This window comes from Symphalangus syndactylus, chromosome 2 (genome assembly GCF_028878055.3).
Source record: "Symphalangus syndactylus isolate Jambi chromosome 2, NHGRI_mSymSyn1-v2.1_pri, whole genome shotgun sequence".
Taxonomy (NCBI): domain Eukaryota; kingdom Metazoa; phylum Chordata; class Mammalia; order Primates; family Hylobatidae; genus Symphalangus; species Symphalangus syndactylus.
In genome coordinates, this window is record NC_072424.2 from 125,273,586 (window position 1) to 125,417,764 (window position 144,179).

Here is a 144,179-nt window from a genome sequence, read left to right on the forward strand (position 1 = left end):
GGGCTGGAAGAGGAGGCTCAGAAAAGTATAGCTGCAAGAGGGAAACCCGTGGAGGGTCACCAAGGCCAAGGGGAGGGTGGATAACAGAAAGGATCAGTGTCCTAGACTGCAAGATGTTAGGGTCAGACAAAACCAAGCAGAGGCTGCCGGGTCTGAAAATTTATATTTTATCAGTGTCTTCAACAGAGCCTTTTAGTTTGTATTGGTAGTAGGAAATGCACAACCTCTGTTTTTCTTTTGTCTGTAGAAAATATTTCATTCATCCTTTTTGTCTTAACTTGATTGTAGGAAATGTGACATGCCTATATGAAGAAGAAATTCTGAATGTAATATATTCAGGAAAAAAATGGAATCTTACTGAAACATAGTCAGGTTAAAATATTTTGCTTATAGATTACTCTGTACTGTGCAAGGCTTTTACAAACAAAAAATTAGCTAATTCCCTTAGTTCATCATATCACATAAGAGTTCCTTTGAAAGTATAGGAGGTATGTGTTTTTTTTTAAAGGAGCTGTGTGTATTTTAAAGAAAGGCACAATCCTGTATCTTTCTACCACACACTAACATTGACACCATTTGCTTCAAAGAAACCTGCCCTTACCTAGCAATTCCATAAGGAACTGCAAGATATGTGCACGTTAAGTTCTTTCAAGGTTATATAATTTATTGTTGTAGTCTTATTTATCATCTGGTATCTTCCTCAGCAAATTTCCATTTTCATGTGGACCTTAAGTTTTTTGTCAAAAAAAATTTAAACCTTTTCTGTATTAATCTCGTGGAACTTCTTAGAGAACATAGTTTTTTTCAAAGATCTTAAATGTCTACCTCTTCAGAAAAGTCTACTTTATAGGTTTTATATTTTATAAATCTTTCATGGTGATTTTTATAAGTTATTCCCACTTTCCTTTTACCAATCAAAAGCAAAATCTTTCAGAATTTTCTGGAAAGAAAAAAAAATTGCCTTAAGTCATTTCCGATTATTTCCAGGAATAGAATTAAATTAATGCAATAAAACTTAAAGAAGAAATTCATCCTTTCGTATAGCTTTTGTGCTCATTTCTTTTATTTCTTTTGTACCTGAAATTTATGTCTCTCTGTGCCTGCAGTCAGTGACTTGTAAATCATTTTTGCCCATCTACACCATTGATCTCAGGCCCTGGAAAAAGATTTCTTGAGGCCTGTGATTTCCTTTCCTAAAGCATTTTCAGGGTGGTAGGTTATATCAAGGTGATTTTGATTAGAATGTAAGTTGGGTTCTCTGGAATTCCATTAAGTATAGTCAACTCTTCTTCATCTCTCTAATATCAGGACAGTTACTTATTTCACTAGTGCAGTAATTGGTGCTCATAACCCCAAGGTACCAGGGGTCTTCAGAATCATCAAGAAGGTTGCCAGTATGCTTTAAGTAGGTACTTTATCATACTAAATCTTTAAAACTTAAAGAAGTTTATGATCCTTAGCTGGGCACGGTGGCTTACCCCTGTGATCCCAGCACTTTAGGAAACTGAGGTGGGTGGATCACTTGAGGTCAGGAGTTCAAGACCAGCCTGGACAACATGGTGAAACCTCATCTCTACTAAAAATGCAAAAATTAGCCGGGCATGGTGGCATGCATCTGTAGTCCCAGCTACTCGGGAGGCTGAGGCAGGAGAATCACTTGAACCTGGGAAGCAGTGGTTGCAGTGAGCTGAGATCACGCCACTGTACTCCAGCCTGGGCGACAGAGTGAGACTATGTCTCAAGGAAAAAAAAAAGGTTATGATCCTGTATTATGAAGTTTTTATTCATCATATTATTTGGTGAACTAGATAACTCTTCCTTTGCTCTCTGCTGAATAACAGAAAGACTGTTCTACTTCTAAGCTGGTTTGTGTGACTGTTCCGGTTTTTCATTTCCTATGTGAAAATCCTCTCTTGCATTTTACTCTGTGTTTTCTTCCGAATCCAGGTTTGGTTAGAGTAAACCCTCCACTAGCTCTGCACCTGCACCTGAGCATCTTAATGTAACTGAAGGAGAACACACAATCCTGCTGACTGGTCTCACTGGAGCTAATGACCGTCAGCTTCAAGTGTGACCCTGGGATTCCTGGCACCCCTGCTCCATTTATCTAGCCCTTCACTCTCCTTGGGATGACTATTTCTGCACCATCTCCAGCTCCCTTGCCCTCCTGCTGTCTCAGCAGATGACCTTGCCTGTGGTCACCAATCAAAATAGAACTTCCACATCCTCCCATCAATAAATCTACAAACTCACTTTGCATCTGTATTCACAGACTCTACCTTCCCAGCTGTTACAAATGCATGGACCATCTGGGCTCCTACCCAAGGCCAGGTCCTCCACTCATGCCTTGGATTCCATCCCCTCCCAGCCACCTAAAGACTTTGTTCCTGCAGCACCAGCTTCTTCCTCTCTCCTCTATTGTTCCTTTCTGCAGACCCACCTGGGATAATTTTGTTTGTTTTTGTTTTTTACACAGAACAAGAAATTGTATTATCTCCAATGCTGGTGCATAACAAATAACAAGCGTAATTAGAGGAGGAGACAGAGGGAAACTTCAGATACCGAGCTAATTTCTGGGCAGGTTTAAAAACCTTTAAAAGTTGATAGAATAACTGTTCATAAGGTATTTTTAGATATAGGGCTTTTTACCTGACAACTTTTATTAACAGTTCTTACAATATGAAGTCAAATAAAGACTTTCACCTGTCAAGTTAAAACAGCAAGCAAAACAAAATTTCTCGAGTGTATAACAGCATTAGAAATGGTTTGTTATCTTTGTACATTCACACACGTTTAATGTCTAGATTTGAAACTTTTTAATTAAGGATGTCTTAATTTTTGACTTTTACAAATGGTCATGACAGTGGATTTTCTTGATTTATACATCACAGTGGTTTTATAAATGATCAAGATATATGTACAAATGAAATTTCAGATGCTCTTGGAAACACATCTTAAGATATATAGCACAAGTGATACATATTTGAGTTTACTCATCCTTTTGGGATAATGAAGAATACTCCATTTATCTTACACAGAAAATTTAGTCTTTGATAACTATGGCTTGAATAGATCATCTCCCACCATTAGAAGAGAGAGACTCTTCCTCTGCTGCTCACCCTTCTCCAGCCCTTGCCCCATTTCTCATATCCCTCGCAGTATGACTCCTTAGAACAATTGCTCATACTACCACCTCCACTTCCTCCTCTGAGTCTCTCGAGCCTGCTCCAGCTGAAACTGCTCCTGACAAAGTCAGAAACTGACCTGTGTGGTGTCCAATTTAAAGTCAATTTCAGTTCTCGCCTCTCAGGAACCGTCAGCAGCATTGGACGCAGTGGCCCATTCCCTTTTTGAAACAGCTTTATTCACAGATTCTAGATCTCGACCTCACTGGCTGTTCTTTTTCCTTCCCTCCCCTCCTCCCGCTCCTCAGAGTCCCTTTTAGGTTCTGCATGTTGGAGTGCCCTAAGTTTTAGTCTTGGCCTTGTTCCATCTAGTCTGTCCTGTGACTTTCAATACCAACTATATGCTGAAATGGCCCAAGTTTATATCTCTGCAACCTGTCTCCCCTAGCTACAGACTCATCTGGACAGCTCCATTTGAGGGTTTGTGTTTGAAAGAAATCGCTTGTTCCTCCCCACCCCCTACTCCCAAAATCACTCATCTTCTATCTTCTCTATCTTAGGATGTGGCAATGCATTCACTCACTTGCTCATGCCAAGAATTTAGAAGTCAACTTTGGTTTCTCTCTTTTTCTCAGTCTGCTTTCAGCGCATATCACAGTGTATCATAAATTCTGTTCACTTCTTACTAACTGTACCACTATCATCATGCCTGAGTCCAAGTCACTCTCATCTGTTGCCTGGTCTATGAAGCAGCTTCCTAAGTGGCCTCGCTGATTCTGTTCTCTGTCCCTGTGGTCTCTATTCCATGCGGCAGCCAGAGTAGTCCTGTTAAATCATGAATCAGCTCATATTGCTCCCCTGCTCAAAACCCTCCAGTGGCTCCCAACACATTTGGAACAAGCTCCAACGCCCTTACAGTGATTTGGCCCTGTCTCCCCAATACCAATTGCTGCCACTCTTTGTTCCAGCACACAGGCCTTCTTGCTGCCTCCCAAAACACACCGTCCTGGGTGCTGCCTCAGTACCCTTGCATTTGCTGCTCCTTCTATCCAGAACACCTTCTTCCTCCAGGTACTTCATGGCATGTTTTATTCCTTTCTCTACTTTATTTTTTATCTTTATTTTTTTCATTAAAAAAAGATGAGAAAAAATATATCATCTTCACCTAAATGATATATTTATTTAAGCTCCACGAGGAGAGAAACGTTGTCTCTCTTGGGCACTGCTGCATCTCTATGCTGAGAGAAGTGCTGAAATAATAATAGATGCTCAGTAGATATTAAGTGACAAGACAGTTAATCAATGGTATAAGGTATTTTCCAAATTTTCAGTTCTGATTCCACCCCTCTGTCACACTGGATATTGGCCATATTCTTTTATATAGAGCTCTTGTATTTGTCTGCTTGGGCTGTGTATCAGACCGTTCTCATGCTGCTAATAAAGACATACCTGAGACTGGGTAATTTATAAAGGAAAGAGGTTTAATTCACTCACAGTTTCTCAAGGCTGGGGAGGCCTCAGAAAACTTGCAATCATTGCAGAAGGGGAAGCAAACACATCTTTATTTCCATGGTGGCCGGAGAGAGAAGAGTAAAAAACTGAGTGAAGGGGGAAGCCACTTATAAAACCATTAGATCTTATGAGAACTCACTCTCTGTCTTGAGAACAGCATAGGGGAAGCTGCCCCCATGATTCAATTACCTCCCCCTGGGTCACTCCCATGACACGTGGGGATTATGGGAACTACAATTCAAAATGAGATTTGGGTGGAGACACAGACAAGCCATATCAGGCTGATATTACAAAAAACTATGTTTTGTTTTGTTTTTGTGGCAGCAACTGGGTGGCTTAAACAACAGAAATGTATTTTTCACACTTCTGGAGGCTAGGAAGTCAAAGATCAAGGTGCCAACAAGAGCCTGGGGAGAGTCTTCTTCCTGGCTTGCAGATGGCTGACTTCTTGCTCTGTCCTCACATGGTGGAGGTCAGGGGGATAGACAGGGAGAGAGAGAGAACTCGAACAAGTGTACTCTCTGGTCTCCTTACAGTAGTAGTAATCCCATGGTGGGGGTTCCATGACCTCACCTAAACCTAATGACCTCCCAAAGGCCCTGCCTCATAGTATATCACACAGGGGGTTAGGGCCTCACCATATGAATTTTGGGGGGCACACACACATTCAGCCCATAACAGCTCCTTTTGTAGTTCTAGTTCTAGGCCTCCTCAATGCTGACCTATACATGACATCTCTGATCTTTGTTATCATCAATTTCACTCCCTGAGAGAGGGCACATTTTCTATTTTAACTACAATAGACTATCTTGTGCCTATCTACAGGGTTACAGGTCATCCTATAGGGCAATGTGGAGTTTTCATAACCTGTATATTTGTTTAACATATTATGGAAATTTGCAAACACATAAACTAGTAAAGAGAGTAGTAAAATGAACCCAATGCAATATCACTCAGCTTCAACAATGAACCCATGGCTAATCTGACTTTGTGTATTATGTTATCACTTACTCCCTTCTGGGATTATTTTGCAGCAAACCCCAAGCATTATATGACTTCATCTGTAAAAGTTTCATCTTTAATGTATAAGGAATCTCTACATTTATCAAAAAAGGAAAATGTACATAACTACAAAACCATGATCACAGCTAAACATTAACAATTATTTTTTAAATATTAACAAATTTCTCGTCAGTATACACATTATTTTGTTTTTTTATAATAATTTTTCACAATGTTTGTTTGAATCAGGTTCCAGAAAAGTTCCACATTTTAAAAATTGGCTGATCTACCTTTTATGTCTCTTGTGGAATTCTCTCCCTCTCTCAGTTCCTCTCTTTCTCTTCTGCACCCACTTTTTTTTTTTTTTTTTTAGGAAACCAGGTCATTCTTTTCTTCACAGTCTCCCTCACTCTGGGTTTTGCTGATTTCATCTCCCATGTGTTCATCCGTTGTATTTCCTACAAGTTGGTAGTTACATTCGCAGCTTTGATCAGATTCAGGCTCAGTATAACTTCTGGCAAGACTACTTCATAGGTGGTGTTGTCTACTTTCAGAAGAAAGTAATAATAATGCCTGAATTTCTCCATTTTTTGATGCTATCAGCAACAGCCATTGATGATATTACTTAGATCAGCAGTTATCAAACTTTTTCTTATGAGCGTATTACATTCTTAAAAATTACTGAGTGTCCTGCAGAGCTTTTTTTTAATGTGGGTTTTATCTATTCATATTTATTATATTAGGAATTAAAGAGAAAGGAGCTTTAAAATATTTATTAATTTAAACTAACAAGCCCTTATAAGATGACAGAAATATTTTTATTGAAAATAATTATTTTCAAAAATAAAAAATGTTTAAGAAGAGGGACACAGTTTTAGATTTTTTACATCTTTTTACTTTCTGTCTATTTAATAGTAGACATTTGTATTCTCCTTTCTGCTTCTCCGTTCAATCTGTTGCTTTAGTTGAAGTATCTAAAGAACTTCAACCTACAAAGATGTACATTTAAAAGTGTTAAAATTATTTTAGCATCTTTTTCAGTTAATTGTACATATTTTTCTTTACAAAAACTTGAGAAATGGTAATTTATTAAAGGTTAGTTGCAGTGTATAATCTGAAACCATGTCAACAAACTTTCATTCTGTTACATTAAAATCCCTTGGTTTATCTTAGTTTTTAATAGATACCTTACCCTTGCCTTATTTTGTGATATTAGTTGGAAAATATTGAGTCACTAATATATGTGATCTTACAAATGTGGAAAAATTTCATTATTCAATGTCAAAGAAACACCACATGCATTAGTAACTATCAATGTTATTAGGTAGAAAAGCCTGTCAATATTGGGAAGCTGTCCAAATAATGCTGGCAAATGGAAGTTTTCCAAAATTTTTAATTTAAAGCTTGAATCTTGTCTTGAGCAGTAAGTACTGTCAGTTTACTTGAAGTGTCAGATTTATTCTACTCATTTTCAAAAATATATCTGCCAGATCCAAATCTGTATAACCATAATTTTTCTGTCGGTCACTTCTTAAAGTGAAAATCATGTACCATGAAAAATGTGGCTAGTTTAGCTGGCAACTCAAACAATCACATGAGTGGTTTTCAAGGAGATAACCAGCATGGGTCAGAATGCAGCACAAATGCCTCATGTGTTTTTCACATTTTATTACATGGATTTTGTTTTTAAGGACTCAAATTTCAAGATTCAATACAAGTAATAATTTTTACTGCTCCATGAAGGAAATTCTTACATTAAACTGGCCTTTCCTCCTGCAGCATGTGGTGGTAGAGAATATAACTGCCAGTAGCACAGTTGGTGCCACCGCCTTGATTTGTGCTGAGGCACCGGCTTTTTTGTCCACCATTGCTTTTGTATCACCAATATAAATGTGAACAAAGGGAAAAAGGCCAATAACGTTTTAGCATTGCCATGAAAATAATATTGAACTTGTGATTTCCCTAAAAGGCTCCTAGGGATGTTCAGCAGCCCATACCCAGAAATCTGCTGGTTCAGATACTTTATTTTATTAGAAGTTGCATTAATGATACTGTAATTTACTTAGCTGGAATATGTGTACAAAGAAACCCCTCCTCCTGAATGATTTTGTTTCCTCAGGTACAGATCATATAGAAAAAAACATAAAAAGTGTTTGATACACTCCCTATATGTGCCAGTTTTCAGAATAAGGAAGTGGTTCTCTAAGATTCTTTAAAGGTTACCAATTAAGGTTTTATTACAATATTAGATGAGCTTATGAGTTTAAACATATGTGATGGGTTTCAACTCAATTCAGTTATCATCTTTATTGGTGATGCTCAAATTATTCCATCTTTGCCTGATGAGAACTTATTCAGGTTGGCCACTGATTTTTTTTTGGCATGATCTTAATCATCTTTGATAAATTCCTTGCTTTCTGATATGAAAAAAATTTCCAGGTCCATTTTGTTCATTTACTGCTGTTGTTGACAAACAGGATTTTAAACCTAGAATCAGGCATTTCTTCAAGGAGCCCTAGTTCCTTTTACTGGGAAATAGTATTCGAGAATAAATTTGGATGCTAGAGAGCTCATTACAATTGGGTCAATCATTGCTCTAAATCTTTTCATGGAGCTAAAAATTATGGGTTTTTTTTTTAAATAGAAAAATACATTATGAGCTCATACTGATATTTCAAATTAAAATTTAGGATTATAGACTATTTATTTAAACTCATTGATCTTACAACTGTATCTCCTTTCAACTATGCCAAAAATCTTGGATCTCCACAACACTAACAATGATTCATTTTTTTATACTGTATTATACACATAACAATCTCAGTATAATTCTCATACTCCTGCCAACACATTACTGAAAATAGTTTATGATTTATTGCTGTTCTTTTTTCCATAGGGTAACAGTATTAGTCCATTTTCACACTGCTATGAAGATACTACCTGAGACTGGATAATTTACAAAGGAGGTTTAATTGACTCACAGTTCTGCATGGCTCGGGAGGCCTCAGGAAACTTATAATCATGGCAGAAGGGGAAGCAGGCACCTTTTCACAAGGCCGCAGGAGAGCAAATGAGAGGGGGGAAGCACTAGACACTTATCAAACAACCAAGTCTTGTGAGAACTCACTCACTATCAGGAGAACGGCATGGCGGAAACCGCCCCTATAATCCAATCACCTCCCACCACATCCCTCCCTCAACACCTGCGAATTACAATTTGGATTACAATTCAAGATGAGATTTGGATGGGGACAAAGAGCCAATCCATATCAGTAACTCAATCAGGTATGTACAATCAAATTATTATTTTTAAAAGTCTCTTGGAATAGCTCCGCTCAGTTTGGTCATGCTACTCTAAGACAGAGGTTCATTTGTTTTATTTTACTTCTAATTTTGCAAGGTTGCTTTTTAAAATTTCACTTTGTTTTATGATTATGTAAAGTGTTTCCATGGCTCCACAGTCAAATCCACAAGATATATATTCAAAGAAGTCTAGGTCCTGTCCCCAACCCTCTACTCTATTCTGCCCATCCCTTTTGAGGTAATCATTTCTTAAGTGTTTATTCTTCCATTGTTTTATTTTAATTACACAGTCCTACCTCCTCCTTAAATAAAGAGTAGCATGCTATACATACTTTTCTCCATCTTGTTTTTTCCACCCAAACCTTGAAGAATGCAGGGGCTATGAGTGCCAACCTTCACAAAGTCAAAAATCCAAGTAAAACTTTTTAGTCTGCAGAAATGTAACTACTAATAGCCTACTGTTGCCTGGAAGCCTTACTGACAACATAAATAATAGATTAACACATATTTTATAGGTCATATGTATTATATACTATATTCTCACAATAGCAAGCTGGAGAAAAGAAACTGTTATTAAGAAAATCATAAGGAAGAGAAAATGCATTTACTATTTCTTAAATGGAAGTGAATTGTCATAAAGATCTTCACCTTTGTCATCTTCATGTTGATTAGTCTGAAAAAGAGGGTTGGTCTTGCTGTTTCAGGAGTAGCAGAGATGGAAAAAAGTCCTTGTATAAGCAGACTGGCGCAGTACAAACTGGTGTTGTTCAAGAGTCAACTGTAGTGATATATCCTAGAAATCACTGCATTCTAGTGTGTAGAAATAGTCTTCAATTCTTTCAACAGTTGCCAAGTACTTTATTATGTTGATGTACCATGGTGTATTCCATCAGTCCTTTATTGATGGATATTTGGGTTGGTTCCAGTCTTTAGTTATTACAGAGTGCTGTGATGAATAGTCTTGTGCATACTATTATCTTATTTTTAAAATTTTTGCTAGTGTATCTTTGGGATAGAGTCCCAAAAGTAGAATTGCTAAATCCAAGGGAAAATGCATATGAAATTTGCTGGATATTGACAAATCCCACTCCAAAGGCATTGTGCTGAGTATTCAGTTATTTTTTTCCCATTTCTATACTTTCCATTTTATCCTCTGTTCTGTGAAAGGGCCGTATGTGCAAAATGACCTCCAAACACTAAATGAGTCAAGCAAGCAAAGACCAAGGCAAATATAATAAATCCAGTTTATCAGTCTGGGGTGTTTTACTGGGGGAGCTTACAGATAGAAGCATGGTCTTGGGCAGCTGCAAGATAGGTAGATCTCTACAATGTTACTCCCCAGACACAAGGCTTCTATACCATAGGGGAAGGGCATATGTACATCAGCAAGATAATTAAAGGCACCTTCCAGAACAGGCAAGAATGCTATGTGCATCAGTGCTGTAATTTGTGCAATAACATCAAGATTGGCTTGTTCTTTCACTAGAGACAGTACATAAAGTGGAAACCAGGAGGAATTCATGGGACTGGGATTAATCAGAAGTTAACATGGCAGATCAGCATCAAAGATGGAGTTACTTTTGTCTCTACACCCTCCACTTTGAGAAGCTGGGGCCAGGACTCTGCACATATTTCTGCTTTACTAGCTGGCTCCCTATAGAGTTTTTCCAAAAGCACGCAAAAGGTAGACTGAACAGCAGGAAAAAGAATGACCAGGAGACTGGCTGCTTTCTGCTTTGTTTCCTCTTCTTGCCAGCGTCACCCAAACCTCAGTTTTTCACCCAGTAGGGGTAGGTTACAGTTTCCAATTTTCTACATTCCTAGAACCCTCTGGGTATCCACACCAGCCAGTCAGCAGCCCAGCTCAGAAGTCTGAGCCTCTGCTCTGCGGGGGTCCCCTGGGGCTCCTGTACTTCCAGATCTCATTTCCCTTCCTTGGAGGTCTGGGCCCAGCCTCATGGGGTTCTTTCTCCTAACCAAGCAGAAAGCACTCCCTTTTCAGAATTCTGGGTCCCAGCTCAGCAGGGCCCCTCATCCAATCCCACCCTTCTTCCTTTGTTTCCCCAATCTTTAAGGATAATTAATAATCCATTGCTTTCGACGGCAAAAACTTCAATGACTTTTGCATCAACATAACACTTCCTAAAGTTACTACATCTGGGATACTTCAGAGTTTACTTTGTCTTTCAGACTCTTCAATACCTGATTAACAATTCTGTTTCTATTAAATTAAATCATATGAGTGCTATTTGGCTAACAGAGGGATTGTACCATTTTATCTTTATTTTTACCCACAATTTATGAGAATGCTTGTTCTCTCAACCTTGCCTGCCAAACCTTATGATTTGTGCTAATCTAATAGGTAAGAATAGTCTTTCAGTGTAGTTTGAGTGTGCATTTTTCTTTTCTTCTTTTTATTTTTTGAGATAGGGTCTTGCTCTGTCACCCAGGCTGGAGTGCAGTGGCGTGATCATAGCTCACTGCAAGCTCAACTTCCTGGGCTCAAGCGATCTCCTGCCTCAGACTCCCCAGTAGTTGAGACTACAGGCATGCACCACCACGCTTGCCATTTTTTTTTTCAATATAAATGGGGTCTTGCTATGTTGCTCAGGTTAGTCTCAAACTCCTGGCCTCAAGTGATCCTCCCCCCTTGGCCTCCTAAACTGCATTTTTCTTACTTTGAGGCTACTTGAGAATCATTTTAAATGAGGGTTTATTTGTTTGTTTGTCTGTTTTTTTCTGAGAACTCTCTGACCCATCTTTCCATAGCCCTGCTGGCCTTTTATTTTCTCTGTTTTTAAATGCTTTTTCTGTATTAACTATACCAATCTATGGTTACCATATAAATTCTAAATATTTTCCCACAAGGACAAGCTGTAATTTGTCTATTTACTTTGCTGATAGAGGTTTTTGTTCCCATGCAAAGGTTTATTATATTTATATGATCAAAAGTATCAAGGTTTTTCCCCATTGCTTCAAGAAGTTGAATCAAAATTAAGAAAGTTTTCCCCACTCAGGTTATAGAGGAAAAAACCCATGTTACCTTTTAATTAAGTATATTGTTTCATCTTAATCTTTACATTTCTGAAACACGTGGAAGTTATCCTATTGTAAAGCATAAAGAAAATGTCATCTATGTTACTTTTCTGGGCAGGTCCCTGAAGACCCTCTCTCCTTGCTTATGACCCCAGCAAGTCCTCTAAGGCCACAGCATGCTGGCAGAGAGCATACTGCCCCAAGACACGGCCCTGGTCCAAGCTGTGGGCATCTGGGCTCACTAAGACAAGACAGTTGAACAGCTCCAAGAAAGGGTCTGAAATTTGGCTTTCGTGAAACTGTTAAGCACAAAAGTTTTGAATGGATATTCAAAACATCTCCTACTTTCAGGTTGTCAGCCTTATTTCTAGGAAATGGGCTTTTCTGATGTAGGCATCTGATGCCTCACCAACGTCTTGTATTTGCACATTTATAAATAGGGTCTAAGAGACTATATATATATATACACATATATACACTATATATATACACATATATATACACATATATACACACACACACACATATATATATACACATATATACACTATATATATATACACATATATATACACATATATATACACACACACACATATATATATACACTATATATATACACATATATACACTATATATATATACACATATATACACATATATACACACACACTATATATATATACACATATATACACTATATATATACACATATATATACACACACACACATATATATATACACATATATACACTATATATATATACACATATATACACACACACACACATATATATATATACACATATATACACTATATATATACACATATATACACACACACATATATATATACACATATATACACTATATATATACACATATATATACACACACACACATATATATATACACATATATACACTATATATATACACATATATACACTATATATATACACATATATATACACACACACACACATATATATACACATATATACACTATATATATATACACATATATACACTATATATATACACATATATATACACACACACACACATATATATATACACATATATACACTACATATATACACACATATATATACACATATATATATACACACACACACACATATATATATATAGCCTCCAAGGTCAGAGATAGCTTCAAAACTGGGATGCACCCCACACCGCCTCGCTCCAAAGCTGCAAAGAGGCAAGGTCTCAGGTGTTACTAAGAGCTCTAATTATGCTGGGTTCTTATAATTTAAGAATTCAAGAGTTATAAAGTATATATTCCACTAGCAAGTTTAAACCAGACAAGAAGTACTGAAGATTTTAAAACAAACACATAAAATTACATTGTCTAAAGAGAGAAAACCAACCACCTCTCAGTCATCAGTAGCCATGCAGGTCTCAGGAAGCAGGCTCTATGGGATCGCTTGTCCTAACTCCAGAATAGGAAGAAACTGTCAGATGGGAAAATGCTGTTTAGTCAATTTGCATTGGTCATAAATTGAGTGATTTCATCATTGTGATTATATACATGACTTGCACTTGTATGAAATAGCATTGACCAATATAATTTCACTTGTATGGGGTTCCATAACCTAACATTTAGGTGCTAAATTATAATAGCTTTGATGATTTAGAATGAAAAAATAAAGATATTCCTAAGAGCTGCCCATTGTTATCTAACAAAATAGTGCACCTATCATTTTTACCTCAGGAGACACTAGATTAACCCTTTCCTCCTCTTCTGGAATACATTTTAAAACACAGAAGTTTTGGGGATTACCAAAGATGAGAGAATAAAATTTTTGAAAAATGGTTCGTATTTTATTTTCTGTCACAAACATATTCCGTAGCTTGGCTCTCCTTTTGTTAGGGACCTCTAAGTGAATGACTTCTTGAACATGCATTTCCTCCCCTTTGTTCCTTCTTTAAAGAAAGAAAGGCCTGTTATAACAGCAATGAATAATCTAATGGGATCCTGCTGGCACTCCCCACTGCTCCTTGTCTTTCCTTCTTTCATATGTGTGTTGTCACACACAAGTCTAATGTATACAGCTCAGACATATTAAGAGACACCCCCACCCTGCCTGCCCCCAATTAAGTTGCCAACCCAGCACCTCACTCCCAGCCACCGAAGAAGAGATTGCCTGTTACATCACTCAAGCCCATTATTCTCTTTTCTCCCTATGGCATCCACTCCTTCTAGATGCTTTTTAGCTCATGGTTTAAGCAGAGGCAAGACATATTTTGCATTTTAAGATTAATATTATATATCTTTGACTTTTACAAGGCTAGACACCCTGGGGACTGACATTTAATAGATGTTAATGGAATTTAATTTTTACATGCAATAGGTGTGAGCATTTATCTTCTAAAATAGTCTGAAACCTTAAACGGCACCAAGAAAATTCCATAACAAATTATTTTTCACTCTATATCCTTAAATCAAGTTACTGAGCAAAGTAGAAAAGCTATTTTCCGATACTTAGAATTTAAAACCTGAATATAATTATCATTAATTAATCACACGGAGAGGATCAACAGGCATTTTGCCATAGTGATTACCATTGCAAAACGGTTCTAAAATGGTGCCTAAAAAGAAACTTTCTCTATAACCTATTTTCCCATTGATTTTCATTAGGCAAGGCATCCCTCTGCAAAAGTAAGTGTGGCCCCAAACATATTAAATAATAATCAGCATGACAAATATTTTGAAAATTTTTATATAAAAAAACTAACAAAGCAATAATAAAAGTAAAACAAAATTAGAGGTAGTTGACAATGTTTTCTGAGTAAACTGTGTGTTCTAAGGCTGTGACTAGGAGCAGAGTAGCCACTTGCATTTTCAAAGTACATTTTTGTCTGGATTTCAAATACAGTTTAATTTTAAATTTTGGCTAATATGATCACAGAATTTGGATAACATTACAGATAGAAGAAAACACTGCTTTGTATCTTTGCAATCTTTACAATTCATGAACTAACATATTTGAAAAAGCTGTCAGTGTATTCTCTACATATTTAAAGTGCTGAAGTCTCTCCCGTTCCAATTAATGAAGGAAAACTCTTCTTTTTATTTTGCTTCAGTGCCTGGCACTGAAGTGCCTACTTAATAAACATTTCATGAGTAAATGAATGATTTTGACAGTAGCCAAGGGCTTGCAGCAAAAATGAGGTAATGCAGTACATTGCAAAGAGCAATGTGAGGAAGTAGATATGGGTTCTTGTCCCAGTTCTGTCATGAACTAGCTGTGTAAATTTAGGTAAGGAACTTGACCTCTCTGGGCCTTGGCTTCCTCCATGCAAATCTGGATGCTGGGTATGATCTCCAATGGCCTCTAGTTCTAAAAGGCTACAGTTCTAAATCTTAAAATTAGCCAATCATTCTTGCCAGTGTCACTTTGAGCTTTAGCCCTTAGTCTCCACCGAGATAGGCATATTTTAGCATAGTAGCCTCAAGAATGAAATCTATTAAAAGGTTCAATATCCTAATGCAAGCAGTGGAAAGATACAAGCCTCAATGGTTCACCCAAAGAGGACTTGAGTAAGTGTAGAAGTGTACAAGAGAAATAGAAGGGAAACCTGGAAAAAACAAAAAGTCTCTATAGCTCAGACTAGTGAAGTCTCCAGATAGCAGGTTTCCTGAGAGGTCAAAAGTGAGGAGGTTTTATTTATGACTGATTAACAAGTGATGAATTTATAAAGGGCTTCCCTTCCAAAGAGAGCACCAGGATGCTTTATTTCCTAATTGGAAAGTGCTTGCACATAAATAAAGGAGGATCGCTGCTGCCTGTCAGGGAAGCACTTTGATAGGGCAAGCTTGTTCTCGTCTGTGTCCTGATTTACTGTATGACCTTGGGCAAGTCATTCATCTTCCCCCAACCAGTATCCTAATCGTAAAACGGAAATAAAAATACTCACTGCCTTCACTGAGGATTTATAAGACAAGATGAATATGTTTAAGCCCCCAGAGGGGAAAAGGCCACATATAAGAAGGCAAAGAACTACCGAACAGTGCTGTTGGACTTTTCATACAACTTGGGAAAGAAAACAACACAATACAACTCTTGAGCTTTAGGCCGGGCGTGGTGGCTCATGCCTGTTATCCCAGCACTTTGGGAGGCCGAGGCAGGCGGATAACCTGAGGTCAGGAGTTCCAGACCAGCCTGGATAACATGACGAAACCCCGTTTCTACTAAAAATACAAAAATTAGCTGGGCGTGGTGGCAGGCGCCTGTAGTCCCAGTTACTCAGGAGGCTGAGGCAGGAGAATCGCTTGAACCCAGGAGGCGAAGGTTGTAGTGAGCCGAGATCACGCCACTGCACTCCAGCCTGGGCGACAAAGCGAGACTCTGTTAAACAAAACAAAACAAAAAAAACTCCTGAGCTTTAAGTTTTCTAGTCCAAAAACAAACAAAAAACCCCCAAACAAACAAAAATCCTCACCCCATACAACCTGCCCCTTTTTTCCCCCTACATGTTGCACAGCACAGCACAGGCTGGGGACTGTGATTCGAAGGTGAGTAGCTGGGCGGCTGAAGGCTGATGCTAAATTTATCCCTCCAGAATTCGAACCCCTTGCTCCATCCGGAACAGTGAGATCGTTGGAAAATTAGTTTTGATGTCTCAATTTCTTCTTCTGTAAGATATGGGATAATATTACTATTTACCATATGTGTACAGATCTGTGAATAGATGCCTGGCATGATTTCCCAATAAATATTTGCTGACAATTTCTGTTTCTTAGCAGCATCATTCAAACTGCTGAAATATTTTCTTTAAAAAAAAATCAAAGGTCCTTGTGAGATAGTATTGGGATATAAAGAAAAACGTGACAAAAACATTTGTACTTCAAAGGGGAACCAGTATAAAGCCATAAAGCCCACTTCCTTCTGTTGAATAGAATGAGTTTAGGGACAGGGACAACGCCTTAAAATGGGGCAACACGCGGACGCAAGGGGGCACTGTGAGTCCGCTTTGGCGAGGGAGAGCCGGAGGCTCGCGCGGGGCGGGGAGGGCTGTGCGCTTCCAGCATCCCAGTGCCCAGGAGCTTCGCCACCTACCAGGGTCCGAGACCTTAACTCGGCTCCGGAAGGGGCGTCCTGGGTGACCCAAGGTTGGGGCCACAAGCAGCTCCACGGCTCTCCGCGTTGGTCTCTCCCCTCCCCCTAAGCAGACAGTCATTTCTGCCAGCTGTCCTTAATTTGAGATTCGTGAGTCCCCGGGTTTGGGAAACCAGAACCCCCCTGCAACTGTAGGGAACGTTTTGGGTGCGCCTATGTCAGGTATTTTCCTGGGCAAAAGGACAGAAGCTATCATCTGATTCTTTAAGGGGTTCGTGTTCCAAGAGGGGGTTAAGCTCTCTTGGTTTAGGGTAAGAGGGCCCACCCAACCACCCACCCAAAGGCCAAACACACAGCAGGTCGAGAAACGACTCTGAAATTACTCCTTGTCCACTTCCCAAGGTCGGGCGAGAGACTGGCACGCCCCACGGGCAATCTTCAGAAAAAAAGGTCAGATCCGGTCCTTAAACAGCTCAGGTGCGAAGCTGAATCGCCCTTCTGCGGAAAGAGAGGAGACAGTACCTGCCCCTGCCGTCCCTCACTTCCCTTAGTCCCAAGAAGAGGTCATACACCGGGAAATGGGGCCCAGGAGCTTGGTCTGTTCCACCTGCCACTCGAGTCCCCACTCCCAAGCGGTTGCCCAGACATTGGCATGATGGGGAAACTCGGTTGATTTTGTTACCTCCTGGAGGGAAAATGCCGTGGGCAGAGATGTCTGAGCGTCCCTTCCAACACGAGTTGGGTGGTGCTCTATTGATTTTCACGTGATCCCCGGGCGGGAGCGAGAGGATAGGCTCGGATTCCCGGGCTCCAGGACCGAACGCCTGGCAGTGTACCCGGGGGCAAAGCCACCCAGGGAGCCCGTGCAGTATACTAGGTGGGGGGCCCGGAGAGAAAGCATAGCGCCGACGAGGGTGAGGGGCCGGGCAGAAAGTAGGGTGGGGTACCGGGTGGGACACCGGGTGGGACACACTGACCTAGGAGAAAGTACAACCCACCCCCAAACTTTCGCAGACCCGGGAGCTTAGGAAGGGAAAGCCAGGAAGCACAGCAGCCTCTCCTGCCGCCCAACGTGCCCAACTGCAGCGAGGAGGGGCGGCGCGCACGCCGGCTGGACGCGGGCGGTCCCCACGTTGCGCCCACCCTCCGGGCCAAAACGCCGCCGCTCGGGTCACTGAGTGGCCGCCCACGGAAGAAGCCAGATCGCCGGGCTCTGGGCTGCGTACGGGATCCGAGGAAGGGGGATTCAAACGCGGATCCGGAACGGACACTGAACCCCGCAGCGTCCCCAGCGCCGTGGGGCGGCGGGACGTGTCCTTGGGCTGCCAGCGGGCGCGCAAGCTGGAGTGCGGCAGGGTCGGGAAGAAGTGAGCACAGAGACTTCCACGGGTAGAGGAGTCAGATTAAAGAGAAATGTGAAAAGCAACCCAGGACAGCCAGCGGAGCCCAGCAGCGTAGAAGCCACCGGATTCCCGCTGGGAGGACTACAGTGAGTGACACTCGCGAACACTAGGCGCTCCCAGCGGCCGCAGGTCTGCGCGGAGGAGTCGCCTCCCGGCGCGGAGCCCGCCAGCGGCAGCGGCGGCGGCGGCGGCGGCGGCGGCGGCGGCGGCGGCGGCGGCGGCGGCCAGAGCGCGAGATGCGGCGCGCAGCCTCAGGACCGTCCGGGCTGGGAAAACTCGCGGGCGGTACTGCGCAGAGCTGACCCAGCGCGGGTCTGAGGGGTGTGCCCCGGCCCCTCCCACCTCCGCCCCCTCCCGCGCCCGTCGCGCGCCCCTCCCCGCGGCAGCAGCGGCGGCGGCGCATCCAGGGGCGGCGCGGTGCGGAGCGGCACGGCTTGCCCAGCCCAGCAGCCAGTGCCTGCGAGGTCCGCGGCTGCTTGGGGAATTCACTTTGCTGCTTGTTCGCTTCTCTCTTCCTCAGGCTTCTTCTGATGATTTTCCGCCTCCGGCCCGAGCCTTCCCTTTAAAAGGAAAACTTTACTGCGATACCTTTTTCCCCTTGGAGGAGAGGATTAAAAGTTCCAAGAACTGGTGCCGTCCGTGCCATTTGGGCGCTGAGAAGGTGCTCGGCGGCGGGGTTCCCGGTCTCACCATGTGTACCAACATAGTTTACGAGTGGCTCAAAGCGCTGCAGCTTCCGCAGTACGCGGAGTCCTTCGTGGATAACGGCTACGATGACCTGGAGGTGTGCAAGCAGATCGGGGACCCGGACCTGGATGCCATCGGGGTGCTGGCGCCCGCGCACCGCCGCCGTATCCTGGAGGCCGTGCGCCGGCTGCGGGAGCAGGACGCCAACGCCGCCGGCCTCTACTTCACGCTCGAGCCGCAGCCGGCGCCCCCCGGGCCGCCCGCTGACGGCGTCCCCACCGGCCGCCGGGGGGAGCCGTGCGGCGGCCCGGCCCAGGGCACCCGCGGGGACTCTCGCGGCCACACGACCGCCCCCCGCAGCAGGGAGCTGGTGAGCTACCCCAAACTGAAGCTGAAGATCATGATCAGGGATAAGCTCGTCCGTGACGGCATCCACCTGAGCAAGCCCCCGTACTCCCGCAAGGTAAGGAGGTGCCGTCCGGGCGGCCCGGGGCGCGCGGCGGGAGGGAACACGGCCCAGCTGCCTGTGCCAAGGCTTTGCAACCCATTCCAGGTGACGACGGAGAGGCCAGGAGGCTTTGGGTATCTGGGACCCTTTTCTATGTTCTTTCTGTATCGGCCCATTATTTCGTCCTTCCTGGTGTCTCCAGTGGTTGGTAAGACAAGCCCCCGCATCCAGATGTTATCTCTAAACTAATGACCAAAGAAAGCTCCACATGGTCTCTGGTGCTCGCCTGTCAGGAATCGGACTCGCGCTGCTTCTCCTGGTAGCCCGGGGGAATTCCTAATGCCGTCTATAATAGTTTTGGGTTTGAAGAGTACCAGAAAAAAAATGGTTAATTCCTGCATTACTTTCTACCTTCGTTTCTCTTTTCCTTTTTTGAGTCTTGAGAAACTCTCAAGGGAAATCGGTGAACTCTTTAAAAGAGTGGGAAGTCAGGCCCTTCCTCTCTCAATTCCATAAAAAATCCCAGCGCTGCTGCAAATTTGAGAAGCGTACCATTCACGTGAGCATTTTAAGAGGAAAAGTGAAGGAAGCACGTGTCAGTCCACTTGAGATGATTTCCTAAACTCGTGTATACTGGAGGCAGTAAGGTGCTAAGGACGTCGGAGATAATCCAGCCACAGGATGTGCTTCAGAGGTCTGTGCTGTCACCAGTTTGGTTTATTATTAAACCAGATAAGTTGAAGTAGGTACAACTGTGACTTCCAGGAAGTGTGAGGGGACCTGCATTTGGGAGAGGAGGACCGAGCACAAGTGAACTACAGGGGAATCCTCTGCACAGGGGGCCTCAGGGAAGGAACCTGGAAGTTCCGAAATGTGGAGTGGGAGCTGGGTAATTAACAGAAAATGGTACTTCACACCAGAGCTCTGCTTCTAGCTGCGAGTCTGTTCCGTTTAGGTTTCTAGTTTAGGCGGCTGTCGGAGTAGAGGGTCCTGACTTGATAGAGAAGTAGACTGCACAGGTAACCCTCAGGATTGCAGAAGGTGCACAGGAATATGAGCACCTCAGCTGAAAAATCAAGACTTAGAAGAGCCCAGGGAGAAAATGATGGCAAAGATACTCAGCTGGTGGGCCGCATAAACCCAACTCCCTAATCGGAAATGTGGATAATCTCAGTGTTGTGTGGGCATCTTGGGCCCTGGTAGTATTGCTGTAAACTTTTAAGTAAAGGCCGTAATGCCTGGATTTAAGGAAGGTCAAGGGAAAGCTTTGTAAACAGTAGATAACAATACCTAAGGTAGATGGGAATAAGGGGTTTAATATTATGTACTACCTTGCAGGTACCTTAGGCAATTCAGATAACCTGCTTGACCATGTTAATTGGTTTTTTAAGGAGGATACAAAGAAGGCAGGTTAGGAGGACAGAGTGCTTCAAATTAAACACGTGTTCTGGTTACCCACTCTGACTGTGCCACTGATGTGTGCGCAAGACAGGAAAGAACACTTTTCCTAGGCAGTTGCCTGTATGTAGGAATTCCATGTATGTCTAGTGTGGATAGAGAGATCTGGTCATCAGTATAAAGGCTTGGTCCTGGACACAGCAGGTCAAAGGAGAGCAAAGCCAGTTAGATGTTTGTTATTAGCATCCCAGGATGTAAGGTGGGCTTAGTCTGAGAGAATGTGAGTACCTGGTGAGGGCATAGTTCAAGTCCTGGCAAGAAAGGAATGCAGAAAGCAAAGTGTGTCACTAGAGCTTGCTTATTCTTCAGGAAAAGTGCTGTGTAATGGGGCGGGGAGAGCAGGGACACTGTGGGCTGGAGGTGAGAAGGGTAAGCTTGAAGTGACAGATTTTAGTTCTGATTCTTAAAGAGCAAAAGACAGAGCTACATATCAAACTTAGAGGCTGGAAAGGATGTTAAGGGGATGAAACATCAGCTCATAGGCTTTGAACTGTGGACTCCAGCCTAGATCAGTGGGTGATATGGTAGTGCATTTGCATAAGTGCAGTTTACATAAGAAAATGCCAAGTTGCATTGCAATACTATTTATTTTCCATGTAAATAATTACTTCAGTCAACTTTGCTTTAAAATAAATCCCATAGCAATAATGCTTGATAACAAAGATATGCTCCTATTCACTTCTATACACATTTAATTCTCCTCAAACTGATGGAAGAATAAAATAGAACCAGAAGTGTTTTCATTATCTCCCTCATTGATCCTTGAGTTGGGGACCAAAAAAAAAACTGGTGCTGACAAACTTTATTGTAAGAAAGAGTAACACACACTGAAATAGGAATTAAAATATAATTAATGTACACATATAATTAATATACATATATAGCAAACTGAGCATACAAATGTTTAGTACCAGATCACGTTGATCATTCTGGATTTGTTGCTTATGTGCACATTGCCTCCTAAGTTTTGGATTTTAAATTATTGAAGAATTTGTTTTCTGATGTAGCTAGTTTCTTCATGAGCAGTGCTAGAACTTTTTCTTTTCTTATGTGATCCACATTCTAATTTCTCCACTTTCCTTGGCTTTGTCAAGATCAGAGTGTATAGTATTTTTTGTTTGTTTGTTTGTTTGTTTGAGATGGAGTCTCGCTCTGTTGCCCAGGCTGGAGTGCAGTGCCAGATCTCGGCTCACTGCAACTTCTGCCTCCTGGGTTCAAGCGATTCTCCTGCCTCAGCCTCCCAAGTAGTACCTGGGATTACAGGCACTTGCCACCACTCCTGGCTAAGTTTTGTAGTTTTAGTAGAGATGGGGTTTCGCCGTGTTGGCCAGGCTTGTCTCGAACTCCTGGCCTCAGGTGATCCAGCCACCTTGGCCTCCCAGAGTGCTGGGATTACAGGAATGAGCCACCACACCCCGCCAGAATGTGTAGTATTTTTGATGTGCATTTGGAATTCTGCTTGGTGGAGTGGGCTTTAGTCTCCTTTGCAGTCATTTGCGTCGATGATGCCTGTGATTTTGTATTTTGCTGAGAATTTTAGATGGCTTGAAAGTGAATTATGCCGAAGATTATCAAGGTAGGGAGAGTGAGTCTCTTACAGAGGAAAGTAAGTTGAGGGGTCTTCCCAAGAATCACCTGAAAGGATTGTAGGATTTGATCCAGGAATGGTCAAGGTTATGTGGTTTAGGGATCAGTGAGTTAACACGTAAATAAAAAGTAAATTTTCTTTTGTTTTCCAAAGGGAAGTCTATAGCTTTGAAAAAACAGGAGCTTGGAGAGAGCACCAGGCTTGAAATCAAACATCATTGGAACAGTTCCTCTTCTGCCCTGTGTCTAGCTTCTCTGACTGCTGTGATTTCTACCTTTGTGAAATGGGGATAAAATAATTTTTTACCAAGCTTCTCTATGCCAGGCCTTCTGCTGGACTCTAGGTTACTGTGGTTGGCAGGATGTGAAAGCTCTGCCCTCTGGGAACTTAGCATCTAGTAGGGAAGACTTAAAATGGAATGAACAATAATGATAATGTGTGACGATTGATTTGATGAGAAGTACATGATACCATGAACAGGTGCATTCAACCCAGTTTGCAGGGATTGGGCACCATCGCAGTTTTTCCAGAACTGGCCTATGACCTGAGTACTGATGGTTGAGCAGATTTAGCATGAAGAGGAGCAGGGTCTTAAGGGGAAGAGTGTTCTCAGCACAGAACAGTGTGTGCAAAGGCCAGGAAGGGGAGGAAGTTTAGCATCAGCAGGAATGGCAAGGAATTCTGTCTGGTTAAAGCACTGAGTGCCTGGAGAAAGTGGCAAGAGATGGAGAGGCAGGTGGCAGCTGGTCTTGGGTGGCCTAGAAGTTATGTTAAAGAATTTGGAGTATATCTTGTGAGCAGAAGGGAGCTACTGACACATCCTGACCAGAGGCAAGCCAAACACTTAGGAGATTGTTGCAGTGTTAGGAGAGAGACGCTGCTGGCATGGGCCACTTATGACAGTAGGTCAGGAGCAATGGAAGTAGACTTGATAGAACTTAAATGATTGTTTGGATGACAGGGTGGGAGGGGAGAGAGGTTGGAATGACATGCACATTCCTGGTTTAAGATTGTGACGTGATGTAGGGGACCCAGGAGAACAGTGAATTTGGGCAAGAAAGATATTGCCTTCAGGTTGAAACATATGGAGTGTGAGATGCCTGTGGAATGTCCCTACATCACACACAGCACACTGCAGCTGTGACTACAGATGAGCAGTAGAGGGAGGAGCCCTGGGGAACAGCAGGATTTCTGAGGTGGGCAGAGGAAGAGGAAGCTCTAAGGGAGGCTGTAAGTATATTTTATTTTCTAGCAGACTTGTCAAAGCAAAAGGCAAGCTCTAGCGTAAATAGTGTGGAGAGATTGACAAGGGTAAGCAGAGGGTAGGTGAAAAGCAACAGGAAGTGGTGTTCTGGAAGCCACTGGAAGCAGTGATGTTTCAAGGAGGAGCGACAGGTCAGGAAGTCAGATAATGGCCAGGTAGGACAAGAATAGAATCACTTCATGGGAAGTGGTAACCATGCCGCCGAGGACTTTTGCCACAGCAGATTTGGATGATGGGACCAGTGAGAGTGCAGACAGGGATCACCCACAACTTTGAAACCAAGTTTGATGAGAAGACAGAACTAAGGTTGCAGCTGGGGGAAGAAGGGAGACTTTGTGTCAAAGGACGGGTTTTGTGGATTTGTTTGTGTTTAGGATGAGAGAATCTGGAGTATGTCTGAGTGTTAATGGTAAGCAGCCAGAGAAAAGGAGATGTTGGGGGACAACCCAGGAGACCAGGGTCCTGGAGGAGTTGTGAGGGAATTGTGCCCAGGGCACATAAGTGAAGGGAGCATTCACTTCGGCTTCCGGTGGGTGGGGAGCTTCTCCTCCAGGTCAAGGGGAGGGAAGAAGAAGGGGTCAGGAGACGGAACTTTAGAGGTGTTACACCAAAGAGCTCTCATTTCTCTTTCTGACTGAGTGGTACCAGTGAGGGAGGAGATGGAAGGATTAGAGGTTTAAGGAGAACATTGTATTAATATAGAAATGTTAGATGTTGTGATCTAGTGGAATCCTATAGATTCCATCATGTAATGTTTAGATATGGTCATAAACATTACATGATGGAATGTATAGGATTCTAAGTACACACATACAGAAGGTACGCTCACCATTCACATATTCGTGCTGTAGGTTACAGGTTGTGCATGACTTTTTGTTGAATCCCGTCATGTCTAGCAATGCTTATAGGGTTGTGGCAGATGTGAAGGGTATGGGGCTGTAAATATATTTTATTTTCTAGCAGACTTGTCAAAGCAAAAGGCAGGCTCTAGGGTGAATAGTGTGGGCGGGGGGGCGTCTAGATTTTTTCACTGAAAAGTTGCTCCTTGCCATATGTGCAAGTTAAAATGGTTTGAGTTAGTATAACATTATTTCATACTTTCGTAGGAGGGTTCGTCTTCATTCATACCCTTAGTGTGACTTTTATGAAGTAACAAGAATCTCATACTAATAAGGCTATTTATGGATAATCTGGAGAGATGGCCTATAATGAAGGAATTTGAAGAGACAGACATAGTAGGAAGGTTTCTGTCACTTGGGCCAGGGTGAAATATTTAGAAAGGAAAGAGAGAGATTGGCAAAGATGTGCTTGTGTCCTTTGGAGTTTTGCCTTGCGTGTTGGCAGAAGCTGAAATGGCAATAAATATTCCTCCTCCCAAGAATGCCTTCTGCCTTCATGACATGACTAGGGACAGATTGGAAGCTGGAAAACTTCGGCTTTCTCCAACTCAATCAGTGTCCTCAAATATCCTCAATCTATATCCTTCCAGGTTTTTTTGTTTTGTTTTGTTTTTGCTTTCAGTGCCTGATTGGAACACTGTGGAAAAAGGTGGGGGCAGGAAGGAGACAAGAGCTTTGATGGTGTGGGGACTTCTGCCTTTTTGTGCTCCTCACAGTTTACTGCCTGTGGAGTTTCCACATAAGTGGACCATCAGCCAACTGCCTGTCCACCCATCCATCCATCAATTTATTAATCTATCCATCCATTCTTCCATTTATCCATCCGTCTTCCATCTATCCATCCATCCATCCATCCATCCATCCATCCATCTATCCATCCATCCATCCTTCCATTTATCCATCCATCTATCCATTCATCCATCCATCCTTCCATTTACCCATCCATCTCTCCATTCATCTGTCCTTCCATTTATCCATCCATCCATTCATCCATTTATCCATCTATCCATCCATCCTTTCACTTAAAAAATACTGAGCACATGCCATGTGCTAGGCTTTAAGATCAGAATTGCAAGGAACTAGACAGACATGGTCTCTGCTTGTATGTGGAAGCCTAACCCAATGTCTGATGTATAGTAGTTGCACTATGTCAAAGTTGAATGTTATTTCTGCAAACATGAAGGATTGGAGGATGTTGCACTTGTGTTTATTTCAAATGTTAAAAAAAATCAACTCGGATTAAAACCCAAGTAAAGATAATGAATGATGAAATTTCAAATCAAAATGTTTATTCCTCAAAGGTTAATGAAGAAGAACTGGGAATGAAAATGCTACTCCTGTAGGATATTTTAAAAGAAGACCTCTCTCTGCAGCATGGGCAGGACTAGGGTAAAGCAAGTGAGATGACACCAAGGACACAAAATTGAAGGAGGAGCTGATTCTCAGGCTCATGCAAGTCCAGTCTGGGCTAGATGGCTGACCACCATTAACAAAATAAATTAGTTACTGTGAAATATTAGGTATTAAGAGGTACTGTACGCATTCCTCAAATCATACACCAAGTCACCTACTCTTCTATGCTTAATACCTGTCCTCAAGAGCAATGTGCTGAGACCCATATCAGTGCACATCTATCAGTGCCCATCTCCCAGACTAAGAAAACATGGCTTCTTGGAGCTATGGCAGCCCATGGAATTCATTTAAGTAAGAATGGTACTGCTTTCTGCTGACACTGTACTGTAGTGGTTCAGTGCAACAGGCTCAGAACCAGACATCAGAGTTCAAGTCCCAGCTCTGCTCCATACTAGGTCACTGTTGGCTCCTCTGTGAAATATGGGCAAAACTAGTGACTGCCACATAGGGTTGTTATGGAGATAAGATGAGCTAACACTCATGAACTTATTAGATCGACATTCGTATGTATCCTAGAACCGCCATAAAAAGTGCCACAAACTAGGTGTTTAAAACAATAGAAATTTATTCTTCACAGTTCTGGAGGCTTTAAGTCCAAGATTAAGGTGCTGTCAGGGTCTTGCACAAAAACCCTAGAGGCCTGCACTGTGAGTAAGCTCTAAGGCCCAGCAAAGGCTTTAAACAGCATCCATGTCTGCCACTGTTACTTCAAGTACCACTGGATCTGCTGGATCATATGGCCCAAGTGGCAGAGCAGCTTGCACGGCAGCCTGGACCTGCTGCAGAACCTTCTTTTTTTCTGGCTCCAGTCCAAATTAGCAGCTTTGGGGTCACTCAGTAAATAGGTTTTTGTAGCACACTCAAATGAGGGATATGTTGCTTTCAAAATTCAAAGAGGCTCACTGGATGTTATGCATCCTTCTTGGTTGTAGGAAAAGCCATATGCAACAACTTATTCTTCATCTTGGAAGGGATATCTTGATTTGCCCCATGTCCCTGGACCCCTGCAGTTTTCACTGAGGTAGAAAGTCCCTGATTTTTTGTTAGATTTATTTTCCACCTTCTGACATGCAAAGTAAGTCTAAAGTAATTGCTTCATTCCAATCACTAGATCCAAACAGCATAATGTCATCCATGTAATGGACAACAATGATGTCTTGTGGAAGAGAAGAGCAATCAAGGCCCCTGCTGGCTAAATCATGACATAGTGCTGGAGAGGTGAGATCCCTGAGGTAGGACAGTGAAGCTGTATTGCTGGCCTTCCAGTTGAAAGTAACCTGCTTCTGGTGTTCTTTACTAACAGTTGTTGAGGGAAAAAGAAACATTTGCCAGATGAACAGCCTGGCTTATGTAAGCACTCACCTGTGGTAGCTCTTCTGTACCTGGGTTTGCTTGGACATCTCAGCTTCCATCATAGTGGCCATGTATCAGCTGTGTACAGAAGGGTCTGCTGACCCGGATCTTATTCCTAATGATAGGGGTGTTTGATGATAAATCAGTGGTAGATTTTTAGTGGAAATGATGCCCAGTTATTTCTGTGTACTGGAGGATGCAATAACAAAAATGATTTTTAAAAATATAAGCATTTCAAAATTTAGATATTCAAAATTAGGTAGCAATCTTGAAAACAGTCACTTGGAAGATCAGTGTTGCTGTTTCTGTGTTGCTGTTTCTCAGAACATTTCTAGACCTCTGATGTCTCAGAACATTCTCTGGAGTATCTTCAGTGGTGGCAAGCCTTCATTCTTATCAGATAGATCTGGTTTGGGGTAAACACCTAAAGTAATTTGGAGTCAAATCAGGCAGTTAAGAGTAATGACATTCATAAAGTGTGAAATGGAAAATGTAATCTTGGCAACAAAATAATGAGGTGGTTTTTTTTTTTGGTATGACTTATAGAATGGTTTTCAGATTTTATGATATTTATACTCGTTTTCCCTAGTTCTAAACACTTTAAAAATGCTCTTAGTGGGTATCCATGTTTGTAAATATGCAAATTCCTCCAAAAGACTTTTCAAAACACCAAAGTCAATTCCCCATGTATTTGCAAAGAGCAAGGCACCTGTCATGGTCTCTCCAGATAGAATTTTAGTGTAAAGGTGTCTGTGGCCCAAAAGGGGAGGAATTAGGTAAATCGTGCACGGGTATCAGTAAACTGCGCAGCACTCGATGGATTAGTCAGGATTTGGATAGTGTAACAGTGTTTTTAGGGCTCTTCATTCTCTGGTCCTTCTGTTCTTAGAAAGACCTCTACTTTCTACCACCTTATCAAGTGTTAACGTGATCATAGCTGTATTCATTCTTTCCTCCCCACTCTTGAGTGAAAAAAAAGGTGCTAAAGGCAGGGGTAGCAATATTAAGGCTGCCCTCATGAACTTTGTCTGCTCTTCAGTAGTTATCTAAGGCACACCCATGAAAAAAAAATAGAAATAACAACTATATATATGGATAAACATGCAATTCTTTTCAAATTCTGTTTAAGCGCTCAGGTTCTAGTTCACCAGAAATATGTTCTGAAATTAATTTTCCTGAGGTAAGATGAGTCAGATGACATGGACTTGATGAGGACTGGTCCCAGAAATAAAGAAGGGCTATCCTGAGGTGAAGACACCCTGAAGATGAAAGAACACTGTCTAGGGTGGAATAAAGTACACTGGGAGCTGTAGTTGATGACACACAGCTTCTCAAGGTTATAGCGTGTGCAGAGCTAGAAACAGCATTGCATTTCTGGCTATGGGAAAGGCTTATTATTACTATTGATACTACTAGTATTGAGTTGAAAGGTTTTTAGCAGTGATTTTCTAAGTTTTATGAAAAAATGCTGTTTCAGATCAGCCACTGATTTGGACTTGGGGAGGCCTGAGAGTAGTGAGGGAGTCCCCATTTTCAGTCAATATAAAAACTATTAAGGGCCAATAACTGTGGATCACGCCAAAAGTCATTAAACATACAATCTGTCTTACATAAAGACTAAGTGACATCTAATAGTTTAAAAAATATCTCATTACTGCTTCTAATTGAAATAAATGGTCTGATGCTCTCTAAAATCTTACTGTTACATTTCCATAAAGTTAAAAATGCAAACAAAATAAGACCTCCTTGATTTGGAACATGTCAGAAAGATAAGGAAAACAGTTGGTATGTATTCTTAATTTAGCAAAGTTGTAATGCACAGATTTGACAAATTTAAAGATTTTTTCCCCTAGAATATAACGTAACTTTATAATAAGACTAGAGATGTACCTACTGCATTTGATACCCAAAATGTATCATTTTTTAATACCTTCACTTTTATATGAAAATTTACTTTAATAGTCAGGGTAATAATACACAGTAATTATTATTGTCCTTATTCCTTCTTTAGTTTTAAAGCAATTAATAATTAAACAAAGGAATACATTTTAAAGTATTAAAATTTAGTAAAAATATTTCATCTGCAAAATAGAATTTGCATTTACCAAACTCAAGTATTATACCTTGCAGTTTGTATTGTTTCACTGTTTTAATTTTTCAACACAAATAAAAACTTCAAGTGGTCACGTAAGAATAAAAGAACTAAAGTATCTCAAATTTTGTTTGCTCATTTTTACATATCATAGTGTTATTGTTTATTTCAAATTGACTGTTTAACTCAAGAATATGTAGTCTCATGGGGGAGATGGGGCAGCTTTACAAACTTACTCTTGAAAAGGACTCTTTATCCAAGTATGTGGGTTGAGGGCCTCTGAATTAACTTCCATGTAGAATACAATGCTTATTAAAGGACAAGTAAAATGCTAATTTGAAGCTTATACAAACGATGAAAACTTAACGTGCAGCAATTAGCATTTAGGCCAACAAAAGACTTTTTCAAGGTGAAATGTTTAATCACTGACATTGTTTAAAATTGTCAGCAGGACATTTTCATAATAAAAAGTTTTGTTTTTAAGGACTCCTTTATTCTTATAACTGAAGTGACCCTTCCCTCTGCCTGGTCCTTGAAACGTGATCACTTTAAGAGAAGTTTATTTCTTCTGTATAGTGGTGCCAATGTCTGTCTCACAGAGCTGTAGTATGATTTAAATGAGATAATACTTATGAAGTTGCTTTGTAAAATTCTAAGAGAACTTTATAGTTTTTTTTTTTTTGGAGATAGAGTCTCACTCTGTTGCCCAGGCTGGAGTGCTGTGGCACCATCTTGGCTCACTGCAAGCTTCACCTCCAAGGTTCAAGCAATTCTCCTGCCTCAGCCTCCCAAGTAGCTGGGACTACAGGCACCACCACCATGCCTGGCTAATTTTTGTATTTTTAGTAGAGATTACTAAATTTCACCATGTTGGCCAGGCTGGTCTCAAACTCCTACCTCAGGTAATCCACTGCCTGGCCTCCTAAAGTGCTGGGATTACAGCCGCCATGCCCGGTTGAGAACTTTATAGATTTTAAGTGCCCTTACTGATAGTGAGTAAACCATTATGTTTATAACAAAATTTGAAAACTATTTCTGTTAAAAAGCAAACACATTGTGTACGGAGAAAATCTGGAGAACAGTGAAACAGATTGATAATTTTAAATGGCCTATATTACAATTTATGACATTATACTATATTTCTTTAAAAATCATTTATGTGTCAGAATATGTTTTATACTGATACACAAAACTAGTATCACAGTCTAAATGGATGAGTCAGGCTATTTTTTTGTCAGCAGCTGTCATTTGAAAAATGATTTTCTCCTAGCTTTATTAAGATATAATTGACAAATAAAAAGTGTATATATTTTTGGTGTGCAGTGTGATGTTTTGATATATGTATACATTGTGAAATGATTAAATCAAGCTAGCTTATCCATTACCTCACATACTTATGTTTTAATGATGAGAACATTTGAGATATAATCTCTTGGCAATTTTCAAGTATACAACACATTATTATTAACTGTAGTTCCCATGCTGTATAATAGATCCCAGAACTTATTCATCCTAACTGAAATTTTATACCCTTTAACCAACATTTTCCCATTCTCCTTCCCTCCCAAAAAATGATTTTAATACTAATACATATTCAATCTCAAGTTAATACCATAATTAATTTTTTTTTTTTTTTTTTTTTTTTCTTGAGACGGAGTCTCGCTCTGTCGCCCAGGCTGGAGTGCAGTGGCGCAATCTCGGCTCACTGCAAGCTCCGCCTCCCGGGTTCACGCCATTCTCCTGCCTCAGCCTCTCCGAGTAGCTGGGACTACAGGCGCCCGCCACCACGCCCGGCTAATTTTTTGTATTTTTAGTAGAGACGGGGTTTCACCATGGTCTCGAGCTCCTGACCTCGTGATCCGCCCGCCTCAGCCTCCCAAAGTGCTGGGATTACAAGCATGAGCCACCGCGCCCAGCTCATAATTAATTTAAACATATCCTTATTGGCATGAAATCTTACCCATGTTACTACTAATTATTATTTTTTTATTATTTGAAAATGTCATGTTTGAGAAGTGGTATTTCATCATTCTTTGAATTACATTTCTTAGATTACCAGTTCATATGGTTTTATATTTGTGGCTTTTTATGTACAATTATGTATTGCCTGTTCATGGTACTTGCTTCTTTTTTCTACTGGCCTTAGACCACTTCTTGTTGCTTTGGAAGAGCTTTTATGCATTAAAGAAAACAATCATTATTTCATATAGGTTGCAAATATTTTTCCCAAACATAAGAATGTAACTTACCGCATAATTTTATGAGTTTTTTAGATGTCCAGAAGTTTAAAATTCTTATATTTTCTACCTTTTCAGTAATTTTTTAGCTATTTCTTTCAAACTGGAGAAATAGAGAGGGTGCAGTCTCAAACAGAATTGTCAATTCTTTCTTTACTGTTTACTTGAATAAGTTATTTAGTCTTTGTAAACCTGAATTGCCTCATCTATAAAATGGATGTAATATTACTTATTAAGGCTATTGTGAGGAATCAATGAAGCAGTATGTAAAGGGCCTCATATAATGCCTGCCACACAGTAATCACACAGAATATCTGACTAATATTTATAATGTTATACATAGCATTATGATTGCGAAGTGATTCTCAATGTGAAGACCTTATCTTAAATTATTAGTTCATTTCCTTGCCCTTCTGCGGAGACGTGGGTGTTCTTGTCATAATTTTAAAACCTTCTTTAAATAACAAGAACGACAACTTTTTTTACTGTCACAACCATTAAAAAATAATTTGCTCAATTTGTCATTTGCCTTTTAGTTTTCTTTGTTTAATTAGAGAAAACAAATCTTTTGTGATTGCTTTTATCTTTACAAATCTTTTCTCTAGTTCAAAATCCATTAATTTTCACCCATATCTCCATTAATATTTTGGTTTCATTTTTGCATGTAACTTTCTAATCTGTCTAAGTTTATTTTAGTATGTGATATAAGGTAAAGCTCTATTGTTATAAAATTACACACACATGATAATCTTATCTCCTACTTTACAGGAATTACAGCTCTTATTTCTTTCTTCTAGTGCCATTGCATTGGCTAGAATTCATATAGCCGTGTTAAATAATAATGACAACTAGGTATTCTTGTAATTTTCCCAATTTAAATGGAAATACTGAAAGTATTTTGCTATTATCCTGTTGCTGGCTATCAGTTTAACATAGTTTTCATGACTATATTAAGGAAAAGCATTAAGGAAAACATTCTTCTTTTCCTAATTTTGTAGGAGTTTTTATTGGGATTCAATATTTAATCCTATGAAACATCTTTTAGGCAACTTAAAAATAATCGAGAGCTTTTTAAACTGGGCCCAATATTGTGATGTATTAATATTACATTAACAGATTTCCTAGTCTTAAACTATTTTTACGTAACTGAGAAGTAAAAAATGAAAGGATAGCTTTTAAAGAAAGCAGAGTGTGAGATGAGGAATTTATAATAATCTTACTCCAAGACCATTATATATTCTTTTACACTATATTATCTTTTCTTTCACGAAAAATGTTTGACATTTACCTTCAGTTGTGTAACCACTTCAACGGTTGTTGTCATGATATCATTACAGTTGATTTCCTGCCAGTAACTTTTTGGAAGGTTCGGTCTCTGTCTAGACAGGTACATGAGGCAGCAATAGCAGTGGGGTGTGGGGACCAGCCTTTTGTTGCTCAAAAGGCAGCAGCCACATAGTTGTGGGTAAAGGTTTCCTTTTCTGGCTTTTCAGACATTCTGTTTTTGAACCGGAGACAGAGACTGTGAGGGGGCAAGGAGTTAACTTGAATCTCTACTGATTTTACTGTTTGTAAAGAGGGGCTTTTTTTCTCAGTGTAGTTGAGGAAATTCCTCCCAGGTTCTGGAATTCTATTCTTCTTCATCCTCCGCTCTTCTACTCGCCTCCCCCTCAGTCCCCCATAGTCAGCTCCCTTCCTGCTCCCACCCCACCCCAGACCGTTTAGTGAAATATACACTGAGGAGCTGCTTGCCAGATGCCATGTCAAATTGAAAACCCTTATAAAAGAAATTGAAATGGCATTCATTCTAATTTGAATCATGGGCTTTGCATAGAAACAACTCAATGTGTAACAAAAATAAAATTGAAAATTCTTCAAGAAATATTACTATAACAAATCCTTGATTTACTTTTAAACATTTATTGAAACATCCAATAAGTGGATTTTTTTAAAAGGTCATTGAAGCAAGGATTAAGAACAGGGTACAGGAATAGTAGTTTCTGGAGAAAATACCTCAATTGAGTGCCAAACTCAGCTGAGTTTGCAGAAATGGATGCACCCAACACTTTCCAAGGTAACCATCAATCATGCAATAAAGATACAGCCACTTTAAACAACGATGTATCAACACAGAATGGAACACTGCTATATTAAGACCCACTCCTCTGGGAAGTTCTTGATTGACAAAAATAGTACTGTGTTAAGTAGCAGCAGTATTTTCATGGCCAGGAAGTAATAAAACTAAAGATGAGCTTTACGAAGAGAAAATATTTTACATGAAAATCCATGGAGCAATTCTTAGGACTTGCTTCCTTCAGGATCAGGTTAAGGGGCAAAATGTGAAATGTGAAAGTGGAAACTGATAATTTGCTAATTTGTTAATTACCTGCACAGCTGGTCCTGTAGTCACTGTCATTTATAGGCATCTGAAGAAAGGATGGGATAGTTGCTGCTTGGGATCACACAAACTCACTGTATCTCTGGCTTGCTTAGGCTTGTACAGTAGGAAGACAAAATCAGGATATTCATATTGAACCCATTATAGATTAGAGTCGAGCCAGGGGCATGCAAGGAATTTACTCTTTGAGACCTACTTCATTACACCTACTTCACTGCAGAGAGTTGGTAGAGAGTCAGTTAGGTTGGTGACATTAACTTTTCAGTTTTGTTGCAGTGTCATTTTAAGCCAGGGATTTTACTGCCACTTTTTGGCATAGCAGTTTGGGCTAGTGTATTTCTCTCTCTGTTAATATGATCCTTCATGTTGATATACTTACCTTGAAAATGGTGGTGAATTGACTCTTCTGCTCTTCGTCTCATAACTTCTCCAAACACTGTCTGTGGCATGACCCACTTTATCTGTTGTCTGTGACATGACCCACTTGACCTGTTCTCCGACAGCAAGTATGATATTCTTGATCATCCCCCAACATAGCTGGTTTTGGATGAGCATGATAAATTTTAGTAACAGTGGTTTGGGGGGAAAGGGGAAGAGTAATGGGTTTTTTTTGTTTTTGTTTTTGTTTTTGTTTTTTTTTTTTTTTGAAAGCAGGCAAATTGTAAAAGCAAGAGCTCCTATAATAGTGAACTGAAGCTTTATTCTGAAAACCTTTTCATCGTGCTTTGATTTCATTGATTGTAATAATTTTTCTGCTTCATTCAGCTATATGTTAATTAGTCACAGATATGTCTGCCATTCCTTTTCACATCTGGAGCGGACTTCTCTGCTTGCTTGAACCACCTCCCTCGTTCTCCCTGTGGAGTTTAGAAAAGTAAAATATTGTTTTCCATTCGCACCTAGATTCACTTTTTAAAATAAGACTCGCACAAGTTGGGAGAAGCTTCATGCTGTTGGTGGTCTCATCAGATATATTAATAACATAAGGAAAAAGCCTTGAAATATGTCAAATCACAAAAACAGTAGTGAGTTTATATTTATTATCATTTGTGAAGAGTGCTTTACCACATTATTTCCTTCAATCCTCACAGCAAGCCCTTAAGGGAGAGACTGTTTTTCCCATTCCTGTTTTATACACAAGGAAAATGAGGCTTAAAGAGCTTAAGTAACTTACACCAAGTCACATAATTAGAAAATTTCATTTGAAAGCCACATGTACTGACCTCAGAGCCCATGGTTCTCATCACTGTGCAATTTCTCCAAGAAACATTGCTTTATAAGATTTGGCAACTGTCTGTTTCTCTGTTGGTGAAAAATAGGTATGGTATAGGGAGTGGTTATGTCTTAGAGATTTTTATTTAAAAAAAAAAAAGAGTAAGACTTAGCAGCCTGTGCCCTCAAGAACTTATTGTGGCAATAACCGCTCAATCAGTAGGATTTACATTGACTGTGGTGAGTAGGAGGAGTAGCTGTGGGGACCTATGTGGTTCATGGAGTGGGCATCTAGTATGGCAGGAAGGAAGATTTTCATGGAGGTGGTGATGGTATGGCTGACCCCTGAAGACGTGTGTTGGAGGCAAGTGTGTCATCAATTTGGCCAGCCTGGAGTGGGAATACATTTTTAAAAGTCCATAGAACACTAATACATGGAGAAATAAGAATAGACTGGAATCTGTGGAAATGGTATTTAATCTTTTAGTAAACTCCATTAATTGATATCCAAAGTATTAGTAGCTAGAGGTTACAAGGGTAATGACTCTAACTTTTCCCGCTTGTGACTTGGCATTGTTGTTACTGGCAATGGAAAGGCCGAATTTAAATCATAGTCATCAACCTTCTAAAGAGAGTAGTTCAGAATTTAATCAGGGTTTGAGCTATGGGGGTTGGTTACTATGTGAGCAAAATCAACACCTATATCACAAAGTCTGATGAAGAAAGAAGCCTTTGCCAGTCAGCATTACGGAGGCACTGGTTACTGCCAATGTCCCTGAATGTTCTTGACCAGTTCTGCTTCTTTAGCAGGATCAGTCTGTTGATGTGTTCACATACAAGAAGAAAAGCACAACCAAGAAAGCCAGCATGCCTTCTGGAAAGCTAGATGGTTTCATGGTGGTGCCATCAATCTCCAAACTAATCTTCAGTTTCAACAAGCAGCAGGTATAGGCCCAGCCTTCTGGCCATTATCTTTGGATATACCACAGAGACCACACCTGGCTGCCTTTTGACACTTCATCAGTGTCACCTACAACCACACTCTTCAAATAGCCTGCTAGAAATGAATTCCTAGGGCAGAGCTAGGACATGATGAACTGGGCTTATTGCAATTCAACTAAAAAGCATGAATATGTGCAGAGGGAATGGGAGCAGTGTTTTGCAGGGAAAACACTTTAAAACTGGAGTTTTATAGGCTTAGGGTTTGTGAGTTTCATATTTGTGTTTAATAGTGCATTTTAGCCTATTACGTGATTATTAATTAATATTATTACTTACATTCAGCAAATATTAATTGAGCACCAAGAATGTGCAAAGCACTGTTAGGGGTGATGGGGGGAATTCAAAGGTGACAATACTATGAATGTGTCCTAATGGAAATTATAGTCTGGAGAAAGATAAACACACACACATCCACAGATCCATCCGTTCATAGATATATACATAAGTAAACGTAACGTTTCAGCATCATATGAATGCCAAAATGAAATACAAACCTGTGGGAGCACCGAGGAGAGAACTATTCATTTTGCCTGAGGTTTTGGAGTATCTTTCAGCAATAACTGAATATGAAGGATAGGTAGGATTTTACTAGGCAGAGCCACAGTGTGGACTGTACTGGAAGCTAAGGGAACTGGACTGTGAACTCCACAGGGATACTGTCCATTTATAAGCTTTTGTATATTCAGCACCTTGCTATAAATATTTATTGAATGAATGCATGCATGAAACAGCATTAGCAAAATCTCAGAGTGACGAAAGTGCAAGGTTTGGATCGGTGAGTGGTCCACTTTGGGCGGCGATGGGATGGGAGACAGTAGTTATCTGGTACAAATGAAGCATAAGGTTGGGCTGAGCTGTTGAGGAACTTCCCTATGGTACTAATGAGCTTAGAATTTATTCCAGAAACTGGGACCTGTCAGATATATTTGACCTAGAGAATTACCTAACCCTGTTTATTTAATGAAGCTCCTTCACATTTTTACCATTTTTGGATTTCTTTCCCATTCTCTCTTCAGGAGTTCCTAATCTCTTTATCCATAGACACCCCTTTTACTGTATCCCACTTTATCCTCCAGCTTTGAAGCTTTGGATTGAAAAGCTTTGCTACATTGTTTCAGTGATAATCAGTTCATTTTCCTATTTTCATTGATCAAAGGCACATAACTCAGTGTACTAGTCCATTCTCACATTGTTATAAAGAAATACCAGAGACTGGGTAATTTATAAAGAAAATAGGTTTAACAGGCTCTTGGTTCTACAGGCTGTACAGGAAGCATGGCAACATCTGCTTCCAGGGGGGCCTCAGGGAGCTTCTACTCTTGGTGGAAGGCAAAGTGGTGATCCAGCACTGAATATGGCCAGAGCAAGAGGAACAGAGAACAAGGGTGGAGGTGCCACACGCTTTTAAACAACCAGATTTTTTGAGAACTCACTATACATTTCCAAGGGGGCATGGAGCCAAACCATTCATGAGAAGTCCACCACCGTGATTCAGTCACCTCCCACTAGGCCCCACTTCCAGCACTGGGGATTACAATTCAACATGACATTTGGGTGGGTACACATATCCAAACCATATCATTTGGCCCCTGACCCCTCCCCAAATCTCACATCCTTCTCACATTTCAAAATACAATCATGCCTTCCCAACAGTTCCCCAAAGTCTTAACTCGTTCCAGCATTAACTGAAAAGTCGAAAGTCTCATCTCAGACAAGGCTAGTCCCTTTCACCTGTGAGCCTGTAAAATCGAAAACTAGTTAGTTACTTCCAAGAACTAATTTATAAAGAAAATAGGTGTTTTTAATAAAGAAAGGTTGTTTTTATAAAGAGGTAATTTATAAAGAAAAGAGGTTTAATTGGCTGACAGTTCTGCAGGCTATGCAAGAAGCATAGTAGCATCTGCTTCCGGGAGCTTTTACTCATGGTGGAAGGCAAAGCAGGAGCAGGCATCTTAATGGCAGGAACAGGAGCAAGAGAGCGCGTAGGGGGAGGTGCCATACACTTTTAAACAACCAGATCTTGTGAGAACTCACTCCCTATACAAGGAGGGATGCTGCTAAACCCTTCATGATGACTCCAACCCCATGACCCAATCATCTCCCACCGGGCCCCACCTCCAACACTGGGGATTACAATTTGACATGAGATTCGCTGGGGACAGAGATCCAAACCGTATCACTCAGGAACCGGATAAACCAGCAAGGGTTAAGCATGGATTTAACTGCTGACTGTATTAGTTTCCTATGCCTGCCATAATCAAATACCGCAGACTGGGTGGCTTCAACAACAGAATTTTATTTTCTCACAGTTCTGGAGGCTTGAAGTCCAAGATCAAGGTGTGGACTTCTGAGGCCACGTGCCCCAGCGTGCAAATGGCCACCTTCTTACTGTGTCCTCGTGTGGTCACCCCTGTGTCTGTATCTTGCCTGTGTCCTAATCTCCTCTTCTTATAAGGACACCAGTCATATTGGGACCCATCCTGTGACCTTATTTTGCTGTAATCACCTCTTTAAAGGCCCTGTCTCCAAATACAGTCACATTCTGAGGTACTAGGGGTCAGGACTTCAACATATTAACTTTAGGGGGACACAGTTCACCCCATAAGACTGACCTGAGGAGTTAATCCATGCTGTACCACCTGACTTAGAAAGTTATGTTGTCAGTGGTTAAGTTAATCCCAGTCACATGTGGTTGGAATCGGAGCTTGAATCTAACAGCTGATGAAACTAGATTGTTGCCTAGTGAAAGTGGTCTCCCCTAAATAGTTCAGTGACTGCAGGAGCAGTCACTATTACAATAGCTTTAAGTAGGCTTGGAAAAGATGAACATAAATCCACTGCATATTTGCATGGCATTTGTTAAGAGAATAACCCCCTAAACAAGGGCCAAATAGTACCATTCATGAAATAAATCTCAGACTCCCAATTCACATGGTCCTGACTCCATCACTTTTGATCTGTGTGACCTCAGTCAGATTGCTTCAGCTTTCCCTGCCACTGTTGGCTTATAGATAAATCTAACATAACAGTGTTTCCTCCTGCCTAGAACTGTTCTGAGGATTAAGTCAGAAAATGTATGTAAAGCACTTAGCTTAGTGGTTGGTACATAGCAAGCACTTAGTAAACTATTATGTATTCAGTGTTAGCTTTTATTAAAGATGAAAATGGCAGATCTATTCACAGGCATGTTAGCAATAAAACTACTAGGGACATATTAGTATTTGCAGTTATAGTTATGTAAATCAAATAAGTTTTCATAGGTTGGCAATCATGTTTTTAAAATATTACAAATACTGTTCTTCTAACCTTATCAAATAAGATATAGATTTTATTCTTATCTATACCCCAATATTATTCAAGAATAACTTTAATTGGTCTTAATCCAAGAGTTTGATGAATACCAATTTAAATGTAATTTAGGTGTATTTATCTTCTAGAATTGAACATTCTCTTCTGCTAATAGTATAAACTTTAATTGTCTTATAAGGTATACACACAGATAAGCTATTCCTTTGTGTTGCTTATATATACATATACAGGATGATTGGACACTGTTATTGTTTCGTTATAGATAATCTCATAGGAAGCCTTCTAGAAGGTTTGCATAAAGGAATATAGCACACATAGCAAATGCTGAATAAACTCATCAGTAATGATTTCCTTGGGTCATTTTTACTTTCTCCCTACTTCATCTCCACGTCTAAGTAAAGCATTTCATTTTATTAATGTTTTTCATACCACTTATTTTGCTAGTATTATACTCATTTTAGAACATTTTTAAATATCCAATAAAAATGAATTGGGCACTTACAAATATTTTGTACTATAAGACTGTTTTTGAATATTGTCATTAAAACAGTTATTTCAGGATTTCCCAGTTTATACAAGGCATATGGCAACTGAGATACTTATGATCTGTATTAGGTGTTTATAAGAATAAAGCTAGTGAAAAAGATTTATTCTAGAAATCAGTTGAGAAGACATTTAAAAATGTCATGTGCAGTTGGGATTCTTCAGCACTTTTTCTTATGTTTTTTTTTTTATTTTTTCAAAGTATGTTTTTACCATATATGGGGACGACTTTTCCCCCGATATTTAGGCTCTGCGTAAACTCCAAACAGAACTATCAAACAAACATATTAGAGGTTTCGCTGCAGAAAGGACAATATTTATTTTTTGTGTTTGAGATTTCTGTGCAGTAATAATTAACCTTAGATTTTGAACTATCATTGGGGGTGTTGTGGACAGGAAACACATTGATACTGGACGAGAAATTATTTTTGGCAATACGGTAACTTACCACTTTGTGTACACGGGCACTGCCCATGTGCAGGGACGTTTTACTTGTCAAGATTTACCTCGGAAGAGCATGGTCTGTGCGCGGCAGAAAGGCGGCAGGTGCGGATGGCTTTTTTCTCAGTGATAGGGCATGTGAATTCTCATTTCCTATATGCTGAGGAGCACAAAGGCAAGCAGCCGGCATTGCCCTCTGGGGCCAACCAGTTCCTTCCTTCCCCTCGCATCTTGGAGATACGCCATCCTGCCCCAGTCCCTGCCTCCTGAGCCACAACTGGCTTGTGGTTTTGCTTTTTGTCTTTGTGGTCCTTGTTGAGATTTGTGCAATTAATAAGCAGAACCATCAGTGAGAGGCAAACCTTGCAGACAGGGGAATTCCTGCAAAAGCTAAGGATCACCGACTGAAAAGAAGAGAGCAAAGGTGCAAATGGCTTGGGGTGGAGTTGAGGAATTGCAGGACCAGGCCACGGTTCCCAGACACAGAGAGAAAAAGCACATTCAGGGTTCTAAGCCCCAGGCATTTTGCATAATCACAGGCTACTTTGCTGTTTCTACTATTTGATGTCTTAATCTGTTATTCTGGGACCTATAAAATTGTGGAACACAGATCCAAGTTAATCCAAGTTAACCTCTGAACTTGACCTACTTTCATTTAGAATTAGCTTTATTTAAAGTTGTAAACTACAATCATGACTGAAGCACACTAAATAGTGTTCTGTTTATAAAACATAAACCTTTTTCTCTTTACTGTAGATCCTTTCTGGCTGAAGAGGTCTATATAAGAAAACCAAGATATATTTTTCAGTTATCCCAGGACATTTAAACTTTTGAGTACTTAAAAATGATAGTCTTAAAAGTTTTTGTTTTTTTTTTTGTCAATTTTAGGGATGATAGAGGTTCTTTAGGCTCTAAAAAATTACTTGATTAATTTTGGTTCTGATGTTTTAGAAAAATATTTTAATCCTGTTTATGTGAATAAAGTCCAGTCCACATGTGAAATTACACTGAAGCCATAATAATCAGTTATGATTAGGTAAATTGTAGAACTGATTTTGGCTAAGCAATTCAAAATCCTGCCCAAAATTGCAGTATTTAATTGTAATCTTAGATTATTACCAGGATAATGGCTGTTTTAAATCTTCTTATTTCCATATAATGTGAAGGCAGGCCCATGCCTTACTCATCTCATCTGCCCCAGGCCCGGCATAATACCTGGTACCTGGCGGGCACCCAGTGAGTGTTGCTCGGAATGGAATGCTCACTTGGACACATTCCTCCATTTTCATTTTGCCCATCAGTGCAAACAAACCTATCAACCAACATTCATGTCAGAACTTATTACTCATTATTGCAACTGTAGGATGGCTTCCCATATAAGAGCTTGGCCAAAATCAACAAAAAACATTCTGTGAGGATCAATTGGATATATGAAGTTGATAATGAGGGATATTATAGAGTTTATTTATTTTGTAAATTGTGTGCTACATAGCCTTATATTTTGGTCTAGAAAAAATTAATTTTATTTAAAGATGAGCAATAACATGACCCATAATAGAAATTTGTATGAGATTATATCATCAAAAAGTTTTAAAAAGGAGGAAATAGGAGAATTATACTCAATATAATAGTTTGTCATGGACAAGATAAACATACTGAAAAATTTTGTAGAAATTCAGTGGAGTGGGGCCAGGCATGGTGGCTCACGCCTGTAATCCCAGCACTTTGAGAGGCCGAGGCGGGTGGATCACAAGGTCAGGAGATCGAGACCATCCTGGCTAACACGGTGAAACCCCGTCTCTACTGAAAATACAAACAAATTAGCTGGGCAAGGTGGCGGGCGCCTGTAGTCCCAGCTACTCGGGAGGCTGAGGCAGGAGAATGGCATGAACCCCGTGGGCAGAGCCGGCAGTGAGCGGAGATTGCGCCACTGCACTGCACTCCAGCCTGGGCGACAGAGCAAGACTCCGTCTCAAAAAAAAAAAAAAAAAAAGAAAAAAAAGGAAATTCAGTGGAGTAATCATTTCTATAGAATGAGATCACAAAAGAGATACTAAAACCAACTATAATGTCGACATTACCAGAAAACAAATGTTTGTCTCTTTTTTCATTGCTCTATTACTATCCCCTAGAACAGTGGCTGGCACATAGTGTTTCATATATATATATATATATATATATATATAATTAAAATAATTAATTTTTATTTCAGTTTTGGAGGTACTAGTGTTTTCTGGTTACATAGATAAATTCTTAAGTGGTGATTTCTGAGATTTTGGTGCACCTGTCACCTGAGCAGTGCACACTGTACCCATTAGGTAGTCTTTTATCCCTCACTCACTCCCTCCCACCTTCCCCCACCTCCTTGAGTCCCCAAAGTCCGTTATATCATTCTTATGCCTTTGCATCCTCATAGCTTAGCCCCCACTTATAAGTGAGAACATATGATATTTGGGTTTCCATTCCTGAGTTACTTCACTTGGAATAATGACCTCCAGCTCCATCTAAGTTGCTGCAAAAAACTTTATTTCATTCATTTTTATGGCTGAGTAGTATTCCATATACCACATTATCTTTATTTACTCATTGGTTATAAGCACTTAGGTTGGTTCCAGATCTTTGCAATTGCAAATTGTGCTGCTATAAACATGTGTGTGCAAGTGTGTTTTTCATATAAAGACTTCTTTTCCTTTGGGTAGATACCTAGCAGTGAGATTACTGGATCAAATGGCAGTTCTACTTTGAGTTCTTTAAGGAATCTCCATACTGTTTTTCATAGTTGTTGCACTAGTTTACATTTCCACCCACAGTATCAAAGTGTTCCCTTTTCACCACATCCACACCAACATCTACATAGCCTTTATATCAGTACAGTTTATAACATAGTTATAATGAGGTTATGAATGGGTCTACATGCATACATTTTTCCTCCCGGAGAGCCAGTTGTTAAACATTTAGCCCTGCACTACCGAGAGGGCATTTTTATTATGGTTACTTCTAGTTCAGATGTCGGCTAGTAAATGTTAACTAAAGTTCTTTTGAACTGAGATTTGGGGGAGTGGTGGTGTTTTACTTCCTGTGTCATCCTCCCTGTACAGCAGAATGAAAACAGTGCAGCCATGAGTCAGGCCTTGGGTGGGAAGGGGGCTGGCGGTGCCAGCAGAGGCCAGCACACCCAGAGCCCAGACCCAACACAGGGGCTCAGACCAATGCACCAAGCCCCGAGGCAGGTCCAGGGCTTGCGGGGCATGAAGCTTATGAAATGTAAAGGTCTTCTTTAAAGGAAAAGAATGCAAAATTAGGTAAAGGGCCTGGGAAAACCAGGGCAAGAGGGCCTGAGGCCTCAACTTCATGGTTGACCTACTGATCAAGCAGAGAGAGCATTTAAGAAACCAAGGCTAGGCACAGTGGCTCACGCCTGTAGTCCCAGCCACTCTGGAGGCTGAGGCAGGAGAATGGCTTGAACCCAGGAAGTGGAGGTTGCTGTGAGCCGAGATCGCGCCACTGCACTCCAGCCTGGGCAACAAGAGCGAAACTCCGTCTCAAAAAAAAAAGAAACCAAAAAGCTTCTAGTCTGACATCAGGAAGGTAGACGACAGGATTTTCAAGAGCATCAGTGGTGGCAGAAGACAGCCAGAAGAGAGTCACCAGGAGTCCAGCAGAATGAGGAGCCCTGTATTAGAGAAATAAAACCAAGAGGATGTGTGTCTCGCCTCTCCCCTTTCCTCCCCTTCCCCGCCTCCTCTCTTATTTTAAGGAATTGGTGACACCACTGTGGGGCAGACTGGCAGCTGCAGATCCAGGGATCCAAGAAAGCTGATGTTGCAGTCTTGAGATTGAGGGCAGTCTGGAAGCAGAATTCCTTTTTTCTTGGGGGACTTTAGTCTTTTTCTCTTAAGGCCATCAACTGATTGGATGATGCCTACCCACATTATGCAGGCTAATCTGCTTTATTCAGAATCTACTGATTTAAATGTTAATCAACATCTAAAAACTACTTCACAACAATGTCTAGACTGATGTCTTACAAAAATAAACTGGGCACCACAGTCAAGCCAAGTCGACACTTAAAATTAACCATCAGAAGCCCCAGTGTAGATTCTCAGCCTAGCCCATAAGGAGGGCCAGGAGGGCAGGTCGTCTTCTCCCACAGTGTGGACATGACCCGAGGTACCTTGAATAGAGGTGAAGGACTGCAAGAGGAATGTGGAGTTCAGAGCCCTTTGATGCCATTAGCTAGTTTTGTTTTGGGCCCGGGGTCGGTGAGCTCTTTTACCTTTCCAGCCTGAGTTTTCTGCTGGGTGAAGTGAGAGCACTTGTACAGACATGATGAGTCACAGGTGAAAGGACTGAGTTCTTTTTTCTCGTGGCACCCTTTTTGAAGCAAAATCTCATGTGAAATCCAAACCTCTCCCAACAGAGTTCAAATTATCTTGTCTAAATGAATGGTTGGGGCAAGGATTGTAACCACCCAAGGGGTTCACCTTGTCCGCTGCCTAAACAGAACCGATTCATCAAGACAGGGGAATTGCAATGGAGAAAGAGTAATTCATGCAGAGCCGGCTGTGCGGGAGACCAGAGTTTTATTATTACTCAAGTCAGTCTCCCTGAGCATTCAGAGAGCAGAGTTTTTAAAGATAACTTGGTGGGTGGGGGGAAGCCAGTGAGCCAGGAGTTAGGGTTAAAATCATAGGAAGTTGAAGCTGTCTTTTTGCGCTGAATCAGTTCCTGGGTGGGGGCCGCGAGATCAGATGAGCCAGTTTATTGATCTGGTTGGTGCCAGCTGATCCATCAAGGGCAGGGTCTGCAAAATATCTCAAGCACTGACCTTAGGAGCAGTTTAGGGAAGGTTAAACTCTTGTCACCTCTATCTGCATGACTCCTTAACCATAATTTTTAATTTTGTGGTGAATGTTAGTCCTACAAAAGCAATCTAGTCCCCAGGCAAGAAGGAGAGGTCTGCTTTGGGACAGGGCTGTTACTGTCTTTGTTTAAACTATAAGCTAAGTTTCTCCCAAAGTTAGTTCAGCCTATGCCCAGGAATGAACAAGGACAGCTTGGAGGTTAGAAGCAAGATGACGTCAGTTAAGTTAGATCTCTTTCACTGTCTCAGTTACAATTTTGCAAAGGCGGTTTCAATCACTTCCTTTGGGTTTTATAGCACCTGAATTTTAAGGTATAGGCTATGAAGATGGGAAAAGGCCATTGATCGCTTTGGCTTCTTCCTGCTGACAGGGGACGTAGTGGGAATGGGAGTGAACCCCAAGGTGAGAAGCGTGGAACCGCTTTGTAATTGTCTGAGCATGCGCATGCAGCCCTGGTTGAGCTTCCAAGGCTTGCAGGGCAAAAACATTAGTATGTTTATTTATAGTTTTACTACAGTGTTTAAGTGAACAGCCTGCTATAAGGTAAATAACGAGTCCTAGAATGGGAAGTACAATTTTCAATTTTAAAAGCAAAGATTTGAAAACATTAGTTTGGGGACTTTTAACCCGCACATAATTTAGAATTTAGTTTAAACTGCAGAAAAAACCTTAAGAATAGCTAACAACAGTGTACTATAGTTTTTCTTTTGAAGCATAATTTTTTTCTTTAGTCCCCATTTTTATTAAAAACAGATCATGATAGAACTGATTTGCTTACAAAATAAACTTTAGTCTTTCTGTACTTGGACTGATTATTTGCATAAAGTGTAGCGATAATAATTATTTTTTACTGAGGCTTTTTAAATTGGCTTTGATAGAACTTTATTCTATGAAGAATTTTAGATAAGACTTTTTAAAAGTTGAGCCTAGCCATGGTTTGTATTCTTAAATATCTATGAGTTGGGCAAATTCCTTTTCTCTGGAGGTCCTAAAGTAATTTGGGGTTTCTAGGTCTGTTAGAAAGTGATATTTTTTATTTACCACAGGTCAGGAACCTTGTACAGGGACTCTGTGTGGACAAGGTATGAGGCCAGATGCCCTAACGGGCTTTAATTGGCTCTGTAAGTCAACTTTGATTCTTTAAAGGAACCATGCCATTTCAGTCAAAGCCTTAATAAAATAACCAAGTTTTTATTTTTTTTGAGATGGACTCTCGCTCTGTCGCCCAGGCTGGAGTGCAGTGGTGCGATCTCAACTCACTGCAAGCTCTGCCTCCCGGGTTCACGCCATTCTCCTGCCTCAGCCTCCCAAGTAGCTGGGACTACAGGCGTCTGCCACCACGCCAGGCTAATTTTTTGTATTTCTAGTAGAGACAGGGTTTCACCATGTTAGCTAGGATGGTCTCGATCTCCTGACCTCATGATCTGCCCTCCACAGCCTTCCAAAGTGCTGGGATTACAGGCGTAAGCCACCGCACCCAGCCAAGAAAACAGATTTGTATTGTAATGTGCAATTAACTATACTGCCATAAATTGGGAATACTTAGATAGTTTTTAAATTCTGGAGAAATAAAGTAGAGCGGAACAAATATGCTTTAAGTTTTGTTTACAGGAGCATATTTTACTCGTTAAAAGTTGCAAATAGCTTTAAATAAATAAGTTTTTTTGACTTTGGAAACAAAAGGTTTAGCAATGTTTAATGCATTAGCTTTTTATGAGAGTCCAAGAAGTTTGTTTTTTTTTTTTAATTCCAGTAGCACAATTTTTAAAGTTATTTGAGACCTGCACGTAGAGTCTTATATTTGATTATAAACTGCCTTTTGAAAAGGACCAAAGCAAGACAGAATATCTGTGGATGACAAGTCTGTAGCCATTATTAAAGCTATAATTGACTAGGAATTTTGGTTACTTCTGTGGCATACAACAATTTTACATAATTATAATTATTGATAATGTACACTAAATTATATTAACATTATAGAAGTTTTCTGTAATTTTGGAATACATATTAATAACATATTTATACAAATACAGTCCAAAGAAAACCAAACACCATTCACTGTTTTATTTGAATAGGTTTTTTATTCTTATGTTATAATTTTCCAAAGTTGTTTATCAGAAACCGACATTTAAGAGCACCTGTTAAATTTTATAGCTGATTAAAAAATAATTTTATAAAGAGGACCAAAGTGAGACAATAACTGTCTGTGGATGACAGAAACATTTTAGAGCAGCCACAGTTAAAGTCACAATTGATGAAGAAATTTACCTCTGTCACATGTAGTCATTTAACATAATAATTGTAATTATTACTGATAACATATAGTAAGTCATATTAGAATTATAGCAGTTTTACTTAATTTTGGAATATATACCAATAACACATTTACACAAGTATAGACCAAAGAACGCTAAACACCGTTTTATATTTGACAATGCTTTCTGTTTGATTTTTGTACCAAATAAGCCAACTGCCATTTTTGGACTTTAGAGGACCTAATATCTAAAATATTAGGTTAGAAAGAGACATGATTTATAATTTGATTTTGGAAAGTTTGTTAAATATTAAAGGTTTAAAACACTGGATATCACGAAATAGAATTCCTGGTCACCGTAAGTTATTCATTTGGCCAAAATGGTAACTCCAAATTTTAAAACAGAAAACCGGCCAGGCGCAGTGGCTCACGCCTGTAATCCCAGCACTTTGGGAGGCCGAGGCAGGCGGATCACGAGGTCAGGAGATTGAGACTATCCTGGCTAACACAGTGAAAGCCCGTCTCTACTAAAAATACAAAAAAAATTAGCCAGGCGTGGTGGCAGGCACCTGTAGTCCCAGCTACTTGGGAGGCTGAGGCAGGAGAGTGGCGGGTGAACCTGGGAGGTGAAGCTTGCAGTGAGCCGAGATCGTGCCACTGCACTTCAGCCTGGGCGACAGAGCGAGACTCCGTCTCAAAAAAAAAAAAAAAAACAAACAAAAAAAAAGAAAACCTTTTCCCTGAGAGAGGAGACTCAGCTTTCCAAACAAGACCCAATAAAGATAGCATGAGGCCAACTAAATTTGTCTCTTTTCTTTTCTCCCTTTTTTCCTTGCCATTTACCTAAAGGAGAAAATAAAACCCTCTTTGTATTTTTTAACATTACATAAAAATCGTCTTTGAAAGAAAAAAGTAAATTTCATGTTTGCATTAGTGAATTTTTAATGTTAAGGCTAGTTTTTTAAATAAAATTTTATATCTGTTCAGTTTTAATTAATTTGACCATAAGCTAAGATTTTTATAAACTTTTTAGAACCCTTTACAATTTTCAATCAAATAGTAGATTAATTTTTTAAGAAAACCCTGTTATTTGGACACATAGGCCCAGATTCTGGCCCCACAACAGTATCATTTTGATGTTTTAACCTATGGAAAAAAGCTAAATACTTTTTTTTTAAATCTTAGCCAACTTGTTTAGACCCACAGAATTTTTTAATAAGATAAACTCATTACAAACCCTTTCACTTTGCTTAAACTTTTAGTTTTGTTTCATTACTCTTTTAGGTTAAAACAATCTTTAAGACCCTCTGAACTAGACAAAATTATATTCCCTTTAACAAAAGCCATATTCCTGTGCCTTTTTATAATCTTTTAACAAAAACAGGTTTTACACACCTTGCATGTAAAATTGTTTCTCCAGTTGTCTTAATTGTATGTTATAATGTTAACTTTTAGCAACTTTTATTTTTAGTGAAAAACTTGATAAGTAAGTGATTTTAACTATGTACCAGGGTGGATCCTAGGACATCAGACAGAAATGAAGATAAGGTTTGACTGTTTTTAGCATAGCTAGTGGGCATAGCTCTTTGTATGTCCCCAGGCCTTATTTATAATCTAATGCTCCAAAGTAGGTACATCAAACAATTTTCAAAAGTTAAAGAAAAACTTTGACCTTAAAGCATTTAGCAAATCGGATATCTGACCTTCATTTAGACCAAATGTTGACATTTTCAAGACATTTTATTTTACTAATAATTTTTAAAACTGTCTTTATTTCCAAAAGATTACTGAGGTCACATGAACAAAAAGGCATTAAAGTTTTTATTTTTCTGTCAAAATATTTGATTTAAGTGCTTTTTTAAGGCAATTAATCAGAGCTTTTTTATAGATAAACATCACACACACACACACAACACATATACATACAGGCAGACAGAAGATTTAGCACTTACAAGATTTTTCATTTGCCCGTTTTGTAATTGGATTACTGGCTTAAGGGTGGAGCGCTTGGAGGAACAGGGCTAGCAAAGCATGCATTTCTAGGGCCAAATAAGCAGCAAATAAGCAGCTGAAGGCAAAGACAGATCCCCAAAATTAAGGGTGCCATTTTATACTGGATCCTGGATCCCCAAAAGGAGGGAAATAACTCCAGGAGAAGACAGTGCGGTGCATCTACTCTGCACTTCATTGCAAGGCAACCCAAAGCCCATCACTCCATTTTGTAATCAGCCTATCCTTCACTGGAGTCTCATCTCCCAGTTGGGGGCGAGGACGTTTCCTTGTCTTCCAGGTGGCTGAGAGCATGCTTCTCTGATCCAGGTGTGCAAAGAGTCAAGTATCCCTCCATAACTATTATTAGCAATCCCTTAAAGTATATTTCCTACCTAGTTATTACACACCAAAATTCTTTCATAATGCAAAGTAATTTCTGATACCCCCCAAAACTCCAAACCGTCAGATAACACAATGCAGAACAGAACAGAGCCTTTGATTTTGAGAGGGATTTATCTGCTTTTAATTCCTGGGGTTTCATGAGGAAAACAGAGTTGTTGTTTTTTTTTTTTTTTTCCAAAAACGGGGTCTGTGGTGCCTTCTGTTCTTCCCAATCAGTTCCAGGCTACCAGAAGTTATCTTAGGACCTCTTACGTGTGTGTTAAGAGTGGCAAGATGTAAAAAAATGGAGAAAAATAATTTGGTTAACTGAGAAGAAAAAACTTTTTTCTAGAAAAACAAGTTCCAAGAAGAGAAAAACATAAAGGCCTTTTAAATATATCTATAGCTTGTTTATCCACTTTTAATTAAGCTGGCTTTTATTCATAGTGTTTAAAAAAAATCCTTAAAAATTTTTTTATTTACCCAACTTTAGCCACGCCAAGCAGCCAATATTTTTGGCTTTTGAGTTTTACCACAGGTAACGTCCCACATGAAATTAATCAGTTTTACTTTACTAATTTGCATAATTACTTTAAAATTTACATAATTAAGGTTATAACTTAACCATGGACACATAGGTGTCTTAAAGAGATGGTAAGCAGTTTCTTTTTTTTCTCTTTTTACAAGATTTAGAATGTCCCCCAGGGTAGTTTAGAGAAAGGAAAATTTAGGACTGCAAATCAGAAGCTAATGGGGGGAAAACCTCAATAAATGGCAAAGTTACACAAATAAAAAACCAGAAAGGAATCATTCCAGAAGCCAACAATAGAACCCAGGCTGCCACTGTCAAAAAGCAAAGCTTTAGCTACTGAGTTGGAGAGCAGTCAGCAGTTTCTATTGCTCTTCCCAGAAGGAGCCTAGAGAAGCCAGTTTCAGGCTTGCAATGGCTTTTAACTGCTTAAGATAATTTTAGGGCTATGACATGGACCTCAAAATTCCTGTCCTCTGGATGGCGGAAACCAAGAGAAAGTATCCCCACATGGTCCCAAGGTTAAGCTCTTAAGGACACAGAGCAAGACAGATGAATTTCATACAGTATTTATTGGTTTCAGAGACCTGTAGCAAAGTTTGTAACTGACCAGCCTGCTGCAAGCTTATAGGGGTCTTAAACCCACATTCCGTCCTGTGATACTCCTTTCTCCATTACAGAATACAGAAAAGCAAATCCTTAGCACAAAGTACACCAGACTTGCTACCGCCTAAGACTAGTCTCACAAATCCTTTTTCTGTTAATCAAACCCTTGCAGAAAGACAAGTAGTGAAATTTACCGTTTACCCAGACAGAAAGAGAGAGCGGCGGGGGACCATAAATTTGGCTGGTAAGAATTTCTTACCCTTTTTTGCCAGCATACCAGGTTTCCAGGCTCCCTTTCTCTGCAGCTTCCTGAAGAATGGAATGGCTTCTGATGACCCTGCTCACTGCACCGTAGCTGTGGGGTTCAAGCCACGTTTTGTTTTTTTTTGTTTTTTTTTGAGAAGGAATCTTGTTCTGTCGCCCAGGTTGGAGTGCGGTGGCGCAATCTCAGCACACTGCAACCTCCACCTCCCAGGTTTAAGCGATTCTCCTGCCTCAGCCTCCTGAGTAGCTGGGATTACAGGTGTCCACCACCACACCTGGATAATATTTGTATTTTTAGTAGAGACAGGGTTTCACCATGTTGGCCAGGCTGGTTTCGAACTACTGACCTCAAGTGATCCGCCAGCCTCAGTTTCCCAAAAAGCTGGGATTACAGGCGTGAGCCATGACACCGGGCCCTTCAAGCCACTTTACAAGAGACAATCACCCTTTCCTGTTTTATGGAACCATATGCAAGATTCTTAATTTGCAAGATGCTGCCAATGGGCTGCAGGGGGGATCAAATTAACATTTTCCATTCCAGCAAAACACACATAACAAAACAAACATTAGTCACCTTGTTCGGCACCAAGTATTAACCTGGCAAAGCTCAAACTTTTTCCTGTTGTCTTTGATTCATTCCAGGTGGGAAGGGACGACCACCAAATGGTAATTCACAGTGGGGTCTCTGGGCAAGGCAAAGAGCAGATAGTCACCCTGAGAGACAGGCATGTTGAGCCTTCTTTAGGACTCATTGAATGTGACCAGACAAATAAGGAGGGTTCTCTGAGTTAGCCATGCTGGATTTCCATCAGCAACCCCTTCTGAGATCCCTTCCACATATATGAACACACACAAAGACGAGACAGACAGAAGGCCTTCCAAATCAGATCCCTAACCAAGAACTCCAAGAGTATCCCTTCCAAACGATCGTCCTATTCTCCATCTGAGAAACCTTCTCAAAATCTTCCTGATTGAGAAGTCTCCCAAACCAGGGCTCTTCCTACTACTTAGAAAGAGCCAACCAAGATCCCCCAGGAGCTGAACAGACACCCCACAATGGGGCTATAGACACAGACACCCCATAGTGGAGCTACAAAGAGACACCCTGCAGTGGGGCTACAGACACCCCACCATAGGGCTACAGAACCAGTTTGGAGAAGGAAGGAGGCATTGGCAGTGCTTAGGATACTCACCAATCCAGACACCCCGCAATGGGGCTACAGACAGACACCCCACCATGGGGCTACAGACAGGCACCCTGTCATAGGGCTACAGTTAAGGGACGTCTTCCCAGGACTATTTCTCCATTGCAATTAAATCCATGCATATTGGGTCGGCAGCACCCTGCCAGTAGAGAGAGTACCGGAGTCAGTCCCCAGTGGCCGCTTGGGCTGGCTTCTGGATCCATTGCTGGAGGGGCGCCACTGAACCAGGGGCAGTTAGCCACAAGGACAATCCCGGACGAGCCCCCAAATTTGTAACCACCCAAGAGGTTCACCTTGTGCACTACCTGGACAGAGCCGATTCATCAAGACAGGGGAATTGCAATGGAGAAAGAGTAATTCACACAGAGCCGGCTGTGCGGGAGACTGGAGTTTTATTGTTACTCCAATCAGTCTCCCCGAGCATTTGGGAATCAGAGTTTTTAAGGATAACTTGGTGGGTTGGGGGAAGCCAGTGAGCCAGGAGTGTTGATTCGTCCGGAATGAAATCACTGGAAGTTGAAGCTGTCTTTTTGTGCTGAGTCAGTTCCTGGGTGGGGGCCACAAGATCAGGTGAGCCAGTTTATTGATCTGGTTGGTGCCAGCTGATCCATCAAGGGCAGGGTCTGCAAAATATCTCAAGCACTGATCTTAGAAGCAGTTTAGAGAGGGTTAAAATTTTGTAGTCTCAAACTGCATAACTCCTAAACCATAATTTTTAATTTTGTCGCTAATATTAGTCCTACAGAAGCAATCTAGTCCCCAGGCATGAAGGAGGTCTGCTTTGGGAAAGGGCTGTTACTGTCTTTGTTTAAACTATAAACTAAGTTTCTCCAAAAGTTAGTTCAGCCTACACCTAGGAATAAACAAGGACAGCTTAAAGGTTAAAAATAAGATAAAATCAGTTAAGTTAAATCTCTTTCACTATCTCAGTTATAATTTTGCAAAGGCGCTTTCAGGATTGGTCACCAGCTCCCCTGGGCAGGCCGGGCAACTGTGAGGAATGCGACTTGAAAACCGCTGATTGGCATCATTCTAACCGCACTCCCCTATCCTAGTTTTTTAAAGCCACTGAACCTATATCTGTCCCAGGATCACAGAATGACAAAATTAAGAGTTGAAGTCATGTTCCTTCTAACTGCAAAATTCTTTTTCTTGATTGAAAGATGTTTAGTTTTATCCATTTACATTAATTTGCCTAAACACATGTTCTGATACCTAGAAACAACTTTGCAATTTAAAAATAGAGCATTTTGGTAGATCTCTCATTTCTTCCATTGCTAGAGAAAGTTCTAATGAGAGAGTGAGGGCAGAATTATAGAACTAAGTTGAACCTACATAAAAGTGAGAAAATTTTAATTAAAAACAATTTACTATCAGAGTCTTCATATTGGTGTTTGTGTGTTTGATTTATTTGCTTGACGCCTACCCACATTATGCAGGATATACCGAATTGGTTATAATTACCATAATTTATAATATTTAGGTATGTATACTTGAGAAAGGATACCTTGTTCTGAAATTATGCAAGGGCTAGGTATTAAGAATTATGGATAATTTTCTTTACTACTGCAACACTAAGATATGGTCTCTAATGATGAACTTACAGTTGACAAAGACAAATCTGTGAAATATTAAATGCATAAGTTAAGTGACAGCTTGAGGCAGCAAATATGGGAAATCAGGATGGTTATTAAATGAACTAAGGGTTCAGAATAGGGAAAATGAATTCTTCAGGATGAGGTGATCTGGACATGCAGTCAGGTCTAGATATGAGTTGGGAGAAGGTTTGGAGGCATTGCAGGAGAGTGTAAAATACAAGCAGACGTGTAGCGTGGGAAAGGAATGTTTAAGGGAGAGCAAGCTCCTCTCTTTTAAAGGTAATAAGAAAGGTATGTTTAAAATTAAGATACTCACAAGAGATTAAGGCCCTTAACAGTGTACTGTGAATAGAAAATTATAATGCACATGATTTATAAAATACTTCCTAAGGTGGCACAACATTTTTATAAGAAAATTGTTGGGTTTGCAGGGCTGTAACCCCCGTTGTGGACAACAGACAAGTTAATGTCAAAATATAGAAAATTTGATTTTAATGAGCTGATTTGCATTGCATGATCAGCTGTATGATGTTAATAGTAAACAGTATATTTAGATATATCCATGTGAATTCCAGTATTTATGGAATATTTATCTGAAATTCTGAAAGATACACTATCTTAGATTTTCCCACATAACCATTCTTCTCAGAGTAACATTTATATAAATTTATATGTGTAGCAAAATGACTTGACTTATAGTTATCTAAAGTATTCATCAGAGGAGTATTAAGGGTTTTTAAGAAGTGATTATTAAGTTATAAGCACTTAAACTTATATAGAAAGTTATATTCAGAGTATGGCCATCTCTCACAATGGTTTGGTGGATTATCCTGTATTCATTTCTTATATTCACACAAATAAAACTGTTGTCATAGTGTCCTTGTTACCCTTTAGCAAATTTAGCGACATACCTTTGCCATTTTTAGTAAGGAGATTCATTTATGCTGACATTGCAGGATCTGCTGTAGTCAGCTCTGATGGGTGGAGGTTTTGCAGTGGGATGGGAAGTGATGTACTATTTTATATCCTTTTGTGGATGGTATATTCTATTTGATTTTTTACTCTGTTTTTTGCATATCGTTATTTGCTGTTGAAATGTAAAATCCTGAGTGAATAAGAAACAATTCACATAATTTTGTCCCAGAATGGACCACCAAATTTGGCAGTGTAAAATGCTGTTACTTATTGCTGTAGACAAAATGAACACTTTCAAAGTTAATTCTGCATAGCTGAAATTCTTTGGCAACAAAATAAATTCTGGATACTAGTAGAAAATTTATGGATTTCAATTAGTGTTTGTAGTGTGTCATAATTCCAGTTTTATATTCCATGCAGTTCAGAGTTTTGGGTTTTTAATGGGGCCAGTGCACTAATAATAAAAATGATTCAAAATGCACCCAGTAATTACAGAGATTTGCTGTTGCGCTTGCATTAAAAATGATGATGATTTATGCTTGGTGAAATTGTGGTCTGTGGCTCTATTTAGGGCATTCTTGCTATTAAGCTGCTTATTAGTTATGGTCAGTGATTTAAAGCTTAAGACCTACATTAGAGGGCTGTAAAATTATTTATTCTTTAATAGATAATAGTAAATTTGAAGCAGACATTAGGTTAATTATAATCTTGTACATTAACGAATATGGATTAGTCCTTTGTCTCTTTTTAGGTCTTTTGAAATTCAAGTAAATGCAAAATGGTTGATTGAGTTAGAGAGTTCATGTGAATTTACTTTTGCCTCCTGGTTTGTAAATAGTTAACACCTTTTCCAAATTTCTCATTGTGGGTCCTTCTCCATGCTAAACAAATGCAAGTTCTCGCAATAACTTGTCTTTGTTCCACGTTGACATTCCTTAAATTAGCTGAAAAGATCTGAGAGGGAGGCTTTTTGCCTGATTTGGGGGGGCGCTGTGGCGGATGGAAATGTAGTTAAGGGTAAGCGGACGTTAATTTGGCATTGCAGAAGGGAGTTTGTCATTATTCCTATTACTAGTGATTATGTATAAATTTACATATATGGGTACATATATATTTATACTCAGGTGCACACAAGTACAAATGTGTGTACATATATATGGGTACATATATATTTATACTATATATGTGTACGTATATAGTATAAATATATATGTACCCATATATATGTACACACATATACGTACACATGTGTGTACATACTATATATGGGTACATATATGTGTGTACATACTATATATGGGTACATATATGTGTGTACATACTATATATGGGTACATATATGTGTACATATATATTTATACTCAGGTGCACACAAGTACAAATGTGTGCATGTGTGTGTATATATATATATAAAACACAGACACACACATATATACATACATAAATCAGGTTATATACCTTTATATTTTATGTAAGACAGAAATCATCTAATATAAACATCAAAGTGTATTAGGATAGGAATTTCTTGTAACATTAATTAAATTTGATATACAAATTCCTGTGTAATGCTTGGGTGTTATGCTAAAACAAGATAAATATCTAAGAGAAAGAGACTGCGTATAAAACTGTTAAATCAAATGAGAAAATATGTGGGTATTATTCAGGATAAGCTAGGGTATGGTTTAATAAGAAAATATCTGCTCCTCCTCCAACCCCCAAATTCGAAACCTTAACATAATAAATGCTTATTTCTGGCTCCTGTGAAGTCTTTAGGGTCTATGGAGGCTTTCTTCCATTCAGTGACTCAGGGGTCCAAGCTCCCTCCATCTGGTGGCCTATCATCTTACAACATGACCTCTTCAGGGACAAGTGAAGACTGGCTTAGGATGATTTTTAAGAGTGAGAACTGGGCTGGGCGCGGTGGCTCATGCCTGTAATCCCAGCACTTTGGGAGGCCAAGGTGGGTGGATCGCCTGAGGTTGGGAGTTCGAGACCAGCCTGACCAACATGAAGAAACCCCATCTCTACTAAAAATACAAAAATTTACCGGGTGTGGTGGCGCATGCCTGTAATCTCAGCTACTTGGGAGGCTGAGGCAGCAGAGGTTGCGGTGAGCCTGGGGGGTGCCATTGCACTCCAGCCTGGGCAACAAAAGTGAAACTCTGTCTCAAAAATAAATAAATAAATAAATAAATAAATAAATAAATAAATAAAGAGTGAGGCCTGGAAGTGACTTCTGTTATTTCTGCTTACATCCCATTGACTTGATTCCATCAAGTGGCCCCAACCTATCTGTAAGATAGCCTGGGAACTAAAGCCTTTTTTATGTGTGTGCTAAGAGGAAAATAAAATGGCATTAGATGAATACAGTGTTTTGTCTGCTGTAATATGTAAAATGCTTCTGAACTCTCTGAATATAATCGTGTGAATTTACAATCAGAAAAATGCCAAAAATGCATGGCATCTTTTAAAAAATTTCTTCATCTCCCCATTCCCTTCTGCCCTATGTGCTAAGAATTGTAAAGAAAATTAGCTGGTTGTATCTAGATTCCTATCACTAGTGGCTTGATACACTGTAATTTATTCTTGTTACTCTGCCTCTTTCTTCAGAGTAGTTGATGGCCTCACCTGAGAATAACACCATACAGCTGGGCAGCACTGGCATTTCCCATTAGTCTGTCCCACTTTGGGTGCTGCCTTTCCATCACTGACCTCCTCCCTCTTTCCCCTGTTGAATGCTCTTTCTTTTGTGAGAATTAATGGTGCACATTCTGAAGGTGGGAAAGAGTCATTATTTAGCTGTTTAACAGAACACCTCGGTTGATAAATTTAGTTACATGTTGCATTAGTTTTCTATTGCTGCATAATAAATGACCACAAACTTAGCTGCTAAAAATAACATCCATTTACTATCTCATAGTTCTGTGGGTGAGAATTCTGGGCAAGCCCCAAGCTTGACTGGATTCTCTGCTCAGTCTCAGAAAGCCAAAATTAAGGTATCAGCCAGCCGGGGCTCCTATCTGGAGGTTTTGCGGGGGAGAATCCACTTCCAAGCTCATTTAGTTTGTTGGGAGAATTCCTTGCAGCTACAGATAGGAGGTTCCCGTTTGCTTTGCTGGCTGTTAGCCATGGTCCACTCTCTGAGCTGGAGGCTGCCCTCACTCCTTTTCATGTGGCGCCTTCCATCTTCAAACCAGCAATGGTAGGTTGGATCTTCGCAAACTTTTAATTTCTCTGACTTATTATTTTCCAGCCAGAGAAACACTGTGGCTTTAAAGGGCTCAAGGTATTAGATTAGACCAACCCGAGAGAATAATCTCCCTTTTGTCATGTACTGTAAGCTCATCGTGGGAGCGCCATCTATCATATATTCACAGGCTCCACCCACACTGGAAACGGACGTGATTACACAAGAAGAGGAATCACTGGGGTCATTCTTAGAAATCAGTTGACTGCATATATTTCTGCCTAAGAAATATAGCTTAGGAAGGAAGTTTTTTCCTGGAACCTGTAGTTTTGCCCAAATGCAGAATTGAAAAGTAAGAAATCTTTCTTTAACAAGAATTAGATACTGATAGGGGAAGAGGAGGTGGCTAAAGCTGGTGGGAGAGAAAATGAATTTTCTTTTAAAGGCTTCTTGATATACAGAAAATACTTAAAAAGCAACTTAATTTAGGTAATGGGCATATAAAATAGTTTACTTGCTTGATTTTCAAATTGAGAACAGCACTCATAAAATCTCATTTAATAAGTTCAGCCAGAAAACATATAATAATAGCCAATTAAGAGAAAGAGATTTAGCGGGGAGTGGGAAGTAGAGAGACAGCACAGAGGGTAAAATCCATTCAGAGATCTTAATAGATGAACAGTATCCCTTAGAGGATAATGTTGCTAACTATTATTAAAGATCAGGTTGTGATTTTACATGAGTGGTTTAATAGTTTTTGTACATGTTGCCTCCTCAGAGAGACCGTCATTTCAGTACCCCACCACTCATTATCATATTACTCTCTTACTGTCTTTCTAGAACGTGGCAGAATTTGAAATTGTCTATGTTACATGTCTAATTGTTTATTCTCTGCTTCCCAATTTGAATACAGAATTATGTGTTCCCTGTTAACTTTACCCCAGAATGGGAAATACAGAGAACCAAGTCCTAGTCCCAGGTCTGTCATTAACTTGCTTAGAAGTCAATTCATTTGTGATTCTGAGAACTGAACTCATCTCAACATCTATTAAATGAAGAATGTACAGTAGAGGAATTAGATGATTTCAAATGCTTCTCCCAAAGGTATCCTCTATGCCTTTTCTTCCCTTTGTTTCCAAAATGATCTGCTTTCTTGATTAGGACTTAATATTTCTAAAAATATTGGGTGGTTATGTGCTGAAAGAAAAGATAGTGCTGTGAAGATATTTGCACAGGGTTCCCTGAAGTGAATTGTTTCTTTTACCCTTGGCTTTCTCCCCATGAAAATGAAGGCAGAGTGTGACAGATTTTATTTCTTCTCTTGAAATCACCTTTCTTGCATTGCCCCTCCCTGCAGGAGTATTATGTGTCTTAACCCTTTGAACTCTGACATGCTTTGGTTAATGAAAGGTGGGTAGAAGTGATGTGGCTTTCTTCCAGGCAGAAGCTTTACAAAACTGTGCATGGTTCACAGATTAAATCTTTTCCCTTAGTCACAATGACTGGCAGTGATCCTGGAGTGAAGAAAATGGCACAGAACCATAGCTGACCCACACTGGATTTGTAACATGAGTGAAAAATAAACCTTCACTGTTGAAAGCCATTGAAATTGTGAGGTCATTTGTTACTGCAGCAGAACTGGCCCATCCTGACTGATAAACGCCTGATACTTGCGTGCACCAGTTCAAATCATCTTGGCCTGAATTCGTATTGCAGCCACTATTGAGCAAACAGCTCTACATGAGTTTCATCCAGCATCACATAGGTGTACCCTAGCAGCTCATTGGTTTAGGCCTGTGCTTCTTGCTTTCAGTCCAGAGGTTCCTCTAACTTTGTCCTGTACTCCTGTGGGAACTGACTAGGCACTCATACATGTATGAACAGGAAGTGCAAGGATATTAACATCCATGAGACAAACCTTGACAAATGAGTAATGGAAGGTGATGGATAAATGTTTCTCTCTTTGTTCTTTTTTCATGCACAGCTCTGAGATGTATTTCCTAAGGCTCCTGGAAAGGTTTTCCATAATAGAGCAACACATTACCGAGCAGCCAACCCCTTCATGCATCGCGTCGGTTTTGGGCTTTCCTTCCTTTGTTTCACTCACTCCTTGCTTTTACTCTCTGGGATCACATTCCCAAATAAACTATCTACATATGAGCCTTTGCCTCATGTTTTGTTTACTGGGAGAACATGACTCATCACCAGTTAGATTCTCTTTGAATTGAACCAACTTGAACATTATCCACCACCATAGCAAATTATGTACTTCTATAGCATGGACGATTATACTGTACATTTATAGTAACTTGCAAAACACAAACACTTTGCTACTTAGACTGGAAGTTATTGTTAGATTTTCTGATTTAAAAATAAGTTCTCCCTTCCCCCATTAATCCTCTATCAACTGGCTATTATTAAAAAGTCAAAAATAGGCCATATGAGATGGCTCATGCCTGTAATCCCCACACTGGGGGAGGCTAAGGCAGGAGGATCACTTGAGCCCAGGATTTTGAGACTAGCCTGGGCAACATAGCAAAACCTTTGTCTCTAAAAAAATAAAAACCTTAGATGGGCATGGTGGCCCACTTGTAGTTTGAGCTACTTGGGAGGCTGAAGAAAAAGGATTGCTTGAACCTAGGAGTTTGAGGTTACAGTGAGCTATGATCACTGCACTCTAGCCAGGGCAACAGAATGAGACTCTGTCTCTCTTAAAACAAAAAGGTCAAAAAATAGCATGTTGAAGGGAAAGGGAACATTTATACTCTGTTGGTGGGAATGTAAATTAGTACAGTCTCTATGGAAAACAGTACAGAGATTTCTTAAATAATTAAAAATAGAACTACCATTTGATCTAGCAATCCTGCTACTGGATATTTACCCAAAGGAAATAAATTATTATATTAAAAGATACCTGAACTCGTATGTTTATCACAGCACTATTCACAATAGCAAAGATATGGAATCAACCTAAGTATCCATCAATGGATGACTAGATTAAAAAAATGTGGTATATATACACAATGGAATACCATTCAGCCATATAAAAGAATGAAATTATGTCATCGCTTCTCGGCCTTTTGGCTAAGATCAAGTGTGAAATTATGTCTTTTGCAGCAATATAAATGGAACTGGAGGCCATTACGTTAAGTTAAACTATTCAGAAACGGAAAGTCAAAACCAGCATGTTCTCACTTTTGAGGTGGGGGCTAAAGAATGTGTACAAATAGACATAGAATGTGGAATAACAGACATTGGAGACTCAGAAGGGTATGAGGTGGACGGAGGTGAGGGACGAGAAATTACTTAATGGGAACAATGTACATTATTGGGGTCACTGTTACACTAAAAATGCCCAGACTTGACTGCTACTCAATATATCCATGTAACAAAACTGCACTTATACCTCTTAGATTTATATGTATATATAAACACTCCCATTATTAGTTCTCAGTCCATCCTGGTGCCATAACACACAGATTTTCGTTGGGGGGCATCCATGTTTTTTGACAATCAGTGATTGAGTAGCATGTTGTTAGACACAAATTTCAAATGTGGAAGCAGAGTAGAGGGGTTGGGAGAGCTGTCATTCTATAATACCTTGCTTCCCTTCCACTCGAAGTTCTCAGACCACTGACAGTGTCCTGGGGCACAGTTCAGTTGTTAGGTGCCAAGGGAAATATTGTTTTGTTTAGGAATTGAATTGGCCAAATTCTCGTAGCGTCTAGGCTCTGTTCCCTTTTTGCCTCCTCATCAGTCTATTCCCTAGAAATCATAAAATTACAGCATGATAGAACCATATCTTAAAATAATCTAGCTAACTCCCTTATTTCATAGGTCAAAAAACAAGAGGTTAAGGAAAATGATCTACTTTGTGGGGTGAAGGAGAGAAATTAAGGGGGAATGTAATTTTGGCTGTTAAGGAAATACCATTTTCTTTTAACATAATTAAGTTCTTGATTGTGATGCTCTTAAATGAACCATGAAATTCTAAGCACTTACTATGCGAGTGTGATTTTTAACTAAGCCTTTTTTTTCTACCCCCAATCTGAATGTTAAGGTGGCAGATGCATAACTAATCTTAGCTGAATCTATATTAAGAAATCAGCAAGGTGTCTTTATTTAACTTCCATGATGTGTGAATATAATGTAATGTTAAATAGCATGATTTTGCACATTATGTCCTAAAATAAAAACAACTCCCTTAAAGTGATAGTAAAATGCAGTAATGTGAAAGGTTATTTTTTATTTGATTTCAAATGAAATGAAAAGCACGGAAGAAAAGAATTGGAGACCTTATTCTTAAATGTGATTCTTATATATGTATATATGTATTTTAACATTTTAATTTATATATATTTAATACTTTTAAACCTGAAAAACAAAAGTCAGTGTTTGGGTTTGTATTCTATGTCACACAGAGGAAGCTCCTGTCAGCAGAAGAGAGGTTCTAAAATCCTTGTTATCCGAGTTTAAATATTCTGAAAAATATCCCACCCGTTGAGCTTCTATGTTCTTGCTCTGGGATGTTTCCATGGGTCTGTATTAGTTCCAGGAAATTTGGGTCCTTTCTATTTTATCTCTGGAATTGAGGTTCCCGCAGAAACTACAAGGGATTATCTGTGTTCTTTGCTGTTTAATGTCTTTGCTGCAGTGAGTCAGATTCCTGAAGGAGTAAACAATGAAATGTTTTAAGGCTAACTGTGGGAGATTATGTGGAGAGGAAATACAGCTATTCTGAGAGAAGACATATAAAATGTTGGCCTTTTGCTTCTTGAAATAATACTGTAAAGACCCCTTGCCTGTTGTACATGAACCAATGCAAGCATGTTATATTTGAAGTTGGGATTCTGGGGTTCAACTTTTTCTCAATGAATTTTTATTTTAATGTAATTGAATTTTCTTTAAGAATCCAGTTTCCACTTCCGAAGATACCATTCCCCTGGGAAAGTGGCTCCCAATCCAAAGAACACAGACCCTTGAGGAATTAATACAAGACTCCTGGAACCTATTTGGGCATCAACCATTGTCAGTGAACATCTGCATAAATAGTGTTTTATATAAATACATTTGAAGGTGTTCTTACATTTTTGGTCACTTTTAAAGCAGTACTTTTTCTCAGTCAAAGTGTAGCAGGAAAATAAGAAAAGCCTAACAGGTGACTCCGTGTGTGTGTTTGTGCACATGCATACATATGCCTGTGTGGGGCGGGGGTGCGGAGGCGCAGTCTGTGTTTTTAAAAACAATTAAAGAGGTCTTTATGCTTTAACAAGCTGAGAACTACTATGGTAGTTACGTTCTATAGGGCATGCTTCACAAAGCTAAATGAAAAATTTTAAAGTTAATGACTAAACAGTGCTTAAAGCATACACATTATTCATGATTTATTCTAATAACATTTGTGGATGACTAACTTAATAATGGTGCTGAACATCCATTATGTTTTTGTTCTAAAGATGTGCCTAAGTATCTATGCCTCCTTAGGGGTGGGTTTACATATCTCAGTGATTGAACTAAGATATATAATTCCGTGTCTTTGTATAGAACAGGTACTGGAAAAATCAACCAGTTACATAGGCTTCCACTGTGCCAGATACTGTTCTAAACGGTCTTGTAGATATTAGCCCATTTATCCTCATGATAACTCTCTGGGATGTAGGGACTGCTGTGGTTCCCATTTTGTAGATGGGGAACTGAAGCAGAGAGTGGTTAGGTTGGGTAATATGCCCAAGGCCATCCATCCAGGAAATGGCAGAGCTGGACTTTGAATCCAGAGTCTGAAAAGATCCCTTGCTCTGTCCTGCTTCCACCAGAGGACTTCATGTCTGTCGTGGCAGGAAGGGATGGGATGACTGCTGAGGAATACCTAGAGGCTGGCTGGTTTGGTTTGAGGTGGTATGCCTCATGTGTTCTCTACTCCCTAACCCCAACTCCCAAATTGTTTTCTCTCTTTCTGTATTTTTCTCTTTCTCATATACAAACTCACATACCTACAACCACTCTGGACCCACTCTGGACGCTATGCCATAAGGTTACCTTGGACAATGGCTGAGGGGTCCTTTGATCTGGGCTTTGCTCCTAAACCTTCCCCTAGGAATTGTCACTGCATAACACCCAGCATGAATGGGTAAGGTCTCTAATGCATGACAGAACTCAGTCCTATTTACACGTTTTCCTGCTTTAGGTAACCCATTTACGCTTCTTCTGAGTTCATTTGGATAAGGTCAATGTCTTGAGGGTTATTCAGATGACTTTATTAGCACTGTTCTTTTAAAGCAGTTAGCCATGGTCTAACTTGAAAGCCACATCACAGCATGGTTTTGTTTGTTTTTTTTTTTTTTTTTTTTTCCTGAAAAGTCTGAAAGTGTTCTTTTTCAGCCCTGCCAAAATTGGAGGCAAGGTAATGGGACAGAAAACAGCATTGGTACCCTGGACTTCCTTCATTCTGGCTGCCACTAAACGTGTGTTAGTCCATTCTCACACTGCTTTAAAGAACTGCTCAAGACTGGGTGATTCAAAAGGGAAAGAGCTTTAATTGACTCACAGATCTGCAGGGCTGGGGAGGCCTCAGGAAACTTACAATTATGGCAGAAGGCAAAGCAAACATGTCTTTTTTCACATGGTGGCAGGAAGGAGAAGTGCTGAGCAAAAGGGGGAAAAGCCCCTTATAAAACCTTCAGATCTTGCAGGAACTCACTATCATGAGAACAGCAGTATGGGGGTAACCACCCCCATGATTCAATTACCTTCCGCCGGGTCCCTCCCATGATACACGGGGAATTTTGGGAACTAGAATTTAAGATAAGTTTTGGGTGGGGACACAGCCAAACCATATCAACATGCAAATGTGCCTAGGAAAGAATTGCTAGAGAGGATAACGGCTGTTGTCTTGCTTCCTTGCGCCTTCCGATCCTTCAAGTGAGGTCATGACCAGTGGAGGCCAGGCTTCAGTGTTTGGGGAACTGAGCTTGGTTGCCAAGAGGCCACAGGCTATTTTGATATGGCAGGCTGGCTGCACTCACAATTGCTGGGTCACTTCAAAAGCTCTTGTGATTGGCAAGGCTGGCAAGCACAGTCCTTCAGAGAAGCAGGTTTTTTCCAGGCAGAGCAGCCATCTTTGCAACCCCCTCACCAGACAGGAGAGAAAAGTCACCTTACCTTAATGGCAGGAAGGTTCCAGACTTCCCAGTTCCTTGGACTGAGCCAGATGAGAGCCCAAAGGGTGAATGTAGAGCGATTGCTAGGATGGAGCTATCGTTTGAATGGGCAGAATTCTATTTCAGACTGATGACTTGGTTTGACGCTTGTTGCTGATTTTGTGATACCTACCTTGACTTCTTGTATCCAGAAGTGGTATAGGGCAGTAGTTCTCAAAGTGTTGCCCCCAAGGCCCTTTCAGGGGGTCTGCAAGGTAATAATTATTGCATAACAATACTATAATGTGATGTTATTTGCCTTTTTCACTGGGAGGGCATTTGTACTGGCAGCACAAAAGCAACAGTGGATAAAAATGTTAGCATCGACCTGTGTTATACTTACTGGATTCCTCACCCATATGCACACCCACATACACCTGCCAAAAGAAGCAATTTTTCCTTAAAATAGCCTTGATGAAGCAGTAGAAACTAACATTTATTAAATATCCACCTTTGTGTACATGAGTTTGAATATTCTGTGTGACAAAATGAGAACTACTCATAAAGCACTTCTGTTGCAAATGGACATGTATGTAAATCTTGTCTCCTTGCAAACCACTTGTGCTCTTGTTTGAGTTGCTGGCTGAACTGGCTGCATTTTCCATGTAACACCATTTTCACTTCAAAGAACAACTGAGAAACAAGCCATGCTTATTTACTTGGGTATTTGGCAGATTTCTTAAAAATAACTAAAGTGAACCTAATATTTCAAGAAACGTAATTGACAGTATCTGTTGCTAATGATAAAATTTGAATGTTCAAGTGAAAACAAGAATTTCAGAAAACTTATAATTTGCCCCAGTGAGCTTGATAGTTTCATACTGCCTGAAGATTTTTTTTTGATTAGGCTACCTTGGGTGGTGATATTAACACATGGGATTTAAAAAATATATTGAATAATGATATGTGTCAACATTTGGAAGATCTGCGTAATTCAGAAACTGAATATTCCAAATGACCAATACATGATACCATAAAATCATGTATGGGGGAAAAAGTCAATTAAAAGTAGAAGATTGACCAATGATTTTAATGTAATAAACAGTAAGAAAAGTCATTGATATGGTTTCAAATTTCACATGGCAAGTGACTTAAGAAACCATCACTTGTCAAGTTTTGCCATGGTGTTAAAATGAATATCTACAATTATTTATCTGAAAAGTCTGTTCAGATACTCCCTACTTTTTCAGTGACACATCTGTGTGAGGCCAGATGTGCTTCATATACTTCAATTAAAAACATACTGCCACAGATCGAATATAAAGAGATATAAAGAGATATACAGAGATACGCACAAATGTAAAACAATGCCATTCTTCTTAATTTTGGGGAGAATATATGTTTATTTTTCACAAAAGTATTTGTGTTAATATGCAATGCATTTACTAGTGTTATTATTATTATTACTTTTTGAAATGGAGTCTTGCTCTGTCACCCAGGCTGGAGTGCAGTGGCATGATCTCAGCTTACTGCAAGCTCTGCCTCCCGGGCTCACGCCGTTCTCCCGCCTCAGCCTCCCGAGTAGCTGGGACTACAGTCGCCTGCCACCACGCCCGGCTAATTTTTTCTATTTTTAATAGAGACGGGGTTTCACCGTGTTAACCAGGATTGTCTCGATCTCCTGATCTCATGATCCACCTGCCTCAGCCTCCCAAAGTGCTGGGATTAAGGTGTGAGCCACCGTGCCCGGCTACTAGTGTTATTTTTAAATGAATTAAATATGTATTTTAAATATTTCACAGTTATAACTTAAAATACAGTACATATCAATAGTTATAACCCATAAAACAAAAGCTCTTTGGAATCTTCAGTAATTTTTAAGAATTCAAATGGCTTTTAGAACCAAAACTAGAGAATGGCTGGGATACAACATTGCAGTGTTTCTCAAGTGGAGGTTTCTGAGCTGTCATGAAATTACAAAAAGTTTCCCAGGCTGGGAATAGTGACTTTTCATTATATAGCTTTAAATACATCAGAGACAATTACTTAAATAATTTTATCTTTAAAATGAAAACTTTGTAGAGCTCAAATATGCTTATATCACACGTTAAACTCTCATTCTTCAATAACTGATATAAAAACAAAAATACTGGCAATTATTTTCAATTTTAATTTATCAGAAATAAATTATATCTACAACGATGGTATGTTATTTATAGAGCGATGCTTGAAAGTGGCCACTAAAACCTTCTCTCTCGTCTTGCAATTTAAAATAAATCACAAATATTCAAGTAAATAATAAATAAACCAGAGGATATTTTGAGCAAAAGAAAAACAGTAGTTCTGAATGTTGACTATTTTCTATTTTTGATGCTGTAACCAATAGTTAAATCTCAGTCTGCATATTAATATACATGGAGTCAACATATAAACATATAGTTTTTAATGTATTTTAACAAATCATATTTTTCATACATAATTTAAACAGTTTGCATCATTTATTGAATAGGAAGAAGTCAAACTTTTTCATTATGACATTAAATGTAACTAAGCATCATGCATAACATTTTATATTCTGAATAAAAATAAAATACCTTTTGTCTAAAAGCACCTTTGTATCTATCACCAAAATCAATGAACGGATTAAAAAATATTTCTAATGGCATTTAAAGATCTGTCTTTCCTGCAAAGGAGCCTATGTTTTCTAGGGCTTCTGTAACAAAATAATACAAACTGTGAGTTAAAACATGTTGTTTTAACTGTGAGAAGTTTGTTTTCTCACAGTTCACAGCCACAAGTCTGAAATCAAAGTGTCAGCAAGGTCATGCTGCCTCCAGAGACTCTAGGGGAGACTCTTTCCTTGTCTTTTCCAGATTCTGGTGGCTTCTGGCATTCCTTGGCTCGTGGCTGCACCACTCCACTCTCTGCTTCCACTTTCACCTGGCCTCTCGTTGGTGTATCCCTGTATCCTCTCCTCTCCTTTCCTTATGAGAACACCAGGGATTAGATTCAGGGCCCACCCTAAATCCAGGATAATTTCATCTCGAGATCCTTAACTAAGAACGTCTGCAAAGACTCGATATTTCCAAATAAGGTCACATTCTGAGGTTCCAGGTGGATGTGAATTTTGTGAGGGGGGACACTATTCAACCATTACAGTTTCCCAATATAAAATGATTGCAGAGCATAGAAGTAGTTTTGATAAAGTGGGCTTTGCTGTTGCACAGACCCACCCTGCCACTGATTAGCAGTTTGACCCTGGTAGGTTGTCTATACTTTAAAGCCTCAGATTCTTCATTTATAAAGTTGGGTCTAGGATCACCATCACACTGGCTTGTGGTAAGAAGTAAAGGTGATTATGTGAAAGTGTACATTCTCATCACAGTCCCTGGGAGGTAGGCACAGAGGGAGTTCACTCAGTAAATATTAGCAGACGTTTGCTGCTGTTGCTGGGGCAGGCAGGTAATAATAATCATAGTATGTTCTATAAGCATACCGTCATGGCAATTATATTGGTGATAATTGAAGTATGAGTTAGCAGATTAATGTTAATGGTGATTTCAAAGACAATTAGTATACAATAATAGATGATTTTCCTGTGGAATAGGTTGATGAGAGACGGAGACGGAAGGAGGGAGAGAATGAGAACTTTAAGTGAGCAGCCCAGGAGCCTGGTGAGAGCCAGGTAGCAGAAGTGTTGTATCAAAGACCCACCGTATTTTAAAGAACTGCAGTAGATAGAGGTCAGACACTGGCGTTCAGCACACTCCGGCGTTTATGGCTAGTTCTGTTCTGGGCTTGGGTTGCGTATTATAAGGCCTGTGTCTTGATCACATTTTGGATGGTATTTGGAGAACCTGAATCATAAGACAGAGAGAAAATCTAAAGGCATCTATCACTGTGATTCCAGACAATCCAATCGAAACCTGCCCTCCTGCAGCTGTCAAATTGATTTCCTGTCACAATTCTCTTGGTGGCTATTTTCGAATCTCCCCCCCGTCCTCCTAGAAACTCTGCCCTTGCCCCTCTCATGGGCTCTTCTGCAGGTAGCCTTGGCCCATTAGAACTGAGAAGTGGTCCATGGCACACTCCCGCCCTCCCTCCCTCCCTCTCCCACTCACCTCCAAATGTGTGGGCCCACTGACCCATCTGTCTTCATTCCTTCTGATTTTGATGAGAAATTACCCCTCTCCCCTTTAAGACTAACTCCCCCCTCATCTACCCCGACCCAGGTGATAATTATGGTTCATAATTATCCCTTTGTTTTTTGCATTTAGTCTGTCTCCATGGAATCCTTCCACTCCGTCTGTAAATATGCCCAAGCTCCCTCTTTGTTCTTAAAATTACTGTCCTTTCCAACTACCAAATACCTCCTTAATCGTTCTATTAAACTTCTTGAAAGAGTGGTGACCTAGCCCCCACTTCTTGTTGTGATCAGCTGTTAATTATTAAATAATGGTTGAAAGTACAGTACAGAATTCCCAACGGTTAAATTCCCAGTCATTTCTTCCTGATTGAGATAAGGCATGGCCCTGACTCCGGGCAGTAAGGCGGCGCTGGCCTCAGAAGCAGCTGTTTCTGGGAGCACTGGCTGCCGCCTGCAGACCACAGCCCTGTGGGTTGTTCTTTTGTGTAGGAAGTTGGCATTCTCAGAAGCGTCAGTGATGAGTAGAGCAAAGTACTTTTAAGAAAGTAGGGAATTTGCATAGCTATGCAGTTGGAAAAATTATAAAATCGGTTAATGCCCCAGGATAGCATAAACAAAGAGGCTTTTGTTTTTTAAACTCTGAATTTGTTTCTGATAGTTTTTTTCTGAAGAAAAGGCAGTAGGAAAATGTCCAGGCAGCCTCTCCACTATACTTTTCCTTTGCTGAAAGCTGCAGAGAAGTCATGAATGAAGATTAGAACCTGTGTAGAAGCTGCAGAAAAGTCTCGAATGAAGTTTCGAACTTGTGTGGCCCTGAAGAGGCAGCAGGAAGCCCTGAATTTTTCTCTGGGAAGTAGAGAAAATTATTTCACTTACCAAGGACACACCTCGGAGGAAGACAGGACAGTGAGAAGAGTTTATAAGCAGGATGGCATTTGGGTATTTGCTTCTAAAGTCAAAAAAAAAAAAAAAAAAAAGAAAATACATGTAGATCATAATGTGGATCATTCTAGAGTAGGCCAAACATTTTTCTCTACTATAGAATCTTAGAAAATGTACCCTAGAAAACTCTTTACATAGAAAAAGAGCATATCAGGACACGTGTGTATGCCAGCTATTTGTATAACCTAATATTGCATCCTTCAGCCCATTGGGGTTCTGGATCCAGCCTGAGCCTTCCCCAGTATAGAAGCTGAAGAAGATATGCTTAGAGGAAAGATGATTGTTAAGACACATATGGGCTCAATGAACGTATGTTATCATGTTTTCTTTATTGTGTAGGCAATAAAGACTATCTGACTTTCTAGACTACACTTTTCCAATAGGAACTTAGTTTAGTGAAACATTTTTGTGAAAATTATAGTAGGGACGATTCAATCGATCAGCAGTAGTAGTGGCTGACATTACGTACGATGCTCCTATAGGAGATATGAACAAATGTAAAATGTGGGGGTTTTGCCCTTGGAGAAATTTACAGTTACAGTGAGGCTCTCCACGCAAATTCCCACCTTTCTTGGTCCTAGAGTAATAGCCAGTGTGACGTAGCTGAATGTTGGAAAACTGAAGTTGAGTTATGTCATGAGGTCAAAAAATCTTGTGTCTTGTCACCAACTACCCAAAGGCTCTGCTTTGTGCCCATGTGTTACCCGGAAGGATGGAAAGCAACACTCCTACCGTCATCAATTTTTTTGTTACACAGTTGTCTCCCAAATTGTATGCAAATTTCACGTACTATTAATATACAGTCACCTGTTATATTTCTTCAGCAACCAAATATGGAAAATGTGTGTCAACTGGTTCTACAGCTGCAATTGAGCTACATCCTTTAGAATAATGTCACAATAGAGAAACGACTTCTGAATGGTGTTTAGCCTGCATATCACTCTGATTGCCTTTAGTTAGGGGGAAAATCACAAGCTAAAAAGAGTAACAGACTTGAAGTCAGTTAAAAATCAGAGTAATCAACTGAGAAAAAAGTGCAATCTCATAAATCTTAATTTTTAATCATAGGATAATAGTTTCTTTATTCATTGAATGACTTTTACTGCCTCTCCTTGCTTCTCAGATGAGAATTCTAACACTGATAGGAGATTTGGCATAGGAGAACTGCCTAGCCTCTGAAATGAAAGGTCCCTCAAACCCCATAAAAGCCTAGAATAAATGAAACTGAGAAAGTCACAACCCAAGAATTAGGTTTGGGTGGCTTGAATGTAAGAACTCCCTGATTGAGAGTGGTCTCAAAGTCAAAGGGGGAGAATAGACTAACTGATGTAAACCTTTTAGCAATGTTTTCCTAGAAATAGGGAGATAATAATTTGGCACACTACAAATAAACTTCTGGCAATCACTTTAAAAAACAACAATAACAAAACCTTGTCTTTAAAAATGCAAAACGTTAGGGGTGTTAAGACACCAAAATATAACTTGGTATTTATTCCTGCAGAGGTTGGCTTTTATAAATTTATTTATTTATTTATTTATTTATTTATTTTGAGACGGAGTCTCACTCTGTCACCAGGCTGGAGTGCAGTGGCTGATCTTGGCTCACTGTAACCTCCGGCTCCCGGGTTCAAGCCATTCTCCTGCCTCAGACTCCCGAGTAGCTGGGACTACAGGCACGTGCCACCACGCTCAGCTAATTTTTGTATTTTTAGTAGAGACAGAGTTTCACCATTTTGGCCAGGATGGTCTCGATCTCCTGACCTACCTTGTGATCTGCCTGCCTCAGCCTCCCAAAGTGTTGGGATTACAGGCGTGAGCCACCGTGCCTGGCCGGCTTTCATGAATTTTAAGAAGGGATCAATGCCTTTCATGATTTTTAGGTCAACCTAGTATGATAACCGACAAAGAAGACTGTGAACACATGTGAATAGATTATTCTTTTTCTTGGTGGAGTGAAGAAAGAGCTTTTATTTTCTTCATAGGGGTGTGCCTAATAATTTAGGGGGAAAATGAAATCTGAGAAATGTGTGATACGTATGGGAACAGCTCTGTGAAATGCATGTTTGTCCACAAGAGTTGTCTTCAGCAGTTACCTCCTTCAAGCTTGTCAGAATTTTAAAACTGTTCATTTCTGTTCCACTTGAAGAGTGAGATCTATCAAGACCAGCCTCTGGAGTGCTACAATGTGATCAGCCAGAAAAGAATGGAGGAGCATTCAGCACAGGGAAATCAGTGACGTTTCCTATGGTCATGAAGCAACATATGCTCCACTAATTATTGTTCTCTGTGACTGTTCTCACATCTTGAAACTCTCCATGACCCATTGCGGAAATCCTGTTCATCTGCCCCCCACCTACTCCCTCAAAGAATGAAAGATAGCAGATTGCAAGGCTGGACTTGTTTAATGAATGTGATTTGTTTTTGTGGAATCAGAGGCATGAGAGGTTTTGGAGACTGTTAGTTTGACACTAGATTTGTGAAATGACTTCATAGTCCACACCGTTAGATGGGTTTAATAGGCAGGGTGTCTTTACTTGCTAGATGATAATCTGTCCAAAGGCATTTTCTTTATTTTTCTATGTTTGTAGAGCAAAGTGACCTTTGAAGGTAGGCAGGATCATGTCTCTGACCTCAGGCAGAAGTCTGTTGAACATGGGGCAAACATGGAATCTTGCATTATAATGAGAATGTCTTCAAGATACAGCGGACTCCCTCTGTGGCCTTTTCTTTTCCTGGAAGTAGTCTTGCTGCCATCTGAGTGACCCCTAACACTATAACCTAAGGCTTTTCCTGGATTTTTTTCTGACACAAATAGCTTGTTTTCTTGTACTCGATAGTAAATGCAATTTTTGGTGTTAACACCTTTTTATGTATTCATTTATTAGAGCATTAAAAATCAAAGTGTTGGCCGGGTGTGGTGGCTCACACCTGTAATCCCAGCAATTTGGGAGGCTGAGGTGGGTGGATCACGAGGTCAGGAGATCGAGACCATGCCAGCTAACATGGTGAAACCCTGTCTCTACTAAAAATACAAAAAATTAGCTGGGCGTAGTGGCGGGCGCCTGTAGTCCCAGCTCTTTGGGAGGCTGAGGCAGGAGAATGCCGTGAACCCGGGAGGCAGAGCTTGCAGTGAGCCGAGATCGCACCACTGCACTCCAGCCTGGGCAACAGAGCGAGACTCCGTCTCAAAAACAAAACAAAACAAAACAAAAAACAAACAACAAAAAACAAACTGTTACCTTGTATATATTCAGGTACTTCCCTTCTCTACGGAATGTTCCCTCACTCCTCCTTCCTCCCTGCAAAAGCCCAACAACTTGGTTTCTTCAGATAGGTTGAAGATTACTTTTTTTGCAGTTTATAACAAGAGCTGATGTTTAATGAGGTGTTGGGTTGGATATGGCTTTATTTTGGCGACTATTTGAATATATTAAATAGTAGTAAGATATCGTTACTTAGTATTACAGCAAAATAGGCTGATTCTCTGGAGAAAGAAACATCGTGAGCCTGGATAGTAATACTTTCCATCTATTTAGATGTGATTGCCTGATGGTGTCACCCAAACTAATTAATAATGACATATTAGCTAACATACTGCCGTCAGCAGGTGGCTGTTTGAGCAGGGGTGAAAATGGCAGGTGCTAAAACAAATTGTTGTACCCTAGAGAAATGTACAGAATTCTTTTAAAGAGTCCTGATGATGTCTGCAGTATGATTTTTATTTTTTGGATGCTTACAAGGCTTGGAGAGGTTGCAGAGATAGAGACTAGAAAAACAAAACAAAACAAAACAAAACAAAGGAGAACAAAATTGATTTAACCTTTTCCAAAAGTTTTCCAATTCAATAAGCAAGCGGTTGAATCTAAGCAGCACAAAATTCCCAGGAAAGACTCAGGCATCCTTCTTCCTTCTTCCAGCTTTCCTTTTCTTCCTCTTCTTTGTCCATCTAGGTCTGTCAAGGGATTGTGGGCACACAGCAGATCCATGACAGATGGGCAGTGCACTGTAATCTACTGCTGCCTTTCAATTTCAGAGGGATCATTGTGACAATGAAGGGGTTAAAACTGTCAACACCTATCAGAGCTTGGAGATAATTAGTGTAATATAAACCCAAGAACTTTGATGGCAAAGACCACACAGCAAATGAATTCGACTAGGTTGCTGCTTTGTAAGAAATACTTAATTAACCTCTTTCCAGCTCACGTACAACTATGGTTTTTACATGCCTATGTGAAAAAGTTACTGTTTATATATACAGATGATAATGATTAAATATGATTGTGAATCATTTTTACTTTGGAAGATGCATTTTGATCTAGCACTTGCAGCTACAAGTTGAATAGATAAGTGCTCTTCCAGCATGAGATAGATCACCTTTGGAATGTCTCACAATGGATTTGTCGCTGTAGTACTAACGTTGCTGACGTGTAGTACTGAGTAATGTGACTTAGGAATTCAAACTATTACAAGGTATATTTGTATCTAGCCATTTTTTTAAAGTTTCCACCTCTTAGAAGGAACATAAAAGGAAAATAAAGTAGACCTTTTTAAACAAAATATAGGCTTGACAAGGATAAAATACATTCTTTTTTAATTAGCTTGAAAGAGAAAATTGATAGAAAACAAGCAAAAACTCTTAGGGCTGTTATTCAAAAGTCCATGTGGTAAGCAGAAAGGGACAAGAATGACTTAAAAATAGGAGCAGAAATCCATGACGGACTAGGGGAAGAATGGGTAAAGGAGAACTTCAATAACCCAGATATGTTCAAATCCACAGGTCCCAATGGCTGGCATCCTAGAGTACTTAATGAATTGGCCGAAGTCATCACAGAACCGCTAGATATCATTTTTGAGACCTCGTGGAGGACTGATGAGGTGCCTGAAGACTGGAAAAGGGCATATTTAGAACCTTCTTTCAAAAAGGGAAATGGATGATGACCCTGGAAATACTCATCAGCTTAACTTTTTGCTTGGACAAATTCTGGAATAATCAACTTAGTAAACTGGGTAACTGGCTTATAATAGCTAGAAATAAGGCAGTGAACTATCACGCATAAAGAAGTACTGAGTTCATTTTTTAAGAAGATACCATGAGATACAGTCTTATTCATTTCTTGGCATTCTCCCTTCCATTCTTAATGAAAACAGATGAGGTTGGCTAAGGCATTTGAGTCATAACTTATTTTAAGTACAATATAACAAAAGGTAGATTTCTGACAGTAAGTAGTAATTATATTATTTCCAAATTTGCTTTTAACTTGAGAAACGGTAGCTTTAATTTTTGTATTCAAGCATACATTCTATTTCATTTCATATAGGACCATGTTTTCATAAGATAAGATATATAATTCTATGTAGAATAGTTTGGTGAAGGAATTCTTATTTTAATGTGCTTTTATATAGTTATTTTGTATATTGGTACAATGTTAAAGCTGGTGAATTAAGGAACATCACCAAGAGAAGACAATTTCTTCTAACTTCTCTTTTAAAATTTAATCTGGCTGAGGTTTAGTATTAGGACTAATAAAAGTGTCTTGCTCTGACATGTATCAAGCAAGAGCTAGCTATTTTACTTCATAGCTAGTTTCTTGCACTCTCTGGAGACTGCCAGGGCCGCAGCCCACAGCCTGTTCTGGGCTGCAGTGCTTTATCCCACCTTGCTCTCCAGGCTTCTGACTTCAGGCCTGTGGGGGCCGGGAGGTGGGCAGCCGCAGTGGCCCGAGGAGCCCTGTAGAACTACGGCCGAAAAAGAAAGTAGATTGAGGTGGGGGAAGGAAATTAACTTGAATCTAGAGTTTTTATAATTCTTATTGTTCTTGTGTTTGGATGCTGGTAGTTTTTTTTTTTTTTTTTTTTTTTTTTTTTTTTTAAGACAGAGTCTTGCTCTGTCACCCAGGCTGGAGTGTAGTGGCACAATCTTGGCTCACTGCAACCTTCGCCTCCCAGGTTCAAGGAATTCTCCTGCCTCAGCCTCCTGGTAGCTGGGATTACAGGCTCGCATCACCACACCCAGCTAACTTTTTTGTATTTTTAGTAGAGATGGGGTTTTACCATGTTGGCCAGGCTGTTCTCGAACTCCTGGCCTCAAATGATCCACTCGCCTTGGCCTCCAGTAGCGCTGGGATTACAGGCGTGAGCCATCACACCTGGCCTGGATGCTGGTAGTTTTATTTTCTGCTTAGAAAATGCAACCATGTTGATGGGACCAAAAACTTAGTTGAAAGAAGCCATGGCAAAAGATGTTGACATACAACAGGCTCCTGAGGCTGTCAGTTTTTTAGAGCTCGCAAGTAGTACTGCGTTACGGCATCTACTACTTAGAAGTATGTACAAGATGTAAGTTCCCATCAGCACTGTCATGGTAAGAAGAATAAGAAACTCTCAAAGGAAAAGAAACTTACATTCACTTTTTCCTGGTCCATTTTGGTTCCTAAGAATAGATAGGCAATTAAGAAGGATATTAGGTTTCTAAGGGCAATTTTAACACAATACTGCTTTAAAAATCTGAAGTTTAAATAGTTCAGCTATTTCTGTAGGTTAATTCAGGCACTGACTAAAATTAGTCTCATTATTATATACAAATGTAAGGAAATTAAATTTTAAAAGCATGTATAGGTTGTCCTTAAACTATACAAAAGCTTGTAGTTTCAGAAGGATCATATTCCAGTCAACCTTTCCATCTTTTTTTTTTTTTTTCAGATGAACTAGGGTCTTTAAAATTCCTAAGATAGATTCTTTTGAGTGGTAGGGAGGTCTGTATAGATTACAGATATAATTTATTGTGATAACAAATGGCTTCCTGTTTGACCTCATTTCCAGGTGTTGCATCTGTGGCCGATTTATTTCACAGATGTACATTTGCATATACTTGTTGAACTTTGCTAGGAAGGACTCAATTTTTGACAAATCTGTTATTTTCCCTGTGGGCATTATGAGGCAATCTACTGCAATGGAAAAAGGGTTCCTTGGTCATTTCAAGTTTTATTTTCTATTTGAGTAATATCTAACTTCAATTATTTTGCCAAGTTTAAACCTTCTCTCTGTGTCTGCTGTTAGAATTTGAAAATAACAATGCTCTACTTAAAGTAAGAGTCACAGCAAAAAAAAGCCAATGGATTTTAAAAAGACACCTTAGTTAAAGCTAGGGAAGAAAACTTTCAAGTAAGCAGAGAGGTATTGAAGGATGCCCACAAATTCCTTTGCATTAAAATCAAGATGAGGTAAGGGGTAGAATATAAAAGAAAGGAATTATTTTTACCGTGAATTGTATCTGGAGACAATTAGTCTTAGAAGGAGTAATTTTTTCGTGTTTTTCCTCTTTAAACACCAATAATATACTTAATTTTTGAATATAAAAGAAGTAGCAATTGACTAAGAATAAATATGTTATAAAAACTAGAGGATTATCTTGATTTGCATTTCCTAGAGCATTAAAAGAGATTAATTACAGACTTTTACTTGATAATATTGAGGAGTTTGGAGGGTCGTAGAAAAATTTTCTTTAGTTCATCTTAAAATTTAGGGAAGTAAAAAATGATTTTATTCACATAAAAGATTTCTGGGCATAGGGAAGGCAAAATGTTAAGGGCTCCTTCCTTACCCAAGTGGGAGCTGAACCAGTAATTGTGGGGAAAACTGAATTTATAGCAACAAAGGATAGTAGTTTCTCAACCTGGAGCATTCAAGCAATTTCTCAGTTCAGAGATATTTATAGCATCTTGGTGTTATGCAATAAACAATGACAACAACAAGCATTGAGCTTTCACTTTGGAGTTACTCAGATCTTAGCTTAAATTCTAAAATTATTCTAGTAGTATTTTCCTGTGGTGAATCTGTTAAGGATGTAAGCTATAGTGTAGCTTGGGGAATCCTCTTGAACAGTTATGAAACTCATTAAAGCTTCTTTTCCCTTGTCTGTAAAATGGGAAAAATAAATACCTCTATAGTTCTTAAGAGGCTTAAGAATTCTACGGCTTACACCCACATACACTCCTTGGCTCAGTGCTAGGCATGTAGCAGGTGCTGACTGCCTCTCTCCCTTCCCTTCTTTACTCTCAATTGTCTTATTTCTTCTTATGCAGAAGAGATTACCTTAAAGCTGACTAGAAAACTCAGACATAAATTGACATTTCCTTATCATTGCCTGAAACCCACTGAATAAGTCCCCTTTGATTTCTCTTAGGAAGGATAAAAAAGGCTACAGTACCTGCTCATCATAGGAGTTCAGTAAATATTTATTGATTGAATGAAAAGAATTTGATTTAAGGAAACAATAACACTCCATCCTGGGCAACAGAGCAAGACCCCATCTCGAAACAAAACAAAACAAAACAAAACAGCAAATTCATAAAGGCCAGCAGTTTTCAAGTCTGGGGAAATAAGCACATAGACAGATATGAAGGTATTTCATTAGCTGTCTTCTTTTTATGGCAGCTTCAGATTGAGAAATTTGAAGTGCAAATGAGTGAGTGGCGTATGTATATTTTCCTCTGATTTTATGACTGATTTACAAATTAGGAGGCAAATGGGCTGTTCCCCAATAGCATCTTCTGGGAAGAATCCAACCAAGATACAAAGCAGATGATGGTGGATCAGCAAACTCTTTTTTATGAAAAGAAAAACCAGATGTACCAGGGACTGGAAAGCACCTGCTTGAAAATTGATATGAGCATGTCTGAATTTTTCCCTTATAAGAGCCTGAGTATTGTAACAGGTCTCTTGCATGGGGGGTTGAAAAATAACAGAAAAAGAAGTTAACATAATTAAAATGCTTGGACAAAACATTTGCTTTATATAAATTCTTACATGTAATATTTGATTAGGTATCAAAATAGGTTTAGGCAGGTGGAAGTTCTGAATTTCAAGGCAAATAAGGCATAAAAGGTGGAACATTGCATCTAGGGAAAATAAGAGAAATAAGTGAAAGTCTGACCCTACATTGCCAACTCTCAGACCAAGTACAAAGTACTAGGAATTTTTTATATCAGCTGACATCTTGTGCTTAGAGTAAAGCCATATAGATGCACACATAGTTACTTTATTAAGTCAAATGAGTTGTGCAGAGCAGAACAAATCCATTAGGCTTTCTCTTTCAGAGTTTTCTAATTTTACTCTTATTAGCTCCCTCAGTTGTCATCAATTACATATGCCTACATCAGATATTTTACACTATCAGATTCTTTGATTAAAAAATCATCTTCAGCTTTACATTATTAATCTCTGAGGACATAAAATCAGATAACTTACTAGTCCATGATCATTAATTACTACTCTTTTAGATATTTCCATAAAAGGCTTAAAGGGAAAAAAAATGGTAGGTAGTTCAGAAAAAAATGGCCAGGCACGGTGGCTCACACCTGTAATCTCAGCACTTTGGGAGGCTGGGATGGGCAGATCATTTGAGGTCAGGAGTTTGAGACCAGCCTGGCCAACATGGTGAAACCGTGTGTCTACTAAAAGTACAAAAAAATTAGCTGGGTGTGGTGGTGCATGCCTGTAATCCAAGCTACTAAGGCAGGAGAATGGCTTGAACCCGGGAGGTGGAGGTTGCAGTGAGCTGGGATCGCGCCAGTGCGCTCCAGCCTGGGCAACAGAGTGAGACTCTGTCTAAAAAAAAAAAAAGAAAAAAAAAGAAAAAATGAAGAACATAACCTTTCTACTTATGAAATAGATAATTTTTTAAAATTGTTTAAACTCCTGGAAATTGTTATTTTTTATTACTGCAGTTGAGAGATAACGTTTTCAGAGGAAAACAAGAGGCTAAATTCCATGTTAAGAGCTAAGTAGTATTTTTTCCTTAACAATTTTGCCAAAATTTCTTCTACTGGACCAAAAGGAAATAAATCTACAATAAATCTACTTTCTAAATATTATTTAAGATGGGAAATGTCTTTTATAGGTATATTCTGTATAATACCCTTAATTAGATGAATTATCCCTTATCATTCCAAAAATGAAATGCTGTGTTAAATATCTCCAGGGCAAAGTGGTATGTTGACTGGGACAAATGTTAGAAATTGTATTGTTCATTGCAGTTGTTTCCCTGTTACCCAAGCTTGTCAATGTTTAGAGATACTATATGGGTTGCTAAAGCCATTATACATAGAAAATTTCTGCCCCTACAGAAGTGTGTGCATGGGCCTTGGAAAATCTACATGTGTATATCTGAGTAGCGAAGCACAGATTCACTCTAATTGAAAGCAGCAGTTTGGTTTTGTAAATGTAATTGCAATTGACACTTTCTTTTTCCTTTCAGTTATTATTTTTTTAAAAGGACGTTATGAGAAGGCACTATGAAAAGCCTAATTGGAACAGCATTATGAACCATGTAATGTATGCCCATGCACACTGTGATTTGCAAACATGTCCACTCTTCAATAAATGTTACGGCTTTCACAGCGGTTCCGCCTTGGCCTCTTTTGTGATCTTCCACATTTTGATGAATGTGATGGAGTTTCTGCATTGTTTAAATTGACAATATGTAAATATTTATGGTACTATAGCATTATGGTCAGCATGGGAAATCAGAGTTCTAACTGGAAAGAAAGGAAAAAGCAGGTCTTCCCACACTGCACACCAAAGTGAAATAAATCCATCTTATGAGCTGGGATCCTTTGGTATGGTTGTTATATATGAGTATGTTGTAGCCTTCTCTTGTGTGATTCTGTGCCAGTCATGGTGGCAGTGGCTCACCACGGTGGGAGATGGGATGGTGGGGGCTGTCGGGTGCTAAGAGGGGCCGTGTGTGGAGTTTCTGTACATGTGTTTCTGCTGTGGTTCCTGCAGCCCTGAATCTCCATCACCTGAAATGTGTTGCGATTCAACTACAGATAAGCAATATTTCTGTGGTCATTAGACACAGAGTGCTGGATTTGAATCCCAGCGTTACTGTTTTCTGGCTTCAGGACCTTTGGCAAATGGACTAACTACTGTGCATGCTTAACACAGTCACCAGTCCCCAGACATTAATTTGAAGAAGTTTTATCACAGCGTTTTGGGTTTTGTATAAATGTCATCATTTGCAATGATTTGATTTAACCAAATCATTTAATTTTAATCAAATCATTTTAATCAAATCATGTGCATGTTTTTATTCCCACTGGATGCAAAATGAGAAGAAAGTAAATTTAAAGCAAGAAAAAGTACGGTAAATATTAGGAGAAATATGTACAAATTTGAATTTTAGAAATGAAAAGGACCTTAAGGATAACCTAGTCTGATTCATAAATTGTGTAGTTAAGAGCTAAGGTGCTAGGAGTTTGTGGCATGCCCATGATAACACCCCAGGTGGGTGGCAGATGATTGGCGTTCTTCCATATCCTCTAATCCTGGCTTTTGTCTGATGTTAAATCCTGGGAAGCATACCTAAAGGGTTCTGTGGCTCCTTCAAAAAAGACTCATTTTTCTAGAATGGACTTAGTTTGAACTTAGATCCCTGGCTTTTAAGGTATAGACATAGCCCTTTTGTTCATAAACTAAAGCTCCAAGCTGCCCCAGGGCTCTGCAGGGGCCAGCATTGTGGCTTGAAAACCTGATCTTTCAGCCTTAAAACCTTATGCTTCAAGTCCTCCTTGATCTGATAAGCATATTTAGAAAAGTTCATGATACTGGTGGACAGCCCTAAAATGTACTTTTTTAAAATAGGGAAATGTATGCCTGCAGTAAAGTTCACAAATAAGTGTTTGTTAAAGAATAGGATGGTTTATATCATTAATGAAATCACATCACATAAGTCAGCTTTTAAAACATCTTTCATCTGAATCTAGATAATGAATATCTTCTAGTTTCATTCCAGGCCATTCGCTGTCCCACTGAGGATTATTGTTTAATTTAAAAGAGGAATCTTGAATAATTTTAAATGAAAAACTTACTCTACCCGCACCCCGCCCCCTCGCCCACCTCCTAGAGTTACCCTGAGGACAGGGTATATTCATGTAATTATGGACACTTTTTTGACTAACTCGTCTACTTTAAAGTACATTCATGTACCAATAACAGGATGTCTGTGGAATCTCATTTGTTTCTTGGCTGAATAATAAGCACCAATTGTGAACACTGTATATTCAGTGTACATTGTTTTAGATCCCTTTAGCTCGATCAATTTAACTTCAACTCCATTTTGGAAGTTAATTAATCTACATAATAGCATTTGCAAAAATAGCCATTTTGAGTGAAGAATATACATTTAATTTTAAAAAATCCTTGCCTATAAATCAGAAGTCCTTATATCCAGTCTCTTGGTTTTCCTGGTGAGCAGAGCTGTCTAAGTTGCTTCGTTTTACACCTTCAGTCTCCCATCTGCAAAAGTGCTCAGTGGACAGCATTGCTAAACACACCCTGTGAAAGGTTGGAGACACAGATGGGATCTGTGAATAACGTACAAGTTGTTTTTTTTTTTTTTTTTATGACTTCCACCAGGCCATCAGTACATCTGGTTTGTCCCACTGGGGTTGTTCCCCACTTGGTGCTTCCTTCATTCCTAGTGTATTATCTGGCATGGTGCAGGTGCTCAGTAGTATCGTAGAATGAATGAAGGACTAAGTGAACTTTCTCATAAGCCTAAAGAAACAATGCTGAGGTTATGTGAGATGGTTAGACAGGGCATTTCCTATTTTCAGGGAACCTGAAGGAACACTGTGGCTTTGTGTTGGAAGGATAGTGGCTTTCTCCCCCATACATGGGAAACCAAGTTTCTCCTTTTTGGAAGTTCACTTTATGGTATGATTTTGTTATTATTCAGATATTCTGACTTTCCTGTTTACTTTTGTATAAAACCATAAATGCAAATAAAATTCAAAAAATAAAATTTTATAAACTCAGTTAGGTTTTCTGTTGCAGAAATGTAGTAAACATTGTAATTTGTGAAAGCACACGAAAAATACTAAAATGTCACAGTGAGACAGGGTCTCACCCTGTCACCCTGCCTAGAGTGCAGTGGTATGATCGTGGCTCACTGAAACCTCAAACTTCTGGGCTCAAGAGATCCTCTCACCTCAGACTCCCAATGTTGCACTATTTGAATTAAGATTTTTTTTAGGTCATATATTCCTACTGCGAATTATGAGAGGGATATATGCAATTAAAACTAATAAGAATCAATTGATTTCTGCAATTATAGCTAATCAAACTATAGTTAATGTACTTAATCACATACATGTTAGTATATGGTATACTGCTAGACAAAATACCAAGACATTTTGATGTGTTCTGCACAAACCCTAATTTCCCTCTTAGATTACATTTTGGACACATCCCCTTTTAGATAGATTTGATGTAAATTTGTGACCCATAATTTTGTCCCTGGAAATAATTATTTCTTCCCTAAAGGGTACTTCTATCCTGTACCAAAGTAAAGGCAAAAAAGAGTGAAGTAGTTAAGAACGGTGTCCAGGGTCATTCACACCTGACTTTGAATCCCACAAAGCTGCCAAGAATTATAATTGCTTGCCTTAAGAATGAGCTTGCAACTCTGCAGTCATTATGTGTCTTGTTTTCCTTTTCTTCCTCTGATATATACGGATTACATGGGAGCCAGAAATGGACAGGAGAGCTCTGAAGTCACAAAAACCTGGATACAAATCCCAGTTCTTCACACCTGGCTGTGGATATTAGTCCATTCTCACACTGCTATAAAGATACTACCCGAGACTGGGTAATTTATAAAGGGAAGCAGTTTAATTGACTCAGTTCCACATGGCTGGGAGGCCTCAGGAAACTTACAATCATGGTGGAAGGTGAAGGGGAAGCAAGGACTTCTTCACAGGGTGGCAGGAGAGAGAAGTGCAAGCAGAGGAAATGCCAGATGCTTATAAAATCATCAGATCTCATGAGAACTAACTCACTATAATGAGAACAGCATCAGGGAAACCGCCTCCATGATCCAGCCACCTCCCGTGAGGTCCCTCCCTTGACACATGGGAATTATGGGGATTACAATTTGAGAAGAGATTTGGATGGGGACACAGAGCCAAACTGTATCACTATGTGACCTTACATAAGTTACTAAATCCTTTCCAGTCTGTTCTTTTATCTGAAAAGTGAGGTTACTAATACCCCATCAGAGGGTTTCTGGGAAAACTTAGCAAAATGACATGTAAGATAATGACAGAGGATTTTGTATTGGAGGAACACAAGTCCTTACTACATGTCAGCTGGTCAGTAGAATGTGGAGAGTGGGAACAGAAAAGAAGTTTGTGACTCATTAATGAAAATTGTTTTCAAGATACGCTGGAGTAAAAGCTTACATTCATTACTCAATCACAAAACAAAAACATCAAAAAATATGGTTGCCAACACTAAAAAAAAAACATTTAATATGTGCCCAGGATAATTCAAAGCACTTTCCATGTATTATCCCATTTAATCTTTACAACAATCCTATGAGATTATTCTCATTCGACAGATGAGGAATCCGAGGTAAAGATGGGTTTTTTCATAATTTACCTAATGTCACACAGCCAGTAACCAAGAAAGTTAGAACTGGAATCTCAGCAGTGCGACTTTAGGCCTGTCTTCTTAACCTTTATTTATCTTCTGTGGGGACTAAACTTAATACAGAATCAAATGTAAGGATCACATATCAAGAAGTAGGACAGAAGAAGATTGACAAAGTTCTCATAAAAGACGGGGTGCTTGTGGGATGAGGAGACCAGATGAAAATGGTGTCTTAGTCTGATTTGTGCTGCTATAACAGAATGCCTGAGACTGGGTAAAGAATAGATATTTATTTTCTCACACTTCTGGAGGCTGAGAATCCTCCAGCAACCCAATAAACAATTGTTGTTACTGATCCATTTTACAGGTGAAGAAGCTAAGGCACAGAGAGTTTAAGTACCTTAGAAAATTAATTTCTGTCATCTGTGATGTCCTTAGATTTATAAAACACAGACTTGCTGTATTAGCCATAACATGCATAAAGCACACTGCACATATTTGGTGACTGAAATGGAATCTAATTTTATTACACTGGTTTTTAATTGCTTTTCTCCTCCATTCCCCAAGATGTATTAAATTGCCCTTTGAAATAGCCTTACAGATTCTAAGAGGAAAATAAACTTTTTAGAATTTTAAAACTGGAATAAAAATAACTTCCTATTACGCAATTTGATTCTACCTGTTTTGTCTTATGTGATTGATAATCCTCATTTTTTAAAATTAAGAAAACCAGTAGGCAGCTTCATACCAATGTGCAAGATTTCCTACTGCCTGCAAATCTTCTCCTTCATGCCTAAATTGAAGGAATTTGTACTTTACAGTGATGAAATTCTTTTTTCAGTGGATCTTTGGGTGAGGCAAGCTAACATCATCTATACTTTTGTGAATCAATAACCATCCTGATTAATTCATAACTTCTAGTAGTTCTTATCTTTATAAAACTTCAATGTCCACATTAGAAGTATTCCTTTTAGAAAACGTTTGTCATTGCCCCTACCAATGCAAAGAAGAGTAATATTTATACACATGTTTAAAACAGAAGTTAATTCAATAATTTGATAGGTATAATTAATTAAAGCATAGTTTTAGAGAAACATTACAATAATTGCCTCAAATGTTTTAGCCTGTCTATCTTCCTTTCTTCTTTCCCTCATTCCTTTCTTTCTTTCTTTCTTTTTTTCTCTCTTCCCTTCTTGGAACCGACAACTAAATGAGTTGAATATATCTCTTTTAGCCCACAAATCCTATTCATCTGCTTTTATTTTTCTATGCTTTAATCTCCTTCCAAGTACATTTGAAGAATAAGTAAATATATTTTCTAAAAATCTTGGCACATTTCCTGGTTTTGAAGGCAAGAGGAGAGAGTTGGCAAGTGATTTTTGAATGAAAATAAGTCTATATTTACACTTAAAATCCCCAGAGGCGTCATTGATATAAACCAAAATAGCCATTTTCATAAGGAAAATAGCCAGGTTTTATGTGTTTTGATGATAGAGTGTTTTTAAAAAGCATGTAGCAACTGAATATATATGTAAATCTAGTGTATAGTACTTCCACATCACAAACCATAGCATAACCTAAACCAATAATTGGAAAAGAATAAAGCAATGAAAGCTATATTCTAGAAGCAAGTACACTATTACAAAAGTTCAGTCTACCAAAATAACAGATCTGTTAAATGCAATTTTAGGAACAAGGCAAGGCTTCTTACTCTGCCATACAATGGAGAGAAGTTGAAATGCATTTACAAAGCCCACTTCTCAAAGTTATATACAGTAGAGAGAATAAAGAAGGATAAGAAAGAGCCATGCATTTAGTTTACTGTCCATCAGAAGAGGTTTCTCTCTACTTTATAAATTTTTTGAATCTTGCCTTTGAATTTTTTGACTGTAATTATTAGTTGCTTAAAATTTATTTTGATACCGTGCTATTTAGTTGTGTTGTTAGTAGAATGTTTTGTTTCTCTCTCTCATATAATTTACCTGGCTTCATAAACAGGAAATAATGTTGAGCAACTAACATGTAATACCCATTTCCATTCCCACCTCCTTGAAGAAGAGTGATCCTAAGTTACAATAAAAACATGCTCTGACTAATGCTTCTCTCTGTTCACTTTTGTAGATAGTGAGGGAGCTTTAAAATTCACATCAGTTATTAAAAATTCCATGAGAATATGTCTTTATAATAAGGGATGAATTTGTTCTTTTTGTTATTCATAAATAATCCTGAAGGATTATCTAATTGCAGAAAAAAATTAATTTTCCCTTTAATTGTCAAATTGATTATAGTAGACATGGAGAATGATAAACGTCAGTAGGTTGTAGGTCATGTTAGGTACTAAAATGCCTCAAAAACAATTTGGTGTTCATAATCATAGGAAAATATATGGCAGGTGTTAAAAGTTGTTTGTGGGTAATAATCATTTATATTTTATACAGGACATCAAAAGTAATATCTGTGAAGTAAAAAAAAAAAAACCAATCCACATTTGTTACAGATGATGAAACACACTGCATCAAAGGAAAGAAGAGTTAGACATGGGTTTGAATTTCTTTCTGCTACCTAAGTCCATGTGGTCTTGGGCAAGTTACCTTGCCTGTCTCAGGATAATATAAATAATTTACCTAGTTCTATGCATAGTAAATGCTCAGTAAGTGTTAGCTATCATAATCATAATTCATGTACATATTTGACAAATATTAAGACTGTATGATGAACCAAGCCCTGACAAATTCCTAAACAATCCAGTTTGAGAACAACTGACTGAGCAGTATATCCTGCAGGTACTGCATTGGTCTCTGAGGGAACACAAGGAGGAATAAATAAAGGATTTACCATAAGTAGGAGGAGATAGCCATGCAGAGAACTTAATCTCTATCAAAACAGAGTGGCACTAGTGTCAAATAAATTCCTGATACATGCTTACATACTGGGAAGTAAAGAGAAGATGTATATAACTGAGATGAACAGTTTTAAAAGATTGGTAGGATTTTGATGAGCATAAAGGGACAAGAGTACAAGGTGTTTTGTGGAAGAAAAGTGATTGGCCAGTGGCTTTGCAGTCTAGGCTGAGGGGAAGAATAAAAGCAAAGATATGCCTGTGATAGTTTGGAAGCAGGCTTTGAATTTTTTTTTTTTTTTTGAGATGGAGTCTCACTCTGTAGTGCAGGCTAAAGTGCAGTGGTGTGATCTCAGCTCACTGCAACCTCTCCCTCCCAAGTTCAAGCAATTCTCCTGCCTCAGTTTCCCAAGTAGCTGGGACGACAGGCATGTGCCTGGTTAATTTTCATATTTTTAGTAGAGATGGGGTTTCACCATGTTAGCCAGGCTGGTCTTGAATTTGGCCTCAGGTGATCCACCTGCCTCGGCCTCCAAAAGTGCTGGGACTACAGGCGTGAGCCACTGAATCAGGGCCTGGCCCTGAATCCTTAAATGTTATACTGGGAAGGCATATTTTATTTTATAGGCTGGGTATTTTCCAACTTTCTTTAGGCTTATGAGTGATGCCCAACATATTTTCATGCAACAAATATGTGTGGAATCCTTACTCTGTGCCAGGCACTGTTGTAAATGTTAGAACAAACTAGATTTAACGCCTACCATCATGGAGATTTTCTTTCTAGAGAAATATAGTGTGGGCAATTGAATGCTGGCTACTACTTTCTCCTTCACTCAGGAGGGAGTATCAAAATGCAAGTCCCTTATAATTTGGTTATGATAGAAAGAGTCTAACTTATAACAATGCACACCATGCACAAAATGTTGCTTTAAATATAGTTGTTAGCAGATTGTTAGTGCACTCAAAATCAAGGCCAACTCTTCTGAGTGTCTGGACCCCAGCACTGACAACTGCTGCTCAGGTCTTCCAGGAGGGCAGTAGTGTAACCTGAGAAAGAACCAGAGAATGTTAATATCAAGGCCAGTCTCGAGTTCCTCTGAACACTACCATTCCACCAGGTCAGGGACAACCTTTTCCTAAACTTCCCCTGACACCTCCTACTTATTTGTCAGACCTCCTCTTATGTTATAAAGGCCAAAGACATAGCTCTTTCCATTGTGAATTCACCACTGGGCTTTTCCTCTCTCGTTATATCCTACCCCTCTTTGTTTCATTTGCCATTCTCATTTCTGTAATTATATTTGTCTAGACTAGCACTGTCAAATAGGACTTAATGTAATGATGGAAACGTTCTATTCTGCGCTGGTCACTGGGGTAGCCGCTGGCTAGCCATGTGTGGACGCTGAGCACGTGCAATGTAGCTAGTGTGACTGAGGATTAGACTTTAAAATTTTATTTCGTTTTAATTAAATAGTCATGCATGGCCAGTGGTAGCATATTAGCACAAGTCTAGATGTTCATGAAAATGTCCAATTCCGTATTTTATTTCCTTGACAATATATATCTAGTGAATTCTTACATTCAGGTTATCTAGCTTTTAAAGACATAAATTTCTTTTTTTGCAGCTAAACTATGATTTTTAAAAAAATATTCTCACATAGTTCTAGGAGCAGGAAAGTGGTAGAGAATTTCACTCTTTGTCTATACTTGACCTTAGAGTCATAGCAGCAGCCAGGAAAGAGACGCTATGTTGGGGGTAAAGCTCTGCGGTGGCTTTTTATTTTAATCTACCTCTTGACATTCTCTAGCCAAGGAAAAGAGCGGTTTTTTCTATTTTTGTCTCTTTTTCTCTTTTCTCCAAAGAGGCTGCCTAAGGTAAGAACTGCAAGAGGAAAGAGGTAGCTCTGCTTAGATAACAGTGTACTTTAAACTGTGATGTGATCCCTCCTCACTGCTTCCTGTTGCTAATGGTTGTGGGGTGAAGGAGAAGGAGCAGACATGTATGGCTTGACAGGTGACTCCATGCATGGCACCATTCATTCATAAAGAGAAAGAATACATTTGTAGGGCAAGGGGGATAATGGGATCCCTTTTGGACATGTTGAGTTTGAGGTCTTTATGTTGAGATATGTCCTTGGAAGTTACCTATATGTGTGCATTTCTGGAGAAAGATCTGTCCTGGAGATGAATGTTGGGGCGGGGTCATTGGTATGTGCTAATTAAGCCACAGGAAAGGATAAGATGGCCCAGGGACAGCGGGAAGAGTGAGGAGAGGATGAGTGATGAAACATAGCCAGAGCACCACCATTGAAGTGATGGATGGAGGAACAGGAAGGAGCTTTGAACCAGGGAGGAGGGCAAAAACCAAGAGAAGGCAGTCACCGAGGATGAAAGGGGAGAGAAGTCCAAGATAAGGAATGTTCAACAATGCCACCTGCTGTGGGACTGTCAAAGTAATGGAAGGACTGCAAAGTATCCATTAGGTTGAGCCCTATGACGTAGAAATCAGAGACCTCAGTGAGAACAGTGTCCGAACAGGTGACAAGGGTTCGAAGGATGGGTAGAAGGTGAGGAAACAAAGATAAAAAGTATAGAGAGCTCAAATATTTGGCTGTGAAGAGTGGGAGCTGGAATAGCTATACCTGGTGGGGCAGGAGGATGAGAGGTGGGTGGAGAGTTTGTTTTTAAAGTATGTTTAAATACTGGTGGCAAAAAGAGGGGATGGTAGACAGTGGATAAAGACACAGAAGGGAATGAGATCATTAAGGAGCCAGCCCTTGAAAAGGGAGGAGGTTGGGGTCTAGAGAACAGGTGGTGAGAGACACATTGACCTAGGCAGAGAGAGGGATGACTTTCAGTTTAAGATAGAAAGGATGGGCTGGGCACAGTGTCTCACAGCTGTAATCCCAGCACTGGGAGGCCGAGGTGGGTGGATGACCTGAGGTCAGAAGTTCGAGACCAGGCTGACCAACATGGTGAAACCCCGTCTCTACTAAAAATACCAAAATTAGCTGGGCATGATGGTGCGTGCCTATAATCCCAGCTACTTGGCTACCTGGGAGGCTGAGGAGGAGAATCACTTGAACCCAGGAGGTGGAGGTTGCAATGAGCCGAGATCCACACTCCCCCACCAAAAAAAAAGGAAAGGATGGGTGTGGCTGCAGGTAAGTTAATAGGCTCAGGAGATGGTGGTTCAGAGAGGTCCTGTCTGTGTGCCGGCTTTGCCAAAACTAGTTTTATATCTAAGATTCTATATATTCCTCAAGTGACTTTTATGTTTGAGTGGAGCTAATGTAAACATTCTCGTAGAAAGCATCCCAGTCCAAGCGAGTTGTGCATTTGAAGTTGGCACAGGGCTTTAGGAAAGCCAACTTGTCCAGTCTCATCTGCAGAAGGACTTCTTAGCAGCAGTCAGTTTTGAAGCTCTAAAGTGAAGGGGAGCTTTAGGTATTTCCCCTTGACTAAAGTAAAAGCCAGAATCAAGCACAATACTTGTTTTGGCTTTTTCTCTCTGACGTTTCTATTCGAAGTGCGTGATTCTAATTTTGAAAATTCTATAAAAATGTGTCCTGGAATGCCTAAGGTGCAGAGCCCTAAGCAGAGAGTGAGGCTTGGGGTTGGGTCAGCACTGTGTTCATTGGCCCATTATTCACGGTCAGCAGCACTTGTTTGTGAGGACAGTGGGGTCTGTAACGTGTGCCTACCACAGTGTACAGCTCAGACGTGACCTTTGCAGGCCCTAGAAAACACATGTGTTTCAGGCACGTGGAGTGTGTTTGGATCTGGGTGGCATCAGCGTCTGAGAAAACCTTGTTATGCAAAATGAAAATATAAATAAACATTAAAAGACTTAATGATTTCTTAAAGCAACATACCCTTTCATTAAATAAAAACAGGACATATAAAATCCATATCTAGTTTTACACATAGACATTTCATTCTGTGAATATCTCTCTAACATAAAACTGAGCAGCTGTTTCTCCAGATGCCACATCAGGGCTCTGAAGGGAATTGTTGCTAAATCCAATGCCATAGTTAGCTAGATATCGAAAGAAATGCTACAAGATGTATCTGATCTAATCAGTAAGCCTCAGTGAACTAAAATTTAAACACACTGCATGGAATTAATGTGAGAATTTGGATTACATTCTAAACAAGTGGAATGTAATTGCTAGGCCTTTGAGCTTACCGCATTCTAATTTTTATTATTTAAAACGTATTAAGGATCCATCACAAGAAACCCTCTTTGTTTTTTCTACAATCAGTTGTCATTGTGGCAGCCAATTGTTTTGAGAGAGAAAGTACAACATCATTATTTATGAGAAAGAGCTGACACACACAATCCATATATTTAGCTGACTCTAATATGCCTGGACCAGCATATTAAATTACATAGATAACTACTTGAAAGATAGATCTAGAAGGTTACAGGTAATTTTTAATGCAGGAATCATCAGCTCTGCACTGAAATGAGAAAATACTCATCAACTACTTTATAACCTGTTGCCATTCTGCCCCATAGAGTGGTAAAATGAACAGCGGGAGAAATTTATGCTCTAGGTCTATTGGTCTAGAACGAGTGACCTATAAAAGGGAAAAAAGTGGAATTTTCAAACACACACACACACACACACACACAAAATGCCTATTTACCTTGAAGAAATTTATTAGTAAAAACAACTAGTCAATCATCTTTGACAAATAAATGATAAAGTTCTTTATCTTTCCATTTCTAAAACAAGTATAAATAAAAGTGTTCATTTATATTGCCAAGTTTAAGAAAGACTTTAAAATACTCTGAAGTACTTCAGAGCATATGATTTTAGAAAAAAAAATATGTATAGTCTACACATCTAGGAAAAATACTGGAAAGTCAAACGGCAGTGTGTTAACAATTCCTATCTCTGATTGGTGTGACTATAGGCATTTTTATTATTTTTCCTTTATTAGTGAATATCAGCATTGAGCATGTATTACTTCCATACATTAATATATTATTAATATAACCCGCTAAACAAGTAACACCCTAAGCATTTCGTACACTGTGATGGGAGGTTCACAAACATCATTCAGATGATGTTAACCAAGCACTTGCTTTTGTTTGTCAAAAAACTATCTTTGCCTTTATCTTGTGTTATATTGATGAGGAAATTCTTTAATCTTTATGATTTGATCTACTGCTTCTGTCACTCTTTGCCATGGATGCTTCTTATCCTCACGCCAAAGACCACAGCATCGGAGTACTGGACAGTGGCCACTTAGCCTGCAGCTGGCTCAGCACATGTCCTCCCCAGCTTCCCAAAGGCCTGGACTAGCCAGTGCTGCCGTGGCCTCACCACCATTGCCTTGGCCAGTTCCTAGCCCACAGTCCTTATTATCAGCTAAGGAGTATCCGAGACAGTGCCAGCTGTAGGTGGCATTTGTTCATCTGAGTCACACAGCATTTTATCGATGATGAATTAATAGGTACATTACAATTATATACATATTTTGTTAGTGTAATATGCCTTCTTAGAGTAAATAAATGAAGGTATGTATTTTCCTTTAGAGAGTTTCAGACCACTAATTAGATTAGCTCTGTAAGTTAGCAAAATATAACATGTGTGTTATCCATGGCAGATATGTTACCAGCTAGAAAACCTTTGTTAGAAAATGTGACAGAAAGGAAAGAAGGCACATGAGAGAAAAATCTGTTGATTTTGCAAAAGTAGCTGCTGATAAAAATAGATGTTACAAACCAATGGTTCTTAATACTTCAGGATGTCTAAATGTATGGGTATACTAGAAGCATTTGGAGGATGGGAGAGAGCTTTTCTATAAATTGTACCCACTCATGTTGACTCTATGTGCTTTGTCCCCAACCTCCACTCAATGTCTCACCCACTTCCATGAGCCACTCTTACTTATGAGAGGTGTGTTGGGGCAGATGAAAGATTGAGACCCATTAATAGTGAGATAAGAATCTGGAGAATATCATGGCTCTTAGATGGAGGATCTGTTCTGGAGAGGGGTGGAATCGAGTGGAGGATTTTTAAACATTGACAAGTTCAAGAGAAAAATTATAGAGATAACTCCAAATGCCACTGTAACTATTATCAGAGGGAATGGAGACAGGAAAGGATGAGGCTGGTGACATTACAGCATGAACCCCTTCCAATAAGTTTAGTCAGAAAACATTTCCCCAAAGTCAATAACTGATCTCACCAAACAGAATAAGAGTTTGCTCTTAAGAGCTGTGATGGGCTCAGTACTGACTCTTACAAACTCTATGTAATGGGCAAGAACTTAGTAATGGGAAGGCACCGAGGACTCCTGTTTAGAAGGTGCATTAACTATCTTAGGCCACTAGGAATTTATTTAATAAATTGCTATTCTAGCATAGGAAATCACCCCTTCATGGCCTGAGAAAAAAGTGTTCCATAGAGTAGCAATTTACTCCCTTCTTGGCAGGAGGAACAAGCCCCATATACAATATTAAAAACCAGCCATTTCTTCATCGTTTAATAAAGAATTCTGAGTTTTGGTCTTTAATTACCTGCATACAAATTATATTTGATGGATTTCTAAAGAACTTTGATTTTCTTAAGACCTCATGCCATTTTGCTTTTGAGAGAGAATATATACATACATTCACACCGTGAAGGTTAAAAACAGCTGGTGAAAAAGTAAAAATTCAGTGTTGACATAAATCCTGTTGAAAGCATCTCAAAAAAGATAAAGGTTGTAATTTAAATCAAAGTTTCTTCATGTCGCAGTTCAGAGCAACATGGTCATGACAGAAAAAAATGGGTCACATCAAAGAATAAGGGGGTGAGTTTTAGTTGGGAGCTGAGATAGCAGTCTTCCTCAAGGATGGCCATTGTAGGGCGCCATGATTAATTAAGGTATCTGCCAGTCATCTGGGCGTCAATCATCGCTTTGGAAAGGGCAGAAAGCCCCAATATTTACATAGGGATCATACGCTCATATTCACAGTGCTGCTGCTGCTTCTCTTGGCAGCCTGTGACTTGCTGGCAAAATGTCTTCAATTATGGGCAAACTGCCTAGTCTCATATCATCACAAACCAATTTGTCAGGGTGTGTGTATTTGGAAAGCTCTGGAAACAGAAATATTTTACTTATTTCAGGAGAGTGGGGAGAAACCTTAGTACACATACATTCAAAAAATACCAAGTCTTACGAAATTTTACCCTCAGATAAATATGCTTGTGCCCTCCACAAGGGAAAAAAAGTAGAAATATCTATATTGATGTTCATGTGAAACAGCTCTATGGATATTGAGAGAGATTGTGGAATGGAGAGGCTAAAATCTCTCCACCTGGACTCCACATTTAAACTAATCAACATTACCATGGTTTTTCTTTAAATAAGTCCATATTGTCTAGATATTTTTAATCACTATTTCTTCAATACTCTGTGATAATTGTGGGAGTTAAAGTATTAGTTATAATAATTTATATTTTAAATAACAAAAAGATATAAATAATATAAAGATAAATAAATGATACATGGAATGTGGAAAAGCGCCTATGGTAGCCAAAATAAGATAAAATAAAATACAATTCATGAAATAAAACCCAAAATGAGGAAATATATTAGCATTCTTCCAGTTTTCTTTCTTCTCACCTTTCTCTTTCTCTGATGTGTTATAAAATAAAATTTCAGAATTATGAGAACTAATAAACAATTATTTGTACATAAGTTATATTAACACTAATTCCATTGTTCCTCATCTACAGTTTTATATATGATATTTTAATCTTTGAAAAATATCTGCTTGCTTGCAGAGTTGATTGTACAGTGAATATCAACAAAATGAATGTTATTTTCCTGTTAGATTTGGTTTTGGGGTTTGAGTATTTATTTATTTGTGTGTTTATAATTCGTATCTTTCCTGCTTGATTGTAAGTTTCCAGAGGGTTAGGACTATGTCTTTTTCATCACTATATTCTCAGCGCCTAGGGCAATTGTAATTCCTGCTAAAAATATTTTTTCAATGACTATTTTTGTTTTTTGTTTTTTGAGACGGAGTCTCATGCTGTTGCCCAGGCTGGGGTACAGTGACGTGATGGCTGCTCACTGCAACCTCTGCCTCCCAGGTTCAAGTGATTCTCCTATCTCAGCCTCCCAAGTAGCTGGGATTATAGGCATGTGCCACCATGCCGGCTAATTTTTGTATTTTTAGTAGAGATGGGATTTCATCATGACAGCCAGGCTGGTCTCAAACTCCTGACCCCAAGTGATCCGCCTGCCTTGATCTCCCAATGTGCTGGGATTACAGGCGTGAGCCACTGCACCCCGCCCTTTTCAATGACTATTGATGCTGTTCTAGAAAAATTTCATCTGGTATAAAAAATTGAAAATTTTGTAAAATAGATAATTTCAGTTGAGAGATCATCTACTCCCATGTTATAATGGCTATATTAATATGCCAACAGGGATATGCTTCTCTGGCTGGTGAATTTACTATAGAGTTACTTTTTCTCCTGCAGCAGTTTCAAGACTTGGTAGGACCTTTCCTCTTCTGGGCTCTCCCTTTGACTATCTGACGTAGTTTGTTCTTCCCAGTCTACCAGAGCAATCACTTGTTTTGTTAAGTTCCTAGAACTTAACCTCCTTTCTCTATTTCATGTCTAAGTTTATAATAACAAATAGAGCTGAACTGTGAGGATTTATTTTTCTGAAGTATGTTCTACAACTTGGAAACTTTCAGCGTTTGAAGCTTTGCATTTTTCAAAATATGTCGCGGATCTACTGTTTCAACTTTTTAAATTTAGCTCTCTATACATAGATTTCTTCGAAGGAGATACATGTGTGCTTCTAGGGTTTATAAATGAAAGCAAATAAATTAAGGTGAAACAAGCAATAATGTCAGGCAATTGAAGGCTAAGGAACAAAGTCTAGGGTACAGTCACTTAAATCTCCCTCATTCATTCTCAAAAGGAGTCGTTATAAGCTAATTAACAAATCTCGGTGGGAACTTGAAACATAGATACATATCTTAATTTGTTTTCAAATAGTTTAGATAAATGCACAATATGAATAATATTGACCAGTTTTTTTTTTTTCTTTTACTTTTTTTTTTTTTTTTTTTTTTGAGACGGAGTCTCGCTCTGTTGCCCAGGCTGGAGTGCAGTGGCATGATCTTAGCTCACTGCAACCTCCGCCTCCCAGGTTCAAGCGATTCTCCTGCCTCAGCCTCCCAAGTAGTAGTCCCAAGTAGAGACTACAGATGCACACCACCGTGCCCAGCTAATTTTTGCATTTTTAGTAGAGACAGGGTCTCATCATGTTGGCCAGGCTGGTCTCAAACTCTTGGCCTCAGGTGATCTGCCTGCCTCAGCCTCCCAAAGTGCTGAGATTACAGGCATGAGCCACGGCGCCCAGCCTGTCCAGTTTCAATGAATCATTTCAGTTCCCCAAATAAAATGTGTTTTTTGTTACTCTGTGATGCAATTTTGAAATAGCTTTTGGAAGATCACTACTGTAACAGTTTGCTTATCAAGACGTTATACCAGGCTTACTTATTATAAGGATCACTTAACTTACGGAAACTGGTATTGGGTTGTTTTCCCCATCCATCTTTTTACTGATTTTCGTTTCATGTATTGAGTACTCAAGTACTCAGTACTTCAATTCATGAAATATGGGCATGATTTCATGTTACAGACAGCCTCGCTGGGGGACTATACCTTCGGATTATGCCTGTGGTCCTGGCATTATTATTATTATTATGAGATGAGGTCTCACTCTGTCGCCTAGGCTGGCGTGCAGTGGCACAATTGGAGCTCACTGCAGCCTTGACCTCCTGGGCTCAAGTGATCCTCCTGCCTCAGCCTCCCCAGTAGCTGGGACTACCACGTAGCATCATACCCAGACAATTTTTAAAAATTGTTTTTGTAGAGACAGGATCTATGTTGCCCAGGCTGGTCTCAAACTCCTAGGCTCAAGCAATCCTCTTGCCTTGGCCTCCCAAAGTGCTGGGATTACAGGTGTGAGCCACCATGTCCTATCTGGCATTATTATTTTAACAATGCCCGTTTTCACTTTCAAAAATTTAGACAGTAATTTATATGTTAGTCCATCTATAGGGACTTTTAAAACACCCTCCACATATTTTCCCCACTTCTCTCCACCTCTGATTCTCACAGACCAACCCTGTCTTTCTCAAATGTGCCACAGAGACAAATCTAGCTTGGCCATTATGAAACATAAAGGATTAGGAGTTGGAGCCAGACTACCTGGGTCCAAATCCCAGCTCAGCCATTTTCTGTCTTTGTGATCTTGAGCAGGCTAGCCAGCCTCTCCAAGCCTCAGTGTCCTCATCTGAGCATGGGGGGATGGTAGTAGCACTTCTTAGAAAGGCAGTAAAATACAGCAGTTACGAACCTAGACTTTCATATCCAACTGCATGGGTATGAATCCACCATAACTTAAGGCTATGACAGCATTAAACACATTGATATATATATTCTTAAAATATAGCTTGGCACATAAAAAGTGCTTAGTAAATGTTAGCAATTGTTATTAGTGCTCTGAGGATTAAATACAGTATAAACGTGATGCCTAACACATAGTCAGCACTAACTTCATGAAATCCAGTAATGTCACTGGATACTTACCTAGAATGTCTCTGGTTTCTATCCCTGCCTAATCCCAGCAATAATGTATTCTTCACAGATATTCTAAATATGTGCATACATTTGTATGTGCATAGGCCCGGAATTAGAAACTCTGAGCAGATATTGCTTTATCTCTCCAAATAGACTGTTCAGGGCTGCCAAATTGCAGTTAAAAATCTAGCAAAATGCCATCACATTTCAAATAAGATGCAAATATGAAATTCACTTACTCTTAAAGGGTATATAAAGGCTTTGCTAAATTAGAAATGCAGAGAAGGGAGGTTTATTTATCCTGTTTATTTGAAGTGAGAGCCAGAATCATGATGGTTTAACAGTCCTAAATATTTCCTTGGGTTTTTGCAGGAGAGAGAGAGATTGTATTTATCTCTTAAAGGCCCATACCTATCTCCACAAAGGAACTGGGAGTAATTTTATTTATTTAATGTTTCTCAAAGAAACCCGTGATAGCTGCGTCTGTGTTTTTCTCATTTAAAAATCCACCTACACAGCATAGTGTTTAGCTCATTGTATGCCCTCAGTAACTGTTGTTTGTTTGTTTGTTTTTTGAAACAGAGTCTTGCTCTATTGCCCAGGCTGGAGTGCAGTGGCGTGATCTCAGCTCACTGCAACCTCTGTCTCCCGGGCTCAAGCAATCCTCCCACCTCGGCCTCCTGAGTAGCTGGGATTACAGGCACGCACTGCCATGCCTGGTTAGTTTTTGTACTTTTTGTAGAGACAGGGTTTCATCATGTTGCCTAGGCTGGTCTCGAATTCCTGAGTTCAAGTGATCTGCCCGCCTCAGCCTCCCAGTGCTGGGATTACAAGTGTGAGTCACTGCGCCTGGCCTCAGTAACTGTTTAATATACCAAGACTAGATTAATGATTGGCTTCTTTATTGGAAATAATACTGCTCTGGTAAAGAGAATGCCTTCTCAGAAATGATTTTCACCTAGAAAAATCTAATGGTTACCTACTGGTATCTGTTTTCCTGTAAGAAGTAACTAAATGGTAATAAATTGTTTTATTTTTAAAATGTGGTCAAAGACTTAAGATTATTTTGACATTGGATATTATTTATCTTTGTTTAAATGTATTCAAGGTTAAAATGAAATGAACCTTATAACTTTATGTGACTTTTTCTCCTGGGTGTATTAGTGCTATTCGAGGTCTTTCAAAAAGCTGTTAAACAATGTAAAACCACGGAGACAATAGATGGAACAAATTACTTATCTAAGACAGATTCTTACCTGTATTGTTTCCGTAAGAGCATCAATTTACGGAAAAAAAAAAAAAACAAGATGGGGAAAAGGTCAACAGAGCAACTACCTCTCTTAAAATCAACCATTTCACAGAATGCTCATATTGACAAGAAAAGCACTTCACTCTTCAACCATGATAGTTTCAGTGCATAACTCAAAGAAGGTGTAACTCCAGTGGCATATACAGCTGCTTCAGAGCGTGCACTACCTGATTGTCCTTGTATCCCTCACGTGCCCAGCACGGGACCCTGCACCTGCTGGCGCTCAGGAAGCGTGCGCTGAATTAAAGGGGGTCGCCGCACTCGGGAGGGTCGGCCACAGCTGGATGTGTCAGTTTTCTTTCTTTCTTCCCACTTACATGCTAAGAACAGAGTTCACTAATGTGAAATCTGCTTGACCTGCCGGAGTATGTGACACTTTATGCATAGTTTTAAACATTTCCTTATGACCAGCTTACATCTTAGGGCTTGCACTATAAGGACGGGCATTCTAGCACAAAACCAATTCAGTCATACATCTGGATAACAGGCTATTCAGTTTTCCATTGAAATGGGGATTTTATTCATTTAGAAATAGGAGATTTTCACCAGTTTGAAAAAACTAAGGATATAAAGATGTCTGTGGCATTTTTGGAGAATGACTGAAGCTGTGACAAGCATATAGCATCTATATTTGCAGGTCACCCTGACCCCCAGGGAAGCACCTCCTTCAGGTGCTCCCCCAGAGCCTTCTCAGAGTTCCTGTGCCACCTCTGAGAAGGGCTCAGGAGGCGGTGTCCCTCAGCAAGCAGCTCTTCATTCTCTAGAAGTCTCCCCAGTTTTTCTAGCCTGGTGGGTAAGATAGCCACAGGAGCATTGGGAAAGATAGATCAGAGTTAGTGCTGAAAAGGAGTAAAGAATTTTGCTCTCTCCTGGGCCCTGACATGCCTCATCCTTTATGTTCAACGAGATGGGCTCAAGCGATCCTCCAGCCTCAGCTTCCTGAGTAGATGGGACTACAGACAAGTACAAGGCAGGCAATGTTTTTATCTTTATTTTTCTGTAGACAGGATCTCACTATGTTGCCCAGGTTGGTCTCGAACTGCTAGGCTCCAGGGATCCTCCTGCCTAAACAGATATTTTCCTTAACAAAGACCTACCTTTTCTCCTATGAATTGTTCCACTCCCCTAGTGGCTGCAGAAGGTTTCTCTCCCACCATAGAAATGAAGAGGCAGCTAGAATGAAGTAGGGTCAGTCCAGGGAAAGAGGTGGGCACAGGCTGCCATGGGAGTGTGGGAGAGGCACTTCCCATGGTCACAGATATTCAGGGATGGCTCCCAGACGAAGAGGGACATCTTAGTTAAGCAACCAGCACATCCCAACACAAGAAATTGGCTCCTGTGGATTTAAAGAGTGAACATAATTTAAAGAATGACATCCAAATACGTAAAGCTCTACTCAATTCAGATAGACTCTATGCTCCTAAAAGCCTAGGTTCATGTGTTAATAACACCCGGCAACTAGATGATGGTGATGATGATGAACACGTTCGCTCTGAAGGATTGGGCAAGATGCTTAGCATTTCTAGGCCTTAGTCTGCTCTTCTGTAAGGCAGATAATAATACCCATATTGAAAGGATGCATGAAGAATGTGTGAGAGAACGTATGTTAAGTGTCCAGCCTGGGATCCGACATGGAGTAGGATTTATAGATGGTTAGCACAGCTGTTACCAACATTCTTTTTTCTTACACTATATTCAGGATCCATAACATTCATCCACCATTGAGCTCTTGAACCTCCTTAAGCCAGAGGTCGCTCCTAGACTTTTGGAGCTAGAAGAGACTCAGGATTATGTAGTCTAGGTGTTTGATTTTTTTTTTTTAACAGCTATGTGGTAGAGTCCTGGGATACTGCAGAGGTAATTAAGGTTGTGAGGGATTGGGTTTGGGTTCATGTGTCGGGGAAATGGTGTGGTAGAGGGAAGTGGCTTTATTAGGTCTGGCCAGAAGTTAGTGGCTGGGACTGGAATCCAGCACTCATGCATTTGCTCATTTATTCACTCATTTATTCATTTTATTGAACATTAAGATCTTACTCTGTATCATGCACTAGGAAAATAAACGGCTTTATAGTCCCCAGCATATTAGACCCATCTCCCTATCCTAACAGAGTTGAGAGTCTAGTAGGGAGACAGACAACATACAAATAAATATCCAAGTAAATGTATGATAAATGTATGATCAATACACTGAAGCAAAAGGAGAGGGAGGCCAAGGGGAAGGGGTGAGAAACCTACTTTAGATTAAGGAACCAAGAAAGGCCATCTGCTCAAAAAGTCACCGATTTAATAGAGCTTATAGAAGTGCCATAAAATGTTTGGTCAATCAATTTGGTATATTCTTTATAGCAAATGTGTTGGAAATAGTAACCAATTCCCCAGCTGTGTATTGAAGTGTTAGTATTAGTCACTTGCAATTGCCTGAATGCAGCGTTTTTCAAGCTGCCTTCATCTGAGGGTCTTTCAGAGAGTGACATAACTTGAACACAGATTTCAAAATGATGAAAACTGCAAAAGCATGCATCAAAGTTAGACTCTGCTGTGCTCGCTTCTCCACAGTCATGTCTTGAATTTACTTTCCTTCTCCACATCTGAAGGCTTAGAGGACACATCCATTGTAGGAGCTCTAAGACTCTTTTGCGGACTTATCCCCATGAAAGTAAAATAAAAAAGCAACAGGCAGCCGGGCGCGGTGGCTCACACCTGTAATCCCAACAATTTGGGAGGCCAAGGTGGGCAGATCACCTGAGGTCAGGAGTTTGAGACCAGCCTGGCCAACATGGTGAAATCCCATGTCTACTAAGAATACAAAATTTAGCCTGGCTTGGTATGTGGGTGCCTGTAATCCCAGCTACTCAGGAGGCTGAGGCAGGAGAATCGCTTGAACCTGGGAGACGGAGGTTGCACTGAGCTGAGATCGTGCCACTGCACTCCAGCCTGGGTGACAGAGTGAGACTTGGTCTCAAAAAAAAAAAAAAAAAAGCAACAGGAGCAAAAGAATAATGTGCAACAATGGGCAACTTCCATTTCCTGGTCTGAATTAGACCATTTGTGAATTATCAATAGCTGAGCACTTTGATCCCTTTTTCCCTCTCCTTTGCTCATCTCTCTCTCATTTGCTTGCTAAGATGCAATCAGAGTTAGGTAAGAGCAGAATGTGGAGAATGAAATAGTCTCTATTCCTTTTTGTTAACAGCTGTTGTAAAAAGTTTTGGGAGCAGAGAAGATTGAAGGTAAAATGAGACTATAACTAAGTTCACGGATAATGTCATTGATTTTAATTATGCCAAGTTCTGAGTAGCAGACATAATTGAGATCGAGTTTTTTTCTACAAGTTTTTATCTAATCCATTATATTACAAAGGCAGGTATTGGTAAATTGCTGTTTCCACTTTCAAGTCTATTATTAAACAGATATAATAGAGTTATGATGACAGCAGATTCCTTTTAGTAGTCAAAGGGGAAAGACAGACAGGAGGATGGAGCAGGGGGAAGTTCAGAGCCCATTCAAACTACAGCTTTACTTGGGGAAGATAACTGTAAACATGCTTCACTAACAGTCAATCAGAAATGGTCACCAACCAGGCATCTCTCAGAAATTTGGCCATATGAAGAAAATTGGGGTCCAACCTGATGGTCTTCAGGTAATTCAAGAGGTTGAAGTAGCCTCTGAAGCCTCATAGGAAGACTGAAGTAACTTCAGCATCATTTTATTAACTATTTGTATATTCTTTCCTCAGAAGTTGGTGATCTTCTGCATCTTGAAATATGACAGTTCTGTTTACCAGAATTTTTATTCAACTAGTACATCCCTTTTCTAACCCCAGGTGGAAAATATAACTTATCCTACTTGACTAAAACTACAGATGAAAAACTTGCCGAAGCTATTAATTTTATGTGTTAGAATAAGTTTCATATACTATCTTAGTATTGCTGTACCTGTTAAGACCACACTGCATAATATAACGTCTTGAGAGTTGCTTTAGCTCAGAGATTCATGCCGCCTTGAGCAGCTCCTTAAAAAATGCCTGGTACATTTGGAATGTTTGCACAAATTATGAGATCTGTTTTTCAGAATAATGACAATAATAAGCATTGCTTTATTCACACCATGCAAAAAGCTTTATATGCAACATATAACTTAGTAGTCACATCAAGCTATGAGAGTACTCTTATTTCCCGCATTAGTTTGAAACTTAGAATAACTTTTCCAACAGTTAGCCAGTAGAGCCCAGATTTTAATTATAACTTGACTCTTCAAGCCAGTCTTTGGTGAACTGCTATTATTAAGCTGCTAGAACAAATGTGCCCTGGGCTATTCCCACCCCCTACTCTATTTTTAGTAGTGACTAAACTACTTTTTTTTTTTTTTTTGAGACAGAGTCTTGCTCTGTCACCCAGGCTGGAGTTCAGTGGTGCCATCTTGGCTCACTGCAACCTCCACCTCCCAGGCTCAAGAGATTCTCCTGCCTCAGCCTCCTGAGTAGCTGGGACTACAGGTTCCCACCAACACACCCAGCTAATTTTTGTATTTTTAGTAGAGACAGTGTTTCATCATGTTGGCCAGGATGGTCTCGATCTCCTGACCTCCTGATCCACCTGCCTCAGCCTCCCAAAGTGCTGGGATTACAGGCGTGAGCCACTGTGCCCGGTCTAAACTACAATTTTTTTAATTAGTAGGCAAGCCATCCATATTCCTCATGTTTCAATTTGCTTACCTGGAAAATAGTGATAACAGGGGCCCTATATACAGCTCCATATTACTCATATTATTAGAATGCACATGAATGTAGGATAAACTTTTAGCAGCATAGAATGTGCAAGCCAGGGATATCAATGTACAATATGTTTGGAATACATGCTAATTACATGATGAGTTTAGCTGTAATCCCTTCTATGTTTGTCAGTTTCCCAGTTAAGTAAGAAACTCAAGGCCATGGAAAAGTAACTGAAAATTGGCTGGAAAACCAGTTTATTTAATGATTTCTTTTGTCCTCATTTGCTTTCTCCACTTCGCCAGGATTATGTGTTTGTCGATTTTTTCTCCATTTTTTAATGACTACTGTGATTTTTCAAGCAATATGTCATAGTGTAGATGGGTTATTGGCCGATGACTGTCTTTGCTTCAGTGCCTTCAGTGCTGTAAACTTTCTTATAAAATATTCTCAAGTATTAAACTTAGTATGATTTTTAAACATTGATTTAAAAGTAATTTTCAGTTGCATATTTATTAGACCTACTAATCTGTGGTTATGGCCGTAATTGCTACTCTGGCAAAATTTTGGTTTGTATGTATATATGAATTATAATGGAGACTAATGTTCATTCTCTACAAATATATTTTTCAGAGAAAATGGGATTATCATTTGCTGTAAGATTGTCATGTTAATAACTCAATTTGAATAATGAGCTATTAAGCACTCCAGTATTTCTCTTTCCCCAATTATTAATGAGCTGTTACCAAAAACTCTATAAAACTATGAGAATGATAAACATCACTTAGATTTGCTCTAGCCACACTTCATAAACAATATTTCTTTTACAATTATTTTTAAAATTTACTTAACAAACCTGCCCATTCACTAACATTTGTACACATCTGCTTCATTGGTTAGATAGGTGTTGTGGAAGAAGGGTCTATGTCTGGTTTGATTTTATTTGGAAAAATGCCGTGTGGACCAGTTGCACCAGCTGTTGGTGATGTTTCTTTACATTTATTCAGAACCTTCCCATTTCAGAGGAAATGGGTTACTTTTGGGTGCCATGTGCTTTAAGTTTCAGATAAATGTCATCTGAGGACTTTTCTTTCATGCCTTAAGTCCTTATGGTTCTGGGTTATGGTGGGAATGTGGGGAGTGGACACCCAGCTGAGGAATCACGTGGATTCATGATAGCATGGGATGCCATTGTCTAGTTAGCCAGCGAATATTTTGGAAGGATATTTATCATACAGATGGATCTTTAGAAAAATCACCATTTTCTCAACTGTAAGGTTGATGATTTTTAGGATTAATTAGTAGGATTATTAATCCAAACAATTAAATTCTCTCCTAAGAGTACAGCTGTCTGATTAATTAATCTATTAATTAATCAGTGGCTTCTCCAGATGTCTGTTGAGATACTGTCCCTTGAGCACTGCTGAGATATGTTTTCAGACCATGAATTAATCCCTTTCACTTATTCAACTCTACAGTAAAAGGAGACTATTTATTAAAAGAGCCCAGTTGTGGGTTTGCTGTGAGCAAAAATCTATTTGTAATTACTTCAGGTTATCCTTCTCACTCACGTATGTGACATACTTCTGTGTCGTGAATTGATAACGTTTGATAAAATCTTAATAGCTTTTTAGATGTATTTCCTCTCACCCTACTGGAAAGTGTACTTACAAAATTAAACATTGCAGTTGAAAAGAGGAGAGTCATCACGTTCTAAAACACGATTTATTTATTTCAATAAAGCAAGAAAATTATACCAGTAATTCTAGTCATACAAATTTCATGATCTCTTCAAGAGCCATTGTTTTCCAAGGCAAAACTTTATGTTGCAACCAGTTTTTTCCTGACTCTTGCTTCAAACTCACGTGAGCTCCAGGTTCCCTGAACAGTCCTTCTGTGGCTGTAGCTAGGAATCACCAGGGAGTCATGATCCAGTAGCTTACAGGGTGACTTCTTCCTCTGGGCATGACTGACCCATCCTGTCCTCTGGTCACCTAGATACTGCCCAGATAGAACCACCCTGCAGGCCAGGTCACTCAGAGCACCGCAGCCCTGCACAGCTGCTCCTTTGGATGGCTCCCTCCTTCCTGGTGCCATGCTACTTTGGCTGGATTATGCCAAGCCCTCCAGGCAGAGTCACCACACCATTGATGCAGTGGAGTCCTGGAGCTGAAAAAGTTGTCAGGTATTCTTTTTTCTTCTCTTTTTTTTCTTTTACCAATTATTTTATTTTGTTTTATTTATTTATTTATTTATTTTTGAGACGGAGTCTCGCTTCATCGCCTAGGCTGGAGTGCAGTGGCGCAATCTCGGCTCACTGCAAGCTCCGCCTCCCGGGTTCACGCCATTCTCCTGCCTCAGCCTCTCTGAGTAGCTGGGACTACAGGTGCCCACCACCACGCCCGGCTAATTTTTTTTTTTGTATTTTTAGTAGAGACGGGGTTTCAGAGGCAAGCTCTGGCTCTATTGCCCAAGCTGGATTTCAATGGTGTGATCATGGCTTACTGCAACCTCCGCCTCCTGGGTTCAAGCAATCTTCCCACCAGAGCCCCCCAAGTAGCTGAGACTACACACATGCACCACCACACCTGGCTAATTTTTGTACTTTTTGTAGAGACAGGGTTTCACCATGTTGCCCAGCTGGTCTCCAACTCCTGAGCTCAAATGACCTGCCCGCGTCACCCTCCCAAAATGTTGGGATTACAGGCATGAGCCACCGTGGCTAGCATATTCTTTTTAAAATGAAAAAGCATGGTTCTCTTTCCCCTGCTTTTTTGGCAGCAATGTAGTACAGCAGAAAACAATATAGATTTTTGAATCAGAAAGCCCTGGGTTCAAGGCATTCATCTACCCTGTGTCTACATAGGTTAAAAAGTGGGTAGTCATGATGATGCTGACTTCACAGGTAGCCACGAGAAATTGCACTGGGAAGACTGAATAGAATCCAGGCATCTCGTTCTCCTCTTTCTGGAATCCAGCCCTTGGATCCCCTGCAGAGTTAAGAACATCCTCTTCTGTACATCTGACATGTGTGTGTATTCATTCATTCGTCAATCTGCACCTACTGTGTATCTATTATTAATATTTAGCACTGTGTTGATTTATGTCCTGAAGGTGTGTCCCAAGTGCATAAAGTTGGGGAAGAGGACAGGAGAGAAGAAAAAGCCTGGGTAAGAGTTGAGCTTATGGATTCATTTGAACTGAATATGCACAAATTAAAAAGACAAAGGCTGAGGATGTTCTTCTGGGGAACACAGACATTTCAAGGGAGGGTAGGAGAGTTGTTCAATAATGAACGCTGACACTGTGTCATGGAACACTGAGGACATGTGGTCAGTGGAGCGGGAGGAGAACTGAGAACCACAGCGGGGGAAGTTGCAGATGAGGGAGACTTCCGAGGGGCAAGTGGAAGCATACCAAATGGTTCCAAGTGTCCCTTTGATTGGGCAACTGACAATGGTTCTGGTTGATTGTCAGTTGCCCAATCAACCAGATTGATTGGGCAAGGCTAGGACTTCTGTGACCTTGATGGAGTGATGGCAAAGAATGCCGAATTGCTGTGGGTTGAGAAGTGAATAAGAAGGAGAATGTATAGGTTTCTTGAAAGAAGCCTGACTCTAAAGGCAAGAAGGCAGTAAAAGAGACAAACAGGGCTAAGAGCTTTGTATTTTCAGACTGGACAATGTTGTGATAAGTTTCAGATAATTTTGCTTGCCACAACAATTTAAAATTTGCAGTGAGATAAGGTTTCTAAAACTGTAAAATGTCAATGAATCTGTGAGCACAATGTTAATTATTAAAGTATAAATTCTAATCTAATCTAGCCATAGAAGTTGTCGGAAATGGAGGGAAAATGTATTTTTTAAATTTTTTTAAATTCTTTTTTTCCAGATAAATTTGAGATTTTGACTAGTGAAATCCTTTGGGGGGAAAAGGACATGTCCACATACTTTTCTGTGACCTCCTTTGAGGCCTCAGCATTCAGCTTGGATGTTTCTTTCCTGAGTTAGAATTAGAAGTGAAGAGAACCAGAACCATTGTCGGTTCATATTTCTGTTCCATTTCTTGTCACGAGAGATTTGTGCAATGAACACAGTTTTGCTTCACTGCTTGGTAAAGCCAAAAACCTCACTACCAGACTGATCGTTGGTTGTTTCTCTCAGTTATTCTTGTAAAAGCGTTATTTACATGTATTTTATTGGACCAGCCTGACCTCTGTGGCAATAAGGAAACAAATGCTAAATTTAGTGTACTGCTGGGGCTCCAAGAGGTCCCAGCAGGTGTGTATGGGACCAGGAGGTATATATAGGACCAAGAGGTGTGTATGGGACCAGGAGGTGTATATAGGACCAGGAGGTGTGTATGGGACCAGGAGGTGTGTATGGGACCAGGAGGTGTGTGTGGGACCAGTCATGGTCACCCCATCCCTCTCCCGCTGCCTGTTTCTCCTGGAGCATTCTGGTTTGGGGAGTGAGAGCCACTCTACTTGGAGGAAAAGTGACCAGGGAACATGAATCCTCTTTGCAGTGTGGTCAGAACAGTTGCTAGATATTGAGCCTCTGGGTCCGTGAGGAGCTCCTTACCAATGCAAAGCGTTGTAGCAATGGTTCCTTATGGATATTCTATTTAGTTAGGAGCTGTAATGACTTCTGCAGCAGTTCTCCCTAACCCCTCCTCTTCCAGGTATCTCTGCTGTCACTCCAACCCTGCTCTAGGGAGTTCACTTGGGAGTCAGCCTGTGCCTGCATACAGGCTAAGGAGGATTCCATACTTTGAGATGGCAAACTTTTCTTTGATGCTTCTTCTTGGCTTCAGATAGATTTTTTATTCCTTGATAGATAAAAGAGGTAAAGAAACCGTGCTGAGCAATGACCAGTCTCCCGTTCTTGGGAGTTTCACATGGAGCTTCCTCCCACCCTCCTGTCTAGTTCACAGGGTTCCCTGATCTCAGATTTGTCTTTCTCTTTACTTTCAAAATTAGATAAAGAAACATACCTGTTCTTGGAGTACATCACTTCTCTCCACTTTCCCTCTCCTCATTTAGAATCCTATGTTTTGACATAATTTATCATGGATTGTCACCCTTGATGATTAAAAATGGCACTAATGAGATGAGGCTTGTCAAGACTTGATCACAGGGTCTCTATGTTCTGTCGGATGGTGATAGGAATCTTCAAGAGACTTTGAGAAAGCAGAAAGTGTGAGAACAAATTATGGATTCTTGTGGATGAGGGCAGAGGTGAGATGAGGCTACCTCGAATCAGATGCCTTAAGGAAATCGAATGCCGCTGTAGCAGTTCTACCCTTGACTGTGTGTGAACAGTGCACCAGCCAATATGGAGTGAATGCTAAAACTTAAAACTAGATCGTCACAATCATAGAATCTTCAGAAACACAGGTGGGATGTTCTTGCTGTGGTTGGGACCGAACTATGATTATTTATTTGGATGACAAACATAACATGAAAGGCTGACAGATTTATTAGCTTTCTATTGGTTTCATTTAGAATACGCAAGCTGACCCTAGACAGATGAGACCAAGTTTGCATGCTCCTCCAGTGGAGCATGTTTGAGATCCATCTTTTATTCTCCTTCAGTGTGGTGTGGCCAGTAGCTTGGCAGCAGTTCATTAGGAAATGAGTATCCAAAAACAAGCAAATCACAAAATCCATCAGGTTTCTCCCATATGAGTTTATAGATTGTGAATGTACATTATTTGTACATACCCTAAACACCATAAATCAGATTTTTTTTTTTTTTTTGCTGGACTGCAGGCAACTATTTCATTCAGATATTTGGATAATCAGTTTATTTTTATGTCTAGAACAACTTCTCTAACTCATGTAAGGACTTATTTTGCTGTATGATTTGTATCTGACTGTAACTTGTGATTTAAAAAAAGACATTGTACACGTGTCAGTTTAATATTGTTTTAGAGAGTGGGAACTTTGGTATGTCCTGAGTGCACACTTTGATCCGACCCCAACGGAACACATGTCCATGTACATGTTGTTTGAAGATAAACATACCGTAGATTATAATGCTCAGTCCCGGTCATGAATTGAAATACTTGTTAGAAAGATAAAAAATAAGAAACAAAATTAAATAATTAAGTTAAAGCATTATTTTTGTCTCATGTTACTGTTCTTCATGCCTCATATGGTACTAAAGGATTAATCATGGTATGTTGCCGGTGGACCCATAAGATTTAACACAGCTTACTTCACTGTGAATGCAATTATGCATTTTGGGGTTTTCATGAAGAAGCAGCTGCCAGAAGGAATGGGTGCTAGGGAGTGTTCATATTTCGTGAAAGCTATCTTGGTGCATTGCCTCCTTCACTTGAATTAGCACTGAATTGTCCTAAAAGAAGGGGCTGAAGACTCAGCAGAGTTGGAAGAGACCTCCAATCTCGTTAGTATAACAGCAGCTGCCTGAATTTGCTCACATCAAATTGCAGCAACTTGTTTCATTCTGGTTTTGCTGTCTTACTTTGTAAGAGACACAAATGCATTTCACATTTTAAAAATATCCTCACACAGACTGAGAACTACATAACAGCTTGAGAACTGGTCAAACCTCTCACTTCTTAGATATCTTTCATTCCCATTTGGGTTGGACAGGCTAAAGACTGAGGTGTGTCATTTTTGACATAACATTTTCAATTCTAAACCAAACAACTGGGCTGGAAAGGGTAACAGTGCTGAGTTAATGCCATTAATTCTGCATTAAAAATTATACTAATGTATTTTTTTCCAAATTACCTATAGGGATAGTATATAGGGATAGGTCATATTTCAGAAATGTTCCTTTGCAATGTTTGAAGTGATCCTTGTGGAAACAAACATTGTCACAAAAATTCTCACCCAATAGGCCAGGCATGGTGGCTCACGCCTGTAATTCCAGCACTTTGGGAGGCCAAGGTGGGTGGATCATCTGGGGTCAGGAGTTCAAGACCATCCTGGCCAACATGGTGAAACCCCGTCTCTACTAAAAATACGAAAATTAGCCAGGCGTGGTGGTGGTCACCTGTAACTCCAGCTACTCAGGAGGCTGAGGCAGGAGAATCACTTGAACCTGGGAGGCAGAGGTTGCAGTGAGCCGAGATTGCACCACTGCACTGTAGCCTGGGAGACAGTGTGAGACTCTGTCTTAAAAAACAAACAAACAAAAACCAACCAAAAAAAAAAAAAAACCACACCCAATAAAATGGAGTAGTTCTAGAACAAGAAAAATTAATAGATAATTAAAAATAGAAGAGAGAAATATTCAGGCCAATAATGCTAAAATGAAATGTGTGGTTGCGGAGGCTGAGGGATGCTGAAAGCACAACTCTGTCTGGAACTAATGGAAAAGGGGCTACATTATTTGAAGTTGATAAGAATCAACTGAAATGGAAGGAATGGATGGAATGGAAATACATTTCCTAAGTATACACAAATTACTGTGCTATAATTTTAAGGCCATGTAAAAGTAAAGATGAAATTGAAAAGATAAGACTACCCAAGTTCAAGATTCTCATTCTGTAAAAAGAAACAGATCTTATGTTTCTTCTTGGGAATTACATCAAATATATTAACTGAAGTTATTTCAGGGTAATGACAACAGAAATTAAATTGAGTTTTGGGCGGATATTAATAAAACAGTCTATTGGCAGCACAATTTCAGGCCCACAGATATATTACCCAGTATAATATTTTCAGTGCCCTATACAATAATTTTGCTGAGCATGGAGGTGTATACAGATGTTGTATTGATGGGTTTATATTGATGAACAGAGAGATCCTTTTTCATTAGATTTCTAGCTTTGACGTTTTAAAAATTATTATTATTAGAGTCAGACATTCCCCAAAGGCAATCCTTACTTCAAAACTACAGGGATCAGTGCTTCAAATTTGCTCTAGTTAGAAACTGACAATAGTACGTTGAGTTGGAGGAACGACAAGAATGTGACAGCCTCTCAGTGGCTGCATCTCCCAGCACCAGGGCCTTGCTGCTCTTCAGTTCTTTTGGGAACCAGTGAGGGCAGCTCAGTGTCACAGAACTAGTTATGTGTAAAGCCAGGTCTGGAACACAGGTTTCCCAGTTTCCTAACCAATACCTTTCCACTAAGCTGTTCACAAGAGTTCATGTAACTTGACATTTGGCATATTTATGAACAGAATACACTCATTTCATTAAAAAACAAAACAAAAAACAAAAACAACAACAACAAAAAACAAGCTATCTTCCTTGCTGGGAGCTGGAGGCTTTGATTTTTCCATATTTATGTAGAAATTGAAAGCTGGGCAGGATGGAGTTAGTCTCTGTATGCTTCTAGCTTTCGTTGATACTACTCTCTAATAATCTTTCTAGAAGACATCCTATCTTAGCTTATGAGGCTGCATGTATATTTTTAGGCCTTAATTTCCCATAGTGGTTGGATTAAAAATACACAATTTTAAATTTAATAACCCTGGTGTTTAATCTGGAATATAGTCTTAATGCTATGATAGAATAATGTTTTGTTTCTAACATGAAGACTGATGACTAGAAAAATTGCAAATTTAGCACAACAGCCAAAGTGAGTTATGCCAGACTGACAAGATTACTTTTTACATAAATGTACTAACTTTTTTTTTTTTTTTACTAAATGATGCTTAAATATCAGGACTTATAACTTGAGTTATGCTTAGATCAGTGAAAAGTCTCATTTTTAACATTGCCCTTAATTGTTCCTCCTACAAAGACCTGACAGTTTTTGACGAAAGAAAGAGGACAGCAAACATGTTCTGCAGTTGGAATGAGCTTGTGAGGAAATGATGCCCCTTTCCCTCTACCACATAAGTTCCAGCCAAGAGATAGTTTCCCTGTTAGGTTAAGTGCTATGTAATTACAAAATCACGTTCAAGACAGGGAAAAATATAGTTGGCAGAACTGGGGAGTTTTGAAACACGTGAGCCCATGCCAGCAGCATTAGGTGGGGATCCAATTTCAATTCTGGTTTTCAAGAATGCAACTAGTTTTGGCTCATCTTTCGTTGAAGTGCCAAGGAGCTTTTGCTCAGCTTGGTTGGAAGAATTCTTTTGATTCTCCAGCGCATTGACTTAATTAAGCTTCAGCATCATGGAATATGTGAACAAAAGCTGGCAAATTTACTGAATAAATTTACCTACTATGTAATTGCCTTAATGATAGCTTTCTACATACGTCTTCTAGAATACCTGCAGTCCACATGTGTTGATGTTAGGAAAACTCCAGGGTATACCTTATTGGATTAGTGGAGCATGGAGAATAGCAAATGACTTTAAAAAATTTTAATAAAAAAGATAGTGGGGAACTAAAAATGTTTTGAGGAAGAATTTCTAAAGCTCTAAAGTGTGGCCATTGATTTATATAAGAGGGATAATCAGAGCCTTGACCACTAAAATAAGGAATTTATGCTCTGGTTACATTTCCACATCTAAGATTTCTCTAGTTCAATGTCATGCTCATGTTGCTGTTTTTAGCATTTTATTTCATTATTATTTTTTAACAGACAAGGACTGGCTCTGTTTTCTAGGCTGGGTGCATGATCATATCTCACTGCAGCCTTGAACTCCTGGACTCAAGCAATCTTCCTGCCTCATCATCCTGGGTAACTGGGACTACAGGCATGCACCACCACACCTGATTAACTTTTACATTTTTTTTGTGGAGATGGGGGTCTCACTATGTGGGCCAAGCTGATCTTAAACTTCTGGCCTCAAGTGATCCTCTCACCTTGGCCTCCCAAAACACTAGGATTATAAGTATGAACCTCCATACCTGGCCTTGTTTTTAGCATTTTAATTTCATAAAATGTATTGATAAGAATGGATGGTAAAGAATCTGTAAGTAATCTTTGTAGTCTTAAACCTATTCTGGAAACCATAGTACCACGTAATATGCTTGGAAAAGAAATACTTTTCCAGGTTTTTCTATAAACAAAGCAATGTACAGAAAATGGAGTGAATGGGAGGGATTTAAAAAATATTAACCCATTTTTAAAACCCATTGAAATTCCATTAAAATCAGAGACTTAGCCCCTTTATGCTTTCCTAAATTCCACAGAATTCACATTAATTTAATTGCAATTTATGCAAATTTATCATACAGAAATCCAAGATGGAGTGATGAGTTGAGCCGAAAGATAAAAACAATTACCATCAGGACTGTGTCTGATGCTGGGCAGTGTACCTTAAAAGGAGAAAAATTCCTCTTTTAAGCTGGGAAGCCAAAATGGCAAAGGGAATAAAACTGTTTCCCATGGGGTACGTTTGAGGCACAGAGTGCTCATCACAGCGGAGACTCTAGTGGGCCCAGAGCAGAGTTGGCACACAAGATACAGCGGATATTTGATGAACGCATGAATAACAGCGTTCAAAAACTCTGGGATTGTCATGTGAGGGAGGAATTAGATCGGTTCTGTTTGATCCCACAGACAGAATTAGGTTCTATTCTACTCAATAAAAGGAAGAACTTTTACCTTCCGGCTGTTTATAGGAGGATGGGCATTCTCTCAGGGGGATTCCTGCCCAGCACAGACTAGATGACCCTATGGCATGGGTGCAGTAGAGAGGACCCAAGAAATGTGCGGAAGATGGGCACGGGTGGCTTTGGTGGCCTTCGGTGACTTTGGTGGCCCCCTTTGTGTCTGATGTACTGTAAAGTGATCTTTTGTTGTTGGGTTGTTTTCTTGGATTCCCACTTGATTTCCTTCTTGGCAAATGTTGAGGCTTTAATAGTGCTCTTGGACTTATTAAATAAAACTAAACAGAACCAAAAAAAGCCATGGGTGAGATTAGGCAGGCCTGATGGCCCAAGGTAGGTCCTTAATTGCAATAATCTTTATGTCTGCGTGGCGCAAGGAACATCTGTTACCACTGCATTTTTGTTTTTTATTTTTATTTATTTATTTATTATCTAAAAAATGACAGCTAACTTAAAAAAAAAGACATTTTAAAAAGAGTCCAGGTAGTGGGTAACAGACAGAGGAATCACAGTAACAACTGCAATAGTAAATACTTTCAAACCACTAACTGTGTCAGGCACTGTTCTAAGACATATATATATATATATATATATATATGATATATGATAGACTATATATGATATATGATATACATATATGATATATGATATATGATATACATATATATGATATATGATATACATATATATGATATATGATATACATGCATATGATATATGATATACATATATATGATATATGATATACATATATGCTCTCAATTAATCCTCACAACATATTTATAGTTTACTTTACAGATGTGGAAACTGAGAAACAGATTAAGCACAGCTTTTTCACAAGGTTGCACAGTAGTAAAGTCACACAATTCCAGAGAATGTATTTTCAATGACTATTACATATAGTTAAAGGAGGAACAGAGAGAACTGTATTATCCAAAGTCATTCAAATCTGTAGCAGCTTTATCCAAAAAAAAAAAAAAAGAGAGAGAGACGTATATGAAGTCCTTGTCTTCTGCTTTTCAAGTAGCAAGTCTAACACCAGACTTACGGCACATTTTAAAGCAGTGGCTTGCAACCATGGCTGGACATTATAGTCATATGATGAGCCTTAAAAAAATTCTTTCATTTTTAGAATTTTTTTTATTAACTCTCATAGAATTTTGAATTTTTTTAAATAGAAAGTGGAGCACACCAAAAAAATGGAAAAGTATTACATGTTCACGGATTGGAAGAATCAATATTGTTAAAATATCCATACTACACAACGCAATCTACAGATTCAATGCCATCCTTACCAAAATATTAATGACATAGTTCACAGAAATGTTAAATAATCCTAAAATTTACATGGAACCACAAAAGACCTAGGACCAAAGCTATCCTAAGCAAAAAGAACAAAACTGGAGGAATCATAGTACCTGACTTCAATTTATGCTATGGAGCTATAGTAACCAAAACAGCATGGTGCTGGCATTAAAAACAGACACATAGACTGATGGAACAGAATGGAGAATCCAGAAACAAGTCCACACACCTTCAGTGAACTCATTTTTGATAAAGCTGCCAAGAATATACACTGGTGGATATCCATATGCATATGCAGAAGAATGAAACTAGACCCCTGTCTCTCACCATATACAAAAATCAAATCAAAATAGATTAAAGACTTAAATGTAAGACTTCAGAAAATAGAAAGGATGAATAAGACCTACTATTTGACAGCACAATCAAATTAAGTTATGATAGTCAACCATAACTTAATGGTACATTTTAAATAATGTAAACAGTGTAATTGGATTGTTTGTAACTCAAAGGATAAATTCTTAAGAGGATGGAGACCCCATTCTCTATGATGTGCTTATTTCACATTGCAAGCCTGTATCAAAAGAGCTTATAAACCCCATAAATATATATACCTACGTGTACTCACCAAAATTTAAAAAAATAAAGTTAAAAAATTAAATAAAATAGAAAGTGATCACTTTTTAAAGGATACTTGTTTTCTTGTATCAAATGGGTAAGAGCTACCTTTTAAAAGCTATTATTTTTCAAGTTTCTTGTTTTGAGCTTAACTGTGTTCCCCTACCCCAAATTCATATGCTGAAGTCCTAACCCTCAGTACCTCCGAATATGATCTTATTTGAAGATAGGACCTTAATGAGATAATCAAGTTAATACAAGGTCATTAGAGTGGGCCCTAATCCAATATGACTTGTGTCCTCATAAAAAGGAGGAGCACCTCATGAACATGAAGATGGCTGCCTACAAGCTAAAGAAAGAGGCCTGGAACAGAACATTGCCTCATAGGACTTAGAAGGAGCCAACTCTGCCAACCTCACTCTAGGACTTCCAGCCTCCAGAACTGTGAGACAATCAATCTCTGTTGTTTAAGCCACCTAATCTGTAGTTCTTAATTATGGCAGCCCCAGCCAACTATTGCACTCACTGAAAGACATTATTTCCCATCACTACTGGATTGCTAAAGGGAGAACATATTTGCTCTTTTTTTTTTTTTTTTTGAGACGGAATCTCACCCTGTTGCCCAGGCTGGAGTGCATTGGTGTGATCTCGGCTCATTGCCACCTGCAACCTCCGCTTCCCGAGTACAAGCAATTCTCCTACCTCAGCCTCCTGAGTAGCTGGGATTACAGGTGCCCGCCACCACGCCTGGCTAATTTTTTGTATCTTTAGTAGAGACAGGGTTTCACCATGTTGGGCAGGCTGGTCTCAAACTTCTGACCTCATGATCCGCCCGCCTCAGCCTCCCAAAGTGCTGGGATTACAGGCTCGAGCCACCACACCTGGCCAGGGAGAACATATTTGGTGGATCAAAGAAAACTACTTGTCCCATGTAAACATTTCTATTTTTTTATTTTTTAGATACACCTGGATTTATAACAGTCGAATTCAAAAGAACACAACTTGTTGTCTCTTTTGTTGTTTTCATCAAGCAGTTGGGAAAATAGCCACAAACCAAGTATGAAGATCGCACATTATGCTGTGTGCTGTGCTCAATAAACAATGAACATAATTTTCTCACTTATGAGATACTTTCCATGCTGGACACAAATCTCCGGTTACACATCTTACACTGTGCGTGTTCAGGTTTCCATTTACATTTATATGTGAAAAGTATTTGGGCTGGCTGATAAACATACAGTGAAAGGAAGGAAATGGATCATTTACCTGAAGCATTTAGTCTGTTGCAGTTCCTATTATTCCTAACTGATCTACCCCATTGATGTAAGAAATAGGAGAAAAAAAATGTCCCCTCTAAATAAGAGACTGTATTCAAGACATGACCAGCGTTGGTGCCGACGACACTCCTGGGAGCGATTGCCATGGCAGGCGACGTTGTATGTAAGCAGTGCTCCAGGGAGGTGATTCCAGAGCAGTCGCTCCCCACTGCCATCTGTTATGCAATATATTTCCTCTAAAATTGTATTCAAGCATGGAATTGAAATGTTTATCATTACCAGTAGTTTCCTAAAGTAAGGCACTCACTTGCTGGACATGACAAAGTAACACCAGAATGTCTCTGAAATTCAAATTGCCCTCTAGTCCTTTTAATCAGACCCACACACTGACTGTCCCGGGAGCATCCTGATTGGCCTCAGTCTCACGAGGTTGACCAGAGACCCGAATCTGTTGCTCTGATGAGTGTCAGGCCCTCATTTCTCTTATGGTTGCAGGAGGTTTGATCAGGATTTGGGGTTGGGTCCAGGAGGTTGGCCTGGGATAGGTGACCAGTTGGAGAGAGATCGATGCAGAGAGAATCAATAGGATTAATAAAAGCCAGATTTTTTTTTTTTTTTTTTTTTTGAGACGGAGTCTCACTCTGTTGCTCAGGCTGGAGTACAGTGGTGTGATCTCAGCTCACTGCAACCTCCGCCTCCTGGGTTCAAGCTATTCTCCTGCCTCAGCCTCCCGAGTAGCTGGGACTACATGCATGCGCCACCAGGCCCAGCTAATTTTCATATTTTTAGTAGAGATGGGATTTCACCATGTTGGCCAGGATGGTCTCGATTTCTTGATCCACCGCCTCGGCCTCCCAAAGTGCTGGGACTACAGGCACGTGCCACCACGCCCGGCTAATTTTTGTATTTTTAGTAGAGGTGGGGTTTTTCACCATGTTGGCCAGGCTGGTCTTGAACTCCTGGCCTTAGGTGATCCACCCGCCTAGGCCTCCCAAAATGCTGGGATTACAGGTGTGAGCCGCGGCACTCAGCCAAGGCCAGAGTTCATCGTAAGAAGTTAAGAAGCCTGGCTCTGGAACTATATACAAACCCTTAGAAGGAAAGTGCAAGAGAGGAATTTGAAAGAAGAGATGGAGAATCATATGCAAGTGGAAGCTTGTTTAGAAGCCACGTAGAGCTGGGTGCAGTGGCTCATGCCTGTAATCCCAGGACTTTGGGAGGCCGAGGCGAATGGATCACCTGAGGCCAGGAGTTTGAGACCAACATGGTGAAACCCCACCTCTAGTAAAAATAGAAAAATTAGCCAGGCATGGTGGTGCGCACCTGTAATCCCAGCTACTCAGGAGGCTGAGGCAGGAGAATCGCTTGAGCCCAGGATGCGGAGGTTGCAGTGAGCCTCGGCACTCACCGAGGCTCAGAGACAGGGATTGTTCTCTACTCCTGACAGTTCTCTTCCACTGCCACCTTGAGACCACTCTTTTTCTTCCCCTGATATCCTGAATAATGACCACCAGGCCCGCTGCCTGCTGTCTGGGTAGAGGTATAATGAAACCTCCAGGAACTTAGTAGCTAATATTCCATTAAATATTTGTCAAGTGTATTCACTAACACAAGAAGAGGAATAAATGGACATATAAGGCAAAGAAAACAGAGAATGAGATTGAGAGAAACAGAGAGATGGAGAAGAAAGCGTAGAGGAGGAGGAACAGGAAGAGCAGAAGGGAGAAGAATGGAGAAAGAAGAGGAAAAGAGGTGGCAGAAGAGGAAAAAGGGAAGGAAAATGGTGAGAATATGCATCTGGGCCTTAATTAAACATTTTCCTCCCTCTGTCCTCCAAGGCTCCACCTCCCAGCTACATTCATCCACCAAGTGTCTATTGGTCTTTGTCCTCTCCTATCCTTCTGGTGAGTGCTCTATAGAATGAGGGAATCAGCACTTCCTGCCCCCCAGGGAGTACCAACACACCACAGGTGGCAAAATCAAATGTGTTTTAAAGAAGACAACATGAGCAGAAAAGGAGCTGCTAATTTTGTCTGGGGAGATCGAGAAAGCCTGATGGAGGAGATGGCGTTGGGTGAGTTCAGTAAGATCAGCAAGATTTGTGAGGCAGCGAAGGTGGCATCTGACACAGAGTGAACAGCTTGTAGAAAGATAAGCTGACAAGCCGGGCACGGTGGCTCACGCCTGTAATCCCAGCATTTGGGAGGCTGAGGTGGGCAGATCACCTGAGCTCAGGAGTTTGAGACCAGCCTAATCAACATGGTGAAACCCTGTCTCTACTAAAAATACAAAAAATGAGTTGGGCGTGGTGGTGGGCACCTGTAATCTCAGCTACCTGGGAGGCTGAGGCAGGAGAATCACTTGAACCTGGGAGGTGGAGGTTGCAGTGAGCCGAGATTGTGCCATTGCACTCCAGCCTGGGCAACAGAGCAAGATTCTGTCTCCAAAAAAAAAAAAAAAAAAAAAAAAAAAAAAAAAAAAGATAAGCTGATAAAAACCAGCAAACGATTGATACATGCAACAACGTGGAAGAATCTCAGAACTACAGTGTTAAGTAAAAGAAGCCAGACACAAAAGAGACACTCATATGATCCCATGTCTATGAAGATGAAACTCCATCTAAACTAATCTGGTGTAGGAAGCTGGAAAGTGGTTACCTGAGATTTGGGGTGGGGAGGGGTTGGGGATAGTATTGCCTGGGAAGGGACTGGAGAGAACTTTCTGGAATGTTGTCAGTTTGCTATGAATAGTGAGTACATGAGTACAGACATACGTTAAAATTCATCAAGCTGCATACTTACTTCACTTAAGGTTTTTGCATTTTACTGTAGAGTTGGCCCTCTGTATTTGAAGTTTCTGTGTCCATGGATTCAACCAACCACAGACTGAAAATATTTGGGAAAAAAATGTATCTATACTGAACATCTACAACATCTTTCTTGTCATTATTATGTTATAAACACATTTATGTTTAGATTATTTAGAAAATACAAACAATATCATATGACAACTATTTACATACCATTTGCATTGTATTAGGTATTATAAGTAATCTAGAGATGATTTGAAGTATATAGGAGGATGTGTGTAGGTTATATGCAAATATACACCACGTTATATAAGGGACTTGAGCATCTTGGAACCAATCCCCCACAGATATCGAAGGATGACTGTATATAAATTATACTGCAATTTTTAAAAAAGCTAAGCAGAATAAAAGTATACACATAGAACAGTACATTTAAAATACCAACAGTCAAACGAAGCATATTAGACACTAGCCCTGATTTTATAATTTATATTTCTGGTTTTTAAAAACTCATTGAAATTTTAAATTAGACTATATTAATGCCATGTGAATGAATTATAGTTCTGATTTTAAGATTAGATTCAATAAATGTGAACCTTTAAATAGTTATTAACTTAAAAATAGATCACTGATAGTATTTGTCTCATGCCTTTTGGGCACCTATTTTTTACAATGTTGGGAAGAGCATTCATTTTTATTTACATCAAAATTAATAAAACTGAGAAAAATTAAGATATTACTTATTTTGAGGGGTAGATGCATGAAATGAACGAATGAAAATTATTTCATTCATGGTTGTGAACTCATTTATAAAAGCCCTCCAGAAATAGCTGAAGAATTTGCCATGCATATGTTAGAGAAATCCAAATATTAATAAATATTAGTTCATTGAAATATGCCTGAAATATGTGTCGGTATAAACATATCTTCCTCAACAGAGTGGTATGAAAATATTGGCTGGAATGATTTAACTGAAATGTTTGCAGTTGAGTATTTTTTAAATAAATAAATTATATTAACCACAGTTTGAAATATACCAAAGACATAAATGCCTTTACTATGATTCTGCTGTTCTAGATGAGAGGTCACGACTTTCATCTTGGCTTTTATGTTGATAAAACAAAATGCTGCAGAGGCTCCGGGGAATGAGGAGTGGATCACATGTGTGGTTACATTCAGGGTCCACAACCTCGTAGGTGGTGTGACGTTGGGCCTTTGCCTTAACCTTTCTGAGGCCCAATGTCCTCGTCTGCAACTACTTGTGCAGTTCCTGTGAGGACTGAGTGATAGGACAAGCTGAAAGCACACGGTCTGGCATATAATAGGTGCTCAATAAATGTTCCCCTCCCTCCCTCTTTTCCTGGGAATTCCTTAGTCACTATGACCCGCCGTTAGTCAGCAGCAGTGACTGCATTCATACTGTTGCTCTTCGGCTTTAATAGTTCTATTCACTAGCCATATGATACTTTCAGAATATTAATTAGTAAACAGAGAGGGAGTGATGTTTGGTTCAGATAACATTTGTTCCTTTGTTTGGAGTGTTAATAAATAAATTCTAGTTTGTATTAGTCTGTTTTCATACTCCAATAAAGAAATACCCATGGCTGGGCGCGGTGGCTCAAGCCTGTAATCCCAGCACTTTGGGAAGCCGAGGCAGACGGATCATGAGGTCAGGAGATCGAGACCATCCTGGCTAACACGGTGAAACCCCGTCTCTACTAAAAATACAAAAAAATTAGCCAGACGTGGTAGCAGCGGGCGCCTGTAGTCCCAGCTACTCGGGAGGCTGAGGCAGGAGAATGGCGTGAGCCCGGGAGGCAGAGCTTGCAGTGAGCCAAGATCGCGCCACTGCACTCCAGCCTGGGCGACAGAGCGAGACTCCGTCTCAAAAAAAAGAGAAATACCCGAGACTGAGTAATTTATAAAAGAAAGAGGTTTAATTGACTCAGTTAAGCATGGCTGGGGAAGCCTCAGGAAACTTACAACGATGGCAGAAGGTGAAGGAGAAGCAAGTACCTTCTTCATGAGGCAGCAGGAAAGAGAGCTAAAGGGGAAGTGTCACACTTTTAAACCATCAGATTTTGTGAGAACTCTCTGACTATCATTAGAAGAGCATGGAGAAAACCACCCCCGTGATTTAATCACTCCCTCTCTTGATACATGAGGATTGCAGGTCCCTCCCTTGACACGTGGGGATTACAGTTTGAGACAAGATTTGGATGGGGACACAGAGCCAAACCTTATCCTAGTTGGATAGAGCAAGTTGAAATTATGGGACAAAAGTTTCTCCTTGGTAATTTAATTATTGAGATCTAGTTGAGGCTCTTCTTGTGGATCTCTCTTTCTTTGTTATGTGAGGGGTATCATATCCTGGATGGTCTTTCTTTAGGTGAGTCTTATTTATACCTGATATGAAAAGATGCTGTCCTCTGAATCGGAGATTTGCAGAATTATGCTAACTCAAAGGTTTATAGGCAATATTATTCTTCAGGGAGAGTATACCTTGACAAGCAGGTGAGAGACGCTCAGGAACTTCAAGAAAATCAGGACCTCTTATGGTGGTTGTGTGTTCAGCCCTGGCCGCCATGCCCTTGGGCCTCAAATTATGGACAAGTACCTGGAAAAAGCAACTTTTCTGATTCATTGGCCTTTGGAATTGTTTTGTGACTTATAGACTCTACTTAGAACATAATTATGCCATTTCCATCTTCACAAATGTGGCATACTCTTGAATCTAAGCTGCAGGGATAGCTTTATGAAATGAAATTGCTCCATAGTGCTTTAAATGGAAATTGCTGCATCAACTACATGGCAGTATCTATTCTGGAAGCTAATTGAAATTGCTCTGGCAGATGCCGGAAACAAATGCTGGGTTACATTAGCTTATGCGGGTCACTTTCTCCACTGTGTCACATGCAGAACTCATCACACTGTCCTGGATTCTGGGAATGCACACAGGGCTAGGGCTAGGAGAAAGGGAATTTGGCCATTGCCCTCCATACAGCACATACTTCCAATGGCATTCCAAGTCAGTCTGTGACTGACAGATGCCTTGTATACAATAATAATGCCTGTTTCCATAACTACCACCCAGGTTTGTGGATATTGATTCAATGTGAAAGTGTTTCAAAGATAAAACTTACTGAGCAAGTGAGTAATTTAATTTTTTAATATTGATTCTGTCATTATATCAATATTCATTTAGTCTTTTGTTCAACAAACATTTATTGAGTGCCTAATAAGAATGGCCAAACTTTATATTCAATAAATTTCAGCTTAGAATATACTCCAACAGGCTACTTTTTATGTTTTGACTCATTTAATCCTCATAGTAAACTTAGAATCTCTATTTTATAGGTGAGGAAACTGATATAACTAAGGCAAAGAGGTGAAATGAGTTCTTCAAACATTGGTTGAGTGTTTTGAATGTGCTCGGCACTGGGCTGGATGCTAGGAATACACAGAGCAATAAGACAACACCATCCTCATTGGCATTAACGTGTAGGTTTGGAGGAAGGATAAGAACAGAGAAATTGACCAGCCTGTGTTTAACCCAAAAGGTGGACAGGCGGCTCAGTGTGGGGGGTAGTCTCGTGAAGGGATAATTGGTAGCACTTGAGACTGAGTAGTGGGGTACCATGACGGGGAGCAGATTCCCAGAGATTGGGAGAAAGGTGGGACTGATTGGAGCCTGGGGCGTCTCTGGGAAGTAGGCTGGTCCTACAAGAGTACTTTGCAGCCAGTGGTGAAGATACAGGAGGTCAAATAAAGTAAGTGATGAGAAACAGAACAGATAGAGCAAGGTAAGATCAGAAACTCAGGGTGACTGTCACCTCTGTGTAACCGTGTTGTGGGGAGACGGAGAGTACCACTAACACCCAGTCCTTGGCGGGAGCCCATTATCTAGTCAGTCTGGAGAGCTTCAGTCCCTCCCCTGACCAATGTGAAGCGTGCCCCTCAGGGCACCTGACTGCCTCATGAGCTCAGCAAGGATATTTAAAGAACGCACCCAAGCTTGTTCCTGTGAGCTTTCGCCTTTTTACAAAGTCATCTGAACAACACCTTTCTACTTAGGAGATTCATCTCTTCAAAGTACTATATTCCTGAATCAATGTTTTGTCAACATTTCTAAGTTACTCCATCTTTTAAAGAGGATGTGTCTTATGAGGAAGTTGGAATTCTTTGCAAAAACATAGCAAAAATGGGAGCTATCCTTCCAGACCATTCAAAAATGACATCTTTCACAACCTTATTTTTTTAAGTATGAAGCAAGACATCTAAAATTAGAAAAAATAGAAATCACCATGTATTTGAAATGAATTACTGACATGAATTCTGCATTTATAGCTGAACTTCCTAGTGGCCAAGATAAAAACAGAGAAATGCATTGGGTTATTTACTTTTCATATTCCTGCAGAAAAGAAGCACACACCTTGATCTTGAGAAAAACTTCCCCAGTTTTGTATAAGATCCATGGCAGATATGCAGATACTCATGAGGCAGATATGCAGATACTCATGAGGCAGATACGCAGATACTCATGAGGCAGATATGCAGATACTCATGAGGCAGATACGCAGATACTCATGAGGCAGATATGCAGACACTCATGAGGCAGATATGTGGATACTCGTGAAGATACATTTAAGTAAAGATAGTCCTTGATAGTCCTAAGGTCACAAATGAATTCAGGAAGAGGTCCTTGTTATCTGTCTTTAAATAAATAGAATCGAAGAAGGAAAATTGTGCAATTTCTGCTTTTCTCTTAATTCTAAGAGTGAGGAAGAGCTGGCCCCTTCAGAAATTCTTTGGAAACAGACCAATCAGGGGAAAGCCGTTGGCAGTATCAGGGCCTACAGGTAACTGTTGGCTGCAAGAGAGGCTGGACCATCATCATGGTTACCCTGTGTCTGGAGAGGCCATCACAAAGTGGAGCCTACTGCCTGACAAGGGGGAGGCCACCTACTTGATAACTCCTCAAAGGCTGATACCCAGTCCTGAGAGTTCTCCAAGGCCCTGCTGGCTATCCCTGATGGAGTCACTGCAGAGGCTCTAGTGGAATCCTAAGAGACAGCAGGAAGCTTCAGCTGCCTTCTTTTATGGTTAATGACTTAGTGATACATTATTACCATTTGAATTGTTAAGGCTTCTACGTGAAATATAAGGTTTTTAATCAAAATAAGTTGAATGTTGTTGTTTGGTCCCCGGAGCCACGTGTAGCCCTTGTGGGAATGAGCAGTGACACTGTTCTTGGCATCACAGTGCCCTTCCCCGGCTTAGGGAAGCCCCGTGGATTCCATCCTTCCTTTCCTCGAGCTTCTCTTTCTCCATCCACCACCCGCTCTCCACGCCACTTCCGCAACTGAGCACTGTCCTGCACAGCTTCCTTGCTCATTTTCTTCTTGTCCTTCTCCCCATCCATGGAATGATTCTTGTCTCTTCTGCCCACAGATTCTGGCCCCAGCCTTACTCCCGTATGACCCCTTACCCGGCCAGCTTTGATCACTTCTCTATTTAGCGCCGCTCTCACAATGAAGGGCACAGTTCACAGCATTTGATTTGCATTTCTATGCCTGTAACCTGTATTTATTGTGCACCAATTATGTGCAAAGCCTGGGCAGAAATTCTGCCTTCAAAGAATTTATAGCAGTGAAGGAGATAAGCCACAGGTATACCTAATTCTGCTTCAAGGTAGAAGAAGTAAATGCCATAAGAGCCATAAGATACATTACAAAGGGAGAAAACACTTCTAGAAGGACCCAGAGTGATTTCATGAAGGAGACTGTGTTCCCCAAAGAAGAGCTTTCTCACTGGTGTGCTGGGAGTTGAAAACAGGTGAATTAAGTAGCCATCGCCACTGCTGGAAGGACCTGGCTGGCTTGGAGGCTTACCTCAGGGGCTGTACAAAGAGCTTCATGTCTTGTGTGTGTCCCCAGATGGAGCTGATCAGAACAGCTTCTTAAAGAGGGGGTCAATTTGGATGTTGGGACTGTGTTTGAGGAATAGTTAGAAGGGAGACAAAGTTAGAAGAAAGAACCGTGGCTCCTGTGTGTTTGCATATGTGAGTATATGTTTGTGTGTGTATGACTGTGTGTGTGCCTCTGTGTGTGTGTGTGTGTGCACGCATGCACATGCGCGTGCATATAGGGAACAATACGGAATATAGCAAATTGCAAATAGGCAGTCATAAAGGTGGGTTGGAGCATCATCACAGAGGGTCTTACGTGTCAGCCTAATCGCTTGAATTTTACTCTGAAGTTAAAGCAGAATGATGTAATCTGAGCCAAGCTTCTTGTATGCCTTTACATACTTCTCAGGTTAAAAGGGGGAGAGAGACGAGATGAGAAGACCTTGGAGAAGGGTTACGAAATTTTAGAAGTATGAAATAATGAAACATGAAATAAAACAGTGACAGTGAGATCATGAGGTTGGACAGATGCCGGAGGTGTTTTGGAAAGATAATCAATGGAGCTTGACTTCTGACTGGAGGAAATCCAGGGCATGAATCAAGGTTGGAGATGGGGGCAGGAGAAAGGGAGAGTCGGGGATGATGCCAGAGCCTGGTAACTGGGTGATGCTCACAGCTGCAGCCACTGTCAGGAATCCAGACAACAGCCATCCCTCCTTCCCTCTTGCTGACACAGAGCTATCCCCCATCCCAGAGAATGACTCATGTTTGGCCGGAGCCTGTCAAGGCCATTCATTTTTCTTTGCTAGTGATGGTTTGGGAGTAGACATATGACCCAGGTCAGGTCAACAAGCCAGATAAAAGGATAAGTCAGCTAGGGGTTCTCTGCCAATGGAGAGCCGCCGAGGAGCAGCCTTTTGTCCCCTGCTCTCCCTCCCTTTTGTGGGTGCTGTTTTGTACTATAATGATACCTGGGGCCATGGCAGGCATTTTTGGACCATGAAGGGGAGGCCAAGAGAATCATGGACAAACCAACTAGAGTTCTGACGTTATTGAGCTCAGAACCAACTGGAGAGCCATGTGTCTTCAGCCTGTCTGCTAAGTGAGATCAGATGCGTCTGGACTGTTAGTATTTTCTTACCTGTAGCCAGACATATCTGAATGGATAAAATAATTCTCAGGAATGTGAAAAGGGAGGAGGAACACGTGATTGTGCCGGTGCCAGTAGATGAAGAGAGAAGATGAAGAGTTTTGCCCGGGCTCTGCTTTCTTGCTTTCCTAGGTTGTCTTCTGATTCTCTCTCGCTAGCTGGAGCCTGACATTCCCAAAGATAGGCAGTGTACAGTCATCCCTCAGTATCTGTGAGGAATTGGTTCCAGGACCCCCACTGTGGATACCAAAATCCTCAGATGGATGCTCAAGTCTGTGATATAAAATGGCATCGCCAGGAGCGGTGGCTCACGCCTGTAATCCCAGCACTTTGGGAGGCCGAGGCGGGCGGATCGCGAGGTCAGGAGATCGAGACCATGGTGAAACCCCGTCTCTACTAAAAATACAAAAAATTAGCTGGGCGCAGTGGCGGGCGCCTGTAGTCCCAGCTACTCGGGAGGCTGAGGCGGGACAATGGCGTGAATCCGGGAGGCGGAGCTTGTAGTGAGCCGAGATTGCGCCACTGCTCCAGCCTGGGCGACAGAGCAAGACTCCGTCTCAAAAAAAAAAAAAAAAAAAAAAATGGCATCGTATTTCCATAAATCCACACAATCCTTCTGTATGCTTTGTCATCTCTAGATTACTTATGCTACTTAATACAATGCAAATGCTATGTAAAGTCATTATACTCTATTTTTATATGTATCATTTTTATTGTTCTATTGTAGTTTTTTGAAAAAATATTTTCTTTCCATGGCAGGTTGAATCCTGGGATGTGAAACTCACGGATATGGAGGGCCAACTGTCCTTAGTACTGTTCTTTTCAACACAGCAGCAGAAAGTATCCTGAACTGACTTACACTCCAGTGCAGAATTTATCCTAAGTCTCAAGGAATGTCTTCTAGAAGCCAAGTGTAGGAAGCTGGGGCTCAGGAAGGGATGGAGTCCGGGACTGTCAAACCCACCAGGAACTATTTCCTGTCACTCATCCCTGGTGAAAGTGGGCTTTCTCCCTTTCTTAGGCCATGCGGCAGGAAGATGCCTGGCCAGCTGCACCTCTGGTTCGGGAGACTGACTCAAAATGTTACTTGGTTCTTGTATTAGTCCGTTTTCATGCTGCTGATAACGATATACCCAAGACTAGGTAATTTATAAACAAAAAGAGGTTTAATGAACTCACAGTTCCACATGGATGGGGAGGCCTCACAATCATGGTGGAAGGTGAAAGGCACATCTTACATGGTGGCAGGCAAGAGAGAAGAGAGCTAAGCAAAAGGGGAAATCCCCTATAAAACCATCAGACCTTGTGAGACTTATTCACTACCATGGGAACAATATGGGGGAAACAGCCCTCATGATTAAATTACCTCCCACCAGGTCCCTCCCACAACACATGGGAATTATGGAAGCTACAATTCAAGATGAGATTTGGGTGGGGACACAGCCCAACCATATCAGTTCTAATCCCACATTCTTGGACAGACAATCTCACCTGGCTTAATTTGCTGTCTAGGATTGTGAAATTACAGTTTATAAGCCTGTCAGCTGTGTGTTGTGGGGGAGGAAAGGGAGGATCAAGAGGGGTCCTGTCTGCTATTCTTATCAGCCATTTAGCTATTCTCTTCCAGTAATTTCTCCCACACAGTGGGATTCTTAATAAATAACTAGCCCCATATAACAAATAATGTTAATAATATTAATAGTCAAGTCACTACTTGACTATCAAAGGATTTTGACACAAAAATTATATATCCATATTTTAGGACATGTGCTTTGAATTGTAACACATATTACACTAACATCGTAAGAAGAGTTTGTTCTGCCTCCCACCCCACTGACATACACAGGAAGGACTAGACTGAGTAATCTGATATTATCTTTGCCATTTTCATGATTTATTTTCTTGTTAGAACACATTCATTGAAGGAAATAACATAGCAGATACTTGCAACAGTTCTTTCTAAAAACAAAGTATATTGCAGAAAAATAAGTTTTTGCTCATCATAATTGACTCTATTATGCCTGGTGTATCTGAAAAAACTTAAGATTTCAAAGAGCCATTACATTTAAGTAGGACTGAGCACACTGGAGAAATGAAGAATTGATAAGTGATAGATGGTAGTTAGAATGTTTCAACTAGACTGAAATTTAAGTGGGACTTATTTCCTGGATCAGTTTATTTTACAATCTTTTTTTAAATTTTTTTTTTTAATTGAGACAGAATCTTGCTTTGTCGCCCAGGCTCGAGTGCAGTGGTGCCATCTCTCTTCACTGCAACCTCTGCCTCCCAGGTTCAAGTGATTCTCCTGCCTCAGCCTCCCAAGTAGCTGGGATTACAGGCATGTGCCACCACGCCCAGCTAATTTTTGTATTTTTAGTAGAAACGGGGTTTTGCCATGTTGCCAGGCTGGTCTCAAGCTCCTGCCCTCAAGTGATCCACCCTTCTCAGCCTCTCAAAGTGCTGGGATTACAGGCGTGAGCAACCACGCCTGATCAAAATTTTTAAATTCTGAAATCAAAGGAGAGTAAATAATTAAAAAACCCCAGCTAGGCTTGTAACTAACTTAACAGTGGAGTGTGCTCAGAAGGCCGAGCCCAGTTGAGGGTCCTGATTAGGGCTTGCTCGATTCCCCCACCCCACCCCCATCCCTAGCCCACTCCCCAGGGGATGTGGAAGTGCCCCAAAGAACACAGGCCACAGGAACCAAGGCTCAGCCACTTGGAGTGTGCGTTTTGCTGCTCCAGAATTAAAATAATTAAAAATGTTACTTTTCATAGTTTAGCTTCCACTTATGAGTGAGAACATGTGATGTTCAGTTTTCCACTCCTGAGTTACTTCACTTAGAATAATAGTCTCCTATCCCATCCAGGTTGCTGCGAATGCCATTAATCCATTCCTTTTTATGGCTGAGTAGTATTCCGTCATATGTATATACCACAGTTTCTTTATCCACTCATTGATTGATGGGCATTTGGGCTATTTCCACATTTTTGCAATTGTGAATTGTGCTGCTATAAACATGACACAATGGACTTTTGGGACTTGGGGGTAAGGGTGGGAAGTGGGTGAGGGATAAAAGACTACAAATTGGGTTCAGTATATACTGTTCAGATGATAGGTGTGCCAAAATCTCACAGATCACCACTAGACAACTTACTCATGTGACCAAACACTACCTGTTTCCCAAAAACTTATGGAAATAAAAAATTAAAAAAAAAATAAAAACACTATTAAAAAAATAAAACATGGTTAGATTATGGAGAGAATGCAAGAAGTGCTTGAGTTTTTAAAATTAAAACAAATAATAAAATAAAAATTGCCTGTTTAGGGCAATCCTTCTCTATCTAGCTCAGCACCCAGAACTCAGGGTAGAAGCAGGCGTGACACTTGAAAATACTGGGCGAAACAGGTGCCTTTTGTTCCAGACCAGTTATTCCATCGGTGTGGTTTGTATGTGGGGTTCCTGGAGGGTTTACATGAATACTAGTGATTATCTGCATGAATATCCCAGGCCTGAGAAGGGTCCAGGGTCTCCCAGGGATAATGGAATCAGTCTGCTCATATTTAGTGCTTCATGTGGACGTGGTGTTTCCACTGTTTGGGCTTTTAGTCATCATGGTAAATGCTGCCGCTTCCATTTCTGATGCTTTCGTTATGTTAGGATCACTCAGTGTTAGTGCCAGGAGGGACTCACGGTTCATTTAGTCTAACTCTCATGCCGCCAAATAAAGTCAACACTGGCACTGGAAGAAGTCATATTATTAGGTGAGCTTCTGAAATTACTGAAGTTATTAAGTCAGTCAATTGTTTATTAGAAGAATTGGCTAGGAGTCTGGTTTTTCTAACTTGGAGTTGCAATTCTTTTGAGAAAATAAAAATATAGATATAAGAATATATTAAGACTCCTAAACAGCATTACCTAGTCCAGCTTTCCTCAGTGCCACCCTTAATACCTGCAGCCTTATCACCAGTCAGCAAACTACAGCCCCACTCATAGCCTATTTTTAGATAGTTCACAAACTAAGCCCTTTTAGAGGGTCGTTAAAAAAAACACACACACATCACAAAAACAAAGATGAATCTGTGGCAAAGACCGTCTCTGGCCTTCAAACCTAAAATATTTACTATCTGGTTCTTTAGAGAAAGAGTTTGCTGGTCCCTAAGGCATTGTGGCAAACTGTGGTAATTCCACATCCAGTCCCACCCTTGCTAACAGAATCCCACTTTGGTTCCAGGCTGTAGGGTGCCTAGCTCCAGACAGTGGGTCAGAACGAGTGACGACAATCCTGTTCATGCTTCTCAGCTTATTTGCTGTTAAGGGTAGCCATGCGATGTCGTTCTGACCTATGACACCTAAGCAGAAGTCTTCTGATTGACGGGGGGGGAGTTGAGGGGGAGGTTATGGGGAAAGCTTTTGCTTTCTGTTGTATTTATTTGACAGTGCTGGCCTTACTTCTTTGAGTGTGCTATGATGGCTGGAGTTGCAGCAGCTCTCTTGTTGACATGAGAAAATGGCCAGAAGGATCAATCACAGTGTCATTGGCCCTTACATTCCTGAACCAGTGCCAGCAACCCCCATCTCAAGATGTCTTGCTATGTGTGAGAAAATTAAACTCCTGTTTTCTTAAGACACTGTAATTGTCTTAGCTGTTAAAACAATTATAGTGTAATGTTTTCTTACTGACAGAGGCACCATTTAACCTCAAAAATCCCATTGCTTTCCATTTTTTTTTTCAAGGAAATAATTTTGGGTCAACCAAGAGTTACTAGACATTTTCTGATCTATGTTTTTGTAAATAATTGCCCCCATCCCCTCATTATGTAGTCGAACACAGATTTAGCCTTTGTAACTAGTGTGATTTTTATGCCATTTAGATCAGCTATATAGTCTTGAAAAATTACTTACCTTTTCAGTTTTCAGATTTCCTAAATGGAAACAATATTAGTACCTACCTTGTAAGGTCCTTTTGAATATTAAAAAGAACCAATGCCTTAATATAAAAAATTAAGGCATTGGCTAATTGTGGTGGCTCATCTCTGTAATCTCAGCACTTTGGAAGGCCAAGACGGCAGGGTCGCTTGAAGCCGGGAGCTCAAGACCAACCTGGGCAACATAGCGAGACACTGTTTCTATGAAAAAAAAAAAGAAAGAAAAAAAATGAAGCCATATGAAGTACTTAGCATACTGCCTGGCACATAAATAGCACTCAAAAATATTTGCTGTTGTTGCTGTTGTTTTGTTGTTATTCTATTCCTCTTCTTCTTCCTCCTCTTCTTTCTTTCTCTAGGTCTTTACTAAAGGAAAAAGTACTTTAGGTCATATGGGAAACCAATCCCTTTGCTAATGGCATGAAGGCAATGGCCTTAGAACTACTCAGAAAATATTTACCTAAAGAGGAGAAGCTTTCAGTTTGATGTTGGAAATAACCTGAAGAGCTCTCATTCCTGGGTGGAATTTTCATTTGAATATTGATATGGACAGATTTGGAGTACAGAAGACAGCAGAGGAAGCACTTTTTTTTTCTCTTTCCATATGTCAAAAGTTACCTGGTAAACTGAATACAAATATTTAAGAGAGCACCTCCTGACCAACTGAAGGCCTTGCTTAGGTTTACCACACAGTGATGGCTTTAGAGGACCGGGGTGGTATGGCACCTGAGAGATATACATTTTTGTGTAGGAATTTTTATCATACTAATTTATATTTCTCATAAAGAACCCTTGGGGGTTTGACAGGAAAGTGAATCTATTTACTAAAATTAGGAACTGGGAAAAAATAGTGTCTCTTTTTTTAAATGATGCTTCAAAAGGAGGAATATTTCTATTGCAATAAATTATTTTTTGATTGGCTCTATACCTCTTCCTGCTCCACATTCCCATTCTGAATGGCATCATTAAACAGTGCCCGGTGTGAATATTAATGCGAGTCAGGAGAAGTCTGCCAGCCACACACAATGCATTCAAATGTTGGCTTTACATAATTATCCTTCCTTTTCCCTGTGTTTTTTATGATGCCCAGTCTAGATTTTGCCGTGCTCGCTAGTAAATCTGCAGTGAAAATTTCTCTGTATCTGGATGACAGCCTAAAGCATTGCTCGCCGTATACCCGGATAAATTTGTCTCAAAAAAAAAAAAAAAAAAAGGAAGCCAGTGGCAAAAATGAAATTTTATTAGAGTTTTAAAAATACTGTTTACAGTCCATGGATGTTTTACTTCTTCTTTGAACAGATGTTTCCTGCCAGTCAATTATTGTTCTACATCTTTGTGTGTGAAAGGGTTAATAACAAAGGCTGTTGTATTCCCCTGCCTAGGATTTGTTCAAAATACTTATTGACTACTGAATGAAAGGCCTGGTAAATATTTTCAGCCTATGAAAACATATAGTTCCTCACGAATGAAAATATTATATTTGTGGTCCAACAGATATTGCTGGTAGGTTTGTTTGTTTTCCCTAATGTTGATGAAGTTTCTGTAATCCAGTCACAGGCTTTTGGTAAGGACCCAAATAGACAGGGGACAAGAGAACTCCTAGTTCCCTTAAGCAACTTGAGATAAATGAATTACAATCTAATATACTAAAGAAATTGAAAGCTCTATTTCTAGATCATTATTGATCATTTTTAAAGGATCTGTGGTTAACATAAAAGATAATTTTTTAATTTATATAGTTTGGCAAATGTACTCTTGATTTTCAAACATGATAAACTTTATGCCTATTCCAACCTAGTATAAGACAGACTCTTAAACGTATTTTGAGAATGAAAGAAATGAAAAAGCAACAGATCACCAGGAGCCACATGGATCTCCTAAGATTATTTGCTTTGATGATGGGATTACTGGAGTGATAGGGAGGGAAAGGTCAGGACAGTCTCTGAATCTCAAAGGCATTTATCAGAGGTTATCTTGATATTCTCATAGAAAATAGAGAAATTTCGCCTAAATCAATGCTTTTCAACAATCTGTTGAACACAAAGGATTTTTTTTTCAAACAAAAGATTATGAGGAAATATGATACCCATCTTCCCCTCCAAAAAAGGAAGAAAAAGATCTGGCCATGGGAATAGGGGAGAGGCCACCTCACTCTGCTGGCCCATGGAACTCATCATTCTCTGTGGAGAACAGACAGCAAATCACTCGTCTATGTGATGACATCTTTGGTTGGGTTCATAACTGATTGAATAGCCATAGCCAAAGAGTGCTCATTATCATATTCATGACAATCATTCATTATCATATTCATGACAATTTAGAATGCATTCTCCATTCTGTGGAATGTCACAGATCTTTATCTCTATTTCTCAGGCTTCCTATTTTTAAAATTTCCTGGGTAGATAGATATTGGTGATCAAATTTCTGAACATAGGCCAGGTGCAGTGGCTCACGTGTGTAATCCCAGCATTTTGGGAGGCCAAGGCGGGAGGATCACCTGAGGTCAGGAGTTTGACACTAGCATGGCCAACATGATGAAACCCCGTCTCTACTAAAAATACAAAAAACAAACAAACAAGAAAACATTAGCCAGGCATAGTGGTGAGCACTTGTAATCTCAGCTACTCAGGAGGTTGGGGCAGGAGAATTCCTTGAACCCAGGAGGCAGAGGTATGCACTGAGCTGAGATTGTGTCACTGTACTCCAGCCTCGGTGACAAGAGCAAAGCTCCATCCAAAAAATAAACAAAAAAAAATCTAAATATGAAGCTAGGGGAAATATTACTGTATTAGAAGGCAAGTTCAGACTCTAAAGAGGTTTCAAAAGGGTAGAATGACAAAGAAATCCAGTAGGATGAAATTCAGTGGGGGTGGATGAAAAGCCCATATTTAGATTTTACTCAGTTTGATCTAAACCCTTGATGAACAATCCTTGAGACCCAGCTAGCTGTCAACTGCTGCTACCTACTATTGTATTAAGGTCCACAGACTGATTTCAAATACTTTTCAGTTCAGACCACACAATAGACTTAAGGAATTTTTTTTTTAAAAGACATCGTATTGGGTGAAGGGGGTGTCTTACAATCACTCATCCAGGGCAATAATGCTCTACCCAAGCGAGAACAATGAAGAGGGAGAAGTGACAAATCTGCAGGTGTGGCAGCAGCCCCTAGCAGGCTGAGGTCTGGGTGCTGGAAGCCCATGGAGTTCACACGGCACAGAATAGCCCGTGTTAGATGGCTGCCATTCTCTGGGACCAGCCAGATCACTCCAGGTATCAGGGTTCCCTCTGCCAAGCCCTCCCCATATTAGCAAAGAAGAGATCCCAGGCCACAACTGAGGGAGTCCTGGTTGGGTGAGCAGAGAATGCCTGATCATAGTCAGCTCCGTGGGACATACCAGGCTTTCCATAAACCTCACACTTGATGGAATAAGCTCATTTCAGCTCCAGATCCCTAGTGAACTTGTGGGCAAGTATGACTTTATCTCTCTGAACCTCAGCTTTCCTAAATAAAAGTGGAGATGACAATACCTATTCGTCACCCTCAGGGTTAAGGATGGAATGAAATACCGTCTATAAACAGACTTCTCTAATGTGCTTATTTGATGGGAGGGATGAAGGGCTATAACGCTATTGCCATTTTGTGACTCCCCAGATGTGCCAAGGTATTTACATCTCAGCAGAGCTAAGCAAACCTGCAGTCTAAGTGGTAAGACATAGGCGAGGGATTGTACACCTTTTCATTTTGAGAAAGGGAAAAGAAATCGTTTACCTCAGGAATGCTTTTTAGCTTTTCTAAATCGACCCTCATACAGTAAAATGGTATTCACCATGATGGGGACATGAGGACTTACAGGTTCATTCTCACTCTTGTGCACAGCAGCTGTTTCAGGAAAATGAATGGTAGGCTGTCATCAGAGTGCTTTTCTGAGTATGATTTAAGCATCTTCCTTTTCAAAAGCAAGTTCTGCTTTTTTTTTTTTTCCATTTTAAACCAATTTAATACCTTTGTTCAGTACCAGCCATTATTAATTTCTCTCATGCACATATTTCAAATTCCTCACATGACAGTTTTGAGAAACTAATGAAAATTAGAGTGTGTTAGCATATCACCTTCCTACAGAGACCTGCTAATACATTCAATTACACCTCATAATGGTCGTGGAGACTACAGAGAAAAGCTTTGCCATTTATACCTGCTTGCCGGAGTGTTCTCTCGCTTTCTCCCTCTCTGTCTCTCCCTCCCTCTCTCTCCCCACCAAAAATTTGGAAAAAATATAGCATAATGCAAAGGAAGTCATTTTTGAGGCTATTTTTAAACATGTCTATTTCTGAAAATGCATTGCTTCTCGATAAGAAACAGGATAGTGATGGCACACGTAACTTACTTCTTATTTATCAGTTAGGAGCATTAGCATTAGTCCATTTATCTAAACTACTGAAAATTTTCCTTCTGCTCACCAAAGACTTCAAAGAAATTTAATAAAGGTATTTTTTCTGCCTAAATATATACTTTGGCAATTTGATTTTGTTTTAAAGTAGGATAATTACATTTTCTCCATCCATTCTGTGAATCACAGCTCCCTTGTGAATTCCTTTGAAAACCCCGATGAGGAATGGAAGATGTGAGTGACTGGTGTGTGATCGTGTTGATGTTTTCTCATCTCCTGAGCCTGGTTTGAAATTCAGCTCTGCCCAGCAGGGTTTGCCCTCAGTTTTGAGGCATTATTTTGAGATGTGTGGGCTCGAGTAACGGTGTGAGCGTGGCCAGCGGCTTGGCTAACTCGTCTTCTGGCAAATACATGTGGGGGACCTCAAACCTTGATGTCAAACACTTTTATAGCCTATTATGGAATAAATTAAATGCAGATTTATTCTTCATAAATGTGTCAATTTCAATATTTTCTGTTTTACATGATGAACTTCTGGAATTCAGAGACAGTGCTATTAAATTGATTTTGTGTTACCTGTAATATGGATTTTGACAAAAAATTTAACAATACATTTCTTTACTAGATAATGACTTAGTAAGCTAGTGTTTTCTAATATGTTTAATTTGTTCGTATCAGATCAAATACTGGCTGATTTTTCCCAGTGAGATAGAAAAGTTAGGACAGATACATAGACTTTGGCTGACCCGGGTGAGTTCTGTGCCAGGCACTGTGCTATCTATTGTGAGTCTAAAGATAGGCAAGGCGGAGTTAATTATTTAAGCTGCAAATTGCGAGTACTTGGCAAATGAAAGTTACTCATTTTCTGACCTTTTTTCAATTTTCTAGTCTTGGAATCCATGACAGGAAGGCAGAATTTCTAGCTTTGATATGGTTTCAATTTGATGTAATCTAAGCAGAATACTATAATTGTATGAGTTAAGAAAATATAAAAGAACAATTAATGAAGTAGGTAATTTTTAAAATGCGAAACATTATTCATTATTTGGTCTATGAAAATATATATGCATCCAAGATAGAATATTAAGGTTTTATTCTATGTAGCCCACGCATATATTTATGCATGTGAATGGTATTTTCAATACACTTTGTGCATAGCTGTGTTCAGATCCCTCAAAGCACAGCCCGTGATGAATAAGAAAGACTGTAGCTGCAGCCCTGGAGTCCCCAAGGAGCTATGGCTCATCCCCACCTCAGCAGGCTTCACTCCCAAGGGGTGGGTGCTACATCTCCATCCTCCCCTGTCCCAGCAACATTCTCCTCTTTTGTTAGCCAGGAATCCTGGAGGAATAGCAAGAGCAGAGGGTAGCATAAGGCTTGTGTTCCTTCCTAACTGCTGCCTTTCTGATTAGGAAGCATTGGAAAAGGTGCTTGTGTTTCCTCTGCATCTTTCTTTGGAAGAAATTTTCATGTAAATCATGAGATAAGAGTTATTTAGATTGATCAGTTTGAACATCCATTCTGTTTTGGTTGGCAGTCATGCTCTAAAAACTTCAGTGTAGATCATTTTTAATAACCGTGTAGAAACAGGGGCAATTTCTAATTGAGATTTTTTTTTCTATTAGAACAGGTTGCCACTGACTGTAAAGGGCAAGAATATTGGAAGTTATTTGTAAAGGTAGAGATGGGAGAAGGGAATAATTTGAAATCTGAATTGTTCAGCTGCAGTCACACACATTATGGCTAAAAAACTTCATGATAAAGACTGACGGCTGGGCACGGTGGCTCATGCCTGTAATCCCAGCACTTTGGGAGGCTGAGGCAGGCAGATCATGAGGTAAAGAGATCGCGACCATCCTGGCCAACATGGTGAAACCCTGTCTCTACTAAAAATACAAAGATTAGCTGGGTGTGGTGGCACGTGCCTGTGGTCCCAGCTACTCGAGAGGCTGAGGCAGGAGAATCGCTTGAACTCGGGAGGCGGAGGTTGCAGTGAGCTGAGAATCCATACCACTGCACTCCAGCCTGGTGACAGAGTGAGACTTCATCTCAAAAAAAAAAAAAAAAATAGTAGGCCGGTGTGGTGGTGTACACCTGTAATCCCAGCTACTCTGGAGGCTGAGATAGGAGAACCGCTTGAACCAGGGAGGCGGAGGTTGTAGTGAGCTGAGATCACACCACTGTCCTCCAGCCTGGGTGACGAGAGCAAAACTGTCACAAAAAAAAAAAAAAAAAAAAGTAACAGACATAAAATTAAGCAGAAGTCTGCAAAATCTAGTCAAGATTCAAGGAGGAAGCATTAAGCATGGTTAATGCTAAAGTTTTTCTCACATATTGAAGAAGGACATATTAACTTCAACATTTACCCAAATAAACCAGTATTACTGTGTCTCATCCCATTTAAAACAGGTTCAATGGGAAGCATCATTATTAAAATAAATAAAATTGTATGATGATGCTATTTCCTCAATACCAAAGTGGAAAAGCACCTAGAAAAGCTGCCAAGCCAAACAGCCACGGGCTTTGCAAGATTGCGCGTCAATGCTATGACCTACAAAGTTAGACCTGAGGACTTTGTCTTTAAGATCACTTAGATGCTTATCTTGTTGCTTAGCAATTAAGTATTTTTTAATTTAATGTTAGCTTCCCTTGTCCTGCCTCCTCACCTCCTCAGAAATCCTTTTGAAAATTCACTAGACTCTTGTAGAAACTTTAAAATTGCATAATAGTAAGTTGGATTCCTTAATCCTCTGTAAACCTGCTTTAACATCCAGTAGACGTTAATAATGGGTGGACACTGATGGATAGTGATCGCTTTGTTGAATGGGGTAGGACACAGGATCTCAGAAGCTCAGCTCTTTAACCCAATCTCTAAATTCTTCTTCGTATGAGAGCCTCCTGAAATGCTCAGCTCGAGCAATTAAGATATGTGATTCAAATGTGGAGGTCCAACATTGGAAGATTTCCTCCAAGAATTTCTTTTCTCACATTTCTTCATTTTAATGGGTGTTGGCAGCACATGATGAAATTTTCTGCCCGCTTGCTGAGGAGCTCAATTTGGGGGCTTCACTGGCTACAGTGAAGTCAAAGGACCCTCATCACAATATATGTGATGGAGCAATTGACCTTTATTTGGAAGATGGACCTTTCGTACCTGGTAAAGTGAAGTGCTCAGGAGACAGCCGGAGAAAGCAGGGGCAAGTCGCAGACATTTTGCATGTCAGGACAACCTTTTCAACTTGGTTTTTGCCTTGTAAAACAAACTAACTCTCTTTCTCTGTCTTTAATTGTTATTTTTTTATTTTTATTTTTTGCTCAAAAGTTTAATGTTTGTATGCCTATATTCTCATAAGTTTTCAAAATGTCTATAATGAGTGTGTGTGCTTTTAAATGATGATTCAGATCTTAGCTTTTTAAGAGTTATGTACATGATTAACATCCAGCGGTTTTGAAACTCCGCTGTGCTCTTTTCTTTACTGTTGCCAAGCCTTTGTGGTTACAGAATCTTTAACTTTACCTATAAACTTTAAATAACTTAACTTTTAATGTTTTGAAGTAATCTTGTTTGTTTCTTTGGAGTTTGAATTCATGCTTACCTAAAATCATTTTCCCCTCAATTTATTTATAAAATGCTTAGAAGGAAATCTTATTCTTAGAATACTTATTTTTTCTGTCTTATAACAATGGCAGTCTAACATGAAGATGTTTGATTTATTTTCCCATTTTATTGTTCTGCTTTAATTCATACAGATCCAGAAGTAATGAATTATACCTTTTGTTAAAACTTTCTCTTTTGTTCAATGGAAAAGTGAATAACAGGGTTATTATATACACATTATAAAATGTTTTTTTCTTTTTCTTTGTAAGAAAATAATGAGCTAGACTGCAACCACACTGTAAGAATGTTTGTGGCATTTGCGATTATTTCTCTGTTTTAAGAAGTCCATTTCTTCTTTCTTACTTTAAAAATTGGATAAAAGTTTTTATTTTTTTGTTCTTCTCATTCTACCTATTGTCTTAGTGCATTTAATTCTATATGACAAGGGCTGTGAAAAAGAACTCGAATAATGTTCCCATTGATAGATTGCTGCCTCTCTCAGCCTCAGTTTCCTCGAGATGATCCCAGAGGTCTCACAAAGCTCTAAGTTAGATCACACTTTAATGATACCAGTGAGCAAGTTGAACAAGTCATTTCAGCGGCTGAATTACCCTGCTCATGTTCCACATTCTTGAGATGTGACCTTTACATTCAAACTGCAAGTTCGTCATCTCTGGATTCCCTGAAAGACATTCATTCTTAGAGATGTCTGCTAGTGGCCATTTAGCCCAACCCTTTCATTTTCCAGATAAGAAAAATAAAACAGTGTTTTATTGAAACATCAATAGGAAAGCATATAAACTGACTTTTTGTTTTCTTTCTAATAGCTATGCAATCCCAGTCTTACTATAAATAATCCCAAACCAAGGCTTCAAAACCACAAAACTCATTCTGTAAACATTCTGTCTAAGGCTAAGACCTACCCACTGCCTCTATGGGAGCCCTTCTCTCCTGCCTGGGGTGCAGGGCCTCAATGCTAATATGAACAGGGTCCCAGTCGTTAGTTGGCTGCCATCTGTACTATTGTCACCCCAGAATAAATAATTGAGAAGCATATGCCACTTAGGTGTGCCTAATTCTGTGAAATTAATTGTTACTTCCCCAGATCCAAGAAATTTAGCAAACTCATCACACTGTAATAACAATTTTATTCATTATTAATCCTGGTGAGGAATACTTCAGCTGCTTTATATCTATTTCATACCCTCCACTTTGACCCCTCTCTTTGATACTGCAAATCCTCATGTTGAAGGGCATGTGAAATTATTGGTGAATCAAAAAGGTGATGTTTCATTCCGTATATTAATGCTTCTTTTGTAAATTAAGAATTTATTTTTGTTTGTAGTTAACTCAAATATGCTTTTTATATGGGCTTCAGTGTTCCATTAATTTTTAAAGGAATTAAATATTTGCTTAGATATGCCTTCCACAGTTCTTTCAATCATGTGGGTAGATTTTTTCCCCTTAATTGTCTATGTTAAAAAGGGGAAAAAAACAACTAAAACACACAGTAAAGAAGGTAATTTTTTCCAACTGTGTGGTAGTTCTATTCCTTCATTTGACTTTGATGTAGTCAAAAAGTGGCCCTCTGGTCTGACTTAAACTTTACTTCTTTTACCCCGTGGCAACATTTAGAGGGAAGAGGAATACAATCTCCAACTGGAAAATCTCCCAAATTCATTAGACTTGCCACTTACTTACCAATAAGAAGTTATTTTAAATTGCGGTTTTCTGCTCCAGTAAAGTGTATAGTCTGAAGTATTTTGTTACGCAGAATTTGGTGTATTTTTTGGAAGACTTTACTAAAAGGAAAGAGGCAGAAAAGAGGAAAAGGGAAAGAGGGAAGGAAAGAAGGAAGGAAGGAAGGAAGGAAGGAAGGAAGGAAGGAAGGAAGGAAGGAAGGAAAGAGAGAGAGAAAGAAAGAATGTCCTAAGGTAAACGAGAGAGTCTTTACTAAAAAGGATGGAAGGAAGGGAGGCAGGAAAGAAAGAAATGATAAGTTCCTAATACATGAGCAATGGTTTGTCTGGGATCTCAACTTGCCTGGGGTTAACTAGTGTTGTTGTAGGTCCAAAGTAACTGGGTTTAAATGTCACACATAATGACAAGTAGGAAAATTGGTACGTTATTTGCATGTGAATAGGGATAGAGGTGACTGGATGTTGATTGATTGCATGATGAATGTTTGCCCTTGGTGAAATGTTTTACCTTCCATGAAATTATAAACAATATTTCTTACTGACTGTAAAATGTAGACACCAAGCCTAGAAGTGTCTTTTCCTGAAATGCCGTTCTAATTAGAAAACTGTTTTTAAAAAACAAAACAAACAAAACCCAATCAGAGAAGGTGAGGAATCTTGGAATTCTACACTTTTGAGGAAGGACTTCTCTTCATGTATTGCTTTAGGTTTAGGAGAATTGGGAGTGGACCTGGGAATATAATTCCAAGACGCATTAGAGATAAATGGACAAAGAGAGTTACTCACATTCTTTGGAAAATATTTTTGAAGTCTCTAAAATAAATTAGATTTATTATTCTTATACTGTTTTATGTTAGTAATGTTTCTCTATATATTGATCTAATGTGCTTTTTAATTTATAAAGCTAATACTTTTGCAGGAATAAACACAATCTCAGCTGTGAGACTATTAAGGAAAAAGTTTTTTCTAGACAATGCATCAGTATGTCTTCAAGAATTATGATTAGTGAGTCTTAGAACTTGATAAAAAAAGTTTCTTAATTTTTTGGAGAAATATTATCAAATACTTCCATTTATTGAAAACATTGATTTTCCAAGGTCACTTTTCTTCTTAAGCTTTTCCTTCAATTGGATTATAGTGATTGAATGATGGAAAACTTTCCCTAGTATTCTGCCGTGACAACATGCAATATATGTGTATTATACATTTTAACCTAGTAATTCTCCAAATCATCACAAGAGACATGGGATTCATGGAAACCCTTGGATT

General features: G+C 39.7%; 1 protein-coding gene across 1 annotated transcript; it reads left to right on the forward strand.

The window, feature by feature from the left end:
- The first annotated feature begins 18,722 nt into the window (after positions 1-18,722).
- Positions 18,723-81,233, forward strand: SAMD5 (sterile alpha motif domain containing 5). Its single transcript, XM_055266798.2, has 2 exons — positions 18,723-19,618; positions 75,611-81,233. Exons 1-2 carry the CDS (start codon positions 19,160-19,162, stop codon positions 75,671-75,673), a joined length of 522 nt encoding a protein of 173 aa, XP_055122773.2. The 5' UTR covers positions 18,723-19,159; the 3' UTR covers positions 75,674-81,233.
- Positions 81,234-144,179: the final 62,946 nt, after the last annotated feature.

Bases quoted from the DNA above. Each gene is read 5' to 3' on its own strand.
- SAMD5 (XM_055266798.2), top strand. From the start codon at position 19,160: ATGTGTACCAACATAGTTTACGAGTGGCTCAAAGCGCTGCAGCTTCCG. The intron at 19,619-75,610 runs GTAAGGAGGTGC...TCAAATCCACAG, and splicing joins AGCCCCCGTACTCCCGCAAG to GTCCCAATGGCTGGCATCCT.